The following is a 144,179-nucleotide window of genomic DNA, read 5'->3' on the forward strand; positions in this document are numbered from 1 at the left end:
TCTTCTTCTTCTCGTTCTTTGCTTCTTCTTTCGTTCTCTGCTTCTTCTTCCCTGGATCCTGACTGACTCCCTGGATTCTGACTCTGACTGCTTCTCCCTTTGACGACTCCCCAACTCTCTTTTTCTGCCTTCTGTCGCTGGCTCTCCTTCTCTCCCTACCTCCTTCTTTGTGCTCAGCTTCTGTGTGTGCCGCTGTGCTCTCTTCTGTCTGTCTCTCTATCTCTGACTCTGTCTCTGTCGTCTCCCCTCTGGTCTCTTCAAATCTCTCTGTCTTTGTCATCTCTCCTCTAGTCTCTTCCTATCTCTCTTGCAATCTCTCTGTTCCCCGATTTCACTCACCTTACATAGCAATCACATAGGGTGGTGATACAAAGGTGGGTTGAACATTAACAAATCAGCAAAGAGGATAAGGCCACTCCTCTAGGAGATTAACTCAAGGATAAAATCTCATCTAAATAGATTACTCCAGATTACTAGGAGATCCACTTAAGGGCAGGATTGCATCCAAGGCGTGTTGCTTTCTTCTTTCCTCAGCTAGTAATCCACTTAAATAGTTATAGTAAATTTACTTCTAATATTTCTAGCAATGTCATTCTGTATGAGCATAGTAAGAGATATATCAAACTTAAAGTTTGCTTCTTCTCACTATATATTCCAGACCACAGTCCTTAGGCCAGGTTAGTCTTCCTAACTTCAGCAGGGTCCTAATGTCGTCATTGCTTTTGGATCATGGCAGCATTTGTCCATGACCATGCTCTCAGCTTATAGTTAAGTATTGTGGCGCTTTGACCTGGCCCATTTTGATGCCAGGGTAGCTCACAGCTTGCCCTGGGTCCATTCTGTCCCTTGTCGGGATCCTGCTTTGGGGGTGCTAGGAACTAAGGGCAACTGAGTCAAGAAAGCAGATGCCCAGGAGTAAATATTACTCAGAATCAATCAACTCCCAAATTACAAGAGCATAATATTAACTGTCTTCTTATGTCCATACATAAAGGACATTGCTTTAAGGTAAACTAGGCAAAAGACATAACTTACAATACAATTCAGTGTCCTTAGAAGGACCTGACCTTACAAGCTAACAGAATCTCATTAGGGGAAAAGTGATTAGCTTGTTGGGAAGGAGGATGCAGAGAAGATTTTGCAGATAAACAAAGGAATGGGAGCACTGTGATGGTTGTAACCCAATAAACCTAAGTTCCCTGCGGCAAGGCTGGAAGGACAAACCCAATGTTATCCTACAGTGATAGATATGTGACTGTACTGATGCATGAGGAGTGCACATGTGCCTAAACTCACCTAATCATGTATTTTAAATATGCTTTATCATGCCCCAATACATTCATTTGTAAAACCCAGGACTTTTCCTCACGTAGAGGACTCTCTAAACCACCATAGCTAATTACAATCAGGACATCTTCTTAGGACTGAACAAATACATGAAGAGAACCCGGTGTCGAAATGCCTGTATAGGGCTGGAGAGATCATGCAATAAGCTGAGCACAGGTTTTGCATGCATCAGGTCCAGGTTCAAGTCTTAGCACTGCATGGTCCTCCAAGCAGAGCCAGGAGTAGCTCCTGAGCAATACTGGGGGTAGCAAACCAAACCAAACCAAAATTCTAATAAAATGTTGATGTATAGTTAAGTATTAAAAGTTTTCTAATCAAACTCCTAGGAGAAACTTAAGTATATATATCAAATTACCTTTCAAGTTAATGCTTACATGGAAAAAACTCAAAACCCAAGATAAGGTTATTTTGCCTGCCACTTATAAGGCAAAAGTCAAATATAGTTAAAGTCCTTCCCTGTCATATATATATATATATATAAACAAATACATATATATTTATATATGTAACAGGTATATATATATATACACCTGTTTTATATACATATAAATATACCAAACCAAATACAAATATATCTATACCAAATACAAATATATCTATATTTATTTATATAACAGGTATATATATATACCTGTTTTATATACATATAGATATATTTGTATCTGGTTTGAACTGGAGCCATAGCACAGCAGGTAGGGCATTTGCCCTATACACAGCCGACTGGGGTTCAACTCCTCCGTTCCTCTTGGAGAGCCCAGCAAGCTACTGAGAGTATCCCACCCACATGGCAAAGCCTGGCAAGCTACCCGTGGCATATTTGATATGCCAGAAACAGTAACAATAAGTCTCACAATGGAGATGTTACTGGTGCCCGCTCGAGCAAATCAATGAACAACAGGACGACAGTGCTACAGTGCTAAATTTTGTTCACTCATTGCCAGAAATACTTTTTTAAATTTTTACTTATTTATTTATTTATTTGTTTATTTATTTTCGTTTGCACCACACCTGGGTATGGGTTTCTCTTGGCTCTGCACTCAGGATTTACTCCTGTTGGTGCTCTGGGGATCAAAAGGAATGTCAGGGATCAGACTAGTGTCGGCCACATGTCAGGCAAGCTACCTACTTGCTGTTCTATTGCTCCAGGCCCAGGAATTATTTTAATGTCTAGATGACTTCCTATAGTAGCTAGAGCCTGTGTCTGTCAGGAAACAGATGTGACTAATTCAGCTCCTCCAAAAGTTAAATTAATTCAATACTCTGTGGTGTGTCTCTTTTTTTTTTTAATAGTTTGAAGAATTAATGAAGATCCAAAATTATCATAATACTTACCTCACATCCATCAACTTAAAAAACAGTTACCCTGAAAAAATGATATTCTCAGAACCCAGGAGTTTTATTGTCAAACATAATGCATTGCAGAAGCTCTACAGCAGAAACTGAGAGATCTGTAGACTTGATCGTGAGGGATGATTTCAGGTTCATCACAGTTCTGATTAGTGTATGTCAATTGTCCAGGTATATTATCTGCTCCTTTAAACAAAATGGGAAGACATCTTTACCATGAAATCAAATTTGTCACAGTGCATTTATCCTGACACTCAGTCATGTCTCAGAGAGTGACAAAGGAAAGGTTTCCAGTGAAGCCCCAACCACCAGCTTTTATTGGGATTCTGATCTAGTACATTCCAAATCTTTTTGTTGTTGTTGTCTGTTTTATTTTTATTTTTTTTTTGGGGGGGGGAACATAACTTTCTACGCTTAGGGTTTCCCCCTGACTTTGTCCTCAGGAATCATTCCTGGCAGTGCTGGGGGACCCTCTGGGATGCTGGAGATCAAACCCAAGTCTGCACGTGCAAAGCAAGTACCTTAAGGCTATACTCTTGCTCCAGCCCCTCAAAATCTTTTTATATTCAAACCTTGCTCTTTTACATTGCCTTTCAGCGAAGGCATGAACAATTGAAATGTTAAACTTCTCCAAAAATCTATATTGTACCCAAGTCCTTTGCCCTGAAGTTGAAAAAACAGCAAATACTGATATCCTCATTAATGCTTAGTCTATCCAGAAATGTTTTCTATTATTAAATATTTGCCGTCTAGTGGCTCTGTACTCGGTCTCTGATGCCTGCTCATGAATTAAACGTAGCCTTAGGTTAAGCTGTAGTCGCCTGTGCTCTCAAGGCTGACTGCTGTGCTTTTGCCTCCCATAATGCCAGCTCAGGCAGCGTGGCTTCTGGAACTTCACCTCGCCACTACCAGCTGAGGTCATCTAGGAGGCAAGGTTTTTGTTTTGTTTTGTTTTGTTTTGTTGCTTTTTTGGGTCACACCCGGTGATGCTCAGGGGTTATTCCTGATTCATGCACTCAGGAATTGCTCCTGGCGGTGCTTGGGGACCATATGGGATGCTGGGAATCGAACCCAGGTCGGCCCTGTGCAAGACAAATGCAGTACCTGCTGTGCTATTGCTCCAGCCCCCTAGAAGGCAATTTTTTTTTGGTTTACATTTTGCCATTGCTCAAACTTGTGTAACGGCCGGCCAGACTCCCCCTTCGCCCCTCCCCACCCTGCCGCTCCCCTATTCTGATTCTTTGTTGAGAATCACTTGTGCACACTTTTGCTTAGGCCCTAGTATTATTACATCCAGTATTTAAAGGAATAACTAAATTTTCTATGGGCAAAGCTACTGTAAACTTAAAAAAAAATACTTGAAAAAATTCTCATTTGCTTAGTCTTGATTGCTAAAACCAGTGAAAAGCCCACCTCACATTTCAACAAAAACCTAATTTTTTTAGGTCTACTAAGAAGGCTCTAGAGATTACATTATCTGAGACCTGAAACCACAAGCTCCAGCCCTCAAAACTTCACTCGAGGAGCAAAGTTTTCTTCCCTGCATTTCATTCCTGTTTTATTTCTTGACATTCTGACCTATGTAGCACAAATTGGAGATTCATAGACTGTATCCGCCTCTCCAAAGCAGTTGTTCTGTTTCTGGTTCTAGACCCTCCTTTCCCTTCCCCAGTATTTAGTTTTATAAAGAATGCATCCGCTCTGCCGACAGGCTAGGTCATGTTCCCAAACATCTTCTGAGGTTAGGATTAATCTAGGCAGAAGGCAGAACAGTAAGGAGACCTTGAGTGTTCGACTGAGGGTGTGACCATGTGGAGCAAAGAGGAAGTCTAGTGCCCATTAGAACTATATTTATGTAGCTATCTCTCAGACTTGCCTTCCCTTTGTAATTTTTCCCATATTGTCTTAAATTCTAATTCTCTTCTCATGCAGTTTTTTCCCCCCCTGACATGTCATCTCATTCATAGAAAGTTTCTTTGTATCTTCAACCAGATGAAATCTCTCTTCCGAGATCCTAGTCCAGTATCCTACACAGTATGGTTTGAGGACCAATGAGAGCAGGATTATTGTCGCTGGAATTAGTTAAAACATCCACTACTGGGGCCAGATAATACTGAGGTCAAGGTGTTGCCTTGCATGCAGTTCAGAATGGGGGCATTTGTCTCACAGTCAATCGACTCCAGTTTGATCTCCCGAGCACCAAGGAGTGTGGAGCACTGCTGTGTTGGCTAGGGTAAGCTCAGAACCTCAAGGCCTGAGAAGCACCTCAACTCTTCAGTCCTGGCATGCCAGGAGTCACTCCACATCTCTTCCTGAGCACTGTTTGGAGACTCCCCACCTCCACAGCCCAAATAACCTACTTCCTGTCAAAGAGGAATTAAGGCATTTGCCTTGAAGCCCAACCCTAGTTATATCCCTGATAATAAAGGTAAGCATCACCACTTATGTATGGTCCCCAAGCAAATGTCACTTAATCTTAAAAGAGATGTTTTCTCAGAACCTTCTATTCTGCAGGCTCGGGAGCCCATCCCTGGGAGTCAGGCAACTGCTGGTAGTTCACTGTTAGGGCTCCAAGAACATGCTTTTTGGTCAGCTAGGGCCCTTTGGGGCTGGCGTGACATTGAGCCACATTGGTGGGGCTTGGGGGCCTGCAGGGCTACAAACAATGATGTTCAGGGTACTAGGATGTGCCCAGGATCAAATTAGGGTTGGCGCTAAGCAAACTACTGCCTGAATTTATGCACTATCTCTCTGGCCAATATTCTTAATCAATCTCTTTATTTAGAAACTATTCTCACTTCAAGGAGAGAGAAGCAGTACTCCAAGTACTTTGCTTCAGCTCACAGGAGTGAAACAGAAGTAACACTGGTGATAATATTCAGTGTATTTTTTCACAATAAGTTCACACAGACAAGCCAAGGCTTGATTTTGAGCATTTAAATGATATTGGATTAATGTATCCTTCTACTTGAATGTAACTGTCCTTGCAAGGGCCCTTATAAACATGGCCTTCCACTATAAATAGCCTCTACAGGTTTCACACAGCCATCTGCTTTCACTGTCACTGTCATCCCATTGTTCATGGATTTACTCAAGCGGGCACCAGTAACATCTTTATTCTTCCCAGCTCTGAAATTTTAGCAGCCTCTCCTTACTCGTCTTTCCTAACGATTGGAGGCTCTTTCAGGGTCAGGGAATGAGACCTATTGTTACTGTTTTTGGCATATCGAATATGCTACAGGTAGCTTGCCAAGCTCTGCCTGTGTGGGCGGAATACTCTCGGTAGCTTGCCAGGCTCTCTGAGAGGTATATATTGCCGCTATCTCAACTCCATCAAATATGGTGTGGTAACTATGGAAAATGGGTAGAAAGTGTCTTATAATGTGTCACGTGGCCGCTTAGCGGTCTGGAAAGTGGCCTGAAGCATGGTGGAGGCTGGGTAGTAGAGGTCGGCTGCCGGGGATGGATCCCTTGGGGCTCGGAGGGTTCTCATCCGCCCCCCTCTGGGGTGCCCCCAGTGAAAACACCCTGGCTCGGAGTCCCATCTGTTTTAGTGAGGAAGAAGGTACTTTCAGCACAGGTGTATTTCTCTCAGGTTTCTGAAGAGCTCATGCCCCATCTCCCTGGAACAAATGCTTAAAGTAAATTAAAGTTCTAGGGAATCCATCTTTACCTGAAACATTAAAATAAAATTTAACACCAATTACTAAAATTTTTTTAAAAAATGGGGCTGGAGTGATAATACAGTAACAGGGCGTTTGCTTTGCATATGCTGACTGGGGTTTGATCCCCTGGTGTCCCATATGGTCCCCCACTGCACCACCAGCAGTAACTCCTGAGTGCACAGCCAGGAGTAGCTCCTAAGCATCGCTGGGTAAGACCCAAAAAAGAAAAAAAAAAATCTTTTAAATGCTGGAGAGTTCTGCAATTTTCAAACCATTTTATTTCATCTAATAAAATATTCACATAATAAAAACATATTACATACCTGAACCTGTTGCCAAATAAAAGGTTGTGAATAGCAACCTTCATTCGGAAGTAAACTAATAATACTATGAAAGCATATAAAGAAATAGTTCCTTTACCAACACAAAAATACTTGTGGTCATTTTATACTTAGCATAGTCTCTCCACTGAGTTTATGTTGACAAATTTTATTATAGAAGCTATTGACACATACAAAAGATTCCAATAAATATACAATAGTAAGACAAATGCCTGATTTAATTTTTTTCTTGTATTTTTTTAAGAAGGTATTCCATTTGTAAATTCAAGTTTGGTTGGCCTTTTTTAGTCTTTTTGCTCAATATTTTGAACACTTCCATTTTCTTCTTCTTGTAAAGCCTCTGAGCTGCTTCTTTCTCTTGTTTTCTTCTCTCAAATTCCTGAAATTAGCATAAATGATTTTCATTAGTCAAAAACAGTAGATGAAGTCCAGTGATTCTGTTAAACTAGAGAGCAACAAGCAAACACTTTAAGTTTGAATCATGCCTTACTAAATACGGTTACCTGTAACTGACTTCGGATGTACACTGTGCTTTCATACTGTAATAACTGCTATAACATAGAATGTAAAGTTATCAATTTTAATTATATAAACTCACAACAAATAAACCAATGAGATGTATCACAAATTTATAAAAATGTTAAACAAATTTACTATATATTAGAGTAATTATTTTGCTTTTATGCTTAAAAAAAATTTTTTTTGGTTTATATCGGAGCTACATTCCAGTTTCCAGGGCTTACTCCTCGTAAGACTCGGGGCTTTATGGAGCACTGGGGATAGAACCTGGGTCAGCAGCATGCAAGAGAGGCACTCTACCCACTGTACTATCTCTCAAGTTCCTTCAAAATTTTTGTTTTATTTTGTTTGGAGTCACACTTGATGACGCTTAGGGAGTACTCTCTGGTGAGCACTTGGCTCGGGGGTCACTCCTGACAGTGACAACTAAGGACAACAGAGTACTTGGGATCAAAAATATCCCTCAACCCGCATTTAGCTCTCTGGTCTCTATGTTATACTTAGAATAAATCAAAGTGAATGCATAGAAAGAAAAAAAAAGTCCTTTCCTGTACGATTTCAACATTTAATTAGCTTCATTTGAAAGATGAGAATTTAGAATTTAACTACAACCTAGCTAAAAACTGGGTCACAACACCTTATGGGTCTTGTAACTGAGTATGAGGGTAGCAGGAAAACTGGCAAAAATAAAAAGGCTCATGAACATGCAATGGCCAAACATTCAAAAACCAACCACGGAATGAATCCAAGGTGTTTCTGGGAGTGCTCACCATACTGCATTTCTTAATCAAAAAGGACTCAGGAACGGAATATGTTTAGTAAGCCTGACATGTAACGCTAAAATAACTCCTAAAATATTTGACTTTTTTGTTGTACTTTTTTGGGGAACCACACTCGGTGCTCTTGGAATATTCCAGGCTTTGCAAACAGTGATCACTCCTGCAGGTGCTTGCAGGACCATATGGGTGCCTGGGATCGAACTTAGATAAGCTACATGCAAGCCAAGAACACTACCTGCTGTATTATTGCTCCAGCCCTTTTTGGCATTCTATTTTTAATTTGCCAGCAGAGTCTCTTGCCCCCATGCCTGGCCATCTTCACCTGGGCCCCTTGGAGGGGGTGGGTTGAGTTTCCCTCCTCTCCCCGAGCAGAGCCCCGGCAGTTGAAGACCTCCGGAACCCAGGTACAGCCATGCCCTCTCTACACATTCATATGAGTCTCACATATGAAGGAACTGGCAGAGGAACCCAGGTGTGTGGGACCCGGGGCTGAGATCTCCAAGCCTGCTTGGATCGGGTATGGGCCTCTTCTGCCCAGATCCCCCATTTTCCAGTAGCTAGGTGGTCACACCCAGGGACTGCCCCCCTACCCCCACGCCCTGTAATCCCACCAACGGCCAACGTCCACAGGCATCTTATAGCCTAGTTCTCACTCTTGGAGCACCTGGCAAGCTACCGAGAGTTTCCTGCCTGCATGGGAGAGCCTGGCAAGCTCCATGTCATGTATTCATAGGCCAAAGCCAGTAATAATGCTGGGTCTCATTCCCCTGACCCTGAAAGAGCCTCCAGTGCGGCACCGTTGGGAAGGACGAGTAAAGAGAGGCTTCTAAAATCTCAGGGCTAGGACAAATGGAGACATTATTGAGACCGCTCGAGAAAATCGACGCTCAATGGGATGATGATGATGATTTTTTTTCCTTTCTTTTTTTTTTGCTTTTTGGGTCATACTCAGCCATGCTGAGGGGTTACTCCTGGCTCTGCACTCAGGAATTACTCCTAGCGGTGCTCGGGGGACCATATGGGATGCTAGGAATTGAACCCAGGTCAGTCGTGTGCAAGGTAAACGCCCTACACACTGTGCTATCGCTCCAGCCCCTGATGATGATTTTTAATTTGCCATTGGACATGTAAAAACTTTTAACAAGGCATAATGAATTTTACCATTTAAAAGTCATCACGTTGTTTTCTCAGGTAAAAATTCAAGTAAATTTGAGTGTAAGGAAAAAATTCTAATTTATATTGCAAGTCCAAAAACCACTATTTGAAATATACAGTAGTGTCACTAAATCAAATATGAAAGTTAAAGAAATGTTCCTAAACAATGCAATATGTGCATTTTTTTAAAACAAAATTCTCCTGCAACACATACTGCCCAAATGACACAACCTAAAATGTGTATGATGACATAATGAACAAAGCGCTTTCACATACATCACAGCTTCATAATTTCATATATAGATTCAATACTTTAATATGTGATAGGTAAGTTTTTATCATCTACTAATCATCTAATAAGCAGTCAATATTCAATAATTAAATTATTCCGAATAACTGGTAAATCATAGATTTTGTAAATTCTAAGTCCGTGACACTTTCCATTGTGCTAAATGTATCACCCAAGCTTATATTCTCATATGGCAGAGTACATTTTTTTTGTCTTAAAAAAACAAATAGAGAACTGGAACTATTTGTGAAGGTAGATGTATGAAATCTCACTTATCCCTATGAGGGTTATTTAAACTACAACAACAAAATAGCTTTACTATCAACTATGTTCCCTGTTCAATTAATGAATGTTCTTAATGATTTCTCAGAGGCAATGATGCTGGGTTTTCTATCAACAATGAAATCTGCAACTTCTAAAAAACTCTCAATTTTCATAATTAAGAGTCTTAACAGTTCATACAAATTTTATAAGAATATTAAATACTTGATAGTTCTTACGGGATGGCATATTATTTCCAAAGATGTTAGTTACTAGTTTTGGTTAAAAAGGCAGAATAAGCTGAGTAACAAAGAACTAGTATTTCCGTGAAGAAATCTGATTCATCCTAGTCTGCAACCAGAATAAAATTAATCATAAAAATTTTAGATGCTCACCTTCCAAACTAAGCACACTCTAAAGCTAAAATATAAATAGTGCCAGAGACATTTTTAGAGTATTTTGGGGGCTGGACAAATAGTAGAGGAAGGAGATCTTGAGGCACTATTGTATATGTATTTAACCCTGGTTCAATCCCTGGCCCCTGAGCAGAGCCAGGAGTGATCCCTGAGCATGGGACCAACCCCTACCAAAAAACAAATGAATAAAAAAGTAGTGTTTTTGATAAATACTCTGGGCTTTAAAGTGACAGATTAATACAATTTCAATACGGAGAAGAAAAGTACTAGCTGCAACAGTATTGTTTTTTTTAAAGCTACAGAGGTTTTTAAAAAAAACTTATTTTGGGGCCTGGTGCAATAGTACAGTGGGTAGGGTGCTTGCCTTGCATGTGGCTAACCTGGGTTAGAGTCCCAGCAGCCCATATGGTTCCCAAGCACCCAAAAGTTAACTCCCGAGTGCAGAGCCAGGAGCAAACCCTGAGCATCACTGGGTGTGACCCGCAAACAAACAAAAAAGCTTAATTTGCAAGTCATTACATTTTGGGTGTCAATGCTAGATAAGAGAGTAGTTAACTTAATGCAGATTAATCTAGTTTGCTTCTTAATTAAGAACAATTCTATTGTAAATGAATACTAATTCTAATACTTCCCAGAGTGCTTTTTGTTCCTTCAATATAAAGCTCTGTAAATTGTGTTCTTCTTTAATCACTATACTATATATAAGCATATCCTGAGGTAGCAGTTGAAAGTTCCTGTTCCTGGATCACACTGCTGGGAAATACTGTCCCAAGTATTCAAGGAGCAGTCTAAATATTTTATATATTAAATATTCTAAATATTTTATGTATTAAATACCAAGTTTATAATATAATCTATCAAAAATTTGAATATACTCAAATTTTCTGTTTAGAATATTCATTTATTAAATAAATGTTAACAAAGAGCATATCACATGCTCCTAGTTGGTATGTGTATTTGAGATAAGAATTTGTATAATAAATAATGAATTAGTATTCCCAAAGAGATCTTACTTGTTTCTTAGCAGCACGCAGAGCTTGGATCCGTTCATACTCTTCCTGTGCCTTTTGATTTGATGTTTTCTTTTGCTTTCTCTTTGGAAAAGTAATAGGGCTTTAAAAAATAAAGACAAGGTTACAAGGATTAATGACAGTACAAGCAAAAATTTTGAGAAAATTATGTCTAACACAGTACTTGCTAAGTAAAATCTCACAAATGAGACAAGGAAGGAAGACATTAATCTTATATGTAAAATGTCCAAATAACAAAAGTATAGTTATGGATTTGAAGATACAAATTAGTTAAAAGATGAGAAAAATTTCAACCAGAAAAATCCCAACAGTTAGATACAGCAGACTAAAAAAGGCATTATATTGGAGGACTGTAAGTTGTAGGTGGACACAAATTCGGACCATCTCATCTCTGTTCCACTTTTCTACTCCAATAGTTATAATACCTAGGAGTTAGTCCCAATGTCCTAGCCTATTTATTCTCTTAGGCATAGAGTCTATCCATTTCCTCAGAATATCTGATTAAGTTATATATGACGTACAGCTTTAAAATATCTTCCCTGTTTTTTTAAAAACTGTTCACTACAACAATTCTATAAACACTAATATCCTGGTAAACTGTCTTCTTAAGGTAAGCAATGCATAAATTACCCACAACCAGTTTCTGTATCCTCATCTAACTACCAATCTCATTCCTGTCCTTCCAGAACCAAGTCTCTAGGTTCAATTTGGCAGTTACTTCCCATTGACTCCTTCATGTTTTATAATCAGAATTCTCACCATACCAGCACACCTACTCAGATCAAGACAGTATAATTTCCTAGCAAAATATCAGGACCAATTCGATAAATATTTTTCTGTCTCATTTAACCTACCACTTCTTATTAAACTTCCATCCCCTGAGTATTGGTGACATTTTCCCTGGAGGATTTTTAAAATGTTTCTCCTCTTCAAATGCCCTTTTTCAGGATTTTTATCAGATCAAAGAACAAGAATAGTAACAGATGAGAAAAACCCTGATCTTCATACTCTTGAAGCAGTCACACCCCATGACACTGGCTTTGGATACCGTAGATATGGCTGAAAATTTCATCAGGAATATCTACTAAAATTCTTTTCCCCAAACTCACCCACGATTTGTGCCATTGCAGTCAAAGGCTTGCTTCAGGCTTTTTCTTTTTTTGCCTTCATAGAAAACTTTAAAAAAACCTAGTTTTTTTTTTTAAGTGCTTTCTTGACCCGTTCTTTTTGGTTTCTTTATTTTGTTTTGCTTTTTGGGTCACACCCAGCAATGCACAGGGGTTACTCCTGGCTCATGCACTCAGGAATTACTCCTGGAGGTGCTCAGGGGACCATATGGGATGCTGGGATTCGAACCCGGGTCAGCCGTGTGCAAGGCAAACGTCCTACCAGCCCCATAAAAAAACCTAGTTTTATTTATTTAATCCCTCTCACTCTTTATCACTGGGAATGACTCAATCTTTATTTCTTTTTATTTATTTATTATTTTTTATAAGAATTTTATTTTATTGAATCACCATGTGGAAAATTACAATGCTTTAAGGCTTAAGTCTTAGTCATACAATGCTGAAACCATCCCTTCACCAGTGCCCATATCCCACCACCAAAATAAACCCCCACAGTACACCTCCTACACCTCCCATTCCGCCCACCCCCGCACCCCCACCCCGCCTTGTAACTGGTAATTTTCACTTTACTTTCTATTTACTTTGGTTACATTCAATATTTCAACACTAACCTCACCATTATTGTTAGGAGCACCCAACTAGAGTCAGACCTGTTGTGAAGAGAAATGAGGTGGCACAGCCGCGGTAGCAGCCGCGCGGTTTTGGATTTCTGTACTTTAACAACTAAGTCCAGGGAGATTTCTTCCGGATGTTGGATCATTGCAAGCTTGTAAACCCCATCTGTGGTCGTCATAATATGGCGGTCCCCACGCCCTTCATCCCCGGGAAGGGGCAGGCGAGAGAGAGAAATACCTTTCCCCTCCTGGGCGGGCATGGGGTCTCGGCTTAGTTCTCAGGCTGGAGACATTCAGCAAGTAGCTGCCCATGTCAAAAGTGGTTTCGCTAGGTCTGGATTCACGCTCATGCAGCTGCGGCCCTGGATCACATCTCGGCAGCTCAATCTTTATTTCTAGTGCTAATTTGTTTTGTTTTTGTGTCACAGTGGGCAGTGCTCCAGAATTACACTTGGTTTCTACGCTCAGGGATCACTCTGCTGGTGCTCGGGGGAAAATATGTAGTGCTTGGGATAGTAAAAAAAGTTAGCCTTATACAAGGTAAGCTCTATAAAACTCCTTAACCTCTGTAAGGAGGGCCTTTGTTTAGGGTCACACTTGGCTGTGCCGGGACAAGTCCAGGTCCTCAGCATGCAAGTACGTTACCCAGTCTACTATGTTTTAGGCTCTGTATCATACTAAAACCACTGAAACAGGTGTTAGTCTTGGTCCAAGAAGTTACACGCATTTGAAAGGCTAAAATCAAACCTCTGTGAACTACTCACCTAATTATACAGTGACTAATTCTAAAGTTCCTTAAATAGGAAAAACTCTGTCTATATCATTGTATCACTGTCATCCCATTGCTCATTGATTTGCTCGAGCGGGCATCAGTAACATATCCATGTGAGACGAGTTGTTACTGTTTGGCATATCGAATATGCCACGGGTAGCTAGTCAGGCTCTGCCATGCGGGCGGGATACTCTCAGGAGCTCGCCAGGCTCTCCAAGAGGGGTGGAGGAATCGAACCTCTTTTAGGCCTTGCAAAGCTGACCTACCTGCTGCACTACCACTCCAGCCCATGTCTCTATCAACTGTCTGTAATCTCTCATAAAATACCAACTAAATTTGAACAATGAACTTCAAAAGGAGACAATACATACCTAACTCTTTCATTAAGTTGTTCTTCAGGTTCTTCAGCCTTCTGAGGCTGATCAATGCTATAATGCTCTTCAGACGAAGCCTGCTCACTGCTATCCTGTTCTTCAGGCAAAGCCTGACTGGCTTGTCCTTCTGAGGAAGGTCGGCCAGCTTTTCTAAGTTGCCTTTCTTTTCTAAGTCTTTCCTCTTCTGCTAAGTAGAGATGTTTCAGGTGATCTGGGTATCTGTCTGTGAACTGGGATTCCTGTGAAGTCTGCACCTTCTTTCCTTTCCGGATTAATTTCCTGTAGTTTTTCTGAATCTTCAGTTTTCTTCGAAATGCAAATCCCTGTCCTACATTGAAAAACATCAAGGGCAAATCACTCAAAGGAGAAATAAGGTGCATGAAAAATTCTACTGCTCCTTCACAGACTCCATAATTACTTGGTTTTGCTTTAAAAGATTATCTCAAGATAAAGAGTTTTACGCTAATGTCATAAATTTTATGCTGGTTCTTACAACAGCAACAGAAGCAAGGGCTAGGCAAACAGTGCTGCAGATAAAGAATCTCAAAAGCGGAAAACTGGAGTGCTGCAAAATTGGTTCATCGTACTAAAAAATCTGAAGAAATGTCTTAATTTATGTAAGACACAACCTAGGTCTTTGACAAACACTTAAGCCCTCTACTGCCCACCAGCTTATAACCATTCATTTACTCAGAGGAATTTACTACTACACCACTGATTTTCCAAAGTATCGCTGTATCACTGTCATCCTATTGCTTGAGCGGGCACCAGGAAGTTCTCCATTCGTCTCTGTCGCGCTAGTGTAGCCCAATGGCGTATTGGGGGCTCTTTCAGGTCACAGGAATGAGGACCGGCATTATTACTGGTTTTGGCATATTGTGTACTCCACGGGGAACTTGCCAGGCTCTCTGAGAGGGATGGAGGCCTTTGCAGCGGCCTCTAATTGTGTTTACAGGTCTTCCCAGCCTACCCAAGCTTTTGGTTGATTGGCATGTTGTAACGTCTGCACACTGACAAACACGCACCTGCCTGTGTCTCTGATATAATTTACTTTTTTTTGGGGGGGGGGGTCACACCTGGCGATGCACAGGGGTTACTCCTGGCTCTGTACTCAGGAATTACTCCTGGCGGTCCTCAGGGTACCATACGGGATGCTGGGAATCGAACCCGGGTCGGCCGCGTGCAAGGCAAACGCCCTACCCGCTGTGCTATCGCTCCAGCCCTATGATTTATTATTATTATAATATACTATATAATAAAATATACTAAGTACTATACATAAAAGTTCTATGTACTCTCAAAACTTAACAAAAATGGCAGACATAAGCGGAACAGGTTATTATATTGATCTCTAATCATGTAAAATGCTAAGCTAATAAAGCTTCTAGTTTACTTCGAATTGTTAATATACTCACTGTAATTCTAAGCACTGAAGCATGCATTCCATACTAAGTAATAATGCCGAAACTGCGTCTAACATAGAAAGTTAATTTCTAAGTAAACGAGTGGACTTGCTACATAGTATACGGCATCATCAACTGTAACCTAGGAAAGGTGACCATGACTTAGTCAAGTACTATTCTTCCTTATGAAACTGGGGGTGGGAGAGGAAACATGGGACACTCTCAGCAGCTCCTAAGGGTCCGAAAGCGCAGCAGCGGACACCGAGACGGGGTGTCACAGAACCAGGGCCAGAAACAGAAGCTCAGCGAGCGCGGAGGGAGTGCTCCAGGGGTAGTGCTCTGGGGGTAATCATAAGCAAAACACTCCAACGGGCGCACGGACGCGGCCGCTTGGGGGTTCGGGGAAGAAACGCGGAGCACAGGGGGCTCCGCGCGAGGACGGGGTAGAGCCGGCGGAGCCGCTCCCGGGGGCTCTGCACAATCACGGGGCACAGTCGGCGGGGCAGTTCAGACACTCGGCGTCAGGCACGGCCTCGACTTACCCCGCCCGGCTCGGAGAAACGCGGGGCTCCCACTGCCCCGAGCGGTCCCGGGCTCCGCCAAGGTCCGCTTCCCTCCCCCCGGCTCCCGGGCCGCAACCCCCGAGCCCCGGGCCGGGCCCCTCCACCGTACCCTCGCGAACGCTGCCGGCAAAGCTCTGCGCGGGGTGGGGCCGCCACGCCCTCCGCTTCCCATCCTTAGTCCTGAGTCCAGCGGAGAGTTCTGGTCCACGTGGGCCCTGGCTCCCGGCGCTCGCGCGCGCTCCGGGTCTCGCCGGCGCCATGGCCCGACCCCCGCGGCAGACGCCGGCGAAACGCGTCATCACGCCGAAGCAATCGAGCTCCGCAGCGGCGGCGCGGCCGCTCGGGGCTCGACTCGTCTCGCCTGTGCTCCTTCCCCCCCCCCACCTCCCCTCGCGCCCTCCCTCGCCCCGCGGGCCCCCGAGGCGCCACCTACAGCCCGGGAGGCTCCGAGCAGCAGTCATGGCGGCTTCTGGCCCGCTCCCGGGGACGCTGGACCTGTCCGCGTTGTGCGCCAAGCTGCAGGGGCTGGTGCGCTTCCTGAGAGAGGCCCTGCCTATTTCCAACGCACACACGGTGGATTTCTACACGGAGTCCGTGTGGAAGCAACAGGTCGACTTGCCCCCGGACGCCGTGCTGGCGGTGCTGAGGAAGGCGGCAGCCGAGGCGCAGCCCTCGGAAGCGCGCCCCCTGCTGGAAGGCGAGAGGGGAACAGGTGAATGGTCGGTGAATGGGCGGGGCGAGCAGGGAGGCGGCGAGGAGGTCCCGCCCCCCGATGCCTGTTCTCCAGTGGAATCGGGGCACAGGGCGGGGTGAGGGGCGGGGCCAGAAGAGTGGGCGGGGCAAACGGGCGGGGCGGGGCTAGATGCACAGGACCCCGCGGGGCAAAGCCTCGGGGCTTGAGAGCGAGGGGATTAAACTCTAGCGTGGATGGGCTTTCGGTGCTCGTTTTTTTCCCTGATACAAAGAAGTCAGAAACAAGTTAGGGGTTTGCCGTTGTGTAACACTTCTATAATTTTTTTTTCCCTGTTGGGAAACAAGGACAGTGCTTTCACAAGTGCTCATAGCGTTCCCATGGGAATAGATGATCCATCAACGCATCACTGTAAAAGTAATTCAGAGGATGCTAAAGAGCCAGGAAGATCATGGAGACAGTTTCGTGAGCGAGGGATTGCAATGAGGAGGTCGCCCTCACTTGGGTGATGTGAGGATTTTAGAAGGCAACCAGCGTGCTGTGTAGGAAGGGATGTAGGAAGGGATTTGTGGTCCTGACGTAGTCACTGCTTTATTTGGAAACGGTTTTCAGGGATTTCTTGCTTGCAAAGCGCTTAAATTCTATCAGGGGCATTGCGTTTGGGAACCAGGATGTGGCGACGCTAACAGACTCCTGGGGACTTGCTCTTTGCTACTTCTTTCTACTTTTCTGCTCCCTCACCTTAGCAGCTTTGTCTGTGATAGTGAATTTTCTTAGTCTCTGAATGCAAAACATCACTAGAGGGACCTCGCATGATAGGAAATGGTAAATATTAGTGTCCTTGTGTTTACTTTATTAGCCCTTCAGTCTGATCAGTGTTTTCTCGCAAATTCCAAATTTTTCTTACACCAGTTTTGCAAGATGACTTCTGTTCTCCCTCTTAGTGAAGCTGAAACTTGCTGTGAATTGGGCCTTGTTTGTAGTAGAGATTCAGACTTGACCCTCTGACTAGAGTGAGAGGTCTTCACCACTATTATAAAAGTCTACTCTGAATTATCTGGGAAAACCAGTATTTCCCCCTCTACACCTGGTGCTCAGGGACAGCATAGTGTTATGCCGTGTTTGCATGCAAGAGGCCTTTTTGATCCTTCTCATAACAATGTCTGTGTGATACCACAGAGACTGGCACATAAACAAATGAACCAGAACAACCAGTGCTGGCGCAGATGAGGGGAGAAAGGTACCCTGTTTCATTGCTGGTGGGAATGCTGACTGGTCCAGCCTTTTGGAAAATAATATGGACATCCCTCAAAAAACTAGAAATTGAGCTCCTATTCAACCAAGCAATATCACTTCAGGAATTTTACCCTGGGGGACCTAAAACACAGGAGAAAAATCTACACCTTTATGTTAATTGCAGCACTATTCACAGTAGCAAAAATCTAGAAACAACCTGAGTGCCCAAGAACAGACGTGTGGATAAAGAAACTCTGGTACATCTGCACAACGGAATACTACACAGCTGTTAGGAAAAATGAGGTCATAAAATTTGCCTATAAATGGATAGACTTGGAGAGTATCATGCTGAGTGAAATGAGTCAGAAGGAGAGGGGCAGATATAGAATGGCTGCATTCATTTGTGGGATATTAAAAAAGAAACAACCAAGATAAACAGTATGAAACTAATATCCAAGACCAGGAAAAACTGGTCAATAGTGGGTAAATGTTACAAGATGGACGGTAGTTAAGATAGAGGAGGATCCATTCTGATAATGCTAGTTGGAAATGATTACTCTGTATAAGAACTGAGTGTTGAAAGTAGGTAAAGGGATATACATGATAACCTTTCAGCATCTTTATCAGAAACCATAATGCCTAAAATGAGAGAGAGAAAGAGAAATAGAAGAGGGGTGCCTGCCATAGAGTCAGGTGAGGGTGGGAGGTGGCTTGAAGGGGTGGGAGGGAAACTGGGGACGCTGGTGGTGGGAAATTACACTGATGGAAGGATGGGTGTTGGAACATTGTATGACTGAAATGCAATCATGAACAATTTCATGATGCTCTATCTCACGGTGATTCAATAAAATAAAATACCTGCGTGAGAGCCAGGGGAGAGCTCAAAGGGCTAATGTATTTATTACACTAATATATTCCTTATTTTATTTAAATTATACTATTTCCCTTCTGAGATGTATGCGTTGTTTTTGTGCACTGCTGTATCCATTGTGCCTGGTCTGCGTAGGTGATTAATAAATATTTGGCAAGCAGATAAATGAATGGCATCACTTATTCTTTTTTGCATAGGGATTATGCAAAAGGATTTGCATGTGGATTTTGGGAAAACCTTATTGCAGATTTTGTATTTATCGAATGTTAGTGGGATAGAGACCAAAAATTACTGACCCGTGAACTTTCTGACCCCGCAAACATTTTTAGATCATTATTGTTGAAATAACATTAGCTCATATAGCTGTATATGTTTGGGGGACACAACCTCATGCCTCATCAAGGTTTGCTCCCACTCTAGAGTCACCACCAAGCGTTCTTCACCACAGCGGATCGTAGCCCCTTCCTGCCCTGAATGATACCCTCCCTCCAGTTCTTCCAGTTGAGTCCAAGGGCTTGTTTCCTTTTGGTTTTGTCTGTTTTGCACTTTTCTTCTCTGTATCCCAGAAGAGGGATACAGTTTTGTTTTGTTTTCTTTTTCTTTCTGACGTAGGTTTCCAGAATGGTTTCCCAAATGAAGTTCTTCTGGGTGTTTTGTCAGATGATGTCTTGTCTGTGTGAGAAGTGAGGAGAGTGGGAGGTAGTAGCAGGAGAAAGGGAGGGGGCGGAGAATACCAGATTCAGTGGAAACTTCTGGCTTCTCCAGAAGGGAGAGAGCGGAGGATACATATCCCAAGTTCAGAGGTATGCAGCAACCCCAGAGTGGTTATGTGCACTGCTTGACTTTGAAAAGTTGGCGTTATAGGGTTTTTCCCAAACTAACCCAGCTCGTAGATAAAAATGTATTGTAGGATTTTGTCACACTGAAGAGCCTGGCAAGCTCTCTGTGGCGTTTTCGATATGCCAAGTACAGTCACAATAACAGGTCTCATTCCCCTGACCCTGAAAGAGCCTCCAATTGTTGGGAAAGATGAGTAAGGAGAGGCTGCTAAAATCTCACGGCTGGGATAAATGGAGATGTTACTGGTGCTCACTCAAGCAAATTGATAAACAATGGGAGAACAGTGATACAGTGATACAGGATTTTGTCTCAAAAGAGCTCTGAACTTTTGGTGGTCTCTTATATTTTGATTATAGCCCTTTGTTCCTGCTCAAGCAGCCCTCCTCCAAAGGGCAGTGTCTGGGATAGGATCCAGCTTTCTCTGGATTGTTCCTGCGGCTGAAGTGCAGACTTTGTTTCTGCAGCTCAGAGTGCCCAGTCTTCTTGCTTTTAGGATTTATGGCAGAGTAATTTCTTTAATCCACTTCTTGATTCTTATTGTCTCCTAAGAGCTCATTTCCAAGGCCCCACCCTATTCTAGTCCCTGATTCACTTCTGATTTATTTACTTAGCATGATAGCCAGTTGAAGCTAAAGACAAGATTCGATCTTTTCTTATAACTGAGTAGTATTCCACTGTACATATATACCTCATCTTCGTTATCCACTCACGTTCTGTTGGGTGATTTGGTTGTTTTTAGATCTTCGGTGTTACAAATAGTGTTCAATGAGCACAGGTTAATACATGCTGTTTTAAATCAGTGTTTTTAAATTCTTTGGATAGATACCTAAGAAGGAGCGGAATTGCTGGGTCATGTGGTAGCTGTGTTTCTGATAAATCTCCATACTGTTGTCCATACTCTTCTTCTGTACTTCATCCTGTCCTGCTTCTTGTGGGGGTGCCCCATTTACCTTCTCTCCTACTAAAAGTGTGTGAGGGGTCCAGTCTCTCCACTAACACTAGTTGACCCTGTTCTGTTTTATATAGAAACAGAAATTTTGTAATTTTCTACAAAAATCACAGTTGTAAAGATGATCAGCTCCCCCCGTACTAAGATGAATTTTTATAACTTTTTCTTGTAAGGCATATTAATTCTTGTTTCTGTAACAAGTATATAAAGATTGACTTTTTCTCCTACTTCTGTGTGAGGTTTATTATTTGTGTTAGAGAAATGTATTATAATCATCACAGATTTGTTTTGTTTGCTACTATTACTATGTGATTTCCAGTTATATTTTCAGATTTCTGAATCAGGTAATTTAATATTCCAGTGGTACCACTGAAATAGTGCTGTGACCATAAACATTTACTGAAGCTCTATTATATGCCAGCACTTGTCTAGGAACTAGGGAAGCATCATAAAATATTCTTAATTTTATCTTGTCTGTATTCTAGAGGTTATATCACTGTATCACTGTCATCCTGTTGTTCATCGATTTGCTCCAGCGGGCACCAGTAATATCTCCATTTGTCCCAGCTGTGAGATTTTAGCAGCCTCTCCTTACTCATCTTTCCCAATGATTGGAGGCTCTTAAGGGTCAAGAGAATGAGACCTGGTATAGTTACTGTATTTGGCATATTGAATATGCCATGGGGAGCTTGCCAGGCTCTTCCGTGTGGGCAGAATCCTCTCGGTAGCTTGCCAGGCTCTCCGAGAGGGACTGAGAATGTATATCAGAGAATATAAGCAAGTATGTTAAAATCAAACACATGTATGCTGCTTTAGGCACATCAGTGGGCTAGACTATAAGAGGTCTTCCAGGAGCTTTGTGTTTTTGTAGTCTCTGGATCTTGGCCATTGATGGGATTACATGGCACTAGGGATAGTTTCTGGGTGTGACTGCCAAGCTCCTCCGAGTGTGTGGAGAGTGCCTTGACCATGGCTGTGGCTGGGTTCCGGAGGTTTTCAGCTGCCAGGGCTCTGCTTTGAGAATACATAAATACATACATATGCATGTTTGTATACGCATATATACATGTATGTGTATATATAGTATTACTATTTTTTTTTAAAGACTCAGGAAAATTTAAAGAGGGAGGAGAGTAAGATATGGGAGGGGTCTGGAGGAGAGTATGTTTACAATGTTAAATAGATGGTCCTTGCAAGCTTTCATGGTGGTGTTTCTGGTGGAATACTGTAAATCAGGAGAAAAAACAAATCACAAGGGAGAGCATTTTAGGAGTGAGGGAGTGTGCGGCGTGAGTTTCAGAGAAGCCAGGGCATGCAGGACTCGAGCTTTTGGTGGCCGAGAATCTTCCCCCTAGCCGGCCCGCAGCGACAGACAAACGGATGAAGGACGGGGAACAGAGAAGCAGAGCCCCGGGCTGGTTGGTAGTCAGTTTATTTCTCTCTCCTCCCCGATGTAGTTCATCTCTCCCTTATAGCATAGTTATATAGAAATCATGAAGGGTGGGGTACACATAGGGGGGGTTGAATATTGTCATAACAACAAGCATATGTAAAGCCCCTCCTGCAGGGGAAGTTCTAGGAGATTAACTCAAGGACAAAATCTCACCCAAGGGTTCAGCACTCCACATTACTAGAAGATCCGTGGAAAGGTGGGATTCCATCAGGGTGCATTGCTTTCTCCTTTCCTCCTTTCCTCAGCTAGTAGCACTGTCACACTGTCATCCCGTTGTTTTGCATGCCCGAGGCCTGCTCTCCATCCCCAGAACCAAATCATCCCCAACACCTCCCTCAGTGACCCTTGAGCACTCCCAGGTGAGACCGCAATGCCCCAAAGAATAGCACCTAGTCATAACACTTAGCCTGTTCATTTATCTGCCCAATGTTTATTAAACACCTTCTGCCTGCTAGGTCCTATTAAAGATTTGAACACTATCAAGTCTGTACCTATACAAACTAAATATTTTAGTGAGGAAGACACAATAAGCAATATATAGTGTGTAGTTTATAGGATATAGTATATACATATACAATAGCAGGTTGCAGTTATAACAAAAGGAGGAAGGGAAGGAAGAGTGGAAACATTTGTGTGGTCAAGAGAGATGCATTTAGTGAGGGTGATGAGGGAAGTCTTCTCTAAGAAAAAAAACTGAACAGTCTTGAAAGTGATGGAGAGAGTCTGAAGGCCAGTGTCTGGGGACAGAGGATTTCAGGCTGAGTTGAGAACAGGTGCCAAGCTGGGGCTTGCGGGGCATGTTGGAAGTACAGCAGTGAGAGATGCTAAGAGTTTGATGACATAGCCCAGGGGGGTTCTTGCGGGCAATCCCGAGAGCTCGGTGTTTACACTGAGTGAAATGGAAAGCTGTCTGAGATGGGGTGTGCCCGGCGATTGATTGCTGTTTCCGGGCATGACTGGCTTCTGAGTAGAGAAGGGCTGTCTAATTGTGGTTGTCACTGGTGAGGTCAGTAGTAGAATGACTGAACAGAAGGTTGTTAAAATAGTCCCGGGAGACTTCAAGTTCTGGCAGCTGAGAATGGATGGGCAGCTCCCCAAGCCCATCATAATTGATAAACATTGCTCAGGTTATTACATAGACTGGTAGAAGATTCTGGAAGGTTATCAAAGGAAGCAGAAACCTGAGGAGAATTTACTGTTGATCCAGTAAGAACTGGGAAATCGATGACTTCTGGCTGGGATTGATTTTGCCAACTTAGGGTGGGACAAAGACACAGTTCATAGATGCAAACAGCTGGAAATTGTAAGGGGTGCATTTTGGAAGCGGGGTGCTAAGATAGAACATTTGATTATAAATTCTATTTAAATCTTTGGATGTCATCTGAAGCACAGTACCTGGGAGACCCAGAGTAGTAGCAAAAAGGCTGGTAAGACTAGAGGAACGGAGAACCTTCGAATGACAGAACTTCTGGTGAGATTTGCATATTTGCTGCCCCCGTTAGTCTGTGCCCAAAGTGCACAGCGTGGGTGGCAAACATTAGAAGCTTCATCAAAAGCATGTGGCTGTGGGCAGACTTCAGGACTGGCAGAAAATAAGACTTGGGAGCTTTGGAAACAGGGTAACCACAGAGAGCGTGAATCCCTCAGCCTAATTAGAAAGTCTCTGCAAATCTTAGTGCTAAAGTACACAGGTTTGGGGATACTTTCAAGGACAGGCAACTAAGCAGAGATGTGCTCCTCTCTGCCCCCCACTAAAAGGAGAAGGGAGATGGCGCTCAGGTGACAGGTAGATGCGTTTAGCAGAGCAACAGCAACATTTTTAGAAAACTACAGCAAATTTACTATAAGAAATAGTGTCATATTCTCAGCTTTAGACCGATTCTAATATTGGGTTTAAGTAGCCATGTTCAAAGAATTAAAGGGAAAATGTGACGCAGCAGGAGAAATTAAATCAGTAGAAAATTATCCAGATTGGATTCAGATGTTATGTGGCAATTATAAATGCATTCAAAGAACTAAAAGAAAATATAGTCTACGGATTAAAGAACAATTACTGCTAATGAATAATTAATTATCCTTTTAACTGCAAAAGCGCATACTCATTGACACACAATTACATATCTATTACTGTATAACAAGTGGCTTTAATTAACATAGACACAAAGTTTCTGTGGCCAACTCTACAGGAGCAGCTTCTTTGGATGGGTCTGCTTTGGGATTTCATGACTTCATGTGAAGATTCTGGTGGGGAATGCTGTTTGAAGGTTTTATTTTGGGCAATGATTTGCTTCCATGACCCTGCATGAGGCATTTGTCTCATGCAGGGGCTGTAGCCTGGCAGCCTAAAACCTCAGTTTCTCTCCAGGGGTCTGTTCCATGGAAGCATATGTATTTGTACAATATTCTTGCTTTTCTCTGTGCTCAGGGCCATAGACTTTGTTTGGTTTGGGCAGACTGAATCTTTGCTTATTCAGAAGGGAAGACTGTTCCCTGTTTGCTAGTGTCAGGCTGGCCATGAGCCGTACATGATTGTGACAGAGATGAGCTGACTTAGTCAGTGCCATAGGAATGAATGAAAGAAAAACCTTAATGAACAAAATGAATGAAATGAAGGCTAGATGCATAAAGTATGTTCCTGAAAATTTTCTTTGAAATAGGCTGATGAACTAGATTATAATCTGTATAATCTACGTTACATTTTTTACCTTTGTTTATGATTAACAGCTAATAAGAGATTGTGTAACTTTTTTGAGGAGACAGAAATCCAAAGCAATTTCTCCCTATGTGAAAATGTAGCACTTCATTCACTACATTGCTTATGCATGACTTTGTGCTCATGGGTCACTCCTGATGGCCTCAGGGGTCCTATGGAGTGCTGGGGATTGAGGACAGGTCAGCCACATGCAAAGTAAGAGCCTTGCCTACTGTACTATATATCCAACCCATGATTGTATCTTCTAAGAAGCAATTCTTGTTTCCAGATTCTATTATAAGGTTGCTTCTCCATGCACACTGATCTCTAGTCATCTTCCAGAGTGTCACTCTGATCTTGTCATTCCTCTGCTCACAAGCCATCTGTCGGTCTTTTCCTCTGAAATGCCATCTGGTCTTACCTGTTATCTTTCTGTAGCTAGAACCTCAGCTATTTATGTAAGCAAATAGGAGACAGTATGGGGAGAAAGTGTTTTTTGATTATCACGTAAGGTTTTGAATGTGACATTTTGTGCTATCTAATTTAACTCAGCTTTTTTTTTTTTTTTTGCTTTTTGGGTCACACCCAGCAATGCTCAGGGGTTACTCCTGGCTTTGCACTCAGGAATTACTCCTGGCGGTGCTTGGGGGACCATATGGGATGCCGGGGATCGAACCCGGGTCGGCCGCGTGCAAGGCAAACGCCCTACCCGCTGTGCTATCGCTCCGGCCCCCATTAACTCAGCTTTTGAACCTGTTTTCCCATTTCACAATTGGGAATCACAAAATAAAAACCTAGCACAATAGATGAATAAGCCATTAGTGAATATTGGCCATGCTCTCCATCTTAGACGGAGCTAGGATGAAAAAATTATCCCATTCCAGATGGACATCATAAACACAGAGCCCTCTGAGGCTGGTGTCGAAGCCCAGAGTCAAAAGTCCCTTTTCTCTGCACTGCTGACTTGGATTAGTTGTGTGTCTTGCACAAGACAGTGAGCTATAGAGTTTAGTGTTTTCATCTGCGATGCCATTGCCTGGTTAGTGTGTTCCTCTATAACTGAGATGAAAAAATAGCCACCCCATGTCTCACATGGCTTGTAAACATGTCTTTCGGAACCCAGTTGTTTACCTTTCATTAGACAACATTTAAAAAGTGACAGATTTAATACCCCCCCCCCACACACACACACACCTGGAATTGTGGCTGCTCTGGAAGAAGGTAAGAATATCTGGCTATTTTTGTGCATGATCTTTGTGTGACGGGTAGTTTGCTTCATGAGGGCATCTCGTCTTCTTGGCAGTGTCACAGATGGAAATAATTTGCCTTGTTGCCCGCCAATCTGCCACCCAAGTGCTAGAGAGTCTCAGACTCTTGGTTTAGGGACGTCAGTCATTTTTCTTAAGAAATGGATTTAGGGAGAGTATTCACATTCTCAAATGACACTGAGACCTGGAATTTGTAATCACTAGTGAGCAGTAACAGTGGATCGTTTGCCAGTGCTCAACCCCTGTGGAAGTACAGTGGTTTGAGTTTTTGCTCCCAGCCCTGGTGTTAAATTCACAATCTTACTGGGCCTACCTCAATCATGAGATGAGAAAGCCTATGATCAGTCATTTTGGGTCAGCCAATTTAATAAACAGTTGAATTCCCTGTCTGAGCTGACTCCATATGGACTCTATTATGAAAATAATGGAAATAATTTGATGCTAATTATCAGTTTTTAAGATATGGTCTTCACCCAATCTTGAAGGAAGTATGAGGGAATGTGTATAATTTCAAAAATGACAAATGAAGTGGAAGCTGTGATGTCTATGATGAGAACAAGATTGATTTCGAAGGACTTACTAGACTGGAATAGTCTCATTTAAAAACTATTTTCTCCAGTTAGCAACCTTTTTAAAAGTTTACAGTCTGCAATTTGTTGTGTTTTGCTAACAGAATCATAATTTTTAAAATTATTATCATTTTTTTAAAAATAGGGGACTGCCTTGGGTACATGTCTTGGGTACATAGCTTGGGTACCATGACATGTTAAAAATAGTACATGCCTTGGGTAGGGCACATGCCTTGCAAACAGGTGACCTGGGTTTGATCCCCAGCATCCCATGTGGTTCCCCAAACCCGCCAGGAGAGATCCCTGGAGCAGAGCCAGGAACAAGCCCTGAGCACTGCCAGCTGTGGCTCAAGAAAAAAAAAAAAGGAAAACCAAATTAAAAAAACATTTACAAATTCTTACTTATTCTTAACTGCTTTTAAATTAGTTTTTCCCAAAGTGCTTGATACGGGCCTTGGGGAACACTGGAACTACCCATAGGAGTAGTAGAAATATCGGGAGGTACTTTCTATTTGTTCCTTTCAAGAAGGTCGACTTCTGGGGTGGGGATTGGGGAGGAGGAGGCATTTTTTGTTTGTTTGTTTTTTTGTTTGTTTGTTTGCTTCAATTTGAAAAGGCAGTAGACCAAATTAAATTTGGACTTTCTTTTTCATTTATGTTTTTTGTTTGTTTGGGGGCCAGGCCCGAGCCAGGTCTTACTCCTGGCTCTGTGCTCAGGAATCATTCCTGGTAGGGCTTGGGGGAACCTTAGGTGGAGCCTGAGATCAGACCCGGGTCAGCCACATTCGAGACAAGCAGTCTACTTGCTGCATTATGTTGCCAGGCCCTGGGCACCTCTGGCTTAAATGGAGTTCAAAGTTTCAGAATTTCTAGTCACCTATCTTTTGGTTTGGTTGTTCTCTGAAAACTGTTTCTTTTAAAAGGAAATAAAAACATTGTAGTAGGCAAACATGAAACAACATCAAATCTTTAAAGCATAGCCAAAATTGCTTACCATATTTTATATCAAATTTAATTAAAAATATTACTAGCGTTAGATTCTTTTTTCTCCTGTGTTTAAAGCTAGTGCAGGGATCATTCTTTGTGCTAACCACTGGATGTCCTGAGTAAGGATTGTTTTCAACGTCCCTCAAGTGGAGTAAGTACCTTGTGCCGGCTTCAGAGTGTGCCTCAGTTGCAGTCTTCTTTCTGCAGATCTCGTAAGCAACTTTCCAGCCCAAGCTTCCTGTCTTCCCTCGGAGTCTGCCTTTACAAACTGTCTGTGGTGATCTTGTTTTAAGTTCTTTAGTGTCCTGTGTGATGTCTAGTTCTGGCCACATAGTTCAACAAGTTTTGACAGTGAGGACACTCATATGCAGAGTAAATCTCACAGTTTGAGGGTTGCTTACTCTATTCTAGACAGCAGCATTGGGGTGCTGCCATTGCTGAGCTTGAGGGTGGTGATCTGTGTTTATACAGGATCTCTCACATTCTAGATCATGTTTCAACTTTCTCTTAAATGTATGAAAAAAGGATGGCTTGTCAGGATAGACAGACTGTGGTTAAATTCCCCTATTTTTTAGATCGATTTATTTGGGATTTATATTTTTGCCCAGGAGCTATTCTTGGGACCTGGGAGTCACTCATCTGAGTGCTCTGTGTGGTACCAGAAATCAAAGCTGGACCTCTCACTTGTGTGCAGACATTTGAGCCATCTCCCCACCCCTTGGTTTCATTTTTATTTTCATTTTATGAAAAAAGTTAACACAGAAATGACATTGAAATGATTATTGTGCTTTTTGCATTCAGTGTAATATCAATATTGGTATAGTAAGGACATGCATGCCAATTCTTTGCTAATTATATCTTGTCCTCTCTAAAATTTAGTTTGCATGTGGAAACACTATTTTTTTTTCATGTGCAACCATAAACTATGGTAAAGTAGCCTGGGCAAAAAGTTTCCACCATCTAACCAGTTCATATAAATTAATTTATTTTAAAAAGCAACTTTATTTTCAGTTTTATTCCTTACATAGATTATATGAATATATCCTTGAATGGGTGTACATAGAGGTTCATAAAAGTTAGCAGTTTTAAAAGTTCATAAAAGTATCTAGTTTTAATTTTTATGGCAAAAGGCATTTTAACTTTTGGTTGAACTCTACTAAGCACACATGAAAAATTAAAATTTAAAGCCAAGAGTTGTGGAAACCAAAGCCTTAAAATATATGGTGAAGTTTTCATTGAATATAAGTAAATTTCTGTTGAAACATTGTGCTTATGGGAATTTTATTGTTATAAGGAAAAATCACCCATGATGATATTACGTAGCCTTTGTGAGAATTAATATAACCTTACCATAGTAGTTGATAATCTGGGGAGGGGTGTTTGCATATGAAGGACATAATTAGGATTGATGGGATGTTGGATGATGGACTAAAGACACTTTTGAGGTCCGGTAAAAGCTTTTAACTTCAGCACTGGGTAAGTGATGATGCTTTTGAAAACAGGAAATAGACAAAAGGTAAGGTTTGGGGAGCTTGAGATATTCCTTTCAGCCTTGAATCTTTTGAAGTACAGACATTTGTAGGATATTCATGTAGAATGAAAAAAAAAATTCTTTGTTCTTGTGAAAATTGTTATCAAGAGGGCACTATTTTTCCTTAAAATTCTGGTCATGGGACAATTCCAGATTGTATTAGAACATCAGCAGTGGTTTTTGTCCTCATGACAGAGTTAACATTCAAACTTAACTTTAGTTTGACCTCCTTTCCTAATGTCATTTAACCTCACATGGCATTCTAAAGCAGTGACTCTCAAAGGCAGGTATAAGAACTCGAGGGTCACTTTACTTGTTTCTCACCCTGTGATCATAATAAACATTCAGGCTGAGATGAGATTTTATGTTCCTCTGACAGGCTCAACAATGCTGTTGAAGTCCTCCTAGTGGCCTTGGTGATCACTGCAACCACAAACAGAATCTTAGCAGAATTTATTTCTCCCTGTGTAGCTGGTGATGCTACAATAGTAAGTGTATTGAGGAATTGCTTTCATTCATCAGTCCATCCATCCCTCCATCCATCTAGCCATCCATCCATCCATCCCTCCATTCACATTGAGTGTATTTTATAAGTAAGGTATCATTTATCACTGTAGAACTGGCCATAAAGTAGTGCATTTCCTTTGTTTCTAGAAATAGCTGCAGACTTGTGTCATTTTATTGTGCCTCATGTCATGCATTTTGAAAGTTTGTGTGGGTCCTGCATGGAGCAGTTATCAACACCATTTTCCCAACAGCATGTGCTCACTTGGTGTCTTTGTGTTTGTATTTTGGTAATCTGTTCAGTGTTTCAAAATGTGAATGCTGTTATTATTTTGTTATGATAATCTGTGATTCGTGATCTTTGATGTTGCTATTGTTATTGTCCAGGAGGGTACTGTAGAGACAATGAACTTGACAAATAAATAAATGTGTGTACTCTGCCTGCTCCCCTAACCGGCTCTTTCATTCACAGCCCCTGTCAGGCCACCTGATTTCCTAAGACATAATATTAAAATTAGGCCATTCGGTTACCCTCCAGTGCTGTCTGAATATTCAAGTGGAAGAAGTTTATATCTGTCAGTTTTAATTAAAAGCTAGAAATGATTAAAACTTAGTGAATAAATCATGTGAAAGTCAAGACAGGGCAAAAACTAGATTAAAAGCTCACAAACAGCTACAAGTAGTGAGTGAAAAGGAAAAGTTCTAGAAGGAAATTAAAAAGGGCTTATTTTGTAAACACATGAATGATGAGAAAGTGAAACAACAGCCCCATTGCTTAAATGGATAAGGTTTTAGATAGGTTTAAACAGAAAATAAAAACAGCCACACCATTTCATTAAATCAAATGTAATTTAGAGCTAGACTTAAGTTCTCTTTAATTTTGTGAAATCTGGGAGAGTTGTGGAAACTTAAGAAGAAAAGTTGGTTGTTTATCATACTTAAGGGAGGAAATTGTCTGTCTCTGCAGTATAAAAGCATACAATGTGCCTGGAGTACTGATTTAAAGCTGCCACAAGTTCAAATTATCCGAAAATTTAGCTAAGATAATTGGTGAACTAGCAGCATATTTTCAAATGTATTTTTAATTAAATATGTATGTTTTAGAAATATTATTGAACACACACTATATATACATGATTATATATACATGTATGTCTCTGTGTGTGTTTACTTAAAAATAACCAGAAATTAGTCACATTCTTTAATTGTGAGCTTTACTGAACTGCTGCACAACGAACCCTCATCTTTGAGCCATGCCTGTACAACAAAATCTTACAAGACTTTTTCAGACTTATCAGTTGTTTATATGTAGAAACCACCTTTTTTAAAATATCTCTAAACTTTAAAAAATCACCTCTGGTAGAGAGGGAGGTATTGAGAAGAGTGAAGAAAGTTAAGGATTAAGAACGTAAACCAAGTTTGTATGATCTATCTTGAGATCCTTACATGTATTGATCTCTGCCAGAGGAATTCTTGCCAAGTCGGATTCTGACAGTCAGATCTGCCTAGAGTTTTTGTTAACTGCTCTCTTCCCAAATTTCATTTCATGTCTACTAAACTTTCGTGGCTTGCTAACCAAATAAGCATATGGAGAGCAGTGTCTTAAATACTGCTTTGGTTCATATGCCTTTCCACTTAGTGTCTGAGCAAACTTGGTGAACTTGCAGTCTCTCTAAGACTTTTACTCCTGAAAGTGAGAATAAGAAACACTATGCAATTGGTTTATGATACTTTGACTAAATGTAAATAATTTCCTAACATAATATATATGCAAGTAATATTAGCAATGTTGATGAGATACTGTGAATCTTAACAGTACTTCCTTAAAGTGCTAGAGCATAATTCAGTTTTGCAATTTTATTTATTCAATGTAAATATATATATTCTTTTATTGTTTGTGTTTGGTTTTAAAACATTATTGATATTTTTATTATCCACTCTGTTACGAATAACTTTTCTGTCTTTTCCTGTAAATTAAGCTCAGATTGAAAAAAAAAATGATAAAGATACCATGACCTCATATTTATGGAAAACCACTTCTCCCCTGAGTCTTTCTTTCCCACTATCCCTTGTGACCAATTAACTGATCGAGTATGAAATCTCTATGGAATAGTGATTTAGCTTGTACAAAAAGTAAATAAAGACAAGGCATGTAGTAGAGCAAAACAGTTACTTCCAGCAGAGGGAGATGTTGGCAAAATAATCACGTCACAAAATATACAGGTGCCGTGGACAGTAAATTAAAAGCAATTCCTGTGTGAAAAAAAACCTATGAATTAGCTAAATATAAGTTCAGTGACACAGTGGTTTCAGTGTTGCTAGATGCCAAGCCCAAATTCATTATCCAGTAAGGGGAAGTCCCAGGAGGTTTGTAGACCGGGTAACCATTGCCATCTGACTTACACTTTCACAGATGAACTACAAAATCTTTGGCACCTCTTCCCCTCTAAATAGCACAAAAATATAAAAGTAAAGGAAGTTGCAGGCTGAATCATTCAAAACAAAGAATTTATATTTGTATAATTAAAAATAGTTTTTCACAGAGTTCTTAGATGCTCTGACTAAAGGCCGTAACCCGAAACTGTATGAGATACTACCTTTTTAAAAAAAATATTGTCAAACATCTGTCTTTGAAATTTTGTTCTCCAAATTCCTGGAATTATTGGGAGGCCTATAATTAAAAGTTAATAGCATTCATTTCATGTTGAATTTTTCCAACATTTTCAGTAGAATAGTTAAGGTGATCTGAACTTTTACTTTTCCAACAGAAACATCACATATCTTTCTGTTGGCAACATTGTCCAATAACTGACTTGTGTAATAGTCCCTCTGCACCTTGAGATTTAATACTCTTATTCTATCACACTTTAAGAAATTGCTGCCCTGGCACTTAGGGATGTTGAGACTGCCCTTAAATCTGAGAGTCTCACTTAATTGTTGACTGAGTTTTCCCTTCTGTATCCTGCCTAAATATTTTGATGTAGAGTTTATTACTTTTGGCTCTATTTGTAGATTCAGTTTGTAAGATGTCCAAGTAACTTTGTGTAGTATACAAAATATATCTTAAATAAATTCACTATATACTTCTGTAGTTTAATTTTTCATTTAATTGATTCAGAAACGGATGTTACACATCTCTGCTGGTTTTATTCAAATTAATGATCCATATTACTTCAACTTAATATAAATTAGCTTTGGAATAATATAAATACACAGATTTTTTCTTTCTTTTTGGGTCACACCTGGCGATGCACAGGGGTTACTCCTGGATCATGTACTCAGGAATTACACTTGGCGGTGCTTGGGGACCATATGGGATTCTGGGAATATCAAACCTGGGTCTTGAACGTGCAAGGCAAATGCCCTACCCACTGTGCTATCGCTCCAGCCCCAGATTTTTTTTTAAATTGTTGTTCTTGTTTTATTTTTGGTCCACACCTGGTAGGGCTCAGTACTTACTTCTGGCTCAGGGGTCACTCCTGGTGGGTTTGGGGAACCAGTCACGGTGCCAGGCATCAAACCCTGGTCAGCTGCTTCCAAGGCAAGTACCCTATCCACGGCATTATCATTCTGACCCTAAGACACAGTTTTAATTTAGAATTCTGCTAATCTTCATCAGTTTGCTTGCTCACCATATTTGCCAGGGAGTCTTATTACTCTTTATGCTAATGTGGACTTCTGTAATTTCATAAGTAACAATAGCAGATCAGCAATATTAGAATAGACTTTATAGCATGTAATGATTTTTCTGGCAGAACCGGAGTTATTCCTTGGAATGCACTAGACTCTTGTAAATTGAACATTCATCTTACTCATTTCACCACTAGGTATGTTTTTATAAATTATTAAAAATTATTTTCAGTGAACAGACTTAATTGGAATGCTTAGCGTAACTGCTGTGTTCAAAGCATTTCTCCAAGCTATTACTGGCAAATGGGAAATGCCTTTATTTTAACCTTCATAAGTAAGCATTCATTTAGATGGCCGGAGAAAAATGAGGTTGAACAAATAGAGAGCAAAGCATCAGCATGCCAGCACATGTGCTTGAGAATTGTCCAACCGATGGTGCTGTCAGTCTAAAACTCAGTGACTAAAGGGAACAAAGTCTACTTTGACACGATTTGTATGGCCTTTGTAGTGACAGCAGTCCCAGTCACCCAGAGGTGCCAGCTGAGGGACATTTATCTCGACATGTGCTTCAACAGTTACAAATTTTGCAAGAAAGGAAATCTGGCAACTCTTGATATTATTCAAACTCTCCTGAAAAAATGGCATAGTTTCCCTTGGCGAGATGTACTGTACGAAGATAGTTAGTAGAGTGTTTAAGTGTCTCATAGAGAGGGACACCAGATATTTGCAAACAGTGCATCCGATTCCCATGTGCTTGTAAATGAATATTTGGAAGGTATCCGTGGTCTCTACATTAAACTTAGAGGTTGTCCTATTTAAAACTGACTGTGGGAAGAAAATGAACATTTTGATTTGATCCTAACCCAATAAGTTTTAAAAACTAATACTGCAAACAGAAAGTACACCCAGATACGCTGTTTTATATTACCTAAACTATGCAGGAACTGTATGACAGCAACTTTTTTTATCACTGGGATATTGACATTTCTTTGCATGTTGACACATGCAAGACGAGCAGTGTTCTGAAAATTGACCACCTATAACATCACAGTTGTAGAGTATCTTATAATTACTTTACATTTAGCAAGATTTTTTTACTCTTTTTCTGTCTTTTCGTTGTTAGAACAACATTTAAAAAAATTAGCCAAAATTTGAAGTTAAAAATATAATTGTATACTGTGTTACGAGAAAACCAGATGCTATAAGTAGTTTTAAATATTTTATACTAAAATATAATATGACTACTAGAGATATTGCTAAAATGTAACCAAAATGAAAATAATGCAATTTGCATAAGGAGCCAGTGGGTTTCACTTACTATTTTCTTAATCTTATAAAATTAGCCATTTTTAATATTGCTAATGTTTTTTTAAATCCCGATTATTTTAGATATTAAAGATTTCCCTAAAATATTTTGTGAAACTTCCCGGAAGCTGGTGAGTGTGGAAGCCTTTGCTATGACTGCGAAGTATTATTCTGTACAAAACTTGGGAATATGTACTCCTTTTGAGCAGTTATTAGTAACCCTTGGAGGAAATAAAAAACAGATAACTGGTATGTATGTCTGTGTATATGTACATGTATGTCTTAGGTATTTCAAAGCAATATATTATTCCTGTGTGTTAATCTTTCTAATGTGTTCTTACTTTGTTGCTGGATCTTGCTTACAGATACTACAATAGAATTTGTGTAATTTAATATTTAATTATAAAAATATCAATGTAATTTATTACTTGCTACATTTTGTTTCTTCAGTAGCAGTAGTTTCATTTTGATTTATTTTTGTTCAGGCGAACATGTGAAGCCCGATGAGTTTATGAATGTAAAAAAATCTCATGAAGTTCAAGCCATGTCTGAGCTGATCAATAGTCTTGCTGATTACTGTGGAATAAAGCAGGTAAGAGGAAGAGTATTTTGCTGTATTTTAAGTGTTAAATTATCGCCAGCTTTGATATCCCACAAATTTTATTTTCTTCTAATAGTCTATAATTCTTGCTTAATTGCAATATATAAGTACTCCTGCTAATTGTACCGCTTGATGAATTTTGTTAATGTATATACTCAACCAAAATAATCAAGGTATACGATATTTTCATCACCTCGTAAAGTCTCCTTTTATCTCTTTATGAGGGGTATGCTTAGACACATTGGCTGGAGCGTCCATTGATGCAAACATTTCATTTGTTTATTTATTTATTTAAATTTTCATCTTGGGACCATACCCAGTAGCGCTCAGGACTAATTCCTTGCTCTGTGCTCAGGAACCACTCCCTGTCAGGTTTGGGGGACCATTGGTGGTGCTGGGGGTTGAATCTTGCCTGCTGTACTGGTGATCCAAAGCATTTAAAAAAGCTATTTGGTATTTTGGAAACCTGAATAATTTAATATACCAATTCATCAGGCAACTTCTAAATGTATACTTTTACCTATAGAAACACTTGGACATAAGGCATTGGTAAATATATGCAAGTTGTGCCGGAGAGATCGTAGAGATGGTAAGGCATTTGCCTTGCATGTGGCCGACCTGGGTTTGATTTCTGGCATCCCATATAGTTCCCTAAGCACTGGCAGGAGTAATTTCTGAGCACAGAGCCAGAAATAACCCCTGAGCAACACTGGGTATGACCAAAAAATTAAAAAAGATATATGCAAGTATGTTCCAAGTAATAGAAAACAAATAACAAAACAAATGTTTACCCAAATGGTTTTGGATTATTCAACCGTGTTATGTTCACATATTGGACCATAAAACACCAATAAATCTTTGAAAATTTTGAGTCACATCTGACTATGCTCAGTGCTTGCTCCTGGCTCTGTGCTCAGGTATCTCTTGTCAGTGTTTGAGAGACTGTATGTAGTTCTGGGAATTGAATGTGGGTTAGTGCTAGGCAAGGAAAAATACCCTACCCACTGTACTATCTCTCCAGACCCTCTATGTATTTTTTACTGTAGGGTATATGAATATTATATATATCTATTATTATTTCTGATAACCCTATATATTGACACATTGCTAAGTTTAATAGTTTATTTCTTTCCAATATTTATTACATTTTCTTTCACTTGCTACATTGAAAGTGGTTGGTTTTTACTTACAGTTAAAAACTTTAAATAGAAATACATCCTTAGAGGCCTGGAGTGTTAGTATAGCAGGTAGTATTGCCTGACCTGGGTTCAATCCCTAGCACTGTATATAGTCTCTTGAGTCCACCAGGATCTCTGAGCACAGAACTGGGAATAAGCTCGGAATAGGTGTGGCCCTACAGCAAATAAACACCAACAAAAAATACATCATAGGTTGTATGTACATCTATTTGGTTAGTTTCTTCTTTTTCTTCTCCCATTTTGAGCCATGTTTAGTAGCTCTCCCAGCTCAGTGCTTGGGGGTTGGGGGGTCACCCCAGGCAGTGCTGGGGAGCCATGAAATAGCAGGGCTCAGACAAGGCCTCCTGCATCCATAGCTTGCATAGCATCACCGCAGACCACACAGTCTGATCTCTCTGGCCCTGGTTAGTTGCTTTTTAAAAAATACCAAAAGTGCTTTCTGCTGCTGTCTCACAAAAACCCTGAATTCATTCTATTTTCCTTATTGTAGGTAATTGATATAGGTTCTGGAAAAGGTTACCTGAGCTCTTTTTTGTCCCTGAAATATGGCTTAAAAGTTTATGGAATTGATTCCTCAAATACTAACACTCACGGAGCCGAGGAAAGAAACAGGAAATTGAAGAAGCACTGGAAGGTCCATCATACTTCATCACAATTAGATGTCAGTGGACTGGACTTGAAAATGGCAAAAGAAAGCAAAGCACATGCTGAAATTAAATACAGAGCAGATAATGAAAGAGAGTGTAACAGTTATCCTGCAAATCAAGAAAAGATGTTTACCTCCGACTTTCTGCCACAGATTTCAGGCTCAGTAATTTCCAATATCAGAAAAAAAAAGGAAAATCTACATGTTTATTCACATCAAGGGGGAAATTTGTGTTTTGAAAAAGCCTTTTCTCTTATAGACCTTTTGCCTGTAAATGCTATAGAACATACTTCTTTGTCCCAAATACCCAATAGAAAAATGTCTAAAGCACATAAAGAGAGAAGAAAGACTACATCAAAGTCAAATGAACCAAGTATATATTCACCTTTAACATCTTTTATCACTGCTGATTCAGAACTACATGATATTATTAATGATCTGGAGGTAATATATCTTTTGAATTCCCTAATTTGATTTATAAAAATGCTGTTCAGCGTAGAATTAAGTTTTATTGCTAGTTTATTTAACCTATGTGTTTTATTTAATTAAATGGCCAAGAAAATTAAATTATATTTAGACTTTTATTTTTGTGCTCACCTGTCAAATGCTGAAACCATAGCTTCCAGAATAGGATGTCATTCATTATTTCAAGCTTCTTTAATCAAACATAAAACCAGCACAAAACTGGTCAGCTAAATTCTCATTATGTAGTTTAAGGATTGTTAAAGTTCAGGAAATTAAGAAAACCCTTTTATTTTTAATTTGAATTTGAAGTAGTGCTGCACCTAGGGCCATACTATGTTTAATGTTAGCATTGGTAATTAAATATGTAATTTTCATGAATAAGAGTAGGTTCTGAATTCTCATAAAGAATTTGAACTTTTTCTAAACAAGTATTTAGTTATGTAATTGAATGAATAAATTTCAATCAAAGGTAACTATGTTAGAACAAAGTTAAAGAGGAACTTATAGAAAGTATATGGTCTTAAGTCACAGTCTTTTAAAAAATAGAATGGTCTTTGAAATTGTAGTACTCTATTTTTGTTAAATTCTCAGAAATTCCATAAAAAAGAATTGGATAAATAGAAGATACCAGAATTTTAATTCTTCGTCAGCTGGCAATATTTTGTCATTTTGGATGATAAATTTTTTTTTCTAGATATAGTTTGAGTATTACTAAGTAGGAGAAACTGTTATTCCTCATTAACTGTTTCTTCGATATATGAAATTAGTAATTAGGCTACATATTAGGTTTCCTTTAAGGTTAAAAAAAACTAATTAGTTTAACCAAAGATAAAAAAAATAAAATTTTTAATAATTGCTATTGTATTAAAAAAATGTTTCTCAGAAATGTTTCTTGTTGAAAGTATGTGTTAAATTATCTGGAAATTTAGCTAAAATAATTGGTGAACTAGCAGCATATTTTCAAATATATTTTTAATTAAGTACGTTTTAGAAATACTATTGAACACTTATACTATAACATGATTATATATATGTGTATGTCTCTCTAAGTACTGTGTGCTTAAAAATGTTTCTTGGATCTTGTACTGAGTAAAATAGCTTCATGACCAAAATTAGGGGCTGGGGAGATAGTATAGTGAGCAAGTCACTTGCCTTGCACACAGGCAGTTCAGTTCCCAGTATCACATAAGGTCTCCCAAATCCCTCAAGTGGTGATCACTGAGCACAGAGTCAGGACTGTGCCTTCAGCTCTGCCAGTAGGACCCCAAACAAACAAAAATGCCCTTCAAATAGAATGTAGGTAAAGCCAATAAGTATTCTTTCAAGTCAGATCTATAAACTGGTACTTTTTTTCTCTTAGAAAAGGTAAATTGGCTTTTAAAAAATTTTTTAGATTATATAACATTTTAGTAATGTGTATACTACTAATAAATGCATAATATAACATTTGGAATAAAAATACGTGTTTTGAAGATACTTTTAAAATATACTTAATTTAATATTAATATTAATGTTATAACTTAATATTCCTAAATTATAGCACAGTAATGATTATGATTATGATAAGAAAAGAAAGCATATACTAAATTTCATTCTGTGCTAGAAATTAAAATATGTCATATGCCAGTATTAACTTTCTTAAGTTTTTTAATTGCCCACTCAGGTAAGGTAATATCATTATACCCGTTTTGCTAATGAGTAAGTTAAGGCAGTGAAACATTAAAGTATTGATCAAAACTTTTTGAATATATGCAGATATACCAATTTTTATGTACATTTAAATTAAGTGTAATGTAGCACCATAGCACTATCATCCTATTGTTCATCTATTTGCTCAAGTGAGCACCAGTAACATCTCCATTCTGAGACTTGTTGTTACTGGTTTTTGCATATTGAATACACCACGGGTAGCTTGCCAGGCTCTGCCGTGTGGCTGGGATACTCTCGGTAGCTTGCCGGGCTCTCCGAGAGGGATGGAGTAATCGAACCCGGGTTGGCTACGTGCAAGGCAAATGCCCTACCTGCTGTGCTATCATTCTAGTCAAGTATAATGTATTTTACTTAAATTACTTATTGAAATGTATTTAAATAAAATACTTTGGGTAATTAAATGAATTATTTTTATATAAAACATTTTTTACAAGTTACATAAAATTGATGTTAGAATTTTTATAATTTTTTTGTTGAGTTTAATACTAAAGTAATATTTTTTACAACAATTGTGTTATCTTTTTGGTATTGGAATAGCAATGTCAGGGCTGTAGAGATAGCACAGCGGGTATGGCATTTGCTTTGCACGCAGCCCACGCAGGTTCGATTCCCAGCATCCCATATAGTCCCATGAGCACCACCAGGGGTAATTCCTGAGTGCAGAGCCAGGAGTGACCCCTGTGCATCGCCAGGTATGGCCCAAAAAGCAAAAAAAAAAAAAAAATAGCAACGTCAACTTTGTACCACTTATTTGCTTTTTAAATTTGAATGAGCAGTTTGGGAAGAAATTAATTTTAAAAATTGACTAAGAAGGTGAATGTTTCTCAAATCATCGTTTTTTCCTAGTGATGGAATCTGCATTTTATGTATTCAGTGTTTACTTTGGCTAGTTGCTAAGTAAAAATTCAAATTTATAAGGATACAAGATCACTAGAAAACTGAGAAGTATATCCTTTGTGATAAGAAGTCACAGCCGTCTTGCCTATAAAGTAAATCAATATTTATTATGAAAAGTTTTTTAAAAATCAACATTTTTTCGGTAGAAAATTTGGCTATTTTATAAGGACTCAGTGAACATTGAAAATCTTTAGCTGGAGTGTTTGTTCAGACTTTTATTTTCAATTGCTAAAATTAATGTCTGTTTTCTGAAGGATTGCTTGATGGTAGGTCTGCATACTTGTGGTGATCTTGCTCCAAATACCCTTCGGATATTCACTTCCAAGTCTGAAATTAAGGGAGTGTGCAGTGTGGGATGTTGCTACCATCTCTTATCGGAAGAGTTTGAATATCCACTTAAAGGTACAAAATTCTCCATATTCTATAATTTTGTTCATTTAGCACAATACCTGCTTTTCTCCCTCCTTTTGGTTTTTGCATCATTTTTGTTCTGAGTTAACATTTGAAATAGCATCTGGTGTTCTTGCAGTTGTACTGCCACAAGAGATGGAATTAGACGACTCTCATGTCATTTATTATAGTTTCTTTGGTCATAGAATGGTCTTAACTAGAGGTTCTCAAACATTTTTGGCTTATTGCTTACTTTTTAGACACAATTTCACAGCGCCCCATTGGAAATGTATCTTTAAATGAATAGGAAGCACCCTACACCCGCAAGTTGCAGCCACAGCTACTGCTGCCTCCCTAGATCATTCCTGGAGACTACATGACCTACTTCGGAATCACTGCTCTCAATGAATGTTAAACGTTTTTCGAACAGGGGCTGGAGGGAGCATCCATAGTGGGTAGGGTGCTTGCCTCACAAGTAGATGACACAGTTAGATTCCTGGCATTCCATATGGTCCCCAGAGCCTCACCAGGAGTGATTCCTGAGTATGTAGCCAGAAGTAAGTCCCAAGTTCCGCTGGGTAGGACTCCAAAACCAGACAAAACGAGCAAACAAACAAACAAAAAAGTGCTCTATAATCCTTCCTTCCCAGTGGCTCCTAAAATTACTTTCCATCTCCACTTTTATATATTATGATATCACTGCAGAAATCACTGGTCCGCATTAGTTGAACTTTTGCTCCAGGAATGTTAGCAGTTCTCTTTTTATATAATTTAGTAAAGTTTTTGCTATGTTCAGTATTCCTTGCTAAGAATTTTTTGGTCAGGAAGCATTTTTGTATATGAAACGTATTGTTTGGTTGTTTGTTTTTTTTTTAAGTTTTAAATCTCAGGGGAATATGGTGTGTTAAGTTTGATTCTTATTTTATTTGGGCATTTTTAGATAGTTATTCATCCTCACTATGGTAAAGTGGTAGAAACTGGGTTGAGATGGTACTCCCAGGTTTCGACCCACTTACCATGTTGGGTGGGTGAGTAATACAATGGCAGAGAAAGTTGAGAAGCAGAAAGTTTTACTCTTTAAAGAAGGTCAGAGATCAGAAGACCCCACTAAAGGTTTGCAAAATATATCTATCAGGAGAGCCACACACAAGGGGATCATCTTGGGGCTTAGTGATCCATGACGAAGTTTCCCATGGAAGTTTAAATGCCAACATAGATACCCTGACAGAATTTAGATTTGCACAAGCAGATATTTTGGGAGGGTGTTATCTCCAGCTTCCTGTCACTAGCAGGAAGTGGGCAGTGTTGGGGAGGGTCGTAGGTGCACGGTTATATTTTCACATTTGAGCAGTTTTTTGACCCTTGTCAGAACTGACAAATGCTTTTTGAAATAGTTTGTTCAATTCCTTAATGTTAGTGTTTTTAAAATATCTTTTAGGGACAGATGAACAAAAGTGTAACGGAAGATATAGAGATACATAAAGTAAGAGAAAAAATCAAATTGGCAAATTGACAGTTTTATTACATGAAGAATTTGTGCTTGTCATGCTGTTCTTAAAAAGTATTTGAAATTATATTTTCAAAACTAGAATCCAAAAAATATTAAATCCAAAAGGAGAAAATGTATATTGCTAGATTTTATATACAGATATATATTATTTATGTTACATATGTATGCATTATATTACATATATTATTTTACAGTATTTTGTGTCTCTTTTCTAAAATAAATTTTTTTAAACTTTAATACAGAACTTCTAAAATTAGAACTTCTAAAATTTATCTATAAGATTTTCTGTAAAGCTTCCAAAATATATGTATAATATTTTTCAAAAATAGGAATACTATAACATTCTATACAGTGGGATTTGATTCTTGGTTCAAGAGCTTCCTGTTCAATGGATACAATGAAATGTACTTTCTTACATGGCTCAGTTTGGGGGTAGATGTGGATATATGATATCTGTCAATTCAGAGGTATCTTGTTTCAGGGAAAGTCTTTTAGTGTCCTGCTGTCTTCTTTCACTCTGTCATCCAGTCCCCAAAGGTGCCTTCTCTTTCAATAAACTTCCCTCTCTTACCTCAGTAGTTCCTTTTAAAGGCTGTCATCTGTTCAGTGTTCAGACCTGGTCTTAGTATAAACCCACCAAGGACTGGTTCCAGTTTTGTTACTGTGTTGTTGTTGATGTTGTTGTTTTGGGGTCCACATTTAGCAGTCATGTCTAAGAAAATGATCTTAGTTCTGAAGATCATGGTTACTCCTGGCACTCAGGAATCATTCCTGGCAATGCTTAGGGGACTGCATGGGGTGCCAGGGATTGAATCTGGGTTGGTTGCACACAAGGCAAGCATATTTCCTGCTGTACTATCACTCCGGCCCCAGTTCCTATGTGTGAACTTTTTGTTTTTCGTTTTTTGGCAGTCTACTTCTTTTACACTGTTTTCTTCAGTGAGTACCTGATTCCTGATTTGGGATGTTTATGTCTTGCTGCATTCAAATAAAAATTAAATAAAAATTTACAGTGTGGATGTGGGCTTTTGAATTGTTTCATTTGTTCTCTGATATTTGTCAAATATGAAAAGAGATTCTCATAAGAACTATCATTATTTCATGACACATGGGAGGGGCATTGTATGTTCTGATATCTTAGTTCCTCATTCTGTGCTCTGTGTGTGTGTGTATGTGTGTGTGTGTGTGTGTGTCAAGTAAAGTCATTTTTTATTGTTCTTTTTTTTTTTAAGTAAATATGAGAAACGAGAAGAGGGAAACCCATAGAGTAAGAGGAAGAAATTACACACCTGAGATTAAGATATAGGTGATACCACAGTGGAATGTGCTTAATTCTATTTTAAAGGGTTTGGCAGAAATTGCTTAGCAATGTAGGAAAAAAATGTAAAAGATTAACTAGTTACTCCCCTGCCAGTGCAATTAGTATTAGTCTTAAGGTACCTTTCTAACAGATTTTTGCAATTAACTGGTAACAAGTGTTTATTGAGCATCTATTAGAGTTAAAATAAGAAATACATTTGAATAAGGCATGTTAGAATGCAGAGAGAAAATGAGCATTGGTGCAGTCATGCCTTTCTCCTCTGGAAGATTACAGTTTTTTTTTTTTCCTTTGAATAGAGAAACTGAATTTTTTTTTCATTATTGTATCTTCAGAACTAAGATCATTTTCTTAGACATGATTAATGTCAATCAAAGTATGCATAATATTTGAGTGATAATTGGCAATGAATCCTAAGAACTGAAAGTAAAATCAGTGTTCCTGCATTGGCAGCTGTATTTCATGCTCGTGGGAGGCCATCTGGTTGAGTTAAGCAAACACTAATTGATCAGTTATTTTCAGAGCAGGTGCCTTGGTAAAATATGTGAAATAAAGGGATTTGAGGAAGGGGCTTATGAAAAGGCAATACTTTGTTTTCATTTGGGTGGAGGGGCGTTTGGGGACCACACCTGACAATGCTCAGGGGACCCAGGTGGTACCCAGGATTCCAGCCAGGGTTGCAGCTACAACTGCTTGCAAGCAAGTGCCTTATCGCTCCTGCCCCAGCGTCAATACGTTGGAATAGAAGAAACTTAAACCGATGACAAGCATAGTCCTGTTCAGGTCCATAAATATTTTTTGAACACCAATGACGTTTCTTATTATTATGCTCTATTGACATAAAAATGTATGAAATGCTGTCTTCATTATTCATTGATAGGGATATGAAAATAGTTATAATCACAGGAACTAGATCATCTCTTTAATTTTTTTTTTTTTTTAAGTCATGTAGACCCAGGGGCTGGAGAAATAGTACTGTTGGTAGTTGGGTGCTTGCCTTGCCCCTGACTGACCTGGATTTGATTTCTCGCACCCACCCATACTTTCCTCTGAGCCCTACCAGGAGTGATTACTAAACACAGAGCCAAGAGTAAGTCCTGAGAACTGCCAGGTGTGTCCTCAGAACAAAACAATACAAAAATCATGTAGACCTAGAAAATATAAATAATGCTGAATGTTTTAAAAATTAAAAGTGCTTTTAATTTTTAATAACAGTATGTTTTAAAAATAAACATACATGGGTTATTATACATCTAGTAAATAAATGCACACATATACCACATATTTTTTTCCATTTTTAAGGAACAAGTAGCAATCATTACCTTTTTTTCGGTTAATGTATTTTGATGAGTTTTAGAATTGCCTCTTTTTAATGATTCCAAGTTTTTTTCAATGCTTGAGTTTATTCACCCACAAGTACTTCAGATTTTCTTAAAGCAGTGATGTTCTTTCAATAAACCAAAATTTAGTGAACAAACAATCAAGTCTGTGTAGAATTTGTGGAAGCACAAAATATGATACCAGTAGCATTGTAGCACCGTCATCCCATTATTCATCATTTTGCTCGAGCAGGCACCAGTAACATCTTCATTGTGAGACTTGTTACTGTTTTTAGCATATCGAATATGCCACGGGTAGCTTGCCAGGCTCTGCTGTGTGGGCAGGATACTCTCAGTAGCTTGCTGGGCTCTCCGAAAGGGACGGAGGAATCGAGGAATCGAACCTGGGTTGGCCACGTGCAAGGCAAACACCTTACCCGCTGTGCTATCGCTCCAGCTCATGATACCAGTATTCATCTTTATTTTCTAATTCTCAACTGTTTGTTTCAAAGTGGCAAAGTCATTGTTTTAAGAGAGGATATTATATTTGTATTAGCATATAGCAGAATAGCATATATCTCATCCTAATGGGATTGGGGTGGAGGGTGGAGAGCATGTTTCCAGTGATGTGCCATGCCCCATGGCTTGAATGGTTAATTGAATGGTTAATTCCCACTTCACCAAAGAAGTGGGAAGAGTATTACAGAGACAACAATATTGAGCGATATATTCAAAATCAAGTTTTCTTCTCTTTGTATTTGTAGTCACTGTCTCTCGTTTCTCCATTATATTTTCTCAAAAATGTAATGATAATAATCCATATGCTCTCATATGAGGCTGACACCCAAGGACCGTAGATACAGGGGTCAGGGGGATTGCCCCATAGCTGGAAGACTGCTTCGTGAGCAGAGGGGAGAAGGCAAATGGAATAGAGAAGGGATCACTAAGAAAATGATGGCTGGAGGAACCAGTTGGGATGGGAGGTGCATGCCAAAAGTAGATAATGGACCAAACATGATGACCTCTCAGTGTCTGTGTTGCAAGCCTTGATGCCCCAAGTAGAGAGAGAGAATGGGGAATATTGTCTGCCATGGAGGCAGGGGGAGGGTGGGAAGGGGGGGGTATACCCGGGATATTGGTGGTGGGGAATGTGCGCTGGTGGAGGGATGGGTGTTTGATCATTGTGAGATTGTAACCCAAACGTGAAAGCTTGTAACTATCTCACGGTGATTCAATAAAATTTTAAAAATTAAAAAAATAAAATCCATATGCTCATTTCCACAGGGACAAAGGGGTAAAGTTAATAGGAGGCACGTCACTGTTGGGGGCGATGAGAAGACGGGACTGGGAACTAGGACCTAGTGCGGGAGAGCTGACACTGGTGCAGGATGTGGTGTCGGAATTCTTTTATTTTTCGTTTTTTGTATGAAACCCTGCCATTATCAATATTGTAAATCATGGTGCCTAAAATGTAATTCAGAAGTTCACTGTCATCCCGTTGCTCATCGATTTGTTCAAGTGGGCACCAGTAACGTCTCTCATTGAGAGACTTATTGTTACTGTTTTCGGCATATCCAATATACATGGGTAGCTTGCCAGGCTCTTAAAAAAAGAAAAACAAACATACGTGAATTTGTGAAAGCGGAGGAGAGCCCGACAGTGAGTCTCGGCCAGCCTGGCCAGCAGTGAGAATGCAGTGCTGCCGGGGCCTTCTGGTTGCCCAGTGGTACTCCAGGGCCTGTCGGGCCGCACACTGTGTGTGATGCCTGGGGAACACGTCCTGCCAGTGGTCAAACTGGGTTTGGGCTGCAGGTCAAGTTTATACCTTAACTGGGAAAGGACAATTTTGAGAGTGGATGATTCTTCCATTTTCTCACCTCCGTTTGCCTCATGCCCATTTTCCCAGAATCTCTCCTTGACTAATGCAGTTTATTTAGTGTTCAATCATTCATAAAATAATCTCCGAGCCCTCTGGGTAAGCTAGTTAAGTAAATTAACTTCTACTTTTTACACTCTGGGAAAGAAAGTCTCTCTCTGTTCACAATTTCTCAAGCATTAATCTTGGAAATTGCTTGGGAAGAAAGCAGCTTTGCCTTCTTTTCTCTCGAGTTGAAGTCGCATCGGATACGGAGTTGATATAATATTTTTGGTCCCAGGATTCAGACAAGAAAAAGTGCTGGGAAGGTTTTAAAGACAGTAAGATAGAGCTGGCTCTTATTTTATCTTCTTGGTGTAGTCACTTCATAGAAGTGCTGTCAAAAACATCCTAATCATTGACAGTCATTAGGAGATCAGGTTAATAACACGAGGCTTAAATGTCAAAATATAATGGTAATTTCTCAAGGTTACTTGCTTTCCTCATAAATACCTGAAATGAACCTAGGGCTGTGAGTTTTGCTTGTCAGGAAAGCCAAGACTAATTAGAAGGAAACAGGACTGAGTGATATGATGAAATAGGTGGAGATGTGCGTAGCATGGAAACCTTCAAATACGCTGGCAGTCAAGAAGTGTTGGAAAATGAAAGATTAGAAGAAAAATGTAGAAAAACAAGTGATAACAATAGCAAAAGTAAACTTGGTTTTTGTTACAGTTTTGCTTGGCCCTGAACTTGCTTCACATTCTTATCTCAAAAATTAGGGGGCAGAGGTTACTCACTCCCTTCTCTTCTTTCCACTTCCTTGTCTCCATTTTTCTTGCCTTATCTTCACTACAATAAAGGAGGAAAGGTATGATCCATCCACAGAGTTTTGAACAGTGTTTCTGGTTCCCTTAGTGAGTAAAATTCAACATGTCTGTGAGGTAGATGCCTGGATATTCTTTGACCTTCTTAATCTCAGTCTCTGGGAAGGGGGCTTTCATTTTATTTATTTTATTTTTTTTTTAATTTTATTGAATCACCATGTGGAGGGTTACATAGTTCTCAGGATTATGTCGGTTATACAATTCTCAAACACCCTTCACTTCACCAGTGCCCATCTTCCATCACCAACCCCCCCAGTATACCTGCCGCCCCCTCCCACCTCCCCAGTCCCAACCCTTGCACATGATATGTTTCACTTCGTTTACGCCTTATTTCGATTACATTCCATGTTTCGACACACAACTCACTACCATTGTTGGGGTTTCCCCCAAAAAAGAAAAGCAGTCCTATTGCCAAGGAGGCATTTGATAGTTCTCCATTGCTAAGAATATAGAGATATTAAGTCCCGCTGTTTGTTACATAGTTTTTCTTTTTCCCCCTTGCCCCGCGCCACCGAGTTCACGCCTGTTTTAGTAATCGCCACGCTGCCTGACAAGGGAAAAAAACCGAAAAGGATGGTTATTTCCCGTCATCAGCAGGCATGGGGCTCTGGCTTAGTTGATAGACTAGTAGAGTGTCTCCAAGCAGTCTCTGGACCCGAAGGTCTTGCGCTGGTATCGGCTCCGGCTCGAGATTCCACCAGCGTCCCGCTGTTCCTTGTACATAATTTTTCCCCTTATATCCCATTCCCACGCCACCAGGTCTGCTTGCTTAATGGACATCACACTGTAGTTGATGACACACCGCGTTTCTTCCCGAGAAAGAAGAAAATTTCTTCTCAACTGGCGTGGGGATATAGCTTAGTTCAGTCTAGTGAGATGGCTACCACTTTGATTGCCTTCAATATTTCAGCAACAGACTTACTATTAGGATCTCCCACAAAAGTCCGCCCCATTAGAAAGGAACCATTACATATTGCTCATACTAAGATGACATTAAGTTGCGCGGCCGCAGCAGCGGCCGCGCGGTTTTGGGTTTCTGTATAAAGTCCAGGGAAAGTACAACCAGAAATAACATCACTACAAACTTTTACCCTTTTATGGTGCTCATAAGATGGAGAAACCTAGAGAGAGGCTCGGCGTCTCCCTTTTGCGCTCAGGAAAACCGCGGCCCCTGCGCTGTGCTCAGGAGGGAGGAGTTGAGAGAGAGACAGGTTAAAAGAATTGGGGGATGCCCGGGTCCCACAGCTTCAGCACGCCGTGGGGTCTCTGGTCCCATGCCGGAATTAGTTCAGTGGGCTGCTTGGGGTCCGAGGGCGCTCCCTCGGGCCCCTCCATCATGCTCGCTCCACAGCCGGGTCCAAAAGGAAGCACACGTGGGGGAGGTGGGTTTAAGTATCTAACTGCGGTGGGCGGGGGTCGCCGCCCCCGCCCCCTGGGGACTCCCGCAAGCGCGCTCACGTCCTGTTTTGGCTGGATCGGCGTCTCCCTTTTGCGCTCAGGAAAACCGCGGCCCCTGCGCTGTGCTCAGGAGGGAGGAGTTGAGAGAGAGACAGGTTAAAAGAATTGGGGGATGCCCGGGTCCCACTGCTTCAGCACGCCGTGGGGTCTCTGGTCCCATGCCGGAATTAGTTCAGTGGGCTGCTTGGGGTCCGAGGGCGCTCCCTCAGGCCCCTCCATCATGCTCGCTCCACAGCCGGGTCCAAAAGTGGGGCTTTCATTTTAATTGGTTTTGTAGGTAAATTATAAGAAACAGCCTGCGTAAATGCAAAGTATTTATTATGGTTCCTAAGAGGACATGATAAATTCTGGAGAATGACTCAGAAATATATTTAAGATTGTAGTTACTTAAACCTCTGCCCTGTAGTCTTAGACTGTACTTAAATGCCAATTTGCAGCTTCAAACCAAACACTGAACCCAGAAGAACCCAGAGATTAAAGGCCAACATGCAGAGAGCTAGAATAATTAAATATTACAAAAGCCTTGACAGTCTAGAGCTCAGGTGAAAACCTGGGAAAACCAAAACATAGATGTCAGGAACCTGGATGATGAATGCACAGTGAATGAGACAAGAATCAAGGTGGGAGGTCTCGAGCAGGCAAGGAGTGTCCAAGAAATTAGGAATACCACTAGAATTTTGAAAGCATAACTCTGTTGATAAACAGAATGAGTGTACATGTGTGTTTGTGTGTGAGTAGGAAGGCAAATAATATGAAGTTTGTTCAGGACTATTTAGTAGCCACTATTTTGATAAATAGTGGAATAGTGATATTATTTTAATCTCTATTTTCAGAACCTGCTGCTTAGTCATTGTATTCCTTATAAAAGTAGAAGTTTGCTTCTATACAGTTTGACCATTGTCTTAAAATAACATAGCGTGAGGAGTTTGGATATTCAGAGTTATGCATCCTGCCATATATTCAGCATTAGTTCTTCTGTGGAGTTAGACATCTGAATTGTCAAACATGTCTCTTCCTTCATATCTTACACACCTGCTCCTCATGCTCACTTTGTTTTAACAGCTGTTTTAAAGTTTGAATTCAGGCAGTTTTGGCCTTTGGGATGTAAATCTAAGTTATTAATAGTTCAAAATAGTATAGTAGAAGAGTCTGGTATGTACACTGCAACATTTTATAATGATATGTACTATGTAAACAAGATGTGCTTTACATGAATATGTTTACCTAGTTCTCTGTGGTAGACCTTAGAGGTGGTCTGTCATGAACGTCAATTTTTAAAAATACCTCAAAGCTCTCTGAGCCATTATGAATACCAAATTTGTACCACATGTTTTTAAAACGCCTTTTAAATATTTATACATTATGAGCCAGTAGTTCCTAGGAGAACAAGAAATGCCAGGAACAGTTTTTATTGCAGTGCTTTATAAAATATATGTTTTCCCAGCTTGACTTGTTTTAGTGTTTTTTTCTCAATATTGATTATCATTATAGCTATTAACTTGAAATATTCATTTACTTCTTCCCAGTTGGAGGAAGCACTTCCTTGCTCTTTTTTTCTGTCTCTTTTTTTTCTTTCTTTTTTAGAGACATGCAATAGAAAATATGACTATTTGCTTATTTAAGTTCACATATCCCTTTATTCTTGGTAACTGAATGATGATTTTGTTCAGTTAATTCTTATTGGTGGCTTGAACACTTTTTATAGTTCCAGGAGTAGGCAGCTCTCTATCTAAATTAGTTATGGTAATTCTGTTTATTTAGGAGTAGATAAGTGATATAATTGTTACAAGTGAGAAAGCCTAGTCTAAGATATTACAGTAATGTTATATTTTCATGGATATTTATCTGATGACTTTTGAGACTTTGGCATTCAAGAGAGGATGAAAAGCAGGTAGGGTCCTAGATATATCATTACAGATAGTTTCACAGCATCTCCTCTGGCCTTCGGCGCCCCTGCCAAGGTTAAACCTTATCAAAGCATGCATTTGTGCTCTTTCCTTACTCTTTCCCGACCTCTCCCCAGCACCATGCCAGGGATTCTTGTAGCTGTATTAGTCCCTCCAAAACTCAGATTGTCAGAGTAAATGGAAGTAGTGGACCTTTGAAAGTCTGCAGATTTCCCTCTGCAGCTTTGATATACTTTAGACTGTTAAGGTCACTCTTCCTTAGATACCTCCATTTCCTTTTTGTTTTCAACCAGCGGACAATTGTAGATCACCTTGTGGTAGTATCTTTCCATCTGGTCCTGCCATTTCTGTACCAAATAGAAATGTATTCAGTTATTCAGTGCACAAAATACCCATCATAGTCTACAGTGTCTCTACATGACTCCATTTCTGTCACCAGAAGGAATTTTTAAGGGAGGAGGCTAGATTATACAGTCAGCTCCACTATCTTTGAGGACTAATAATTCCTTTAGCTGCTTTAAATGTAGACACCTGGAAAGGTGTCTGAGATGGAAAGAAAAAGTGTTGATTGTATTATTTAAAAAGTAACAAGTTGGAGTCAGAAAGATAGTACAGCAGGTGAGCACTTGCCTACCTTGTGGGCACCCAACCCAGATTCAGTCCCTGGCACTATATATAGTCCCCCAAGCCCTCCCAGGAATTATCCATAAGCACAGAGCCAGGAAAAAGCCCTGAGTATAGCCAGATGTCACTCCCAAGCAAAAGGTAACATACTATTTTCTGTCACTGTCATCTTGTTGCTCATCGATTTGTTCAAGTGGGCACTAGTAACGTCTCTCATTGAGAGACTTATTGTTACTGTTTTTGGCATATCCAATACCCACGGGTAGCTTGCCAGGCTCTGCCTCTCGGACTCCATACTCTCGGTAGCTTGTCGGGCTCTCCAAGAGAGGCAGAGGAATCGAACACGGGTCAGCCGTGTGAAAGGCGAACGCCCTACCGCTGTGCTATCACTTCAGTCCCAACATACTATTTTATTTTTTTAATTAAAAACATTTTATTAAAAGCACTGTGATTTACAAAGTTGTTCATCAAACAATTGTTTCAAGCATGGAGTGTTCCACCACGACCAATGTGACCTTCCCTCCACCAGTATCCCCAGTTTGTCTCCCGATCCCAGCCCGCTCCCTTAGGCACATAACAAGTTTTTACCAGTAACAACATCTTAGTAATCCCTCATACAAGGACTTAATTCTCCATGGTGATACACAACAATTTACACATTTTTTATACTTGTTATAAATAAAATTACACAATTTTATTTATACTGGTTATTCCAACAAAACTTTAAGAAATGACAAATAGAATGATCAGGTAATAAATCAGTGAGAGCCAATATTATTGGCTACTATATGTTTTTGACCTATGTAAAGAAGGAATTTAAGGCCATTTCATACAGTATTATAAAATGCCTGTTCACATTTACATAGGTAATTTTTAAACTCTGGAATCTCAAATATATTGCATTAAATTTTATTTTATACTTGGACCTCATTATGGTAATAATCATGTCTTACCTGTCATTAATAAAACTTTTAAAGAAACTCTGTGCTAATATATTTTGTAGTTTACATGAAGTACAAAAGGCCTACATGTGTAAATTTTCCCTCTACACTGGAGCAGTAGCACAGCAGGTAGGGCATATGCCTTGCACGTGACCGACCCAGGTTCCATTCCTCCATTCCTCTCAGAGAGCCTGGCAAGCTACCGAGAGTATCCCGCCCACACGGCAGAGTCTGGCAAGCTACCTGTGGTGTATTCAATATGCCAGAAAACAGTTACAAGTCTCACAATGGAGGAATTACTGTTGCCTACTCAAGCAAATCGATGAACAATGGGACAACAGTGCTACACTTCATAAAAACCCTATGGTTTACAAAGTTGTTCATGATGGTTTGTTACAGGCATTCAATATTCCACACCAATCCTGCCTCCATTATCACCTTCCCTTCATCATTGTCTCCAAATCTCCCAATCACTCCTGAAGCCTGCCCCTATAGCAGGCCCACAATTTCATTAGAAGAAAAAAATTGTGTAAATTGTTGTGTATCACCATGGAGACATCAAGTCCTTATATGAGGGATTACTAAGATGTTGTTACTGGTTAAACCTTTTGTGTTTAGGCAATGTACTATTTTAAAATAAGAATTAAACTGTAGATTTTATCATAAAGAATAAAATATAGTTTCTTATGCAGCCTTATATACAATTCCTATCATTTTAGTACAGATTTAACAATATTTTCTTGCATTCATTCTTTTTTTCCCTTTGTTTTGGGGATCACAGCCACTTGTGCTCAGGGCTTACTCCTAATGCTGTACTCAAGGACCAGTCCTGCAGGACTAAGGGACCATACCAGTGCTAGAGATTACAGAGGGCTTCACCCCATTCAAGACAAGAGTCTTTCCTCCTGTATTCTCTGGTCTTTTATAATATTGTTTATCGCATTATTACTTATTTTACTAAGTAAGCCTACTCCCATTTGATTCTAGAAGTTTGCAGGATGTAGAAGAAGAGTGCATGGTTTCTCATTTCAAAAAAGCACGCATTTCATTTCCATTTTCAGCAGTGTGGGAGATGTGACTTTTCTGAGAAGCCCTCCTGCTACAGTTCAGCTAGATTCTGGCTAAATTTGAACATGTCATTTTCTCTTAAGCACTGCTGAGTCCACAAAAAAAGTGTATGTGGGGGCGGATCTTGAAGGATCAAAATCAAAACTAAAAATATTAAAAGGAGAGATGGGGAAGAGGGAGGTAGAGAAGTTAAAACCAGAGCAGGGAACTGTCAGTCAGATGGTAGCACAGAGTTACCCTGAGGCAAATGCTGGTCACTAGGATCCAGAGACGGACATGGAATCTCCTGAGTGGTAGGAGAAATTGGCCCTGAAAGGTCCATGTTAAGCTATGACCTTCAGTGAATAAAAGCAATCTTTAGTCAGCATCATGCAGAAGCAAACTTAAATTCTTGAGCGGGGGAAGTCCCAAATTAAAACTTTCCAAGTTTAAATTCTACTGGATGAGTCTACCAAATATTTGCTTGAAAAGTTTAAAAATTATTCGAATCAAAAATGATTCGGCAGAGCCTGGCAAGCTACCCGTGGCGTATTGGATCTGCCAAAAACAGTAACAAATAAGTCTCACAATCGAGAGACGTTACGGGTGCCCACTCGAACAAAAATGATTCTGATTAGATATTCTGGTTTTCCCCATTCCCTATGGTCTCATTTGACAAATAAAATAAAATAAAGCTGAGTATGGTTAAATTTTGTTTCTTTGGGGTGAGGGTGGAGGTGTGTGAGGAGTGGGGCCTCACCCATTGGTGTTCAGAGGCGACTCCCAGCTCTGTGCTCAGGGATCACTCCTGATGATGCTCAGGGACTGTATTAATCAGGAAGTGCTGCAGTGATGGGATCAATCCCAGGTTGGCCACTTGCAAGGCAAGTGCCATACCCACTGTACTATCTCTCCAGCTCCCATTTTTCTACTCAGGTCCACTTTAAGAAATGTATTTTATGATTTTAGCTTGCATAGAGATAAAACTGATACTGAATTGTTACCAAAAAGTAATTTTTTCTTTTTGCATATTTATTCTTTGAAATGGGCTGGAGCCATAGCACAGCGGGTAGGGCATTTGCCTTGCACGCAGCTAACCCAGTTGATTCTTCCGCCCCTCTTGGAGAGCCCAGCAAACTACCAAGAATATCTCGCCTACGTGGCAGAGCCTGGCAAGCCACCCGTGGCATATTTGATATGCGAAAAACAGTAACAAGTCTCACAGTGCAAACGTTACTGGTGCCTGCTCAAGCAAATCGATAAACAACGGGGTGACAATGACAGTGACAGTGATTCTTTGAAATGTAATGATTCTGATATTTTTGTTGTATTCCTTTCTATTAATGCATTAGTGAAAAATCACTAAATTGATTCAATAATAGGATGTAGCCAGTAATATGATGGTAAATATTTAATGGCTGATTTGATTCATGCTCTAATAGTTTTAAATACATGCATTTTGGTCAGTTTCAAACTACCAACCTTATGCTAATGAACACTGACCTGCACAGAGATGACCTTATCAGCTGATGGGCCAGTGAGCCAACCCCATCCTAACACTGACTAGAGCCCACAATTCAAAGTAAATATCAATCCATGTCCAGTCTAAGTGACCAATTATGCTTACTTTAGCTGTAAATCACCGTTATCTATCCAGCATCCCAAACTCTTTGCCACATACCCAGGTACGAATAAGTATATTTGTTAACAAAATTAGTTGCTTTTCTATAACAATATAAAAAAATAAAATAAGTCTTCCTAAGTTTATTTCAATTTTTAGGAGCTCAACTTTTCACAGGAATTCATTTTTTTTTATTATTATTATTCTTATGTTGTTGCTGCCATTGTAAGCATGAAGCCCAGCAATTCTTAAGGGACAGGGCTATTGTTGTCATTTCCTGGGATGTCATCACGGCCTCCCACAGCAGAGTTCTAGGGCCATGCTATTCCTGGCTTGGAATTTGTGCCTCATCTTTGGCCCCCAGCTGAATTTCACTGGGATTTTTCTGACTAGTATTTTTTTTTACATTGAAGAGTAATTAATTTGACCTAATTGTGCCCATTAAGTTATTTTGTTTATTAATCTAAGAAGAAAATAAAATCAAATCGTTACTACTGAAAAGAAATTTGTTATTTTGAATAAATTCTTTTCAATTACTTTATTTATTTTGTTGTTCTATAAATTATTTATACCTCCACCAGGATCTGGATATAAAAGCATAGGTGAGTTGGGAGAGAGACACACAGAATATTGCACTTATTTGTGGGATATATATATATACTAAAAAAATAGTAGGAGACAAATACCCAAGGACAGTAGAAACAAGGGCCAGGAGGACTGGTCCACTGTTGAAAGCTTGCCACAAGTGGTGAGGTGGGGAGGGCAATTAGCATAGAGAAGTCCACTATGACAATGACAGTGATTCTTGGAAATGGTCTCTGGACAAAACAGAGTGCTGAAAGGAGTGAAAGGAGGTAAAGGGACAAACATAATAGTATTTCAGTGCCTGTATTGCAATCCATAATGCCCAAAAGGGGGAGGGAGGGAGGGGTGGAAGGATGGAGGGGGGGAGAGAGAGAGAGAGAGAGAGAGAGAGAGAGAGAGAGAGAGAGAGAGAGAGAGAGAGAGAGGGAGGAAAAGACTGGGAGGCAGGTGGCAGGAGGGAAACTGGATGTTAGTGGTGGGAAATGTACACTAGTAAAGGGAAGGATGTTGCAACACTGACTGAAGCCCAATCCTGAACAACTTTGCAACTGTATATCTCACAGTGGTTTAATTATTTAAAAATTTAAAAAAAGAAAAGAAAAATTCCAATTCATTTCATGAGGCTTTGTCACTTTGACCAGAAATACGACAAGAATTTTAAAAGAAGTAAATTTCTCATATGAGCATAACAAAGGAGACTATCTTGCTTTAAATGTCGTGTTCTCACAGTTCCTTTTTCCCCTTACTAAATAAATTATAGGCAGTTTTTCTTTATTTTTTTCTATCATGAATTGGCACAATAAGCAAGATTTTTCATAGGAGTAAAGTCATAATGTGAAGCATAGGGACTGTTTCATCCACTTAATGTTGCAGGTGTTCCATTTGTGTCTCCATTTAAGCCCAAGATTTAAGAACTATTAAAGGGTCCATCAGTGGTAGCAACAGAAGTGTCATACACAGAGGGAATGCCATTGAGGCAGTGGTATTTAGCAGACCAAACCTATGTTTTCTTTTAGCTCTTTGACTTTGCCATTTATGTAAGCATGAATAAAAACTGAAATCATAGTATTACTATTTTTCTGAAGATAAGACTTTGAAAGAAACATACACTTTAGCTGGGTGTTTATTTTTTATTGTATATATATTGTCATTTCATATTTCTTTGAGATTCTATTTTCAGCTATAGTTTTTTTATATTTAATTTTATTTATTATTCATTATTTATTTACTTTTTATTGAATCACCGTGAGAACAGTTACAAAGCTTTCATGTTTAAGTCTCAGTCATACAATAATCAAACACCCATTCCTTCACCAATGCACATGGTCCACCACCAAGAATCCCAGTATACTTCTCCTCCCACCTCCACCCTTCCTGTGTGGCAGATGATTTTCACTTTACTCTCTCTTTACTTTGATTGCATTCCATTTTCGACAGAAAACCCACTATTATTATTTGGATTTTTCCCCCAACAATCAGACCTGCCAAAAAGGCAACATTAGATCATTTGTTTTCTATTGCTGATAATGAAGAGCATATGATGTCGCACAGCTGCGAAAGCAGCAGCGTGGTTTTAGAATTGTGGTATTTTAGTAATTAAGTCCAGAGGTATTTCTGCCAGCAGCCGCTGTGGTCCCAGGTTGGTTTGTGTGCCTCTGGGATCATGGCTGTTCAGGAGCAGAGGAGCCCATCGTGGGCCTTCGCTTGGGGTCCTGTTTGGATGGGGAGCAGGACTGATTCCGTGCCCCACCCCATGGCAAGATTTCTCGCGTGTCCCATCACTGCAAGCTCCTACCTCTCTGTCCAATTAGCTCTGAAAGGTGGCGGTTGCCGTGCTGCCACAAAGGGGAAAAGGCCGAGAGACAAAAACCCTTCCCCTTATGGGCTGCATGGGGCCGTAGCTTAGTTCACACTCCAGGAACATTTCTGCCAGCAGCTGCTGCATTCCAGGACTGGTTTTTGTGCCTCTGGGATCATGGCCATTCAGGGGTGAAGGAGCCATTCCTGAGTGGTATTTTGTATATCAGGAAAGGTTTGGAGAAATAGTCCTGGTCCCCACATACCAGATCCATGTTAGTAGAAGCTCAGTGTCACCGGGATTCCATCTGGAGGAGACGGGGAGACTGCACCTCCATCTGGGGCACCCCGGTGTTATCGGTTTGGTTTGGGGTCCAGAGTATTATCTGGTGTGTGGTGCCTGCCGGCCAGGATTCTTCACCACTGAGTGTGGCAAGATGGTGCCAGGGGTGGGTTGAGGGTGTGACTTCCGGGTCAGGGGTGGGCTGGAAGTTGGCATGGAACTTCCCCCATGTGGTTTGGAGAAATAGTCCTGATTCCCACATACCAGTCAACTATAGTTTTAACCAAAGTATGTTACAGATATTACTACACCTGGCATGATATTGAGAGGAAGGAATGAGAAATAATCAATTATACTTTACTATTTACTAAGTATGCCTCTTTAGACTATTCTGTGAAACAAAAATTCATATATGGAATCTATATCTTAGTGACTACAATGAAGACATGTTTTGGTGAAGGTTGAAGGATAGAACCTTTCACAGCTCAATTCATGTTTATGGGATATATGTGTTCAGGAATATGAACATATGATCATTGTGCTGATTTTCTTTGTTTTGTTTCATTATTAGATTTAGGACCACACTTGGTGGTGCTCAGGGCTCTTTAAAAATCACACAACACTTTAGTTCTGCAAAGCCAATCGAGAAGAGTTGGAGAGAATTAGTGTAAAATATATTTTTTTGCACTTTGGGGAACAGCTAGTCTTAGTTTGAGGAAATGAAGACTTAAAATATTTGAATTAATTGTTTTAAATTCCTATAAGTAAAATCCAGATTTTATGTTTAAAATTATTTTTATAAAATAGTTCACAGTAATTTTTTACATCCAATATTTCTACAGCAATCCAATCTCCATTACACCTTCCCTCCATTATTTTGAATTTTCCCACCACCACCCAAGACTGCCCCAAAGGCAGATTCTGAATAATTTATTTTGTATTATTTGTTTTGAATAATCAACAAAATATGATCCAAAAAGTTTCCATTGAGGAAAGTGTGTGAAAATTGTTGTATCTCACCTTGGAATCATTATATCCCTATATGAGACCACTAACATGTTGTTACAGGTTGAGCCTTGTGTACTAATATATATATATAATATATATTCATATATATATATACATATATATATATGGACTGGAGTGATAGCACAGTGGGTAGCCTAGCACACAGCTGACCCAGGTTCGATTCTTCTGTCCCTCTCGGAGAGCCCAGCAAGCTACCAAGAATATCCCACCCACACGGCAGAGACTGGCAAGCTACCCGTGTAAAAAACAGTAACAAGTCTCACAATGGAGATATTACTGGTGCCCACTTGAGCAAATAGATGAACAATGGGATGACAGTGCTACAATGCTACATATATATTGTATATACATATATATATGTATATATATGTGTGTATATATATATATATGTGATCAGAATTGGTTGCCTTCTACTTTACACCCTATTCAATGTGGTGTGCTACTCTTGGTATATCAGTGGGGTAGAGTATGAGGTGTTGCTCCAGGAATTCTAAAATTTTTAAATAGGGTGCTAGATTTAGAGTTAATTTTTTAATTGGATGATGATATGGGGGTCTGGAGGCATCTCCGCAGCATATTGCTCTCTTCTGAAATTTATTTGTGAGTATCTAAGATTTATTTGTGAGTATTATGGCGGTTTATATGATGCCTAGAGGCAGTTTGCTGGCATGACTGCCACGTAGCCAGAAGCACAGGGAGATAGGGGGAGGGTGCCCATACCTGACTCCCTGCAGGCCTGGAGGTTTTAGTCACAAAACCCACATACCTGGGTTTTTCAGCAGATTCATTCTCATGCATGGGGGGCTTATCCCAAGCCTGTTAAAATGGCCATGCCATGGTGGTGATTGGGTTCTGGAGTTTGCAGCTGCCAGGGTTCTGTTGGGGCACGTGGAGGGACTCCACCCTCCCCCCAGGTTCCCTGGCCAGATTTTGTCTTTACTTTAAAGTGTATAGTGTCTAAGTGGCAATCTTCATATACTCATGACGATAAGGAGTTCTAAGCTCTCTCAGTTCTTGAAGGAAATGTCAAGCAATAGGAAAAGAGCAATATGCCTACACATGCTGTCAAGGCAGAAGTAGGAAGTAGCCTTAGAGTTCTGTTGCTGTAGTATATGAGAGATGGAGATAGTTGGGTCAGAGGGAAACACTAATAGAGATGACCAACTTCTGCATATTTCTAAAGTGTTGTTAACAAAATCTATCGACTAATTCAATGGTAAATGTAAAATAAAGAAAAAAATGAACTCAGTGATTTTAGACCTGAGACAGATTGAAAATATGGAGATAATCATTTAATAAACTGGGAGCTTGTAAAGACTAATTATTAAATTATATCACTTTTTAAAATAATATTTGAATCCTAGTATACATTTTGACCAGGATTTAAAGTAAGTGATCCTCTGCCCACTTGGAAACCTCAAGTCAAGAATTAGAGAACTTTAATTTGGGGTGTGTGTATGGGGGTGGGGAGTTGGTTTATTGGGCCACATCTGGCAATACTCACAGCTTACTCTTGATTCTGTGCTCAGGGATTACTCCTAGAAGGGCTCAGAAGCACCGTATCTGGTGTTTGCATTGACCCCAGGTCAGCTGCACACAGAGCAGATATCCTCCCCAGTCTGTGATCTGTCTTGCCCTTTTATATGCTTTTTTCTTTAATCTTAATCACCATGATTTACAATACTGTTAATGATGAGGTTTTATGCATAATGTCTCTCACCACAGAATGTCCACTTCTCTCTACAGTTGTCTCAGTGTCCCCCAGCACACACATCCTAACCCCCCTCCCATACCCACCCCCAATATTGTTGGGTAAGCTTCTAACTGAAAACTAGTTCTCAGTTTCTGTTGCCTTTGGGCGTTTGTTATGCTATACCATACTGTGTTTCTTTATATCCCACATATTTTGATTTCTTCTCTGACTTTTTTGATCCACTAGAATTTCAGTGGTGTGTTGTTTAATTTCTACATGTTTGAGGTTTTTTTTGTTTGTAGTTAACCTTCATTTTTAATGCCTCGTGCCCTGAGAGGATAGTTGATATTATTTCTATTGTCTTGATTTTATGGAGATATGTTTTGTGACCCAGTGTGCTCTCTCTTGGAGAATGTCCTACGTATTCTGGAGAAGAATGTGTATTTGATACTGGGAGAATGTAGAGCCCTATAGATATCCACTAAGCCCATCCCTTCCATTTTTTTTTATGATTAATTTTCCTCATTGAGTTTTAGGCTAGTTAATCTATCTAGGGGTGATAAAGCAGTGTTGACATCTCCAGCTACCATTGTGAAGCTGTCAATATCTTCCTTCACATCTATTTGTAGTTGTTTTAAGTATTTTGATAATCCCTCATTAGGTACATAAGCATTTCTGGGTGTGAATTTTTTCTGATATGTATATCCCTTGATTACTAGGAAATGACCATCCCTATCCCTCATAAATTTTTTAATCATTTCTGTGTTGTCTAATACAAGTGTGGCCACACCCTGAATTTTCTAAGGAAGCTTTCTCCTTAAAATGTTGTTTCTCTCTCTCTCTCTCTCTCTCTCTCTCTCTCTCTCTCTCTCTCTCTCTCTCTCTGTCTTAATCTCTGTATTTTTGGGCATTGTGGTTTGCAATACTGATACTGAAAGGTTACCAAGAATATTCCTTTACCTACTTTTAACACTCAGATCTTGTCCAGGGTGATCATTCCCAGCTGTTACTGCCAGAGAGAAAAGAAAAGTCCTTGCTGTAGAGGCAGGCGGAGGGTTGGGGGGGTGGGAAGGAACTCGGGGACACTGATGCTGGGAAATGTACACTGGTGGAGGGATGGGTGTTGGAACACTGTATAACTGAAATCTAATTATTTCAGCTGGGGGAGGTCTGCCCCACAGCTTGGAAACTGGTCTTACATGCTGGGGGAAAAGACAGCTCAGAGAAGGGAACACCAGGTAGAGGATGTCGGGAGGAACCATTCAGGTTGGAAGATGCAAACTGAAAGTAGACTATAGACCAAACATGAAGGCCACTCAATACCTTTATTGTAAACTACAATACCCAAAAGGAGAGAGAACAAAAGGGAATGCCCTGCTGCAGAGGCAGGGTGGGGTGGTAGGGGATGGGGTGGGGGTGGGAGAGGGATACTGGTATTATTGGTGGAGGTGAATGGGCACTGGTGGAGGGATGGGTAAATGATCACTGTATGAGTGAAATGCAAACACAAAAGTTCATAAGTTTGTAACTGTATATCACAGTGATTCTCTAATAAAAAAATTAAAAACTTATGTAACTGAATATGTGATGATTTGATAAAAAGTAAATAAACTTAAATATCTCATCCTAAAAAAAAGAAATCTAATTATCAACAGCTTTGTAAGGGCCTATCTCACAGTGATTCAATTTTAAAAAATGTTGTTTTTGTGGCCTTTTACTTTGAGCCTTTGATTACCCCAGCTGTTCAAGTGTGTCCCTGGTAAGCAGCAGAAAGTTGGGTTCAGTTTTATGATCTGTTCTACCAGTCTTGTCTCTTGATTGCTGCCTTAGGCTATTGACATTGAATGAGATAATTGACGTGAAGTATTTTGCCGTCTTTCTCTAGAAATTATGTAGTTGTGAAACTTATCTTGTTCGAAAAAAGGTCCTTCTGTCCTTCTTGCATTGTTGGGTTCAAAGCTATAAAGTTCCTGAGCTGTTTTTCCATGAAGGTTTCTATCTTTCTTCAATCTGAATGATAGTCTAGCTGGGTAGAGTATTCTTGGTGAGCTCTTCATTTCATTGAAATTTTTAACTATATTCCACCATTTTCTTCTCACTTGATAAATTTGCTATGAACCTTCAAGAAGTTCCTTTGAATTTAGTTTCCTTCTTTGATCTTGCTTCTTTTAGCATTCTATATTTATCTTTTAATTTTGTTATTCTGATTATAATATGTTTTGTAGTACTTTAATTTGGGTCTCTTTTGACTGGTAATATTTGCACCTTTTGAATCTGGTGCATGTACTTCTCAGCTTGGGAACTTCTCTGCTATGATTTCTTGGACTACAGTTCTTATTGAAATTGCCTCCCTATACCTTAGGGACTTTGATTATTCTTAGTTAATCCTCTTGAATTTATCACATGGTTGTCTGATGTGCTGCTCATTTATTTTGAGACCTTCTTAAATCTTCTATGGTCTCTAGAGGTTTCCTGTATATTGTCTTGGAACTTGCTGATTTTACCCTCACTGCTTTTACTATACTGCCAGAACTTTCCATTGAGTTCTTTTAGTTCACCTTGCAAATTGTTCTGTCACTTTTGATTGCAATTTTCCTCATCTCTGGTCTAATACTTTCTTGTCTTTGTACTGTTGTTTCCTTGAGCACATTGAACATTCTCATCATGTTCTCTCTAAAGTCCTTGCCTGGGGAAAAGTGGGGCTTCTTAGTACTAATTGAGTCCTCTGAGCAACTCCTTCCCCTCACTAGCTGCGGTGGTGTTCTCCACCTATTCCCCATTGTATCTGTTGAGAGCCTTTCTAATTCACCACTTGCACCCTCACTCCTGCTAGGGAACTTTCTGGGGCAACCCGCTAGGTGTTGCTCTCTTCCTTCCCTGTCTGAGATATTCCAGCCAACTTTGTTGTTACTGTCTAGTTTAGAGTTTTTTGAGATGACTTAAGGAAGACTTTCAGTGTCACTGGCTCTATAGTTTTTTTTTTAATTATTTTATTGAATCACCACGTGGAAAGTTACAAAGTTCTCAGGCTTATGCCTCAGTTATACAATATTCAAACACCCATCCCTTCACCAGTGCCCATATTCCACCACCAAAAACACCAGTATACCTCCCGCCCCCTCCCACCACCCCCAAATGCATAACTGATGAATTTCACTTCATTTTCTCTTTACCTTGATTACATTCCATATTTCAGCACAAACTCACTATTGTTGTTGGAGTTTCCCCCCAAGAAAGAGAGCCCTACTACCAAGGAAGCATTTGATAATTAGTTTTCCATTGCTGAGAATGAAGAGATATGTAGCCCCACTGCGCCAAGTACATAACCCTTTTTTTGTTCCTTTTTCGTTTTCCTTTTCTTTTTTTTCCCTCATCCCCCTTCCCATGCATCATAGTATGGTGGACGCCACGCCGCGTTTCTCCCTGAAAATGGGAAACAACCAGGAAAAGAGCGATATTTCCTCTTCTCGGCCGGCGTGGGGCTGTTGCTTAGTTCACAGTCCAGAGAAATGGCTGCTACTTTGATTACCTTCAATATTTCAACAAAAAAAACCCACTGTTATTATTTGGAGTTTCCCCCCAAAGTCAGACCTGCTAAAAAAGGTACTGTTTCACATTGCTGACAATTAAGAGATGTTAAGGTTTTGGATTTCTGTATAAAGTCCAGGGAAAATTCTGCCAGAAATTGCATATTCCATCTCACAGTCCCAGTGCATTGCTGTAAGATGCTGTGCTGGATGCCAAAATATGTTAGAAGGTCTCTGGAATCAAAGTCTTTAGGTGCAGAGGGTCCGTTTTGCTTTTAGCAGCTCCGGATTTATCTGGGTCGAGGGTGTGCCTGTTACACCCACTTCCCATGATTCCCTAGGAGCCCCAAAGTGTAAAAACCGTATACCTCTGGGTTAGGAGTCTTAGAAGGTGGCTCGCACCACGTGGATGTTGCTGCCGCTACCATTTTCCATGCAGAAAGACAGGGTGAAGAGGAAAGATCCATCCCCGGGTAGCACGGAGTTGTAGCCCAACTCACAGTCCCAGTGCATTGCTGTAGGAAGCTGCTCTGGGTGCCAAAATGTGTTAGAAGGTTTCTGGGATCAACGTCTTTAGGCGCAGAGGGACCCTCACTGGCTCTATAGTTTAGAGTCATGATTACTTAGTCCCATGACTACCTTTTTGCATTTTTGTGGGAGTAGGTGATAGAGCTAGTTTTAAATTAATGTTAGCATAGTATGAGCGGGAGCAGCCAAACCACTTCAGATAAGCCCAATGCAAGATTCCACTGTGTGCCCTGTGGGATATAAAAGAGGCCAGTAGTGCTTCTAGGGCTGAGGCAAGATGGTGGTTCCCAGTATCAGGGTCTTTGTGCGATACTCTTCAGGGTGCTTGGAGAGAAATAGGCCAGAGCACACAGTAGCGGGCTGTGCTGTGCTGGTTCTAACCTATCCCTGTAATTTGTCTTTAAGAGTTTTTAAGATCTCTTCATGGTTAATTACCTGTGAATCTGAAGTGTTAAAACATTAATAGCAATAAATTATGGATGTGTGAGCCAGATGCTATTAAGAATAAAAGGACAGCATAATATTTCATAACTAGTGGAGGAAGGAAAGGTTTCTTTTAATGGTGCATTTGGTTTTCGTGTAGAAAGAAGCACAAGCTAGGAAAGGACATTTTGTCAGAACTGCGGTGAAGACACAGAGCGACAGAAACTGGTTTGTTGGGAGAATCAATTGGGAATAAGTATATTGGAAAGACATTGTGACTGAAAACTAAATTGAAATTAGATCGTGAAAACAATGACTACTATGCCAAGATGCGAGAATATTTTTTTCAGTGTGACACAGAATATACCTTTGTCATAAATATTCTTATATTTATTTAGTGCGAAGACTTGCATATATTCATCCACATTTCAGAAAGGTAGTATTTTTTGATGTTATAGAAAGGCAATATATTTCAACATGAGCATGATTACTAAGAGAATCAGACTAGTTAATAAATTGTTATAGAAATCTACATTAGTGACATATTGGATAAGAAAGAACAATAGAAGGAGAATCACAGTTTCTAAGAACCTCTCAAATATAAATCTACTGTCATGGTAACCAATAATGAGGCAGTATGGCAGGTCTGAGGTAGGGGGATGGTCTGATGATTCTGATGGGCATGTTTACAGGACTTTAACTTGCTTAAATTATAATTTAATCAAATGTATAATATAATTGTAATTATATTATAATATAATCAAATATATAATAATATGTATTATTGTTAGTGATAAGATTGTTTGACTTTTTTTTTTTTTAGTTTTACAAATGTTTAGCAGGGGCCAGAAAGATAGTACAGCAGGTAGGTGGTTGTTCTGCCTACAGCCAACTGGGTTCGATTCTCAACACCCCATAAGGACCCTAAGACCCCACCAGGAATGGTCCCTGAGCACAGAATAAAGAGTAAGCCCTGGACACTGTTGGTGTAGTACAAAAGCAAAGTATAAAACTGTTGAATAATAGCTTGAAATTCTTATCAGATATGCAAAAAGAGAAAACTTGTCAGAATGTAAAGTTGGGCACACTAGCCTTTGAAGAATGGATAAAGGCAAAGGCCCTGTTATAAAATCCAAAACAAAAAGGTATTTTTTTCTGTTTCTTGGGGTCATACTCATTGGTGCTTGGGGATTTTGCTAGACTCCATGGTCAGTGCTCCATGAAGTGATCCCTGCAGTGCTTATGGCAGTATGTGATGCCAGGGATTGAACCCTACCATGGCCTTCTGCATAGAAAGCATCTGCCCTTCCATTGAGCTATCTCTCTGACCCAAGAGAAGAAAGTCTTATTGGTGACTTTGAGTGTAAATTTTAATGTTTCAGTGTAAAACTTATGAACTTGTAAATGAAATTATAACCAAAATTGGTTATTATCGTATTTATAAACAGGGATTCCTAAAAAGTAAAAAGCTGGAATTAGATTGTATTAATTAAGTCATTGTTATTCCAAGTGCCAGGTAATATTAAGCAGGTAGCAAAATAACTGTAACAGGGTATTTTGGAGATAGAGTTCGTGAGTTTAGTTAGTTAATTTAAGCACTGTTTTAAACTCTGACTTGCATTATTTTTATTTGATAGTCACAAGTGTTACGTAGTTTTTTCTCTGTGCAGATGAGGAAATGAATATATGAAATAAGCTAAGAAATAAGCTAACTTTCCCAACGGGGGAAAAAAGGAAGGGTAGAAGATTGAGATTATTTATAGTAAGAGGGACTAGGAATGTAGCTCAGTGGTGGAGCATCTGCCCGACATGTGGGTAGTAGAAATAGAGAGTATGATTGGATTTGAGGAATATGTAGGAGATGAATAAACAAGGATTTCTAAAACCAGCTGTGAATTAGGAAAAAATCCAAGAAGGTTTTTTTGTTATTGTTTTATGGTTTTAACTCATATAAATACTGAATGTTTGTAGTGATCATTGAAATATGAAACTTTATGATAATATATTTTATATCATTTGGTTATTTGAATTTTGATTATATTCATTTTAGTTACCAATTTGGAGATGGTGGTTAAGTTATTGGTGATAAAGAAAAAAGAAAACTTGATCTTATAGAGGAGGTTGAAGATAAAATTAGGAATTGGAGATAGTTGAATAATGTCTCCCCAAAAGTCACATTTACCCAGAACCTCAGAATTTCATCTTATTTGGAAATATGGTTTTACAGATACAGATAAGATGAGGGTGAGGATTAGATGAACAAAATTGGGATAAACCCAAAATACATGAATTATCTTAATAAGAAGAGAAGACATGAAAATAGTGGTAAGACAGTCACACATAGGCAATGTCACAAAGTGGAATGATGTATCCACAGCCCAAGCAGTTTGCCAAAGTTTGCCAGTATCCATAAGAAAATAGGATGAGGCAAGAATAGGTTTTTCCTTGACCTTTCAGAGAGACCCTGATCTAACCCCAGTGGTTTTTAACTTTTGTATATGTAAGAACCAGCTCTGGTCCATGAGCTGATGCTTGAAACCACTATCAATTGGGTAGTAATAACTTTTTTGGTAACCAGTGGAAAATTTCTGCAGAGTAGTACCAATCCTTGAACCAGCAATTAAAAAGCCACTGATCTACCCAATACTTTGATTTCTAATTTCTAGCTCCTAGAAATGTGAAAGGCAAATTGTGTGGTTTTGAGCCATCTAGTGTAATAATTTGTTATAGTAGTTCTAGGAAACTAATACAGGAATTTTCAGTAAGTAAGGTATAATTCCCCCATACTCTAAGCTCTCTTAGGGTATGGGGAGAAAAAATAAGAGTATGGATAGAACAAGGACAAGGACTACAAACTGACTCACATTGACAGTGACTTGCCACTGATTAGTATTGAGTAGTTCAGACAATCTTATTTAAATTTTTTTTAATTAAATCACCACTAGATAAACATTTACAAAGTTGTCTGTAATTGGGTTCAGTCATACAGTGTTCCATCACCTGTCCCTTCACCAGTACATTTACCAACCTTTTGCTCACATTGTATTTTAGAAAAATAATCACTATATCATTGTCGTCCCATTGTTCATTGATTTGCTCGAGTGGGTGCCTGTAACGTCTCCATTCATCCTAGCCCTGAGATTTTAGCAGCCTCTCTTTTTTTTTTTTTAAATAAATATTTTATTGAACCACCGTGAAAAAAAGGAAAAAAATACAAAGCTTTCAGGTTTAAGTCACAGTCAAATACTGATTAAACCACCATCCCTTCACCAGTGCACCCGTTCCACCACCAAGAACCCCAATACACCCCCCTCCCACCCACCCCCATCTAAGTAGCTAATGATATTCCCATTATTCTCTCTATATATTGAGTTCATTCCATATTTCCATACAGAACTCACTATTATTGATTGGAAATTTTCCCCAACAATCAGGCCTGCTGAATAGGCATCATCTAATAATTTCCCTTCATTGCTGAGCGTGAAGACTCTGAGTCCGCGCGGCCGCTATCGCGGCTGCACGGTTTTGGGTTTCTAATATTTTAGCTCAGTTCACAGTCAAAATGGATGGCTGCAAGAATCCGCTCTGGTGCCAAAATGGGTTAGGAGACCTCAGGATCACAGTCAATAGGCGCGGAGGGTCTGTTTCTCGTGCCGCTGCTCCCTGTTCATCTCTGGGGGGAAGGCGCGCCGGGAATGCCCCCCCTCCCAGGACCACCTACAGGCTACGTCACTAAAGAAAGTCCTACCTCCTGGTGGAGGGGTCTTAGAGGGTGGCTCTTACCACGTGGCTTTAGCAGCCTCTCTTTACTCATCCTTTCCAATGGTGCCGCATTGGAGGCTCTTTCAGGAATGAGAACCATCATTGTTATTGTTTTTGGCATATCAAATATGCCACAAGGAGCTTGCCAGGATCTGCAGAAAAATAATATGACCAGTAAATATACTTGGTTACCATACAACTTATTTAGCAGCCTACTGTATGTTGTCACTTCATTCAGTTGTTTACTAACTGAACGGATTTGAGTCTGAGCCTTTGTTCAAAGGGTAAAGGGGTGTGCAGAAGGAGAGGACTAAGTCTTGGAACATTTAGTAGACAGAAAATGACAAGCCATGAAGGAGATATGAAAAGCATTAGTCCACAAATAAGAGAAAGTTGTCATGGAAACATGGTAAAATGTTTTTAAGAAAGGAGTATCAAGAGGTCCTGGAAATTTTCAGTGAGTAGAAAAAAACAGCCAGTTTTTTTCTAATACGCTTCTACACTTCAGTGATGAGGGAAACAAGTGGAAGTTGATGTTATTATTAATATAAAGGATAGTCAAGAAGACAAAAAAGGTGGGGGAGGAAAATACTTAGTATGTTGTTGATATTAATATTTACTCTGTCAAAAGTTAATAAAAATTAAAAATAAAAGGTAGAAGTAAGCAGATGATGTCTGAGAATTTATGGATTGAAGGAGGGAATAGTAGAAGTGATTCTTAGGTTCAAAGTGCATATTATTTGATATTAAAATGCATTGTTTATGAACACAAGAAAAAAACAGTGATATCTCTATATCTTGGAGATTTATCTTCCTAGAGTCAACGAAGGGTAAGAAATAGGATAGAAAGAAAAAATTAGAGCCTCATCTATTCCAAAATTAGCAATTAAAAATAACATGAAATCGATCTTAAGGGAAATCAGTCTGATTTGCTGATAAGGATGAATAATGCCAATGTGACTACATTTGAATATGAGTGTCTGAGCACAGTTACTAAGGAGACTGATACCTAACAATAGAATGGTGAGCTGTGACATTGATTTAGGACATAGAAAGGAGCCTTATTTTTCACTGCCATTTAGAAAGAAGCTGATGAAATAGATTCCAAAGATAACATTGAACCTATGTAAGAAAGGCTTAGTTTAACTTTGACCTGCCTATGTATCACTTGTTTTCACTTATTCTGATAGAAAAAGTGCAACACTCTAAGTCTGACCTATTACAGAGGGAACTCTAATGCAGATTCAGAGAATTTCAAGGTGATTATCCCACCCTTGAGTATTCAGAGGAATATAGTTCTACGGTGGTTTCTCATAGCTATGACCCAAAGCTGGCAGATCCTCTAAACTGTCCTAGGAGCCAAATTTCCAGGGTTGCTGACTAGGGACGTGGGAACACTGTGCATCAATACTCAGACTGCTTTCCTTCTGTCCCTCCTACTCTTGGCAAGGCTGAAAAGGAACTTTTTAAATGCACAGACTCTATAGGCTTCCATTGTGGTGGCAAAGAATAACTCTGAGTTCTTTGGAAGACTGAGCTTCCTCTTGCCTCATCTCCTTTATCAGAATAAGTTATGGTATTTGCTTAAAATTTGGCACAATTTTCCTAAACTTTGTTTCTCCAATGACTGTTCTGCATATCCAATGTGTGACCAACAATTCCCATCTTGGCTTCATCTGGATCAACTGAAAATACGTCTATTTTTAAGTTTTTTAATTTTTTAATTTTATTTTCATGAGGTTGTTCACATTTATTGATTACATTCCATATTTCAGCACCAATCCAACCACCATTACACCTTCCCACAAACATTATTTCGAATTTTCCCCCCACCTTTCAAGCCTGCCTGCCAGAGGCAGATGCTAGATACTTTATTTTCTATTGCTTATTATGAATATCATGAGAGGTCACTCGACCGCTTCTGGAACTCTAAAATTATAAAAGATTGTGGTCCAAAGACATCTCTGTAGGGAGCTAATCTATTTTATGATTCATTTGTGAGTCTGGATCAAGGCTGTAATTGCACTGAGGTGGCTCCCAGAGGCAGTTCGTGGGCGTGACAGCCAGGACCCCGAGCAGGTGGGGAGGCGGGAAGGGACAGCCTGGCATCTTCAGTCCCTGCTCCCGCGTACCTGGGTTTTTCTTCTGGAAGTTTGTGGCCACGCGGGGTTCATTTGGAGTGGGCGGAGACCGAAAACCCGCTCCACCTGAGGTACTCTGGTGGAATCCGCTCAGCATGGGGTCCGGAGCGATCTCCGGCGAGCTGCTGTTTTACGGGATTCCTCAAAATTAAGGATTTTTTGTACTCTACCTGCAGCTTCTCTTTATCACCGGAAACCAGTTAGTATGCCAAGAACTCTATATTCTCCTGAAAAGTTCCTATAACACAGATTCAGCACTAACCCTAGAGAAGTCAGGACTGACCCATCATCTTGGAATCCTGTTCTGATAAGCCACCACCAGAAATCCATATCTCAAGGCTCATTTTGGATTTCTGGACTCTTTTCAAAATGTTTCTTCATATGTTCTTAGTTCTGCATAACATTCTATCTCTCTCAATTCTAAAATTTAAGAATTCATAGTCACTCCTAAAATTGTCTGTATTTGCAGCCTGTTCTCTTAAAGTTTCGCTGTAGTCTCATCTAATCAAAATGTAACTTTCTTAAAAAAGCAAACTTCCATATGCCTCAAGCTATATATTTTGTCTCATATTCTATTTCTACACATATTTGCCTCATCATTGCTATTTCTAGATTGATATATCATTTAATACTATCTGAGAGTTCACTCAGACACTAAGTGGCTTAGAGTCACATACTTTTAAAAAATTATCTCTCACAGTTTATGGGGATCAAAAATTGGAAGTAACTTAGATATGAGGTTCCTGTATTAGATGGCTTTTTACCTGAAAATTAATGTAGCAGTTCCATGGTATATAGTTTCCTGAGATACTATTCCCCTTTCCAAGTAATTTTAAGTAGTATTTTTTTTCTCAAAGTTTTCTTTAGATTATTAGTTGGGGTGGCTTATTTTTCCTATTTTCTGACAAGGAGACATTTCTTTTTACCCTGGCAAGATGATTAATTACAGCAGAGATGGTGCACTACTTGTACCTTTCCTTATCAATTCATTGTTTGTGTAAGTGGATTACTTCTCATATTTTGAAATAAATTGACTTATCTCATTCTCGAGTGTTACAAATTTGTGTCATATTTGGTTGTATCATTAGCAATTGGGAAGTCACTAAGTAAGTATTAAATTACAAGATATTTTAATATTATAGTATTTGAAGATCTACTGTATTGGATTAAAAGCACAATTCATTCTTTCTTTCCATCAAATATTTCTCTATTATTCTTGGACTCTACTCCCTCATTTTAGTTTCTTCCAAATGTTGCATACCCAAGGAATTCTGTATTAATTAGTACAAAAGTATTGTCTAGTGGGCCTTGCATACTTCATGGATGTTATTCAGACAGCCCCAACGCTTTGACAATATAGTGATTCTATCTGTTCGTTCCAGTAGGGTGGGAAAATTTTGCAAGAACGCTATGCTATTAAAAGTTGTGGAAGTACTAAATTCAGATATAAACTTATCTACAAGTTAGGTGCAGATCGAAAATATCAACAATTTAAACAAAACAGTGGATTATTTCTGTTTCACTTCAGAGTAGACAGTTGACACTAAACATGTTACCTTGACTACACCATCATCATCATCATCATCATCCCATTGATTGTCAAATTTCTCAAGCGGTCTTAGCAACGTCTTCCTTCGTCTTATCCCTGAGATTTTAGAAACCTCTCTTTACTCGGCCTTCCCAATGATGCAGCATTGGAGGCTCTCTCAGGGTTAGGGGAATGAGACCCAGCTTGTTACTGGCTTTGGCATATGAATTCACCATGGGAAGTTTGTGAGGCTCTCTCACGTGGGCAGGAAATTCTCAGTAGCTTGCCAGTTTCTCCCAGAGGGAGAAGTAGGTTATAAGATATCGGCCTTGCGCTTCTGAGACCTTGCTTTTAAGTCTCTGGATGTTGGCCGTTGATGGGAATACACACACCTGGGTTCCTCTGCCAGTACCTTCATGCATGAGGCCTGTCTGAATGTGTGGAGAGGGGCCTCCAGCATGGCTATAGCTAGGTTCCGGTGGTCTTTGGCCGCTGGGACCTCTGCTCGGGGCAGGGAGGGAATCTTGAGCCCATCCCCTCCGAGGGGCCCCCGGGAAGACAGCCAGGCGCGCCACCTTGACTATAACAATAAAGAAATTGAGATAGAGTTGGTATATGAGATCTATATCCAAAAATATTTCAAGAATTCAGAACCCTCTGCACCTGTCCTCTGCTACTCTTACATATATGACCTTAAATCATATTTCCACCATGGCCATATTCCAAACAGGGGGGATCTGGTGTGGGCTTAAAGAACATGCCCCCTCCCCTTTACTATGTGTGTACCCCATTTCTGCCTAAATCCAGTTCTCCAAAACAGTCTTGTTGATATCTGTGTAGCTGCACAGGAAATTGCGATCTTTAATCTAAACATATTTGTACCCTGCATGTAGTAATGAGTGCTATCTCAGTATAAGAACAACGGGAGAGAGGTAAAGATGAACTCTTCTATTGGTTTGCACTTTTTTTAATCACTTGAATAAAATAGTACAACTCACTTATCTCTAGCTTTTTCTTACCTTTATAATCAGATTATAGCATTTCCCTTTTTAGAACTGAAAAAGAATTAAATGACTTAAAATAACCTTTTCACTTAGCAATAATTGTATCTCAGATCAGCTGTCATCTTCAGTAAAACTGAACCTCTGTTTAAAGTTATCTCGGAAACATAGGAATTAGTTCAGGGTCTCTAGGATCTAAACACACTTTAAGGACTCTGTGAAACCTTATGCAGTGTAAGTGAAACTATGTATATAACATGGTAATTGAGCATGGCCTCTCACATCAGAACAACTGAATTTAAATTTCATCTCTGTCATGTTCTAGATTTGCGACTTAAGCAGTATAGTTCCCCTCTCTTTCTTTGCTTTCCTATCTGAAACATATAGGTAATCCTGTAATAGGTTGTCTTCCTTAGAGAATCATTGTGGGGACTAAAGCTAGATTCTGCATTAAAAAAAAAAAACATAGTACATAATATTAAATGCCAAAATAATACTGATATTTTATTATTTAAATTTGGAGTGAAGGTATTTGTTTTCCATCCGCATATTAGAGTCTGTTATAAATATTGATAAACTGAAAGAAATCACTTTTAAGGAGTTTTCTTACTTTCAGATTTTTACATATATTTTACTTTACTTCTTAATAACTTTTAGATGTTTATTTTGATAAATATTAAACTATTTTCCAGGCTTTAAAACACATAAAAACCTATATAATTAATAATTCTACATGAGGGATTTCAGTATCAGTGATGGCAAAAGTAAGCCTGTAGGAGTCTGGGACAGAGGTATATGAGACGTAGCAGTTTTCTTTGTTTTTACTTAAACCATAAATTCTATTGAACTGAAATGACCTACAGTTGAAAATATTACTATCTCTAGGATGATGAACAAGAAGAGCCTATACCGCTGCTCTTTTTATAAAATGTTAGCATGATGACTGGGAACAAAAGTACTTTGAAATTATTAGGAATTAATTAATATCATATATAATAAATTAAAAATGATATATTTGCTGATTATTATTTTCAGAAAATTAGTCAGCAGCAAATTGTACATTTTATTGTTTCTTATCTGTTAAGGTTACACTGAGCATGAAAATTTTTTCCATTTTAAATTGCTTTTCTGAATTTTAAAGGAATTATTTTGGCAAATTGATTGTTATCAGACTTAGGGCTTAAACACAAAACAGCTGTTGTTGAGAAAATGTTATTTTCATAACATTAATATGGTTTTGGTTAACAGTTTGGAATGAACTGTTAAACATTACCACTTCCATATTTAACTACTGTTTGATTCTCTCATTGACTAATTTGTTTTCTCAATAGATTATTTACTTTATCTCAAAGAGGAAGAACTTTATTGAAGCAACCCATGTTTTTCCCCATTTGCAGACTGTGTCCAAGAAAAGTGGGGATTTCCGATGTGCCACTACTTAAAGGAAGAGAAATGGTGCTGTGGTCGCAATGCCAGAATGTCAGCATGTTTGGTATGATTATATTTTATTCCGGACTAAGAACTTTATCCAAATATTGCAGCTTATTATTTTTGGCTAGTTCCATGTATTAAATGCCAAGTTTTACAGAGCATTACCATTAATGATTTTGTGTATTTTATATCATCAGAAAAAAAATGACTTGCCTTCCAATAATTATCCAATCAACATGCAATTTGGTAACAATTTAGAGTTGTGCTATAGTAAAGAATTTTAACTGCTAAATTTTAGATATAATTGCATTAATTATTAGGTTATACCAACTACCAAGTATTAAATATATGTTCATATATTAAATATGTTCAGTGCTTTGTCTACAGCTTTTTTTTTCTTTTTTGGGTCACACCCGGCAATGCACAGGGGTTACTTCTGGCTCTGCACTCAGGAATCATCCCTGGTGGTGCTCAGGGGCCCATATGGGGTGCTGGGAATCAAACCCAGGTCGGCCGCGTGCAAGGCAAACGCCCTACCCGCTGTGCTATCGCTCCAGCCCCTGTCTACAGCTTTTTTGTGTTTTATATTTATTTGTAGCACATCATTTAGCCACTAATTTTATATGAAATGGGGAAAATGTTATTAAGCTGCTTGAAATATGAACTAATTGTTCAGTTCAATGAGATATTTATTTTGCCTGATTTGTCTAATGTCCTTAGACCTAGAATGCTTTAGCCCATGCCCTTCTTTGTCATCAGAAATTTAAAATATGTGTAGACCAATACCCCCAGTGAACGTAGATGCAGAAGTCTTCTCAAGATCTTAGTGAATCAAATTCAGTAATGCATTAAATATAGTATCATTAAATGATAGCATCATTATCATTTTGTGGAACTTACTAAGGATGCAAGTGTTTTATTCCAAGAATTCCATATAAACAAATCAGTTCATGTAACATATCACCTCAATAAAAGAATTGATGAAAATAATATTTGATCATGCCATCAGATTCAGAAAAAGTTTTTGACAATATTAACATCTATTTATGATAAACACTCTCTGAAAAGTACAAAGTGTATATATAACAAACACAGTTAGTATCATATTCAGTGATTTTTAAAAAAGTGTACAAGATCAGGTACAAGACAAACATGTCCATTGTCATCATTACTATTGAACAGAGTTCACTATAATTTACCATAGGCATCACATTCCTAGTTATTAAATTATAGATCTATTATAACCAAAACAGTGTGGTACTAGAATAAAAGTAGACATACCCGTGGTATAGAAACTCAAGTCACAGGGGTATGGTGCCACCAGCAGATCAACCTGTACCTGTGGGGCGATGTATCAGCAGCCTGATGATGTTTTCAGACTTCCTGATACCCCAAAATTGCCGCTGTATTTTTGACCGGACCCCAACAACTAGGGGTCAAGTTTACCAAGAAATTAAACTGACAAAAGTAAAATCATATATAGAATATGGAAATACTAGTTTTTTAGATTTTGAAATGATATAATGATGTAATTAACAAATTAATTCATTCACCTGTCATTACACAAAGAATTCACTATGTGTTAAGCTGTCACTACACTTCATAAACTCTAATATACTCCAAGATTAACAACAACAAAAAAAGAATCTCTGAACTGAGCGGCTTGCTGCAAGATTTCTCCAGACCCTGATTATCTAAAATTTCAAAATTCCCGGAGCACGCGGCCACTCTCATGACATCATATGCTACTCATAACAAGCAATACAAAAGAGAGTATGGGGGAGATTGTCTGCCATAGATGCAGGGGAAGGGTGGAATCGGGGGCTACTGGAGATCTTGAGGGTGGAAGATATGCACTGGTGGAGGGTTGGGTGATCGATCATGTATGACTGAAACTCAAACATGAAAGCTTTGTGACTGTAACTCACAGTGATTAAAAATAATAATAATAAAAGTAATTTAAAAAGTGAAACTTAAGCCATGGCAGTTAGGGAAGAAAAATGAAATAACAGGATCGCAAAAAAATTTTTAAGTTGTCACTATTTGAAGATAATAAAATAATATACTTTTAAAAACCCAAATATTCCAGTATAAAAGTATCCCTCCTCCAAAATTTAATAAACTAACAGGCTACAAAATTGACATAGAAAAGCATGGTATATGTTTTTATACAAACAACAATGTAGAAAATAAATGAATATAAAATAAAATCCCATGTACAATTAATTGCTTTTAAAAATATCAAACATCTGGAATTAACAAAGGAGGTAGTTACTTATATGTCAAAATCTTTAGGTCACTAATTGAAATAAATAGAAGATCCAAGGAAATGGGAGAAATAATTTTGTTTATAGATTGGAAGAAATAGAAGCATTAAAATATCTGGGCTACCCTACTATTTTATATATAGTTTTAGATTTTATATATAGTTGAATTATACAGATTCAACTCAATATCTATCAAAAAATTTAGTGGCAGTCTTAAAGAAAATACAAGAAATATTATTAAAATATTATTAAAATGTGTATGGAACCACAAAATTCCCCAACTAGCCAAAGAAATTCTAAGAAAAAAAATTTATGGGAAGCATTACATTTCCTGACTTCATAATATAAAGCCATAGTAACTATAGTGTGATACTGGAATAAAAGCAGATACTCAGATCAATGGAACAGAAATGAGAGCCTGAAAATAAGCCCTAAAGATAAATGGTCAGTTAAATTATGGCCAATGAGCCAGGAGTTTAAAATGAAGAAAGTAAAGTCTGTTCAATTAATGGAGTTGAATTGGGTAAAACTAGACCACCAGCTCACACTGTGCAAAAGGGTTAATTCAAAAGTGATTGAAAACTTAGGTTTTAGAGCCAAATCCTAAAATACATAGAATACATAGGCACAATACTTCATGATATTGCTTTCATTAATATCTTTGATGATTCCACTTCATTGGCAAGGAAACGAAAAAAGCAAAAATAAATAGGTTTTCATCAAACAGAAAAGCTTCTGCACTGCAAATGAAACTATCACTAAAATCAGACAACTTCCTGCTGACTGGAAGAAAATATTCACTCACTATAATCCATCCAATAAAGGACTGTAGCACTGTAGCACTGTCATCCCGTTGTTCATCGATTTGCTTGAGTGGGCACCAGTAACATCTCCGTTGTGAGACTTATTACTGTTTTTGGCATATTGAATACACCGGGGTAGCTTGCCAGGCTCTGCCCTTCAGGCAGGATACTCTCGGTAGTTTGCAGGACTCTCCAAGAGGGACAAAGGAATTGCACCCGGTCAGCCTCGTGCAAGGCAAACACCCTACCTGCTGGCTGTACTATTGCTCACTAATGTTCAGTATTTAAAAAAACACAAGCTCAACAACAACAAAATAATCACCCCATTCAAAATGTGGGAAGAGCTCTATACACTTTTCCAAAGCAGACACAACAGATGGTCAGCAGGCACATGAAAAAATGTTCATCATCCCTGGATATAAGAAAAAAATGGATATAAAAGTGAGAGTAAGAAATCACCTCATATGAGTGAGACAGACCTGTATCTAGAAGGTCAAAACAACCAATTTGGGCAGGTTAGCAGGCAGATGTAAAGAAAGGGAACCTCATTCATTGTTGGTGGAAATGTCATATGGACCAGAAAAACAACATGGAGATTCCTTTAAGGGGAAGAGAAAAGACGAGAGAGCTACCACATGATCCCGTGAGACCCCTGGTTGTCTATTCAAGAAACATAAAAATAGGGCTAAAGAAAGAGCTCAAAGGGCTGAAGCAAGTGCTTTATCTGCAGGAACCTCAAGTTTGTTACAAACCACCACATAGTCACCTGAGCCAGATTTGAGCCAGGAGCATTCCCTGAGCACCACTAGTGTAGCCCAAACCCCAAAAGAGAAAACAAAATTATTTACCCCCCTAAAAAAAAAAACACATAAACTTACTAATTCAAAAAATATATATCCACAACCTATATTTCTTGTGGTACTGTTTTCAGTAACAAGATATGGAAATAACCCAGGTGCTCAATGAGAGAATAAAGTGTGGTATATATACACCGTGGAATAGCACTTAGCTATAAGAGAAAATTGAATCTTGCCTTTTACTTCAACACAGATATAATTGGAGGTCATCATGCTAAGCAAAATAATTCAGAAGTAGAAAGGGAAATACAGGATGGAGTTAGTCATAGGTGATGTACAAAGAAATAAATGGAATAGTAATTATGCAATAGAAATAAACCTTTAGGATCTGACTATGGAAGATTTGACAGGAGAGGTCTGAAAGGGTCGTATGTACTGTGATGGAGGGTTATCAATATTATGGTGATGGGTACGACATGGTAACTTTATACCCTTCAAACATAAATATTTGCACTCTGTAAGCCAGTCTTAGAAAAAAATTGTTTTAAAGAATGGAAATATATATTAAACTAATTTTTAAAAAATTAATCATTTCTATCCCATGATAGAAATTCAAGTATCATTCCTCCTTGAGCAGTCTCACAAATTATTTTTAAATAATTATAGCCATAATTGAAAATAACCCAGTCCTTACCTTTAAAATAAAACAGAGGGGCTGGAGAGATAGCACAGCGGGTAGGGCGTTTGCCTTGCACATGGCCGACCCGGGTTCAAATCCCAGCATCCCATATGGTCCCCTGAGCATGCCCAGGGGTAATTCCTGAGTGCAAAGCCAGGAGTAACCCCTGTGCATCGCCAGGTGTGACCCAAAAAGCAAAAAAATAAAATAAAATAAAATAAAACAGAACAACATGTAGGTGATGAAATAGAGTCAGACTGCATAACATTGATGTACTTAAGCATGCAACATCAAACTACAGTTTCCCCAGATTTCTCTTGTTGAGTTCTGTCATCGCCATCCTAATGTCTTACCAGCAGCAGCGGCCTCTGAGTCTTGCACTTGCTGGGTCTTTTGATAGCACTTGTCCTTGTGCTTGACTTAATCTTGCATTGTTTCATCATAGTCTCTTTGATTAAAAATCTGTATATGATGTTGTCAGTAACAGTCTGTGTCAGTTTATTCATCTGGAAACAAAATCAAAAGAGATTAATAATGTGATAAAGGTAGAAAATCTGTTATATTCCGCTATTCACAGAAAATAGAAAAATCAGTGAGAAGCGTCCCATTTCTTCATAGATATGATCTTGAGCAACAAGAACAAAGTGATGGAAATTGGTAACGGATCTGCTTTCTTGTAAAGAGCAGCCCAAAATGTGAGCAGGGCCCTGGCAGATATGGAGAAATGTGTAATAGTGTAGGATGAAGACCAGAGACAGAGGTATATCTTTCTTAATACAATGGAATGTTACAATGAAAGTAAAAAAATAAAGTGTTTGCAATGTTAAAAAATTGCAGTGTTGGGGCTGGAGTGATAGCACAGCGGTAGGGTGTTTGCCTTGAACACGGTCTACCAGGGTTCTAGTCCCAGCATCCCATATGGTCCCCTGAGCACCGCCAGCGATAATTCCTGAGTGCAGAGCCAGGAGTATTCCCTGTGCATCGCTGGGTGTGACCCAAAAAGAAAAAAAATTGCAGTGTTCCAACTATGGTGCCAAATTTATTGCTAACTCTATGTTCATGGGCTGGAGCGATAGCACAGTGGGTAGGGCGTTTGCCTTGCATGAGGCCAACCCGAGTTTGGTTCCTCTGCCTCTCTCAGAGAACCCAGCAAGCTACCTTCTCACCTGCATGGCAGAGCCTGGCAAGCTACCTGTGACGTATTCGATATGCCAAAAACAGTAACAAGTCTCACAATGGAGATGTTACTGGTGCCCGCTTGAGCAAATCGATGAGCAATGGGATGACGGTGATACAGTGATACAATATGATGTTCACATGACAGCAAAATTGCCGAATGTTTTTTCTTAGAACATAATACTGTTATGTTAAACAAAAAACATAATAAACATAATAATTAAATCTTGCATGGCAGTAATGCGTCTAATGTCCAAGCTCCTATGATAATTTGATATTTCTGAAGGCTGCTAATTTTATGCAGGGTAAGAGCTATATGAAAAGTGTTGTGAAAGTTTTCAAGAATCTAGGTCATATATCCTAATGGTATATGAATCTATTTTGCTGAAATAATATGTGCTCAGTCTTGTTAGAATATTAAGTTATTTTTGCGATAACTAGTTTGGTTATTTTTGCAATATCTTGGTTCCAGAAAAGCTAGCTGCCAGGCTTATAGCCCAGAACAAGAAATGGAAATAGCTGTAAGGGAACCTGACTAGCCTAAGAGAAAAGACCGAAAGATATTGACATCAGGGACTTCACAAAGAAAGAGAAGCTCTCACCTGTATGGTGAGGCCCTCCGTTAATGTATTTGTACACGAGCACAATGCTTCAAAGCAGGAATATGTTGTTCCCACTTTAATTATCAGTATGTAGCCCAGAATCCTCATGAAAATCACTGTGGAAGAACAGAGGTTAGATAAGTAATGCAAAAACTTGGAGGAAATAATTGTTTTACAGAGTACATCCACAAAACAAATATATTAAACTTAAAAAAAAAAACAAAACTAAAAGCAGAGTTGTTGAGAAGTAAATTCCGAAGTAGAGACTGTATAGACCTTTCTGTATTTAAGAACTTACCCTAAGCAAAATTCACTCTCCATGAAGTACCCCTCTCCTTAGTCCCTTCTCGTTTCTGCCCACATTGACTTTTTTAGTGTTAGAGTGATCTTGTAAAGTTTAGGAAATTCTTCTATAGCACATTTTATTTTATCACCTTTGCTCTGCAACTGACCTTTCCACAAATATTTAAAGATTAAGGGGGTTTAAAAAAAATTAAATAAATCTTACCTTTCTGGTAATTTTTTTAAAAAAAATTGTTAAAGATACTAACCAAAAATAAAATTTCAGTTAGATTAGCACAATCTTGTCAGCATTCTTTATTTCTGATAAAACTGAAAATAGATTAGTATGAAACAACTGCTTAATGTCTTTCCAAGTATTAATTGGCATGAAATTTTTTATCCTCTTCCTGATTCTTTTTATTACATAATCAAAATTTATTATTTATACTTCTAAAATAATAATTTAGCAACACATACCAAAAAGTATTGCATAAGATACTTGTGTTGACAACATGTAATTTGTTATTAAAACTCTGTTTCTTTACTTAGTTCAGCATTTTACCAAAAGTCATAACAAGTCTAATCTAAAATTAGCACAGTCTGAACTAGATAAGTAAACTTGTTTTTTTCAAAAAAAAAAAAATCTGTTCTGGACCTGTTACTATTTCATTTAATACAAACATTGCATATAACTATCTCCTGCATTCTTCATACACTGTTCTATCAGTGCTTTCCAAGGTAGACACTGGAGCACTAGAGCATTGGAACCATCCAGGAGGTCAGTAATAGCCTCAGATATAGTAGGGGAGAACTTTTCTGTCAGTTCATTTGAAAAAAATTTCTAGTTGGGTGGTGGGTGATTTTTTCTGAAAGGGGGACGGGGGTGGCTTAGACTTAAAATAAGTTTGGATACCTTTGTGATGTTCAGTAAAGGAATTCTTCATGTCAGTGAGAAAATTACCATTTCTTCTTCCAGTAATTTGTGTGCAGCAAATCTTCCTACAGTGAGTTCTCTACATCTACATAGAGCAGAGGAAGGGACATAAATAGAGTTCCAAGAGCAGATTTTTGGTCTCTGTTCAGCTGCTAATGATCTGTGCAGCTTGATGCAAATTTGCCTTATCAATCACCTATGCCTTTGTGAAAATTGCACTTTTATTAGGCAGTGTGTCAATTATCCTTTAACATATAATTAAAACATGTGATACAGCGATATCCAAAAAGTTTTATTTATCAAGATAAAGAGATCTGAAAAAATGCAGGTATTTAAAATTTGAATTGGAGCTATTTATAGATCTTTATTTGAGATATCATTCAATTAGCATTTCAAAAATAGGATTTAAGTTAAAGTAGTTTAATCTTAGTTGTAAGCTATTACAAGTGTGGAAAGAATAAGTTCTGAAAAATGAAAGTTTCAGAGGTACTTTTTTTTGGCTTTTTGGGTCACACCTGGTGATGCACAGGGGTTACTCCTAGCTCTGCACTCAGGAATTATCCCTGGCGGTGCTCAGGGGACCATATGGGATGCTGGGAATCGAACCTGGGTTGGCCACGTGCAAGGCAAATGCCCTACCCGCTGTGCTATTTCTCCAGCCCCTTCAGAGGTACTTTTCAAAAAAAAATTTTTATTGAATCACCATGTGGAAAGTTACAAAGTTTTCAGGCTCTTAAGTCTCAGTTATATAATGCTCAAACACCCATCCCTTCACCAGTGCACATATTCCACCACCAGGAACCCCACCATTCCTCCCCTCCCACCCTGCCTCCCACCCCCCACCTGTGTAGCTGATAAATTTCACCTTACTTTTCTCTTTACTTTGATTACATTCAGTATTTCAACAAAAAACTCACTATTATTGTTTGGAGTTTCCCCACCCCCCCTAAAGTCAGACCTGTTGAGAAGGAAGCATTAGATTATTTGTTTTCCATTACTGACAATGAAGAGATATGAGGACTCAATAGCGGCCACACAATTTTGGATTTCTGTATTTTAGTTACTAAGTCCAGGAAAATTTCTGCCAGAAGTTGCATCACTACAAGCTCGTACCTCCCTTTTATGGTCGTCATAAAATGGCGGCCGTGGCTCAGTTCACAGTCTAGAGACATTTCTGCAAGAAGCTGCTGGTGCCCAAAGTAGTTTAGCTGGCCTCCAGGGCCATGGTCGTGCAGCAGCGGAGAGGCCACACACATACGGGGTTACATCTCGGTGGAGGGAGGCCCAGAGGTACTTTGAAATGAAACTTTCAAATGAAAGTTTCAGTTGAAAGTTTCATATAAAAGTTTCAGAAATACAAGTCTGTACCCGTACATAAGTTAGAACAAATGTATATTATTCATGTTATTTTGAGTGCATACTAGAATTGTTAGAAAATACTTGTTAATATATTTTGAATCTTAAGTAAATATAAATTTATATTTATATTAAATTTATAAAATATCAATTAAATTTATAAAATATCAATTCAGCTACATATGTATGAAACAGTAAAAATGTATATTGCTTCTTCTTCTGCCTAACCCTTGATACTTATATTAAAATTTGATTAGAGTTTGCCGGCTGTGCAATCTAAAAACATACATACTTTAATTGAATATTTTGTTCATTTTGTAGGTAAAAAATGAATATGTATATTTATAAAAATTTGAAAAAAATATGTTGACATTTACCATAAAGCATATTATGCATAATTTTAGCCCTAGACTTGGTTGATTTTCTAAAAGTGAGCTGAGTATTTTATTTCCTCTCTTTGCTGTTTTCTAATCCTTATAAATTTCAAGGAGTGTATACAATTGAGGTGTGCATGTGTGTGACATGGCATGCATTCAATACAGATCACCACTAAATTATGCAAGTTGACATGCCATAATGATATTAACACATTTATGTGTATAAACTTACGTGTTATCACTTAATTAATCTTTTTAAGTGTCACTTTTACAAGCTATTCTACAGTGTGTTTATAATTCTTACAAGATAAGACTAAATATGTCAGCAGATTTTGTCTTGTTTTTTTTCTCCTTAAAGGCATTGGAGCGGGTTGCTGTTGGCCAGGGGGTAAGTAAGAGCGTTTACTCTGACCCGACTGATGAACATGACAGTTTTCTCTCAAGTACTTTTCATTCTTGACCTGATAATGAACTTAAAACCTGATGGGATTTAATAAACATCATCTCAGTTTGTTACATTTTCATACTCAAATATATGTTTTATATGTTTACTTAAATTAAAAATGAACAGTGTAAAGAGCTTTTTAAGAAAAGAAAAAGAGAAGAGAATGAGCTTTGAGAATAACCTTTCATATTATTTATTCTCTTACTGTCATGCCCCATTTCATTGCTTCATATTAAACGGTCTAGAAACACTTCTAAAGAATCCCTTTGCTAACTAGGAGACTTTTAGTTCCAGTGAACATAAACAATGCATGGCTTTCGATTTATTTCTTATCTTTAGTCCAAAATACGTATTGTGATTGGTTATTATTTATTTTATAACTATTTTTTAATATCATGATTAGTCATTAGTTGCAACAGCCAAATAAGTTTGCACCATATGCGCAGAAGTTAAATGTATCTCCAAAGTATCCATCTAATTACCTACTCTCCTCCTGTGATTCTTTTAACATACTAGGAAATTTTTAAGTTTTTTTAAATAGTCCTTTAACCATTTTTCATAAGATTTTTTCTGTTGTTTTTAAATTACAGAGATTTCTTTTTTGCTTTTTAACCCCAAAGGTTATTAATACATTCATCTTAATTTGCTAAAATAGTAATAATTTAGGGACTGGAGCTATAGTACCGTGGATAAGGCACTTGCCTTACATGCAGCTGACTTGGATTCAATCTGTACTGCCCCATATGGTTCACTGAGCCCCACCAAGCGTGGTCCCCGAGCAGCACAGAGATGAATAAGCCCTGAGCACTGCTGGTTCTGGCTCAAAAGAAAAAAAAAAAAGAAGAAGAAAAAGAAAAGTGGTAATAATTCTAAAAGAGTTGCATCAGTAAGTACTTGTTCTGAATGAGGATAATGCTGTTTGCTATTAGTGACTTTTTTCCTTTTAAGATCATTCATTGTACCTAAGAATTCATGAAACTGCTGGTTAGCATCTCATTTACATTAAATTACTGGTTTAGTGACCTTGGCTACATGCCATAATTTTTTATAGCATTAAGTCTTCAATCAGAATAACAAATAATAATAGGTATAGACCAGCCAGGGCATTTGCCTTGCACGTGGCTGACCCGGATTTGATTCCTTCATTCCTCTTGGAGAGCTGAGCAAGCTACCGAGAGGAACTCTCCCGCATGGCAGAGCCTGGCAAGCTACCCATGGCATATTTGATATGCCAAAAACAGTAACAATAAAGTCTCACAATGAAGATGTTACTGGTGCCCACTCAAGCAAATCGGTGAGCAACAGGATTACAGTGATACAGTGAATAGCTATAGCAATAATGCTTTTATTGTAAAGTTGTGAGATTCCACGGCCATGCTCAGGGCCACTCTCCACACGTTCGGACAAGCCTCATGCATGGGGGAGCTGGCGGAGGAACCCAGGTGTGTGGGACCCGGGCCGAGATCTCCAAGGCTGCTCAGATGGGGACTGGGCCTCTTCCACCCAGATCCCCCATTTTCCAGTAGCTAGGCAGTCACACCCAAAGACTGCCCCCGGTGCCATGTAATCCCATCAATGGCCAACATCCAGAGACTATAAAACCAAGCTCCTGGAAGCAACATCTAATAGCCTAGTTCTCCCTCTTGGAGTCCCTGACAAGCTAGCAAGAGTCTATTGCCCACTTGGGAGAGCCTGGCAAGCTCCCTGTGGCGTAGTCATATCCAAAATACAGTAACAGATATATACATACCTCTCAGAGAGCCTGGCAAACTTCCGAGAATATCCTGCCCACATGGCAGAGTCTGACAAGCTACCCGGGGCATATTCAATATGCCAAAAACAGTAACAATAGGTCTCATTCCCCTGGCCCTGCATAAGCCTTCAATTGTTGGGCAAAACGAGTAAAGAGAGGCTGCTATAATCTCAGGGCTGAATGTAATAAAGACATTACTGGTACCCACTCAAGGAAATTGACAAACAATGGGATGACAGTGAGACAGTGATACAGTGTGAGGATTCAGTGAATGAAAAATGTGTAAAGCAGAAAATGATTTAAAATGTAGTAAATACTCAGTGTCAGCTATTATTGCTCTTGTGTTATCAGTAATTGATAATAATATGAAAATATTGTCTAACGGTTTGACAAAGTATTACTCAGTGTTTTCTTCATCAGTTAAATAACACAGTTCTATGGATATATGTTAGGTTCTCTTGTTATCCTGAGATTTATAGAGGAAACTCTCAAGTAGTCTACACTGAGATCTGTATCTTTAACTTTAGACCTACGCTCTTAAATACTGAAGTACTTATCAGTGTAGTAGTTCCCTAGGATATGGAAGAGGAAGGATCCTTTGTCATAATAGCATTATAGTGTATTTCTGTGGCATTTCTTTTTCCCAAATGCCCATTCATGTTTATAGTCAATCAGATGAGTTAGTTGGCATCCCAACCTTTTCAGAGACGGACTCACAGAAGTTCAGTCGTGTGTTCCTGCCCCCTAGATTCATTGCTGAGTCCTAATTTCAAGCTTAGTGAACCTTTCCTCTAGACCTATAAAATGTGTGCCTGATATCCATGCTTTTAGAATGTGTCCTTTCTGCTTCTTCTCACGTTAAAACACCTTTACTTACTCGACTGATTTATCACTTGTGAAAAAGAGAAAGTAAACTCTGAGCTTCATCTAGTTTATTTCAGGAACAGTCAGGCACAGGCTGCTCAAGGGCTGTTGACTCCCTTCCCACTTATCCCCTCTGTACTTACCGGGATGGATAGACCTAGTTATATCAGGAATGTCCATTTGAAGCACTTCATAACTCTTCCATTTCTTAGAAAACAGCCATAAAGATATTGTTTACTGTGGGTAACATATGAATGATCATTTGTTCAATGCTGTTCGCGTTTCTCTCTGCATTCCATTTCTGTATGTTTTTGCTTAAATTGCAAGTTTGGGGGTCTTTTTATTTTGGTTTTCAATTTAAAAGCAGTTTTTCGTAACATTTATTTCTAGTTTATTTGATATGATTTTACATATTCACATACGCTTACAAAAGGAGAACTTTTAACTATTTGGAGTCAGTTTCATATAAAATTTACATAAAAATAAAGGTTTCAACTATTATAGCTAGTCAAGTAAAAAGTTAAGGCTTTGTAAGCCATTTTCAATACTAGCAGTAATATTTCCCCTCATGTAACAGATCTCCTGAAATGCCTTGAATTTCAGCAGAACAATGTAAGAGTAGGTGTTAATAAAAGTGAAGTCATTTCAGCGGTATTATAAAAGAAATGAAGATATTTCAGAAACATGTTGAAGTCAAGATTTGGGTGCTATATAACATAATTATACAACATGAGAAATGTAAGATGTAAAATGTTTTCAGAGATCTAAAATTCTGAATAAAATATTTTATAGCAATTTTCAAAGAAAGTTAAGAACTCAGTTGTTTCATGGGATTTTTGGGTTTTTTTTTTGTCTCAAGTCAAGGAGGTTTTTATATAAAAAGTGTGATTGGAAGATTTTATGTAAGAAGTGTGCCTAGAAGAAGGTTATAAATTTTAGCATGGGCACTCAAGTATATGTATGCACTGTACCTGCTTTAGCGAGTTATTTTAGGTATTCACTTTGGAATGAAGGTATTGCTAATTCCATTTTCTTTCACCAGAAATAACTCTGCCCTATTCCCACCATCCAGAAAAAACAGAATGTGTGTTCTTTGAAGTGCTCTGTCAGAATTCCACAAGTCAGATATTCTCCAGTATTAAATCTTTTTTTTTAATTTTTATTTTATCACCATGTGGAAAGTTACAAAGTTTTCAGGTTTATGTGTCAGTTATACAATATTCAAACACCATCCCTTCACCAGTGCCCATATTCCACCACCAAAATCCCCAGTATACCCCCAGCCACTGCCCCCCACCCCCAACTGTATAACTGATGAATTTCACTTCATTTTCTCTTTACCTTGATTACGTTCCATATTGCAAAACAAACTCACTGATGTTGGAGTTTCCCTCCAAGAAAGACAGCCCTACTAAGGAAGCATTTGATAATTGGTTTTCCATTAAAAGATTGTATATTTTCAGTTTTTAGACAAGGTTGCGCAGCCGCTAATGCGGCCGCGCGGTTTGGATGTGTTCCAGTCCTGCAACCCGGAGCCGTGTTAGTTGCTGCTCAGTGTCGCCAGGGCTCCATCTGAAGAAGGTGTTGTGGCTGCACCTCCTCCATCCGGATCCCCGGTGTTGGTGGCCCGGTTTCGGGTCCGGAGCATTTCTCCGGCCGCATTGCTCGCCAGACTGCCTGGCCTCTTCTCTGTTGAATCTCCAGTGTTAAATCTTAAGGAGAGTATTTGCATTGTTGGAAGATCCAAGTAATAACAATTAATACTCTACTTGTGGTTTTTGTTCTTTAGCACCAGGGGCCTGAGGAATAGGAACTTGAATTTCAATGAGAGAGGGGTGAAAGAGAGTGATGTTTCTGCCTATGCACTCAGGCAGAATTTTATTTTGTTAATATAAACTCCATCTGAATCCAAATACTTATTCTAACTGCAATCAAAAGTAAGGACTTGGGGTTCTGAAGGAGAATCAGAGTTAGAAAAGGATGGTTCAATGGATATACACATTTCATTGGACTATTAACTTTAAAACCATACTTGTCATTGACAGATTTTAGGACTTTTTTTATCTTTTTTTAATGGTATCACCATGAGCTACAATTACAAAACTTTCATGTTCGAGTTTCAGTCATACAATGATCGCACACCCATCCCTCCACATGTGTACATTTTCTACCACCAATGTCCCCAAAGTCCCTCCCCCCACCGCTCCCCTGCCTTTATTTTAGTTTTCATCTTAGATTTCTCAAAGTTCTCAGTGTTGTTGATCTCCCTCCATATTTGCTTATTTTTTCCTCCTTCTATCCCCCTTGCATAAAAGGCAGGCTGTTGTTTTAATATTAATTTGCATTGAGGTTAATATTAATTTTTAACAAGACAGTTTTTCTATATAGAGATTAATGTCCTAGAGTATATCGTTGTGAATTCAAAAAGTGTGGGGGCGCAGGATGCGTGCTTCTGGTGGCTGAGAAGACTGACCCGCGAAGGTAGATGACAAAGGAACAGGGAAATGGAGGAATAGGGCCCACGGGCTGTGTGATAGTCAGGGACCGTTTATTTCATTCTCATCCTCATCCTTACAGATTCATTCTCCTACAGCATAGTTGCCTCTTCTACAGGGTAGTTGTTTCTTCTACAATGTAGTTATTTTCTCCCCCCACCTCCTGACAGCATAATTATATAGAAATCTTGAAGGTTGGGTATACACGTAGGTATGGTTGGATATTATCATAACAGTAAACAGATGTAAAGCCACTTTTTCAGTGGAAATTGTTCTAGGAGATTAACTCAGGACAAAAATCTCGTCTGAGGGTTCAGCACTCTAGAACACTAGGAGATCCGCTCAAGGGTGGGATCCCAGCTAGGGTGGATTGCTTTCTCGTTTCCTCAGCTAGTAATCCATTTAAACAATCATAGTAAATCTACTTCTTACTATTATTTCTATTCATTTTGTATAAACACAGTAAGAGATATATTAAGCTTAAAGTTAGTTCTTCCTGGGGACATCTCCCTATATATCCCAGATCACGTTAGTCTTTCCTAACCCAAGCAGGGTCCTTATTTAGTTACTGCTTGATGGTCTGTTCCATGACTGTGCCCTTATTATACTTTTTTTGGCTCTTAGCAGCATAGCCTACAGCTTGACCTGGGTCCATCCTTGTCCCGCGCCAAGACCCTGCTTTTGGGGGTGTTGGGAAGTAAGGGTAACTGTGTCTTAAGTCAAGTAAGTATGATGGATGCCCGGATTAAATATTATTTGGAGTCAGTTAACTCCCATGTTACAAAAGCACAGCATCAACTGTCGTCCTGTGTCTATACGAAAAGGACGTTGCTGAATAAACCATGCAAATGACAAAGGAAAGAGAAAAAGCAATATAGGGTTATTAGTGCCTGATGGATTTGACTATGCCTCAGGGGCACTGTTGTGGGAGTAACTCAATAAACCTAAACTCCCTGCGGAAGGAGCAAGGACAAACCAATGTTACACAACATATCATATAAAATTTTATATCGTATTATATAGTTACATGTGGGCATGTGGATCCAGTTTTGGCAACTTCTGAAATTTCCTAAAGAATAGTTTCATTTGCAGCAGCAAAGTGTTTATTCTCCTACATACAATGTACTTTTCAACTTTAGGCTTCTGTGAAAGGAGCATGCTTTCTCTCAGCCTTTCTCTTCAGCCATTCCTTCTTTCTTTTGGAAAACATTTGAAACTTCACATATACCTCCTACCTCTTTTGCCCAGGAAATGAAATCTTGCTAAGATTTCAAGCTGTGCTATTATCCTTTCCAAGGCCCTTCTTTTTAACTCTAAAGTAGCCAGTGTTGTGATCCTTTAAGTCTCAGACATATATTTGTAATCCCTTCTTTTTTTTAGTGGAAATCCCAATGATATGATCTCTATTATACTACTATTCAGTAAATCCACTTTCTCTTTTCTGTGCATCCTTTCTGACTCCTTTCTAATAGATTCCAGAGCTGACTTGATTATTCGCAATTGTTTATTTTATTGTTCCTTTAATTGATAAATTTCATGGGGGGGAACAGGTTTCTTTTCAAATGATTATATCTTGCTTATTTGTTATTTCTCTCATAATTTTTTCTATCTTCTTACAGAATTACTTTCCAGTTGCTTGTTTCAGTATAGTATTTTTAATGGGAAAGTTATAAAATTTACTTGTATATTTTACAACAAATTTAGGCTTAGTAACATCCCCTTATGATTCCAACACTGGTATTGATTTGGTTGGAGGCATTTTTAAATTACTTATTTATTTTTTTGTGTATATAATACATCTTTTTTTTTTCCCCAGCTGCCTACTGAATCACTGTTCTACCGTGCTGTCCTTCAGGATATTATTAAAGATTATTATGGCATCACCAAATGGTATGAGCATTTTATTTTAATAAGAATAATTGTTGTACTTTAAGTAAACCATCTTTTAGTATGGGTAAACTTATCTAGGGTGGCAGTAACCGGTAGCAGCTGCACATTTAAATTTAATAACTAAGAAGGATACATTAACTGTATTTAAGTGAATCATTTTTTATTCTATTTTTGATTTTTGGTTTTACCTGGTCATGCTGAAGGCTTACTCCTGCCTCTGTGCTGCGGGGTTACTGGTGAGGTTCAGGGGATCAAAAGTAGTGCCATGAATTAAACCTGGTTGGCTACTGGAAAAGTAAGTGCCCTACCCAGTGTACTTTCTTTCTGGCCCAAGTCCATAATATTTTAGTGGAATGGAGGTTCAATTTTTTTTTGTTTCGTTGTGATACATAAAGACTTCTGTGGAATTTTAGAAATATTTAATTTGTTATAGATAAGTAATTTAGTAAATAATATATTATCATTGAGCAGTATTATGTTTAAAATAGTTCATAACCATACTTACATACTTAGGACGGATATTTATCATCAACAAAGAGTGCGACCATGCAAGTTTCTACTAGTAACATAAGTAGACCTGATTATGTTTTGTTTTCTGTTTCCCCCCAAATAATGCACTCTTCACAAACAGTGGCAAAGGTAGGAGAATTTTTCATACTTATTGTTCAACAACTGCTACACTTGCGTACAATTTTAATCCTATCAATTTTCATGAATGTTCTCACTTTTTTCTCTTACCATTTTTATTTTAGAATTCTGTTATCCATTTGCTTATAGTAAAATACTCCAGATAAAACTTAAGTTTTTGGCTTCTGAAAACCCACACTAATAATAGCAAAAGATTTTGTTATCATTTGTCTATAAGAATAATAATTTACTGATCAATTTTATACCACATACAAATATCTACATATAGCATTGGTTTTTGCTGTGTTTCAATGTAAAACCCCCAAGTTCATATCCACATCTCTCTTCTCTGCCATATAGTTACCGTCTTCAAAATCATTATTAGTGAATTCTGTGTGTTTTGCTGAAACTAGCTCCTTGTTTTGAGTTCATCCCGAATGTGCTAAACTAGTTGTAGAAAATCACAAAATTGTGCAAGTTCATAATCATGCAAGTACTGATTCTCCTTTAGAACCTTAACTCTGTTTACAAATTAATTTTTCTCTTAATTCCCACTTGAAGCCATTTATGTTCTTTTCTAAATCTTCTTCTCACTTAAAAATCCATCAACAATTCCCCTTTCCTACCTTTCTTTACTATTCAGAAGATAGACTATTTTAATTATATCTTTCTTTTAAAGGCCTTGCTCACCTTTCAGCCACAACTGGACATATGAGTAATTATTTTTTTCCGAAGTCTTTCTTATGATCGTTTGTTTAGCTGCATTCCCTGGTGGGTGCAGAGAAATAGGACAGTAGGTAAGGCACTTGTATGTGCCAATCTTGTTTCAATACAGCACTGTATGTTATCTCCTGAGCACTGCCAGCATGATCCCTGAGCAATGCCAGGCATGACCTAGCTGCCAACTGCCACCCTCCCCATAAAAACACAATTTTTCCCCCTTTTCTTACTTAGTACACTTACTAATTTCATGACGGGTTTTTCTTCCAACTCTATGCATTTAGTATATTGAGGCATTCTCTAATGTTCTGTTTTCTGCTGCTATGTGTTTTATTTCCTCTTTCCCTAGCAGCAAGTAACTTATTTCATGTACTTGATTTGTATCTCTTTTCAGAATTTCCAGTCTATATTAGACATTTTAATCTGAAAAGCTTCACTTATATACTTCACAAACATACCAAATTCAAGTACATCCAAAGGCCAAAATTAGCTTTTTAAAATTCTATTCCTTTCTTTCTCTTTTGACTTACTCTTTTTTCTTGGCATTGACATAATCAATTATCATAACCGTGTAATGGTTAACTTTGTTGTAAAATATACAGGTAAATTTTATAACTTTCCCATTAAAAATGCTATACTGAGGCAAGCAACTGGAAAGTAATTCTGTAATTATGATTACGATGACATGGCGCCGTGTAATTCCATCAACGGCCAACAACCGGAGACTATAAACCAAGCTCCCAGAGATAGCAACGCAGTCTCTTGCCCCCTCGCCTGGCTGTCTTCACCAGGGCCCCTCAGAGGGGATGGGTTGCATTTCCCTACCCCGCCCCCAGGAGAGCCTTGACAGTTGAAGACCTCTGGAACCCAGCCACAGCCATGCTCAGGGCCATTCTCCACACATTAGGACGAGCCTCACGCATGGGGGAGCCGGTGAAGGAACCCAGGTGTGTGGGACCCGGGGCCGAGATCTCCAAGGCTTCTCAGATCAGGACTGGGCCTCTACCACCCAGATCCCCAATTTCCAGTAGCTAGATAGTCACACCCAGAGACTGCCCCCGGTGCCATGTAATCCCATCAATGGCCAACAACCAGAGACTGTAAAACCAAGCTCCTGGAAGCGACATCTAATAGCCTAGTTCTCCCTCTGGAGAACCTGACAGGCTACTGAGAGTCTATTGCCTACTTGGGAGAGCCTGGCAAGCTCCCCATGGCATATTTATATCCTAAATACAGTAACAGATATATACATACCTCTCTGAGAGCCCGGCAAGCTACTGAGAGTATCCCACCCACAGGAAGAGCCTGGCAAACTGCCCGTGGCATATTCTATATGGCAAAAACAGTAATGATAGATCTCATTCCCCTGACCCTATGAGAACCTCCAATCCTTGGGAAAGACAAGTAAAGAAAGGCTGCTAAGATCTCAGGGCTGAGTGTAATAGAGACATTACTGGTGCTCACTCATGTAAATCAATGAACAGGATGACAGTGATACAGTGATTGACATAATCATTTTCAACCTTGAGAAATCCTGAAAAATCTCATTCTATTTTTCTCCCATCACCCTGTTGGAATCAGTTTCAATTCATTGTCAAGATTTGCATATGTTGTACTTTTTTTCAATCTGGCAGTTGTTCACAATGTATGACAGGCAACCTACTGGGTCATAGTTGCAAAGGAGAGTGTGTCCACACAGGAGTATTTCATAGCCTGTCATGACCACATACTTGTATATGTGTGTGATATGCTTTATTTTTCATTGGTTTGAGAACGTGGAGACATAACAGAGACTTAGGAATTGCAGAACAGATCAGAACAGATGTCAGTGAGAAGATTGAAACCAGTAGAGTTGAGCAGTTATTAGGGCTGCACTTTCTTTAGAGACACCTGGTGATCAACATATGGGGCAAAGAGAGGAAGCATTCTGTATAGTGTTTTTTATGACAGAAGTTAGTGTCCTATCAAGAGGACTAGAGCTATCAGATTAACTACTCTTACTTGAGTGAGGGCCCTGAGGGTTCATATTAGCTGATGAGTATGAGTTAGAACTGGACAGTCCTAAAATGGACTTAGAGTTATTTCAAGCTGTGATGAAATCACTTCTTAACACTGCTTTGACTAGCTATCTGCTGGAAGCAAACCCTCTGTGGCCAAAAGTAGTTTTTGTCTAATCTCCTCTAGGAAATTACCGCTGCAATTTGCTATGCAGCATTTACCACACAACCAAAAATTAACAGCTGGATGATTAAATGAGGTGACCTGACCAAACCAAAAATAAATATAGCCAACAGAAATGAAACCATTGAAGATGTAGGTAAAATCTTAAAATAACTGTGCTCAGGAGACTTTCACTCTGGGAAAATAGAAATGCTTTTTTTCTTCCCTGGGCGTAGGGGATAGAAATGAGCTACCCCAGTGATACTTAGAGACTACCCCTGGCTCAGTACTGGTGATGAGGATCTAACTGGGACTGGCTATGTGCAAGGTAAAGCACCTTAACACCTATACTATCAGTATGATAACATCTCTATCTACATGTCGATGTATTTGAGTCTCTCGGGTATAATTATGTGTGTGTATTTATATATGTACATAAAACTTTCTTGTAGTTGCGTATCTCACTGTATGGAACTTGGAGAGATTAGTGGTTGTTGGGGAAGACTCGGGAGTAAGATTAAAGGAAAGTGATTGTGGCTAAAACCACACACACACACACACACACACACACACACCCCTCTTTATCCAATCATCTGTCCTTAGCACTTGAATTGGTCCCAGATCTTAGCTATTAAAAATTGTAATGAGGGGCTGGACTGATAGCACAGCAAGTAGGACATTTGCCTTGCACTGGGCAGACCCGGCTTCGATTCCCAGCATCCCATATGGTCCCTCAAGCACCGCCAGGAGTAATTCCTGAGTGCATGAGCTAGAAGTAACCCCTGAGCATCGCTGGGTGTGACCAAAAAAAATTGTAATAAATATAAGTGTGCATGTATCTTTTTATATTAGTCTATGTTTGTCCTAGTATTTATTATCAGAGAGAAACAAATTAAAACAATAAGATATCACCTCACTCCTTGTGAGAATGACCTGTTATCAAAAATGAATGCTGGTGAAGGTCTGAGGTAAAGGAGCCCTCATTCACTGTTGGGAATGTGGTTTCATTTAGCCTTTAAGGGAAACTGTGAAGGGTCCTATAATAATTGAAATAGGTTTACCAAATGACCCAGCAACTCCACTGGTATATTATTTATATATATACACCAGTAGGTTAGCAAAAAGCTTTTGTTTATCTTTGTTTAGAGTTTGCATTGGGGGAGTATGACACCCATATTCAGAGCTTACTCCTGACTCTGCTTAGGGATCACTCCTGGGAAGCTGGGGGAGACCACCTGAGGTGCAGGGGTTCAAACCAAGGTCAGCCGCATACAAGGCCAGCACCTTACCCACTGTACTATCTCATTGGCCCCTAAGCAAAAAGTTTTAGGATGGACAGTTGTCAAATGTAAGCAAGAACTTAGAGCAATTGGAACTGTCCACTTTGCTGATGGGATTTAAGAAGTTAGTTCAGTCCCTTGGAAAATAAGCTAGCATTGTCTAATAAAATTCTAAATGTCTCAGTGCTTTGTCTGAGCAATTACACATCTAAGTGTATATCTTAGGAAAACATTTAACTATATGCTTTAAGAGATTGTTTAGGAACAAAAGGTTAGGAGAATAAATAAATTTCACTTCCTCCATTAAAATAGAATGAAGAGATAATGCAGCAAGAAGGGCACTTGCTGCATGTAACTGACCCAAATTCTATACCCGATACCCCATATGGTTCCCTGAACCCTTCCAGGAGTGATCCCTCAGTACAGAGCCATGTAAGCCCTGAGCACAATGGGATGTGCCCAAACACAAAAACAAAAAATAAATACGTAAAAATAAAATGAAATGGAATGGCATGCTGTGCCACAGTGAAAAATGATAGTTTACAGTTATATGTGTCATTGTAAATGTATCCTGTAAATATAGAAGTGGCAGAAAAATTACTTTAGGCTGGTTACTTATAATAATTTTAAACCAGACACAACTGAGTGATTGTTTAGGAGTATAAATAGGCATTAGACAATCTCAAAAAAGTATAAGAATGTTAAACACAAGCAAGGTTCAATATGGTGATTTCCTGTGGAAGAGCAAAATTTTGTACAGTGAGATGGGGAATGGGGGCTGGAGCGATAGCACAGTGGGTAGGGTGTTTGCCTTTCACAGGGTTCTATTCCCAGCATCCCATATGGTCCCCTGAGCACTGGTAGGGGTAATTCCTGAGTGCAGAGCCAGGAGTGACCCCTGTGTATTGCTGGGTGTGACCCAAAAAGCAAAAAAAAAAAAAAATAGAGATGGGGAATGTGGGGAGACATACGTACCCTAGTAATATTTTCTATAACTCTCAAGTTTAATTTTAAATGTTCATTTTACTGACATTCTTTATATGTTATACATGTCTTATGAATGCTTGTATTCAGTAGCATCAAATTTTAATCTCTTATCAAGTTGACCCCTAGGGTGAGTTGAACTAGAGATGCGTAGTATCTCTTACAGACACTTCATTATAATGATAAGAAAAATTTAGCCTCAAAGTGGTTAAAAGCTAAAATCATAAGCCTACAGGATCTGGGACTGTGACTGAATTCATATACCAGAAATGGCTTCACTTTCCTGGGCTTTTTAATTTTAATTTTATCTGGAATATTTTTAATACAAATCGACTCTCTGTAGATCTCATAGACCAAACTTCATGTGATTGGATTCTCTAGCCAGCCTGTGTACTAAAGAAAGACATAACTTTACTTACTGACCTTTTCATCTTGTTTATTTTATTAATCAAGATAAATTCTCCTCAAATGATATGCTATATTAGAATATCTGAAGCATTACTCTAAAAGTTTCTTTTAGCATCATTGTTTATCTCATTTAATATCAGAAGTAAACATTTTTATGTATTTAAATATACCATTTTATTCCATTAATTATAATTACGACAAAACATAATAAAGCTTAAAATTTATAGAAATTTATATATTTTATAATTTTTCCAAATCTCGAAACTTTTTTTAGATAGTAAATGCCAGAAAAGCAGTTTAATTTTGTGAAATTCTCTTAAAACTCTTGGTGATCGGGCTCAGAGAGGTAACAGGGGTTAAGTTGCAGCCTTGCGTTCTGTCGACCCTGGTTAGATCCTCAGGATACCCTGAGTCCCTGAGCATTGCTGGATGCAGCCCAGGAGGCCCCTGACTACCCCTGGGTGGCCCAGGTTATCCCTGGCACTTCAGGGCCCAAGTAACACTGCATCCTCAGGCCCTGGCTTTGACCCACTGAGCCCCTGGGACACCCTGAGCACCGTTCGGGAGCCCCCAAACTCCCCCAAATTAAAAAATAAAAACCTCTTGAAAAGAGAATGGGAAAACTATAATGTGAACTCTTTGGGTTTTTTCTTCACAATGAGGCATCTACAATAGTTTTGTAAAATGACAGTTGTTACCTTTAATTGAGCTATGTAATATCATTTTCATTTTCTACAATAAACAAGAAATTGAAATTCTGAGTCGTGAAATCTGCCTCGCAAAATGAAAACTTAAGTTTTGAATTTATAGTGTCATCAGTATGAAATGAGCAAATGTAACTTTCAAATTGAAGAATTGTTTGAATAATCTCTGGAGCTCCCTTAAAAGATCTCTTCAGGGCTGGAGCGATAGCACAGCAGGTAGGGCATTTGTCTTGCCCACAACTGACCTGGGTTCGATTCCCAGCATCCCATATGGTCCCCCGAGCACCGCCAGGAGTAATTCCTGAGTGCAAAGCCAGGAGTAACCCCTGTGCATTGCCGGGTGTGACCCAAAAAATTTAAAACTCTTCAATTATTTTTCAGGAGGCTGCACACCCAGAGTGAGGGTGGGGGGCAACTCTGCATGCACCTACCAGGACCACCATGTTTGGTGGACGTGCATCTCAGCCTTTACAGGCATCTCTTCAAGACTCCCTTGATTGCTATATTAGCAAAATTTCATGTTGCTCATCTTTTGCCTTTGAATGTGTATTTTCATATGAAAGGCAAGATAAGTTTATTTTAAAAGTATGTTTGCTGCTTTCTTTCCTTTTATACTTGTTTCCAATAAAGTCGACATCTGCTTCACCTTTTCCTAAAATTTCTTACACTGATATTGCTTCCCTGGAAAGTGCTACAAGTACACCCTATTCTTACAGTGTATTTTTGGAAAAGCTTGTGGATAGTGTGGATTCACTTGAGTAGAATGTTAATTAGATCCAGTGCATTCACTTTTACAAAAAGAAAGAATGCTAGTTCCTTTTTAACATACTGACCATGCTTTATTCTGACAGGAGGTCCCCTTTCAATTTACGCCTCAAGACCCAACATGTTACTTTGCTAACTTCAAAATGTTTAATAATCCATCTTTATATTCAAAAAACTAAAACACCGTAGCTATGGCCTTCAAGGCTTTATCTAATCACTCACTAATATTCTTTCCAGCCTGATCCATTCCGCAGTTCCTGCCCCCTCTGTACGCCAGCAACTCTCCACAACATTGAGCTAGATATACACTGTGCCCTGTATTAATAGTTCATCATTTTTCATGCAATTAATTTTACACATCACGTGGTTCCTTGGACCTCTTCTCTCCACTTGGAATAGTCCCCTCCCCATTTCTGCCACCCTTTCCTCCTGCATCCTTTCGCAGGTGAAATCCTAGACATTCCTTAAAAGCAGTTTAGGAGACATTTTTATGATGCAGATTTTTCATTCCTGCCCTCTAGTCTTCTCTCATTGCACTTGATATGTGAGTCACTGCTCTAACTGGGTCTAACTATACAATTCATTTGTGTTGTTTATTCCTCTGCCATTGCTGGTCTCCTTGAGGGCCAGTCATTTGTTAAATGAAATTATAGAGCATAATGGCTAGTATACAAATCCAGAAAGTCTCCTCCAAACCTCATTTTCACCCTCTGATACTATTCTCTGTCGTTCTTTCCTTTATCAGAAAATTTCTTGAAAGTGCTGCCAATTTCTTTCCTATGTAAGCTAACTCCAGTCAGATTTTACCTCCGTCATTCTATCAAGCATCTTTACAGAGCCTCTAATGACTACACATTACTAAATCCCCTGGTCAGTTATCCATACTCACTTGATTGAACTTGCAATCAGTGTTTCTTACAATTTCCCACTACAGAAATCCCGTTTTTTCTCATAGTCAAGCCCCTCATCAGACATTCTTCCTTTTCTTTTTCAGTTTATTCTTCTGATTTTTCTTTTTTCCTTCAAATCTCTTGTTAAGTGTTGTTTTCTATATTTATCTAAATTATATTATCTCATTTCATAACTTTACTGTTTTCTATGCTGATGAATCTCATAATTTGAGTACAGCTGATTTTTATTCTTGCTCGTAACAGAAATTCTGGTGGCAGCTTTCTCCCTATTTCTCACACAGGCTCACCTAGTCCTTCAGAATTTCTGTAGTCCCCAGATCGAGTTATCTAAAATTCCACCATACTTGTCCATACCTATCCATCAAACCTTTTTTTTTTTAATAAAAATTTTATTTTATTAAATCACCATGTGGAAGATTACAATGCTTTCAGGCTTAAGTCTCAGTTATACAATTCTGAAACAACCATCCCTTCACCAGTGCTCATATTCCACCATAAAAAAAAAAAAAACCCACACAGTACACCTCCCATCCTGCCCCTCCACCCCCCACCTTGTAACTGATAAGTTTCACTTTACTTTCTGTTTACTTTGGTTACATTCAATATTTCAGCACAAACCTCACTATTATTGTTAGGAGCACCCCACTAGAGTCAGACCTATTGTGAAGAAAAATGAGGTCGGTAGCGGCCGCGCGGTTTTGGATTTCTAAGTCCAGGGAGATTTCTTCCAGATACTGGATCATTGCAAGCTTGAAAACCCCATCTGTGGTCATCATAATATGGTGGACACCACACCCTTCATCCCCGGAGAGAAAGAGGCGAGAGAGAGAGAGAGAGAGAGAGAGAGAGAGAGAGAGAGAGAGAGAGAAATACCTTTCCCCTCCTGGGCGGGCACGGGGCCGCAGCTTAGTTCTCAGGCTGGAGACATTCTGCGAGGAGTTGCCCATGCCGAAAGAGGTTTTGCTGGGTCTCTCCATCAAACCTTTCACTCAGAATTATCTTTGTGGTCACCACTATCAGTCTTTAACACCAAAAGTATGTGAATACATTGCAAGTGAAAGAACACTGAAGTTTTAATTTCCATTTAATCTCTTTAATCTCAATTTTAATGTTTTAAAATGCATATGATTTATTAGAGAAATATCTAGAATTTATAAGTTATTTTCTTGAGTGGAGCATGCTCAAGATTTTTATTGGTAGAGATGTGAGATTTTAAGAATACACTTAAAATGATGACTCTGAGCAGCTGGAGATGAGCATTCCACTGGTTTAGCTCATGGTTATAGCATCTCTCTGCATCATGGGCCCTCACACATACAATGATCTCAGTAAATTGACTACGTAAATAAATTATCAGTTTGTAGAAACAAAATATCCAATTAGATTATAATGAGGTAATATATCCATGTAGCTTTTAGATCTATTTTTTGAATCAAATAGATGAGTACAAGAAGATTCAAAACTACAATTAAACAAATAAACTTAAAACGTACTTAGACAACTACTGAAATTCAATGTAATACTTCATTTTTCCTACATGCTAGAACTTCACATGTCCTTTGACATTTTTACTTAATACTGACAACAGTTCCAAGTAGTAGTTCTCAATTTTGTTTGTTTTAAATATGGGGAAATTAAAGGATGCAAAAAAAAAACTGGAAGTAAGGCAAGATTCATATTCAGGTTATTTGACCCAGATATGGACTATTTATTATTAGGATTAACAATAGTCTACTACATCACTAGAATTTATACTATTGTTAAATTTCAGAGGAAAAATGCCCATCTTCATGCTATAGGCGAGCAAGAAACACCACCAAATTGCATCTGGGCTACTACTGCACCCCTGGATGGTTCCAGTGTCCCCAGTAGTGTTATTGCTCACTTTGAGAAAGGCTGATTTATTTCTTAATCCTGAATATCACAGAATCTTTCAAAGAATTCATAGGGAAGAAATAATGCTACCGAATAATTACCTTTCTAATCGTTGTTTTGATGTTTTTTAAAAAATGGTCTAAAGTACACATTTTCAAAGAAGTAAAAGATAAAAGGTTTCATGCATCCAATTATTGATTAACAAGCTAAAAATTGATTGCCCAGTAATTATATTGTGAGATTTTACAACAGTAAGAAACAGTATATTATGGAACGAAAAAGCAAATAATTGAAATTTGAAATGTTTCTTTAAATTTCAAAGTCCAAGAAATAAATTTATTTATATGTACACCATTTACTCATTTTAGCTTTCAGTAGTTAGCATTTGTGAGCAACTTATAACAGTTGTTTTAACTGTAAGAATCCAGCCTATAATTCCAATAATAGTTAAACATCAACAAAAATAATAACTATAATGATGAGTAAGGTGCTGCCTTGCACCTGGCCGATCCATGTTCAATCCCCGGCAACGCAGATAGTCCCAAGTATGTCCAGGGATAATCCCTGAGTAGAGAGCTAGGAGTAAGCCCTCATCATTGCCAGGTGTGGCCCAAAACCAGAAAAATATTAACAATAACAATAATAATGGGCCATACTATGGTATGGTTCTATACATCTATTATCGTAATTAGTCCTTACAGTGACCACAAAAAAATAATACTCTGGTTGCGGGGTGGGGATATGTTTTGGGGAACATCCTTTGCAATGCTCAGTGGCTACCTTCAGCTAAGTGCTCAGAGGTACTCCCAGCAGTGCTCTGGAGAATATGCAGTGCTGGGGATCAAAGCAGAGCCTTCTATACAAAACATATGTTCTGGACTGTTGAACTCTCTCTCTCAGTCCCAAAATTGGTACCATTAATAAGCCATTTTTGTAAATGAGAATGTAATTTCTCTTTACAACTATTCCATTAGGTAGTGTTGAGTAGCATACAAACTGGAATTAGGGGCTGGAGCAATAGCACAGCGGGTAGGGTGTTTGCCTTGCACTCAGCCAACCCGGGTTCGATTTCCAGCATCCCATATAGTCCCCTGAACACTGCCAGGAGTAATTCCTGAGTGCAGAGCCAGGACTATCCCCTGTGCATGGCTGGGTGTGACCCAAAAAGCAAAAGAAAAAAAAAAACCTGGAATCACTTATATTTAGAGGGTATATTCTCTCCCTCTTTGGATTTTAAAAAAAGTTGCTTTAAAACATTTTAAAGAAGTAGGGGGGCTGGAGTGATAGCACAGTGGGTAGGGCATTTGCCTTGCACGCAGCCGAACCAGGTTCGATTCCCAGCATCCCATATGGTCCCCCGAGCACCGCCAGGAGTAATTCCTGAGTGCATGAGCCAGGAGTAACCCCTGTGCAATGCCAGGTATGACCCAAAAAGCAAAAAAAAAAAAAAAAAGACATTTTAAAGAAGGGCAAGAATTTCATATTAAATAGATTCAATAAGACATAATTTAAAAAATTAAAAATCTTAAAATCATATCTTTTTTAAGCAGCCAAATATGTGATACAAGTGATACAATCTACTCTATTATATTTATTACACATCAGATGTAAAACCTGAAAATTATACAGTAGCACATAACAGTATAAATTCTGTTTCAGGAAACCTGTGCCTACTCAGATGATTATTGTTTCAAGGGAATGGAAGAAGGAGAGAAAGGCCATGAAAATTTAGAACTAGAAAAGATTATTTTTAGTTATCTTAACAAGAACAGCTGTTTGGAATTGGTCATAAAGAATATTTTTAGTTTGAACTAGAGAGTGGAAACCTTATAATTAATTTTTTTAAAAAGTGATTGCAAGAGCAAGTGCATTAAAACATTAAACATGGAATAGAATAAAAAGCGTTAAAAGAGAAAATGACTTTTGCAATACAATGAGGAAAGGTGGCTGTACTCAGGGTATTGTTGACCCTGCTTGCTCTAAAACAGAGTTTCAAATATATCTCAAATATATCCAAACAAACAGATGAAAAATTAAATGTTTTTTTTTTGGGGGGTAGGGATGGAGAGACAGGAAAGTAGTAAATAAAAACATCCTCTAAGAAAATATGACAATATAGGCAAAAATGTAGAATACCAATTTCAGTCTTATTTTGGGAAGTAGCTGTAATAATGAGATAATAACTGGAATTGAAGTGACTACTAAAATACAACTGAAGAAATATACTTATATATGTCATGGCATTTTGTTTAAAGTATGACAGTCAGGAGGACATAATGAAATCAAGTCAAACTCAATCTAGTTTATAGTGCTTAGTGACTGGTGTAGAAGTTTTTTTTTTTTTTTTTTTTTTGCATAGTAGGTGAATTGCCACTATTAATATTGCAATGAAGCATAGAATATGACATTGACCTGGTAAAATTTTAATGTTGTTTTGTAGCATGGTGGAAACTGTTACAAAATTTCATGGTTCTCCAGGCTTTTTAATCCATTATATTTCTTTCTCATGCAGTTGTCTTTATAATATTATGTTCCACTACAATTTGTTGAAAGAATGATCAGAAACATATCCTGAATACTTTGTAATATGTACCTTAAAAGTGTTCCCACCCAATTTTACTACATTATAACCCATCTGATATTTGTGAATTGTGCACAGAAATTATTTTAAAATATTTAATTATTCTTCATCTGTAAAGTAGGAAACCTAAAAGGTGATTAAATTTTGTTTTGCAGTGATCGGCATGTTGGTAAAATTTATTCCAAATCATCTTCTTTTCCGGATTATGTCAGGAAGTCTTTAAAGAAGCTTGGATTAGATGAATCCAAGGTCAGTAAATAACCATCCATTATTTTCGTTAGAAATAGAATTTCTATGAGGTGATGACTTAGACAACACAGAATTATTTGCTTTCTAGCTTTCTCCCATTTGAGAAAAAAACATCTAAATTATATTAAAGGGAAGTCTTCAATGCCTTTGTTCCCTTCACCTTCCCTCGACCTAACCATCACTATGTATATATTGCTGTCATATACCTCCAAAAGTATTTCCCTTTTAAGTTTCCTCAGGGGAAAAAAGTAAGCCAATTTAATATTCAAATCAAAATATAGTTAATAAGCTAGGTTACAGACCATAAAGCAGTTTTCTCAAGTGAGAGACAATGGTTTTAATTTTTAAACTGTACTTATTTAAAGATTGTATAATTAAAATGAAAAAGCTTCTAATGCTGAATAGTAGAATCTTGGAAAGTGGTAATAACATCGTAGGAGGTCCAAGCTAATAATTGAGCACATACTGTTAAAGACAAAAAACATAAGCTGGTTGACAAGCAGTAATAAATATTTTAACACTGATTTAAAAAACCCTCAACATGAATCAAACAAATTATTAAAATATTAAGTTTAGCTTGAAATTGCCATAGTGATTTGAGTTGATTATAAATGGAAATAAAAATAGATGGTTAAAGTTGTGGAATGAATTTCTTAAAAGAGAAAAATAGAACATATAGTTGAATTATACCAATGGTTAAGGCTATTATTATCACTGTACTGATTTTCCATTTACTTCTTCCCATTTACTTGTTATTTAAAGTAACTGGGCTGTCACAAATCACTTCCCACACCCTCACACTATCCCAGCCTGGAGAGCTAGTACCTGTGGTAGAGTACTTTGCTTTATTGATGGCCGGCCCTGGTTTGATCTCTGGAACCACATATAGCCCTCTGCACCATGAGGAATGATTCCTGAGTACAGAGCCAGTAGTTAAGTCCTGAGCACTGCCAGATATGGCCCCTGAACAAACAAGAAAATTGAGTAAAATTTTCTTCGGCCACAGGGATAGTCCAGAGGTAAGATACATGCCTTGCATGCAGCCAGTCTAGTCTGAATCCCTGACACCACAGATGATCCCCTGAGTGAAGCCAAGAGTGATCTCTGAGGTGCCAGAGTCAGGTGTGACACAGTCAGGTGTGGCCCAGATCCTGCCTCCTCAAAGAAAGGTGGCCTAAAATTGATTGAAAATGTAAAAAAGATTGAATGAGTAATACAAGTAAATATCAAACACATTAAATGGTAAGTTAAGTAGGGCTAGTTTTATTGTGTGTTTTGTATATGTACTATTCATAATAGCATCATTGCTATGACTTCTGTATTTTTTATTTAGTCATCAAAATGAAGATTCTTCTAGGTTAGTATAAATAAGTCATAAGAATGTTATTGGGGCCAGAGAGATAGTAGAGGTAAGATGTATATGGTACCTGCCTTGCACAGAGACGGCCTGGGTTTCATCCCTAGTACTATCTATGACTGCAGAGTATCACCAGAACTGATGCCTGAGCATGGAGCTAGGAGTTGGTCCAAAAGCCAAAATCAAAATAGGAGTTAGCCTAGTTACTTCATTTATGAATATATCAGACTCATCTTCCTTCTAATGAGTCTCAAATAGAACATATATTTATAATATGTCTCAATTTTATGTCACTTTACGATCAGGAACACAAACTTAAACATTATTTTTCACATACGAAGAGCTGAAAATCCTTGGCCAAAAATCAAACAGTGAAAATCCAAAATGAATTTTACTTACCCTTTCAGAGGGCTCTGTATTCACAGTAATACATTTTTTAATTGATAGTAGAGATAAGGATCAGGAGGATTGCCCCACAGCTTGGAAGCCAGCCTCACATGCTGGGGGAAAAGGCAGCTCAGATAGAGAAGGGGCCACCGAGGAAAGGATGCTTGGAGGGCCGGCTTGAGATGGCAGATGTGTGCTGAAGGTAGACTGTAGACCGAACATGATGGCCACTTAATGCCTGTATTGCAAACCACAACACCCAAAGGGAGAGAGAGTAAAAGGGAATGTGCCTACCACAGAGGCAGAGTGGGGGAGAGGGGAGGGGAGGGATACAGAGAACATTGGTGGTAGAGAATGGGCACTGGTGGAGGGATGGGTACTCCTCGATCATTGTATGACTGAAACATAACCACAAAAGTTTATAAATCTGTAACTGTAGCTCACAGTGATTCATTAAAAATAAAACTAAAAAAAATATGTATTTTTTGCTTCTTTTGGGAGCCATACCCAGTGATGATCAAAGGTTACTCCTGACTCTGAGCTCAGGACTTACTCCTGGCGGTGCTCTGGGAACCATATGGGATGCTGGGATGCCGGGGATTGAATCTGGGTGTCTGTATACAAGGCAAGAGCCCTGCCTGCTGTACTATTGCTTCGGCCCCTCTTAGCAATATCTTTAGTAAGGACCATAACAAATGTTCCTTAATATTACATATTAGATTATTAATAAAGCTAGACCATATGTGATAGTTATTAGGGGAAGGAGATCATAGTACTATTTCATACATTTTTCATACACACAAGCACCATTGATAATTTTTTTATTTCCACTTTCAATATCTAGAAAATATGATTCAGAAAAAAGCAAATTCCTTTTCTAAAGTCAAAGAGCTAGCAAATAATAGAGCTGAAACTTGATTCAAATAACATTGAACACTCTAGTATTAATTATCACTGAACTGAAAAGTAAAATTTAAAAATAGGAATAGAGAATTATAGCTATGTATCAGTATACATACAATAATAACCAATTCACTATATTAACTAATAAAAATAAAATTACAAATAATTTTTATACTATTATGTAAGCTCATATGCCAATAAATTTGATGAAAGAGGTTAGAAAAGTTAAAGAAGTAAGAGACTCAAGCTGAAAAAATTAGTGGGGGCACAGGACAATATAGTAAGGGGCTTTTAATGGATTTGGTAGTGAAAGGAAGCAAATATATAAGATTTGCTGGGGGTTTTTTTTGTTTTCATCAGGAATTGGGAGATTTTTTAAAATTTCTTTTAAATTTTTTATTAGTGAATCACCATGAGATACAGTTACAAACTTATGAACTTTCGTGTCTGCATTTCAGCCATACAGTGATCATTTACCCATCCCTCCACCAGTGCCCATTCTCCTCCACCAGTGTTCCCAGTATCTCTCCCACCATCCCCACCCCACTCTCCACCCCGCTCTGTGGCAGGGCATTCCCTTTTGTTCTCTCTCTTTTTGGGTGTTGTAGTTTGCAATAGAAGTGTTGAGTGGCCATCATGTACGGTCTATCGTCTACTTTGGGCACACATCTTTCAACCCGAATGGGTCCTCCCAAAATCTTCTACTTGGTGTTCCCTTCTCTATCTCAGCTGCCTTTTACCCCAGCATGTGAGAACAGTTTCCAAGCTGTGGGGCAGATCTTCTGGTCCTTATCTCTATCACTCCTGTGTGTTAGTCTCCCACTCTGTTACTTTATTTTCCACAGAGAAGTGTGATCTTTCTTGTCTGTCTCTCTCTTTCTGACTCGTTTTACTTAACATGATACTTTCTGTGTTGATCTTCTTATACGCAAATTTCATGACTTCATCTTTTCCATTGTGTAGATGTACCAAAGTTTCTTTAACCAGTCATCTGTTTTGGGGCACCCCATTTTTTTCCAGATTTTGGCTATTGTAAACAGTGCTTCAGTGAACATAGAAATGCAGATGTCATTTCTGCTATACCTTTTTGCCTTTCCAGGATATATTCCCAGGAGTGGTATTACTGGGTCAAATGGGAGCTCAATTTCTAATTTTTTTGAGAATCATCCATATTGTTTTCCAAAAGGGCTGAACCAGTTGACATTCCTACCAGCCGGGAAAGGAATTGGGAGATTTTTATTTATCAAACCAGAGTGTCTGGAAATAGGACGCTATGAAACCAGAATTATGCTTTTGATCTGGTACAACGTCAGAATCTTACCATTTCTTTTCCACATCATGACTATAATTGCTGAAATGAAACTTCTAACCACAAGCACATAAGAATATGTTTGTGTATAGTTTCTATTGCAAATAGCATTTGCACGCGTTATCTAGCTATTGATCTCAGTAGTTGGGAGTAGGGTCTGTGGGACACAAGTGCCTTAACCTCTGTACTATCTCTCTGGACCCTTAAGTTAAAAATTTAAAATACTAAATATACAATAATACTTTCAAAGTCTTTGACTTAATTTGCAATTCCTTATTTAAATAATTTTGCATATTATTGAAAGAATGGAAAGCTTATTGATGGGTTCCTTGAAATCTCTTTTCAAATCTCTTGAAAGTATAAAGAATTAAAAAAAAAAGTATAAAGAATTTTAAATCTCTTGAAAGTATAAAGCTTCATGTTCAAAATTGTTTACACAGTGTCCCTGGAAAATTTTGATAGATCTTTGGATAACTTTTTAGTGACAAGAAATCATACTAATCATGTGGAAGTAAACAGAGAATATTCTCACCATTCCAGTGGAGACATGAGCTGAAAGTACAGGATGTATAAGTGCTTCTACAGAACATGAAAGATGAATCCATGGCATGGTCCGTGGTGAAATACAGCATGGGGCATTTTCTCTTAGATCAAGTTTTCTGAAACTCAGCACTTTTTTTTTTAAGTCCAATAGATTTTTTTAATTTTTAAATTTTATTTTATTTTAAGCACCATGATTTACAGTACTATTAATGGCAGGGTTTCTTAGATAAATCATTCCAGAACCACACCCTCCACCAAATTGTCTGCATTCTTTGTTTTTAAAAAAAGTTCAATAGATTTTTTTTTTTAATCTTATTTTAAGCACCATGATTTACAGCTCTGTTAATGGTATGGTTTCTTGTCACCACACCCTCCGCAGAGTGTCTGCTTCCCAACACCATTGTCCCAGTGTCCCCCCAACCCCCACCTCAGCGTGCTTCGGTGCTTGTTTGCTATAACCTTTGGGCATTCATAGCCCATCTGTGTTTCTTTATATCTTACATATGACAGAGATAACTACGTTTCTTCTTCTGACTAACTTCATTCAACCTGATACTCTCCATATCCAACCTTGCAGCAGTACATTGCTTGGTTTCATCTTTTTCGTAGCTAAACATTTCATTGTATATATGTAACTTATTTTCTTTTTCCAGTCATCTGTTCTTGGACACTTGAGTTGTCTCTAGACTTTGACTGTTGTGAACAAACAATGCTTCAGTGAACATAAAAGTACAAATATCTTTCCTGAATAGCTTTTTTGGGTAGATACCAAAATATGTAATTGCTGGGTCATAATGGGACCTCAATTCATAGTTTTTTGAGGAGTGTCCATATTGTGTTCCAAAACTTCTGGACTAGTGAACATTCTCACCAGCAGTGAATAAGGGTCTTTTTAGCCCCACATTCACACCAACGCTAGTTGGTTATTTTTATTCTTTGTAATGTGTGCCAGTTGATGACTCACTTCATTGCTTTTATTTGCATTTCTGTAATTGTAAGTGATGCAGAGTGCTTTTATTATATCTGTTAGCCATCTGAATATTGCCTTTGAGGACATTTCTGTTTATCTGTTCCCTCCATTTTTTGATAGTCGGTTGTTTTTATCATATAAAGCTTACCAGTGCTTATAAGTCTTGCATATTGACTCTTTATCAGATGAGTGGTAGGTAAATACTCTCTTCCAGTTTGTGGAGGGTCTTTTTATTCGTCATCATTTCTTTTGTGGTGCAAAAGTGTCTTAGTTTGATGTAATCCCATTTGTTTACCTGCTTTCATTAGCTTGGCTAATGGCATCAAATCATTGAAGATGTCTCTAGATTCAGTGTCATGAAGTCTTCTGCCCATTTTTTTTATATATATAATTTATAGATTCGGATCTAATCCAAGATCTTTCATCCATCTTGGTTTAACTTTTATTCATAGTGTTAGGTGTCTGAATTTCTTTCTTTTTTTCTTTCTTTTTTTTAATGCTACGGATGTGTTTTCCCGGCACCATGTGTTTAAGATAGCTTTCCTTGCTCCATTTCTTTCTTTCTTTCTTTCTTTCTTTTTTTTTGCTCCTTTATGAAAGATCACCAGTCCATACACCTCAGAATCTATCTCTGTATTCTCAATTATATTCCTTTGATCTAAGAGTCTGCCTTCTTTCCAGTAACATATTATTTATTTTAATTACTACAGCTTTATTGTATAGTTTGAAGTTGGGGAAAGTAAAGCCTCCCACCTTTTTTCAAGGACCTTTTTACCTTTTCCGTGGGGGGTGGGGGGTGGGGGTGGTTATTACCCCATGTAAATTTAAAGTGTTTTAAATACCAATATATTTTTTAATTTACATTAAAAAATCCGCAGGCATTACCAAAACTTCGTAGGGACAAAATCACCCCCCAATGGAGATCCACTGTCTTTGAACATTTGTATTCCTAGGGGTTGCTTGAGCAGTCATTTTGATGAGGAAAGAGCCCTTGCTCATATTTCAAACAGGCCAGCTCCAAGCAGGCTGTCAGTAAGAGAGCAGGACCTGCAGAAGGGCATTCTGAGTCTGGGAGACATCGCTTAAGCATGCAGTGCCTTCGGGATGTCCTTGAGATGATCATGGTCTCGCTTTGTAACTTTGGTAACCTAGAAACATATCCCATTTGCGCTAATGTCCTTGAGGTGGACAAAACCCTGCTTTGCACAATAACATGATTTGGAAGTTCTGTTTCTGTACTCTCCTGCCAGCTGCCTGCACATACCCCAACCCCATCAGATACTCTGTTCTGAACCCAGTTCTTTCCGTTCACGAGCTCTGCTGAGTATGCTCGCATAATATACCAGTGTTGTCCCACCTTTCGAGGTCTGTTGCTTGGTTTTTAGCTGGCTTTTGAGGAGAATTTCCACAGTCTAATTCCCGTCATATAACTCGGGAGTTTGTTGTTTGTTGTTTTTATGCCATTTTACACATTGCACCAAGAAGCATGAAATGGGAAAGTGGAGAAGTTGTGATTGTTTTTCTTAGTTCTGAAGACACTTTATGTGTAAAGCCGTATCTGCAGGGTTGTATAAGCCCTTCACATGTGGGGATTACACATTAACAGATGTTCACGGGCTCTCCGGGTGACTCTCTCTCGCCACCCGCGTTCGGTGCTCTCAAGCCTCTTCTCCACCTGGGACGGCTGTTGCCTTGGACGGACAAAGGAAGAGGGAGGGCCAAGTTTGTTCCTGATTACTTGCCATTTATTCAATCCCTCGTCTGTCCCACCTCTCTCCAACCTTCCCCCCTCTCTCTAACCCTCTCTCCAACCCTCTCTCTCTAACCCTCTCTCCAACTCTCCCTCTCTCTTATTCTCTCTCTCTTACTCTCTCTAACCTCACAATTCTTTCTTCCCACTTATCCGTCTTATCTCTGTCTCTGTGTCTCTCTGCTGTCTCCGTAACTGCCTCTCCTTCATTTCCCCCCTCCTTCAATCAACCCATTCCTTTCTGCCCGAAGTCACTTGTTTTTATCCTCTCACCACACCTCCCCACGGGAAGCGTGTTCAAAAATGTTTTTCAGTCTTCCCGACCACCTGCAGTTCACAAGGGCAAAACAGCCCTTAAGGTGTGTTTCTCCTCTCCTTCGACCAGCAACTTAATTATCATCTTTAATTCTCCTTCCTAATATTTACCATTCTGTATGAAAACAGTAATAGATACTTTTAGGCTTATAGGGTGACTCTCCTAGGGACATCTTACCACCAACTCAGACTACAGTGCTCAAGCCAGATCAATCATTCCTAACCCCAGCAGGGTCCAAATCTAGTTATTGCTTTTGGATCATGACAGAATTTGTCCATGACCAAGCTCTTAACTTATAGCTAAGCATTAGGGCACTTTGGCCAGGCCCATTTCGATTCTAGGGTGGCTCATAGCTGAACGCTTGCTCCAGATCCATTCAGTCCCTCATCGGGACCCTGCTTTTGGGGATCTAGGAAATAAGGGCAACTGAAGCTTAAGTCAAGAGAGCAGATTTCCAGGAGGTAATATTATCTGGAGTCAATTAACTCCCAAGCCACAGGCTTGTCTTTTTAACTGTTTTCCTGTATCCATACAAAAAGCAGTTGCTTTGAAATACCTAACCATGCAAAGGACAGTAAGGAGAAGAGAAAAACAATATTTACAAGTCAGAGTCTGATCAGGAGACAAAGGCAATTGACAGGTTGGGGGGCAATCAACAAACACAGGCTCCCAGCGGCCAGGGAGGAAGGGCAAACCAACATTATCCTACAATTTTAGTTCAAAATTATACCCTCGCTAATCTTTTATTTTGCCTAGCTCTAACCTTTTAAGGTTGATACTGTTTTATCCCTGCATATAATACAGGTTTGTTTAAGAAACTTTTTAGATTCCACAGTAAAGCCTAACCCTAAAACAATTGAAAATAGCATATTGTGGCAGAATTATTATCTGCTTTCTCCTAGCAAGTATGAAGTTTATAATATATTTCTTAAAATGAAAGGTTAAAGTACTATGATTTTTTTAATGCACATACTATCCACATGATTCTAGCTGTTCATGCATTATCTATGTTACGTTACATCATTAAAGAACTCTACTACCCTGTTTACAGCCACTATACCTACTGGTGTCCCTCCCTGTAGAGATACATTTGAATACTACAATTAAATATCTTTATTTTATAAAGAAGAAATGTGGCCATATGCCTGCAAGAAATAAAACTCACTCAGGATTTGGGAGAAGGGTATTCTAGGAAAACATATATAAAGATTGAGATTTCCCAGTTTCATAAGAACTCTTAAAATAGAAGTACAATGTACTCTCCTTATAACATTTTGTTAATGGTATCAGGGTTCAAAACAACCAGAGTGAATTGTTACTTTCTGAGCAAAACATATTGTTTTTCTCTTTAATCCTTTTCCAATATAGTGTTTTGGCTCTTCAGTTACAAACTGCTTCACTGTTTATCCTAAATCATAACATTTTAAATATGTACAGGAGATAAAAGCATGTTTCCATTAAGCAATAGAATAAACTCATATAATATAAGTCTAAGCCTAGCCACTAATTTCAGGGTCACATTATTTTAGATTATTAAAATTGAAATGTAAAAACTCTGAAAATAATGATGATGAAATACATAATTGTTACTTATCAATATTTAGATTCCATATGAACTGAGTTTTTTTCTCTGTATATTATGCTCTTCAAGTAGTACCAATTTAATTTGTATTTCCATTTCTAAGGAGGTAAATATTAAAAATATGGGGAGAATTTATGTTATATATTCCTTTATTTTAAAGGAAATGTATGGTTATCATACTTAAACCTTAAGTTTAAGCTTCAGCTTAAGAAGATTAGTTTTATACCTGATTACTCACAGATGTGTGCAATTATAACTGCTATGATGACAATGTTTCCATCACTTGAGCTCCATATCTTTTCATAGTCACCCTCTGTTCATTTCTTTGTGTCCTGTGCAACCATCAATCGTATTTTTACATAGATCAACCAGTTTTGAACTTTTCACCTAAATGGAATTAAATATGTATTTTAACACTGCAGAGCGTGACAAGCTACCCGTGGCATATTCGATGTCAAAAACAGTAACAAGTCTCACAATGGAGATGTTACTGGTGCCCGCTCGAGCAAATAGATGAACAATGGGACGACAGTGCTACAGTGCTACTACATTTCTAGAAGAAAAATATTTACGGAGTCACCTTTGCACTACACTTCAGAAGATTCACAATTTACTTTGATCTTTTGAATAATCCTATAAATAATTTCCTCTGTTGACACAAAACGTTCAGGATCACTTCTGCCTCAAAACCATCATGTCCCCTGTTCTTTAGGCAAGACCAGCTAAAGAACTTACCTCCATTTCTAGTTCTTTTATCCCAGTCTAACTAATCAAGTCTGCATCCTCAGCTTAACCATACAATGACAACTAAATCCATTGCTAATCCATCTTCTAATCATCTAGCTTTGTGGGGAGATCCACTAACCAGTTGTGTAAGTTACACCTTTGCTAGTTTAGGTTCCTATACAAATAGGAGTACAGTTGTAGGGCTGGAGAGACAGTGCAGTGAGTGGGTAAGGCACTTGCTTTGCACTTAGCAGAACCAGGTTGCATCTCTAGCATCACATGTAGTCCCCTGAGCACAGAGCCAGGAGAGACCCCTAAGATGTACCCCGTGCCCCACAATCACCTCACCCCGCCCCCAAGAAAGTACAAATATAATAGAAAAATAGAGACAATTCTTATTTTCCATGGAAAAAATTTCCAAATCATTTGTTCTTGAGAAGACAGGGCGCAGCTTCTCATTTGTTATGTGTGGGTGTTGCTTAGTTACTTTCTTTCAGAGTGTACAGTATGGACAGAGGCAGGGAGGAAATTTACTGTGAGGAATCCTGAGGAGTACTCTGTCATATAACTTTCAGCCAGAAAATCATAGTCAATGAGACTATCATGTTAATAACTTCTCCCTTTATAAGATATGAGGAACATGTCATTCCTCTCCAAAAGTCATAGATCCAGTCTAAATCTGAGGGAAATATGTTAAAAAAAAAAAACTCTGTAAAGAAATTCTTGTATCACTTGTCGTCTCATTGATCTTCGATTTGCTCGAGCGGGCGTGTAAGGAAATACTCTACAAAATATCTAACTGATCTCCACAAAAGTCTAGTCATCAAAAATAAGGCAAGTCTGAGAAGCTCACAACCAACACTACTCACTAAAAAAAGACTTACCCTGGATCACATCTTGGAACTGGAAGAAGATATTTGGGTTAAAACTTAGGAAGTTAGAGTAAAATATGAACATTAGCTAATAATAGTATATTATTATTAGTTCACTAATTTTGATAAGTAACAATATTATTAAATATTAATATAGGGAAAACTACATATCAGATGTGAACACTCTTTGTACTTACTATATTTGCTACTAAATACAATGTTAATTGTATGATTTTGATACACAGCCATTATTAATATTTTTGAGTGCAGTTAAGGGGTCTAGGGTTGGTTATTTTTGTTTGTTTTCGGCTTTGAGGCTCTATCCAGTGATATTCAGGGGCTACTCCCAGCATGGTGCTCAGAAGTTACTCCTGGTGGTCTTCAGGGTACCATGTAGTACTGTGGATTAAGTCTGGGCTGCAAAATATGCTCCTCTGCCCATTGAGTTATCTCTACAGCCCACTGGCCCCTACTGTGTTGAGGTACATTTCTTCTGTGCCCATTTTGTTAAGTGTTTTTATTATCAAATGATGTTGAATCTTATACCATCTTCAAACTTTCACAAAAATCTGAAATATGAACTTACTTTTTAAAAAAAAATCTAAGTCTATAGACCTTTATGTCTGTTACTGGACCCCTCCCCCCAAAAAAAAAATTTTTATATCATCTCTACATGGGCTCTTCTTCAAGGGGAAAGATTATTATTTAAAAAAAAAAGATTTATTGAATCACCATGAGATAGTTACAAGCTTTCATGTTTGGGTTACAATCTCACAATGATCAAACACCCATCCCTCCACCAGTGCATATTCCCCATCACCAATATCCCGGGTATACCCCACCTTTCCTACCCTCCCCCTGCCTCTATGTCAGACAATATTCCCCATACTCTCTCTCTACTTTGGGGCATTATGGCTTGCAACACAGACACCAAGAGGTCAAGGGGAAAGATTCTTTCTGAAAGGCTACACTATAAACTAGATAAGACAAAATGTCACACTTGTTTTTAAGTGCAATAATAAAAGAGTAACTGAAAAAATAATAAATTTAGACATTTTCTTATAAATCTGAGAACAGATCCTTTAAGATTTTTTTATTTTTTATTTCATCTTTAATTTGTTTTCGCCACATAATATTTGACAACAGTTTCTTCTGGTGATATTCACACTTTGGTGGAGGTCACTTATAGAAAGAATTTCCACTCTAATACATTTCACTTTTATGGCTATGTCTCACTACAATAGAAAAAAGGTCTCAATATAACATTTAACACAAATGCAGTTGACTCTGTCAGCATCGAAGTCAACAGGTGGGACAAGAAATGTGAGCAATCTAGAAAGGGTACCACTATGGGTGTCCTGTGTTTTCAAAAAGTAAACAGAAAGCTATGCTTGTTAAGCTTATATTAAAGGAAACTGCTTTAAGTATAAATTTATGTTCCTGTTGTGTTTTTTCCCTGCCTTTGAAGTTTTCTCCAGGATATAAAGTTTTAGGTAATATCATTTTAAATCTTAAGTTTATTAAAAGCAGTGTGCTCTTTTTAATGTTCCTCAGCTTGGAGAAAAGTGAAAAAAATTATTACTTCACTGCTTTTTGAAATTAAACAGTATTGATTCTGTCACTATGTTTTAATTGAATTATATTGGTCAGCTTCATAAGTATTCTTAGAGTTATTAAGACACCTAAGCTAGTTTTAAATAGTGGTCATTTTACTTTACAATTTATTGTATCAGGAAAAAAATTGTTAATAGCTATTATTAAATGTATTGGTGTTGTCTTATCTTTTAGTTGCCAGAGAAAATCATAATGAACTACTATGAGAAATATAAACCTCGGATGAATGAACTAGAAGCTTTTAATATGGTAAATTTCATAATTAAAGATACTGAATTGGATTTGTTTCTAGATTTGACTTGGATCCTATTGAAATTTTTAGTGGGGCCAACTGATATGTGTTAGAAAAACCATTTTGAATCATTTTCTACTTCAGAACTATATTAAAAGTAGAACTATATTAATGTCAGTAGTATAATAAAGAAAACACATGGTAAGTTTTTAAAAGTAACACTCATTTATAATACACTTTAAGAGTAATACTTTAAGTATTACTCTTTTAAGTATTTTAATATAAGTATATAAATGTACAGAATGACAGTTTAGATTTCTTTGAACACACATTTTCTCAGCACATTTATTTCACATGCATTCTTTTTAATGAACCTTATTCTTGCACTCCTTTGAAAATTTTCTAGTATATATGTATAGTTGCTTTTAGGTTCTGCTTAGATGCTCAAAGCTATTCAAGGAACATTCTTTTCCAATTATTATTCTTAAAAAAAACTTTTGATCTCTGAGTATTCCTATTCTGAAGATGTACAATCACTCTTGAGATTTGGCCTAGTATAGATGTCTGTAGATAAATTTTCTTAAGCATAACTGTTGGGCTTTCTTTTTAAAAAAAATAAAGCATAACTGTTGGGCTTTCTTTTTAAAAAAAATAAAGCATAACTGTTGGGCTTTCTTTTTAAAAAAAATAAGCTTATCTTTTTCTTTTGTACTATCATTTTCAAATTCTTATTGTTTCTTTTAGTTGAAGGTTGTTCTGGCTCCTTGTATAGAAACATTGATTCTTCTAGATCGACTTTGCTACTTGAAAGAGCAGGTAAATTATGTCATTTTCAAACACATAGCAAATATCTTTATTATATCACATAATTTAGATTCACATATATCTAGCCTAAGTTTCTTTCACATAAAACTAGTATAATCATTTTTTGTTATGTTTTCAAAGTTTAAATAATCATTCTGTCTCTTTAAGCGCAAACATATGTGCAGCAGATGTTTTCAGCAAAGTTGTGATAATAAAGTTTAAGTTCTCTAATTGTGTGGTAATTATTATACAGTAGTCAAAAAACAAACCTTCACATATTATATATGGTGTAGCTAAAATTAATACCAAATACATAGGATATCATATATACCTTTTTTTTTTCTGCTTTTTGTGTCACTCCCCGCGATGCACAGGGGACTCTGAACTCAGGAATTACCCCCGGCGGTGCTGAGGGGACCATACGGGATGCTGGGAATCGAACCCAGGTCTGCCTCCTGCAAGGCAAATGCCCTAATCACTGTGCTATCGCTCCAGCCCCTACTTTTCATATTTTAAGAATTTACAGTTTATTTGATTTTGGATGTTTGGGACATATGCACTTTAGAACAAAAACTTCTGACCACTGAAAATATTCAGTTCCCGGTCTGTTTTCTCTACCTGGAATTTAAAAAGTTGCATTTCTGTTATTTTAAGGAAAATGTGTTTTGTGTATTCTGTTCTGTGATCAGAATAATATGTTGTTTACATTAATACCAATTTCTAATTATATTAATTCATGGTACAGCCTTATTTTTAATATTTATAGACATTTATTTTAACAGTTTTATCATATAGAGAGCTTTATTTCTTCTCAGTCGTCCAACTGGAACAAATGGATTTAGTCAATGTTTGCTTATTACCTTGAATTGCATTTATTTCTGGAGAAATGTAGTCCTAGAATCTTTAGATAATGATGTGCTTTTCTAAATTACCAGTAACCCAAAATCACCAGAAAGCTTTGATTCCCAAATTGATAAGTGCCAAAATTAGGCATATTTTGCTCATCATTTCTCGTTTCAGAGCAATTTTCATTGACCTAAACAGCATATGTAGGCATAGTAGCATGTAAAAAAATTATAGGTTGTTAATAAAGTGATAGAAATCATATATTTTTAAATATTTAAGTAAAATGTTATTATCATAAAGTAATCAGTACTTGTTAGACATTTTAAATGAACAATAATAAAACATAAAAGTAACAATAATTATACCTCTCAACATTAATTATTACATTTTTGGTATGTATTCTAGTTTTCTATCGCTGTCATATGTATGTGTAGAGGCAGTATTTATACTTTAATTGGAGTTGAAATCAAATTACAAGTAAATTTTTTAAATTCATTGTATTACTTTATATTTTTTATTTCATTATTATACCATAGAAGCTCAATAAAATTTTATCATAGAATTATTTTGGAACATCCCATTTGTTATTAACGCTTTTGTTTTTAATAATCACAGCTAAGATTGTTAAAGAGGGGCTGGAGAAATAGTCTAATGGAGAAATGTATAGAAATAGTGTAAGGCACTTGTCTTTGATAGAGCTAAACCAGTTCAGCCCCTGGCATCTCATATTGTCTCCCAGATCCCTTCAGGTGTGATCCCTGAGCACAGAGCCAGGAGCAAACTTTAAGTACTGCAACCTGTGCTCCCCCCACCACACACACCAAAACAGGAAAAAAATAAAACAAAACTTAAAAGCAGTCACATCAAAGGATGACCTTGTAGTTCAATAGTGTTTTTTATTACAATGTGTAGTCTAATCATCTCTAATTTTTTATGTCTAACAAATGGCTGTACATTTAAACTACATGTCAATTTGCAGGAAGATATTGCATGGTCTGCACTTGTGAAGTTGTTTGATCCTGTGAAATCTCCCAGATGTTATGCAGTTGTGGCTCTGAAGAAGCAGCATTGATTTCGCTTGATGCAAGATTTTAGATGATTCTGTTCGGAGAAAATATTGCTATTACTGCTTTTCTCAACATTTATGTCATTCTATGTAGATACTGAAATTTTTTGCTATATATTTTAAATAAAATAGAATTTAAAATATCATGATCCATTTTTAATTATCAATTAAATACATAAAATAAGAACATAAATACATAAATAAAATAAGAACCTGTTGTAATATATAAAGAATTGACCTGTGTTCCTGAGTTAGTATAACAATATACTGAGTTAGTATAGCGATAGGACATTGTAATCTTGTATCCTGTTCAGTATTTGACATCCCCGATACATATTACATATCACAGTTTTGTTGTTATTAATTTTAAAACAGATAAAAGGTGTAGATATAGAAAGATATTTGGTACTGAGGATTATTTTCTTTTTCCTTTACATTTCTCAGGATTTTTAATAATATTATGAGGGAAGAATCCAAACGTAAAGAAATACTCAGAAACCACACCTGCCTAGAGTAACTTTTAATATAAGGCATATTTTATATTGCATTTTAGTCGGTGTAAGGAAATATACCATATGCCTTTCGGTAAAATTCCCTTATTAGTGAGATATTTAAGGATTCTTGAGGCTGTTTATCTTACCAAAGTGAAGGGTTGACATTTAATGGAATTATTTGTGCTCTGGAAAACACTAATTTCAGTAAAGTAAGTGAGATAAAGCTAGCTCTCTGCACAATGTGATTCAGGGACCTTTCTTGGAAGAAAACTTGAAGTGTCTAATTTCCCAAAGAACTGAGCAGCTGGGATGAAGTTTACTTGATTCTCAACTAGGACTGCATAAAATTTTCCCAAGTGAGATATGTAATTTCTTAAACTTTGGAAATTAACCACAGGTAAGTGTAAATTTTTTGCCTTGGATTGTGATATGGATATTAAGGATGTAGCCTCAAGCTGAATAGTGATGTATTACTGGGAAAAGTTGCCATTCAAAAAAAAAAAACGTTTTTATTATGGAAAATTTAAAATCAATGAGGAGTATAATATACCACTATGTATCAATTACAGAATTGAACAGTTACTACATTTTACCCAATACTTCATCATTACATACATCATTGTAGCCACACACAAACATACACAACACCCATATCCACCCTTGATGGGGAATTTTAAAGCAAATCTTCAGTAATTTACTACTTCTCATAAATACTCTGGTATAAATTTCTAACTGTTTATGGTTTTTCCATAATTCTAGTTATAACTGTCCATTCATATTTTCATCATTGGTTCAAAAATTCTTTTATATCAGTTTGTTCAGGATAAAAGACAGGGTTCACTCATTTGCATTTGGTTGATATATGTCTTCACTATTTTTTCTTTATTGCATTCTCATCTTGTTTGGCTATGTGAGTAGCTGTCTCCAAAGGAACAGAAAATATTTCAAGCCTACTTTTTTTCCTTCCATAATTTTACTTTCTCTGAAAAAAACTTTTTTCAAGTTTATTTTTTTTAAACTGATTTAGAGAAAGAAATATGAGGATGGAAGCAGAAGTTGGAGCCATGCTCTTGCTTTCTTTGAGACACAAAGGTACTAAAAGGAAGGAAATGTACGGGAGGATATATGAAAAATGAAGACCACCCCCGTAAGTTGGCAGTCTATGGATATAAAAGATATTTTGAACCACAGAGCCAGAGAAATCTCTCCGCATAAAGCAGTGAAGGGGCTCTCGCCTCAGGAGACTGCCGCCTCAAGAATTCCTTCCATAGGAAATGAGGCCCTGTAAACTAAGGGTCTCGGCTGCTCAGAGGAACTCAGTTGCAGTGTTTCCATGGGGCAAGGAAACAACTGACCCAGAAGCTGTGATACTGAACTAGGCAGTTTCCCATTGTGAAGCCCTCAGAACTGCACATGGTAAAGTGCATATAAAAAATGAAGTACCTCAGAGACCTGAACTGCATTTCAAGTCAGTTGGCAGCAAGATGCTGTCATATAGCTACCAAGAAATTTGGCCAGAAATAGATGGTGAAAAAAATTGTGGAACAGGGGCCTTACTCCTTCAGACTTGAGAAAAGACCATCTCTAGTTGCTACCTTGATTCTAGTCTTGTGAGCCTTTGAGATCATCTTGTCATGCCCAGACTGCTGATCCAGATAAACTGTGAGATAGTCGAGTTCATATGACCTCAGATGGGCAGATGTATAAGAGAAGATCAGCATTGTTGAAAGCCTAAGGTTCCACTGAGATGGGTAGTATTTTGCCATGGAAGCAACACTGGCAATTTTTAAGACACTGGAAGGAGAAGAGAATTATAAAATTTGTTTCTCATTCTTCCTTCCAGGAGAAAGTAACTTTGGATGTTTTAAAAAGAAACATAACTATGTGGTAAATCAAATTCTAGACTGATGCTAAGTATTTCCAGGCTTTCTGTAAGGGCCAGTCATAACAAGGCACATGAGCTAACATGGTACTGTATGAAAAGCACGCAGTTGGGTAGAGGAGGAAGTGTTCTCTACAGAAAGAGTGTCACTTCAGGAAAAAAATAGAGTATTTTATTTTTTATTTACTTTTAATAAGGTATATAAGACTGGAGCAATAGCACAGCGGGTAAGGCATTTGCCTTGCACGCGGCCAACCTGGGTTCAATTCCTCCGTCCCTCTGGGAGAGCCCGGCACGCTACCGAGAGTATCCCGCCTGCATGGCAGAGCCTGGAAAGCTACCCGTGGCATATTTGATATGCCAAAAACAGTAACAACAAGCCTCACAATGGAGACGTTACTGGTGCCTGCTTGAGCAAATCAATGAACAACAGGAAGACAAAAAGGAGTAAGGGAAGGAAAATTTAAAACAGTCACATGAAAGTCCGTGAGTGCAGAGAAAGAAAGAACAAATAACAGGAGTGGGAGATGCTTAACAAAATGGAGATGTTGGATGGAGCACTGTTTTCACTGGGGGAAGGAAGAAAGGACGATTCCTTAATCCTTCGTGCTACAACTGGAGCACTCCTCATGGGAGTCCTCACTGTGAAAGAAAAAGAGGTCAGTGAATACATTAGAAAGACAAATATATCTTTAAGTAACAAGTGACTGAGAGTTTTCCTCCTTGGTTGTTTCCTCTGACAAATGGCTTTTCCTCCGCTCCCAGCCCTCTGCCTTCTGCCTGCTACCTGCTTCGGACCCCTCCATCTCCTATCCTTCACTTTCTGCCCTCTGTCTCTCTCTCTTTCATAACCTCACTCAGGTTGCCCACTGATCATTAAAATCAAATCGCCACTGTACAGGAAAAAAATGACCATTATTGACAAAATTATTCACAGTTTAATTATAGACAGACCGTGTTTCAGCGCCAGTTCTAACACCATTGTCAGCTTCCCTCCACCAGTGTCCACAAGTTCTCTCTGTTCCCTTTCCACCTCTAGTCTACTCCTTGACAGGCATTTTTAAGTTTATCGTGGTTTGGATCTCCTGCACTGATTCGGTCATTTCGATATGTATCTTTACCACTCCTCTACACCACCTGTGTACCTGAGACCTTTTACCCCTGCCTTCCGTCTCCCCTTTCTTCCGTCCGCATCTTCTTGCTACCCTTTTGTTTTCTTGCCCTCTCTGGCCTTTTCCTTCCTGTATTCTGGGGTCAAGGTTGATTTCATATGTTTCACACAGGTTTATTTATATATGTATTTTTTAATTATTGTTTGGGTGGTGGGATCAGCCAGCTGTGTGCAGGGCCATTCCCCATAATACTGGGTCCAACTGTGTAGCCAAGCATGTGCCTGGGTGGTTCCACGGTACCAGGGTTCAATCTTGAACTATAACCTTTTATATAAGAGCTTAATAGTTCTAGGTTGAGGTACAACAATCTTAACACATTCTTTTAAGAAAATCTGTTTTGATTATTTTTAGTGAGTTAATCATAGTAAGTAATATAAAATAAATTGGGGCAGGCTTGGGTGGTGGTTGGAAAATAGGAAATAATTGTGGTGAGAATTATGGTGAGAAGAAAATAATGGTGGTTGGGATTGGTGTTGGAATATTGGATGCAATAAATCAATGTGAACAATTTTATAAAATTTTTAAAAGAGATTTAACATGCATGCATTTTAAAACAATAGCAGAGAGTCAGAAAGTTCCAAAAGATACTAAACAAGCCCAGGGAGTTGAAAATTTCCGTTCACAAAATTGGAAATTACAGTGGAGGGTCAAAAAGTTGTTCACGTTTGGTGGGGATATAATTTATCCTGCTCCACCAAAAGCTGAACCTAAACTTTATTCACATTTGGTTTTTCAATACTGTGACCTGATGGTTCTGAGCAGCACTGAGCTTCCCTAGGTCGTTGGTTCCCACTGAGAGTTCTTTTCCCAGACTCCTGCCTCGCTACAAGAAGGAACTCAAGAACCAGACACAAGCTAATGCAAAGGCAAATGGATGTACTGTCAAATTTGATGTACATGTTTGAGGAATGAATGCGCGCATGCTTAGAGGAGTCACATGGTGCACAGCGGCCACTGGGGCTCCACTCAGCATCGCTTGGGGACCTTATTGTGTCAGAATTCAAACTCTGGGCCCCTCTGACACTTTAGCTATCTCATCAGTCCTTTTCCTGTTACTTTATGGAACCTCTAACACTTCTATGCTCATTACTAATACTCACTTTAAAGACATTCATTGACTATTACATATGACAGAATTTATAGTGGTCATTGGCAGCATAGAAATGAAATGTGTTCCTGTTCTCAGTAAACTCATAACCTAGAGAGGAAGATAAATGATAAAAACCATTATAACTGGGACTTAGGATCAAAATAAAACAAAGGTTGTCTTGTCCTAAATAAACTTAGGGGCCTGGAGAGATAGTACAGCAGGTAAGGTGTTTTTCTTTCATGCATGGGGTCCCCAGACCCCACCAGAAGTGATCCCTGAGTCTAGCTGGTGTAGCCTCAAAACAAACAAAAATATATACCAGTGACTTAGGGAATGACTCAGTAATATTTGTGCCATAGTTTGAATTCATCTGAATCAAATGATTATGTGTTTTCGGGTAAGTTACTTTACATTGTATTTCAATTTTCTCACCTATAAAAAGAACATAAAAACAGAACATAATCATCAGTTATAATTACAATATCACCAAGCTGCCTCAAAATATCTTCAGGCGAATTTAAAATTGACTGAAATTAAATTTCAGAACTCTGCAAAAATAGAGGATATGCCTCTGCCATCCTGACAGTCACTGAAAAGGGAAATCAGAAAATATTTAGAGGGTTAGGGAATCTGGGCTCTAGTGGTTTAAGGTGAAGAAAGGACAGTGGTTAGGAAAGTTATGATGAGTAGCTAAAGGAAGACAAGATTGTGAAAGCAAGTCTTAAAAATACTAAACCTTTGCTTCATAGATAAGTTATAACCCAAGCTAAACAGATTGTTTAGCTGAGATGTCAATATATGGGAATATCCTGAAATAAGCAAATAAAGTTATTTATTGGTTTATGGTCTTATTTTTTTATTTTTTTATTTTTTTGCTTTGTGGGTAACACCCGGAGATGCATAGGGGTTACTCCTGGCTTATGAACTTAAACATCCTACCCGCTGTGCTATCTCTCCAGCCCCTATGGTCTTATCTTTGATGGGCAAAGTTTTCCTTAACGAGCAGGTAAATTATGGTGACAGTGCTAGTCTCAATTCTTAGACTTCATGGCGCTGTCTTTTTATGGCAGTAGTTGCAGTTCTCAATGTAAAGTACTTTATTACTGACATATTATACATAATAAAAAAGAAATCATTGTGTTTGTGTTTGCTAAATATCATGGAGGAATAGAATGGAAACAACCATCAACCATAATTGTTTGTATGGCATTGTAGGAAAGGGAAAATGCATTTAAAGTCCTAATCAAACATTGTGCAGATGGATAATTTATCATACCCATTCAAAGACTGAATAATTGTCCATATTTAAAAGTGGATTGATTTGGATGAAACATATCATATTATCTCTCCCCTTTCCCACCTACTAATATGCATTTTCCTAAGTGACTATGAGCTAAATTGATTGCTCTTTTTTTTTTCATCTCTCTTTAACTTTTTGAGGAACAAATGCTTTAAAGTTTTGAGGTTCACTTATAAATGTGCCTCACCCAGATGCATGGTCTTAAATAGTTTCAGGGGTTCTTAATTTCACTATTCCTGATCCAGCTATTATAAATTAATATTCAGAATGCCCAGATTTGGTGAAACTGGCCAAGAAACACAGATAAAATTCGTGAAATGTGTCTTTGTCTAATTGACTTTTAAAGAAATTCTCTGGTAGACTATTATGTACTAGAAAATATTGATTTTTTGCATATATTAACTCATTTTATCCACAATGCAGTGTTTGAAGTAAATAGCAATTTTCCCATTTTCTGTTTTAGGGGCGATATTTTTATTTGGAAAGCATTTGGGTTGGGGGCGGTCTTCCAAGTGGTGCTCAGACGAGCCTAGGGGTCACTCCTAGTAATACTTTACCTACTAGTTCAATGTTAGGGCCCAAGGCTGTGGCACTGCTTAGGCCCTGCTGTAGCTCAAGACCATCAGGACCATCCCAGCAGTGGTTGGAGGCTTCCAGGGTCACAAAGGCAGAAAAAGTAGCCAATATTTATAAAGCAGAACTATGTAAAGCATTAATAAAAAGGTAGGAGTAAAAGATACACAGTTAAATCAAAACCAGTACAGTACAGGAAAATATTAAATGGAGTTGAATTTTCTAACAAGGTTCATTCAGCAGCAAGAGAGTAAAAAAAATTTTTATTAAAATTATTGGTTGTTAAATAAGATCGTAGCACTATAGCACTGTCATCCCGTTGTTCATCGATTTGCTCGAGCGGGCATCAGTAACGTCTCCATTGTGAGACTTGTTGTTACTGTTTTTGGCATATCAAATACGCCATGTGTTGCTTGCCAGGCTCTGCCATGCAGGCGGGATACTCTTGGTAGCTTGCCGGGCTCTCCATGAGGGACAGAGCAATCGAACCCAGGTTGGCCACGTGCAAGGCAAATGCCCTACCTGCTGTGCTATCGTTCCAGTCCTTAAATAAGGTAACTACGAGAATTATAAATAATGTAAATTCTAAAATATAGAAGAATGAAATTATACTTTCAACAGGGCTAGCCCAAGAGTGAGCAGAATCAGGGACAGTTTTTGGGTTGTTGGGGTTTTATGGTTTTTTTTAACATAAGTAGGAATTCCCAAATTTAGCCTTTCTAACAGCCCAATCTTACAAGAACCCCATGGGAAAAAATGCAGTGCCAACAAGCAGGGGCAATCTACTTACATAACTGCCTACAGAGGTGCTGAGCTCAGCCTGGCATCTCAGATGGAATTTACAGGAAAAAGTCAGAATGTTTTAGAAAATCTTATGTGGGTTTAGGGGATAGGAAGAGAGTGGCACAAAGGTGAGAAGTGGGGAACAGGACACACGGTTTCCAGCTTGGACTTCAGATGCCTTTGTCAAAAACACCGCAGCCCCAGAGGGAAAACCCAAGGGTCTTCCAAAATACAGAAATTTCTGAAATGTGAATGTGCTTCCTACAACAGATGCTCCATGTCTAAATGTGATCATGATTTTCAGTCTCTTCCTAAAGATTCAATAAGAAAATGAAGACCAGAGAGATAGTACAGAAGTTAGGCTTGTAGGTGGTTGCTCCCGCTTCAACTGTGTGACCAGATATTGTCCCCTAAGACCACCAGGAGTTATCTCTGAGCAGAGAGCCGGGAGAAAGCACCACAGAGTGTGGCCCAAAAACAAAACGAAAAGGGAACTATTAAATAGGCATAAAATACAGAAAACAAATAACGGTTAGTGCAAGTTCAAGTAGATCAATAATTACATTATGCAACAAATACTTTCATTAAAAATATAGGCTGGCTCCTAGGAAAATTACACCCATATATATTCTAGTTGGAAGAGTTTAGTCTAAACATAGAGGTATTAAAAAGTTCAAAATTAATCGGAAGGAAAACAATTTAAAAATGTTCATTAAAAGGAAGCTATGCAAATTCAAGTAGATTTTAATGGCAGGTAAAAAGGACTCAATGAAAAACTATTCATATGAGAAAAAGTTTTAATTTTCCAGGAACATATAATTCTAAATTTGTAGTCAATTAATAATATAATCTCAAAACAGTAAAGCAAAAAATTAGGACAAATACAAAGAGAGAAATCTGCAATCATGCAGCAGTATTTTCTTGCAGCCTTCTTTTTCAGAAAATACAAACAAGCAAAGTTGTAAACCAAGAAACAGTGGAATAGCTCAATTTAACCTATAGACAAATATAGTAAACTGTTCCCAATCACTACAGAGTACAATTTTTTTTCAAGGACTATAAGAATTTTACAAAAATCATTTGTGTGTTGAACGTTAAATTTTCAAAGTAGAGCCAGAGTGAGAGTACGGCAAGTAGAGCATTTGCCTTGCTTGCAGCTGACTCATGTTTGATCTCCTGCATCCTATATGGCTCCACAAGCTTGCCAGGAGTAAGCCCTGAGCACTGCTGCTGTGGCAAAAAAAAATCACTGTATCACTGTATCACTGTCATCCCGTTGTTCATCAATTTGCTCCAGTGGGCATCAGACTTGTTACTGTTTTTGCATATCAAATACGCCACAGGTAGCTTGCCAGGCTCAGCCATGCAGGTGAGATACTCTTGGTAGCTTGCTGGGCTCTCTGAGAGGGACGGAGAAATTGAACCTGGGTCGGCCGCATGCAAGGCAAACGCTCTATGCACTGTGCTATGAATCATATGTAACCCCTGAATACAGTGAATTTGAGCTAAAAACTGTTTCTAATATAAGTAAGTGATTCCTATATATTTTAAATTTAGAAATTGTATACTGCTACACTTTTGAGCTTAAGGAAAAGTTAGAAAATATTTAAAATCACAATTAAAGTAATTGAATTGTACTAAAATAAAAATTATATATTAAAAGATGGAAATAGGGCTGGAGCGATAGCACAGCGGGTAGGGCGTTTGCCTTGCACGCGGCTGAACTGAGTTCGATTCCCAGCATCCCATATAGTCCCCTGAGCACTGCCACGGGTGATTCCTGAGTGCAGAGCCAGGAGTAACCCTTGTGCACCGCCAGGTGTGACCCAAAAAGCAAAAAATAAAATAAAATAAAAGATGGAAATAGCTAAAATGTTATATTAAAATAAAGCTTTAAATGCAGAGATGATAAAGATTGAACCCATGTGACAGATATAATTAACACTTCCAAAAGCTCGTAAATAATAAAATTCATACAACTTGACAACAGTTGACAAAACTAATGGGAAAAAAATCATATATGAACATATGAACATACACTACAGTTTATCCATTCATCTGTCATTGGACAGTTGAGTTGTTTCTATATCCTGGCTATTGTACTGTGTTGGACTGACATGGGAGTGTATATACTCTTTTGAATTTAATACTTTTGAGTTTGAGGGATAATGCCAATAAGCAGAATTATTAGGTTCTAGCTCTATTTTTTACTATTTTGAGGTAATTTTATGCTGTTTTTCATAAAGACTGAATGAGATGATATTCCCACCAATGGTAATTAAAGTTCCGTTTTGACTGCAACCCTGCCAACACTGGTTGTCCCCATCTTTTTGATACATCCATTCTCACTGGTGTGAGATGCTATCTCATTACTCTTTTGATTTGATTTGCGTTACTAATACATTAAAAAAGACACACCCACATAACTTTGGATTAAAAATCTTAGTTAATATATATTGGAGAAAAGAACAAAGGGCAGAGACCATGCTAGAGGTGACTTTAGGACACCAGTGGACGGTCATGGAAACTTTGGTGGTAGTAGAATGCAGTAAATGTTTGCCTTGATATCATGAGTGTTATGTAACATACTAACCTATAACAATTAACCATTAAAAAATTAAAAAATAGAACATTCAAGTAACTATAATCAGGAGTCTAAAAGGGAACATCACTAAAAATCATATACAAGTTAGAAAAGTGAGTCAGGGAATGATTCAGTATAAACAAGCACCTGATTTGCCATCTTGTGATTGCAAATTCAATACCCAGTACATCCCCTATGCACTAACCATGGTTCTGGCCATGCATTACCCATCCTTTACCCACACCTCAATAGAGTATGCAATTTCCAGTCCACCACAACCACTGCAAGGTGTGCACAGGCATCACAACTAAATGTGTGCAATGGCTAGCAAGCCTCACCACTAAAGACATGAAAGCACCGTGCCAACTAGTCTGTGCTCCAGTACCATAAAGAGAAGTTTGTATGTAAGCCCTACAAGTAAAGGTGTGCAACCTCCAGCGAGCATCACAGCTAAAAGTGTAAAGAACAGGAACCAGATGTGTGTAAATCTTTGTCTTTGTCATCTCAACTACAAAATCCCAGGTAAAGGAAGGGGAAGTGAGAGAAATTAAAAAGGGAATGATATTAAGAACAAAATTATGCTAATAAATTTCCATCTTTGTACAAAATGGAGAAACTTCAAAGAAATACATTATGCCAAAAACTGCCTCAAGGAGGAAAAAATAAAATATTATGCTGAATCTGCACTTAGTCTTTAATTCCCTATAAAAGTATTTTATGCATGTTGCATATAATTCCTTAAACCATTGTTAAAGTCACAACTCTATGGCTAAGACTATGCTAGACATTAATGGTTGGAAAGTTTTAAAAACGATGATAGTTCTTACTCTTAAGTAGTTTATTATCTTGTCACTGAAACACATATGGGAGAGTAAAGACTTGAATGTCATGGCGGGGAGGCAAAAAAAAAGTGTCCATAAACAAAATCTTTCACCAGAAACTGTGTGTCCTAGACTATTTCAGTCCCATTTGACCATTTAGTTTCCTTTAAGTTGTTTTTAAATGTAGTCAGTAAGCAGCTTCTTTTCATGGAGAACTGTTTAAGAAAGAATCTGCTAAGTGAAATATGTTCCTGGTTAACCTGTGACCAAAAGAACTAAAAGTTCTGGAACCCCACAGATGACTTGTACCTGGCCCGAGATGCTACTGTCTGCCTATATAGAGATTTATTAGTTGATGAATTTATCTCATTGGATTGCCTCATTGATTTTGCAGATGTTCTATCAATGGAAGACCTTTTTGCTTTTAAACGGTACTGTTTTTATTAGAATTTTCCAATGTACAGTCCAGAGTACAAGAGTTAACACATTTCTTTACAGAACAAAGTATCATGTATTTAAATCTCATGGGAGGAAAAGGCTTTAACGTGTATCCAGACAGTTATGATGGAACATGTTGAAGTTTAGAAAAATAGTGAAAGTATGCAAATTCCAACATAAATTCACATTGCTTTCCATTTAGTCAATGTGGGATTTGGAGAGCATTGGCTAAGCATGTGGAACTAAATTCACATATATTCTGTATTTGCTGCCCTTTCAGGAAAGTACCCAGTCTTTCTATGCACTTATTACTCTCTTAAGAAAATATTTGATAGTAGTTTCCATCTCAAACATCTTCAAATAACATGCACAAGTAACATGTTTCAAGAAAAATATAAAAACACTTTAATACCATTTTATTATAACAACAAACATCTCTGGTGTTCTGATAACTTCAGTATATATCTCATTTTAGTAAATGATATTGTATAGGTAAATCTCCATGGGTAAAGTCATAGGGATATTCTTTATTAAATCATAAAGAAAAATGTTACTGTTCTATTTCCACTTTAATTCAAAGGACAAAAATCAATTGCAAATGAAATTTCACTTTTATATATGATATTCACTTTTATATATGACATCTATATATGATCTTTTAAAAGGGTTTACATGTGATATTGAACTTTTACATATGATATTGAAGCATCTATATATAATTCTTTAAATCTACATAAATTTACATTCATGTTACTGGTTGATACGGAATTTAGAAAATATTCAAGCTATCTTTTACAACAGTATACAACAGCATATTCTAAGAACAATATTTTAAAATTTTAAGGGTCAACACTTAGAGTCTAAGGAACTGAAAGCTTTTAAGATAAATTATTTTCTTGATTAACTTTTCTCCAACTAATTGGAAACACAGACATTTATTTTAAAAATAAATTGAAAATTTAAATTCATTTTCAATTTTATATCTCTTGGATATTTTAATATCCAGTTTTGTTAATGAAATTACTAGTAATGGGTTCTCGTTCTAATAAATAGGTTGCAGTTGCTTGGTAAGAAAGGATTTCATTAAAAGTGCTGCCATTAATACCATAAGCCCTGCTTTAAGATCAATGAATCTGGTAAACGCAAACAGAATCTCCTTTCTTTTTTTATGCATATTAAAACTGCAATTCATGGGGTATCATTTATATTAAGTAGTTAAACATTTACAGAGCTCCTGAAGATCATAATCATCAAGTGGAGTTAAAGCATTTTTCATCAAAGCATTTTAAGAGATACTTCAACTTAATATTTACAAGATTTCAAAAATAATCTAATGATAATAAAAACATTGGTATGGCAAATAACCTATTTTGTTTTTACTACCGTAATACATTTTGTGCTTAGCCTTTGTTTTCTCAAATATTTGATTAGTTTTTATCAGTACTTTGCAATGTAAAGAGTTTCAACCTGAGAACACTTTTTTTTTTTTTGCTTTTTGGGTCACACCCGGCGATGCACAGGGGTTACTCCTGGCTCTGCACTCAGGAATTACCCCTGGCCGTGCTCAGGGGACCATATGGGATGCTGAGATTCGAACCTGGGTCGGCCGAGTGCAAGACAAACGCCCTACCCGCTGTGCTATCGCTCCAGCCCCAACCTGAGAACACTTTTGAAGGAACTGTAGCCAAATTTTTTAATTGTTCTTTTCCCTGATCTGTACCCCTATTTTTCAAAAGAATTAAATCCTGGTTTGGGGGAATAGCTCAGGAGTCCTGGGTGCATTTCTTGCAAGCACAAGTACCATATTGATCCCTGGCACTGCATGATACCCTGACCACCGCTAGGTATAACTCTTGCAAGCTCCAAACACCAGTGGGTGTGGCCCTGGTAGCCCCTGAATATTGGGGTCCAGTGTTGTTTTCTTTGTGGAGCCCTCACAATGGACCATGCAGTCTGGTTGATTTACTATAGCAGGGAATGATCCCAAGAATCCCTGAGCACTGCTTGGGACCACTCAGAGAAAGAAAGAAAGAAAGAAAGAAAGAAAGAAAGAAAGAAAGAAAGAAAGAAAGAAAGAAAGAAAGAAAGAAAGAAAGAAAGAAAGAAAGAAAGAAAGAAAGAAAGAAAGAAAGAAAGAAAGAAAGAAAGAAAGAAAGAAAGAAGAAAGAGAGAAAGAAAGAGAGAAAGAAAGAGAGAGAGAAAGAAAATTAAATATTAATGATAGTATTTAATTGTAACTTAAAAAGATCAGTGAAATCCAAGATTTCTTCTTATGATATTAATATGAATTTTAAGATAAATCTTAATTACTTAAGGTAACTACTAAAAATAAACCTAAATAGTTTTGCTCACAATTATCAAATATTTTTGGCATTTTATCTGTTATACATCAAAGGACCTCAGATAAGAGTCCCAAAGTGGGGGGAGGTTATAAATATTCTACTTAGAAAAGAAATTTTCCAAATTTTCCAAAACCATCAATCATATAAATGTCCACACATCATGATGTAAAGGCCAAAGAGTTGGGGAGTATATTGCAATGCTAAGAATTTTGACTTCATAGTGATAGAGTCTATTTCTTAATTGCTAATACTGGTCTTTCTAGAAACTTAGAGCTATTTTTAAGATGTGGAGGGATGGAAAGGAGGGGAGGGAAGTTAATAAGCATTCCTATACTCTGTTACTTATTTTTACTTATGTATTTATTTTGAGTTTGGAGCTACACCTGGAAGTTCCCAGGGTTTCTGGCTCTGTACTCAGGGGTCACTGATGGCAGGGTTCAGCGGACCGACCATATGCAGTGCCAAGGATCAAACCCGGGTCAGCTGCACACATGTTAAACAGCCTTCCTGCTGTACCAGTGCTCCATGACCAATAATACTTCTTTTTAAATTGGAGCCCACTGCAATGACGTGCTTCCTTATTCAAAGATAACTTTTTTAATTATACCAATAACAAGGGAGACAAAGGAGACAAATGCCCTAAACTATTTCTTCTCCTCCAGTGAGATGAACTCGAATATTAGACAAAATGCTTCCATTCCCTTAAGACTAACAATATCAGCATCACTGGGAAGCTCATTAAATATGCAGATATTTCAGTCCCTACTACAGAGCTACTCCATGGAAATGGGCATTTTAAGGAGACTCCCAAATGGCTAGCTTTTGAGAAGATAGCCTTCGAGAGGCTCCAAGAAAGTCTTTGAAGACCCAGCCACGCTGCCTTCCAAGTCTGAGAAGCACATACATCTCAAGGGTATTCTGAGCCTTCCCTACTTTGACCCACAAAACATGGCTCATAGGGCTTTATCTAAGAAGATTCTGCCAAACAAAACTCTGCCGAACAAAACAGTAAGTACAAAGGAGACCAGAACTTCCAAAATTCCCTCTTCCTTCAGCTACAAACTTTAAGAACTGCTCCATAAAGATCTGTTAATAAGTTTTGGCTTCGAATTATGTTTTCGCAATCATAGTTGTCTATAGCCAAAAACTTTTAACTAGAATGTAAAATATTTGAAATTTTATTTGAAAATAAAACTTAAGAATGTCAAAATGTTCTTTATGTTCTATATATCTCTCATAAAACTCATATATATATACATTATCTGTGTGAGAGAGAAAGGGCAATCAGTATCAACTCTTCCTTCATATGAAAGACCTTTATATCTTATGGTGAACTTCCCACCAAATGCTCTTCTCCTGTTTATCTCCAGTGACGGTATATTTTACCCATGGGATCTTTTCATATTAATAAAGATGGCAAGCCAGATGGAATTTTAATTTGTACAAAATTTTCAAAATAAGTCAAGATACAGGGACACTACTGAGCAGGAAATTAGATTCCTGGGCTAATATCCAAATTGTATTCATACTAAGTCATGATTTTCACAAATTCATGAAAAAGTGAAGAAGGAAATTGGGTCTTGAATAATATTGCAATGCCATTCAAAAATTCCTGCTTTTACTCTTTGTTTAAAAGATAAGTATATCCAAATTCCTCATATTTACCACATATTTTAACATGGTTCAATACATATACTATTTGTGTTTGTTTTAATCACCAGTGTGCTTTTTAAACATTTTGTCCTTTTTTTGTAAGCAAAGGGTAACATTAATGCACATATGTTCTACCATTGAACCCTGTTTCCAGTTCTTTATTTTGTCTCTTTAATATTGTGAAAAAAAGTTTCCTCAGTTTTTGATACTGCCTCCAAGGCGATCATTTTTAATGACTTAAAACAATCTCATCCTAATAAAAGATACTCTGTTTACCCTTGATTTTATTGTTATACCTTTAGATTGTTTCAGATTTCTTGCTATTGTACATCAGTCTACTTTGAACATATTTGAGTATATGGCATTGTTCTTTTCTTTATTTACTCTGTGACTATATGCCCAGAAAAAGAATTGCTTATTAGAGATAGATAATATTATTAAATATATCTTATACAGTACTATTTAGAAGCTGCTTGGTTTTCTAAGTCTCTTTGAAATTACTGGTTAAAAATGGCCCATTTTCCCATTTTTAAACAAATTTATGGAACTTTTAATTTACATGTTTTCATAAAAGCTGCCAGTTTATGAAATCACTAGTTGTTAAACACAGGATTGATCAACAGCTTCAAGACAACAAAATGCAAGTACTGAATTGTTTTCTGCTTAGGTATTTGTACATAAAATACAAGGAAACACATGCAATCTACTAAGGACATGCTAGAAATTAAAGCAGATAACTCAAGTCCTCTACATAAATGTGCCAATAAACTTACTTAAAATATAACAATCTATATTGCACACTCTGTTATAGTTGTCCCGAAGGAACTGACTCTAATCTATTAAATGTTAAAAGCATAGTTTATCTGAAATTACGAAGAGACAAAGAAGACAAATTAAAACATTCATAATCAAAAATGCTTTTCTCTATTAGATTGTATTAGTCATAGATATCAGAGAGGCCTGCTTAACAGGAAGAGAAGAATGTGACCCCTTCGGTTATAGATTTCATGGAATTCCCTCTAAAGCACCACTTTTATTGGCCTCTGCTATTCAGCCCCGAGGTGTTGTATAAGCCCCTTCCTGGCAAGCTAGGGTGCATCATCAATTTTTTGGTCATTTTAAAAGTTAGCAGAGAGTCTCTTGCCCATGCGCCTGGCTGTCTTCCCCGGGGCCTCCTCGAAGGGGATGGGCTCCAGCTTCCCTCCCCACCCTGAGCAGAGCTCCCCGTGGCCTAAGACCTCTGGAGTCTAGCCACAGCCATGCTCAAGGCCCCTATCCACACGTTCGGACAAGCCTCGCACATGAAGGAACCGGCAGAGGAACCCAGGTGTGCGGGACCTGGGACTGAGATCTCCAAGTCTGCTCAGATCGGGACTGGGCCTCCTCCATCTATATTTCCCATTTTCCAGTAGCTAGGCGGTCACACCCAGGGACTGCCCCCAGCGCCATGTAACCCTGTCAACGGCCAGCATCCAGAGACTTAAAAGTCAGCTCCAGGAAGCTTGCTTATATCCTACTTCTCCCTCTGGGAGAACCTGGCAAACTCCTGGGAGTTTCCTGCCCACATGGGATAGCCTCGTAAGGTCCCCATCGTGTATTAATATGCCAAAACAAGTAACAAGCTGGGTCTCATTCCCCTGACCCTAAAAGAGCCTCCAGTACGGCATCATTGGAAGGACGGGTAGAGAGAGCCTTCTAAAATCTCAGGTCTTGGAAGAATGGAGACATTACTGAGACCACTCGAGAAATTCAATGATCAACGGAATGATGATGATAATGATCAAAAGTTTACTATTCAAATTGCTCTTTCACCATCCCTGTCTCCATGAAGGGCTTCAGTAGCACTGTAGCACTGTAGTCCCATTGTTCATCTATTTGCTCGAGCGGGCACCCTCAACGTCTCCATTGTGAGACTTGCTACTGTTTTTGGCATATCGAATATGCCACGGGGAGCTTGCCAGGCTCTGCCATGCGGGTGGGATACTCTCAGTGGCTTGCCAGCTCTCTGAGAAGAGGGACGGAAGATTCGAACCCAGGTCGGCCGCATGCAAGGCAAATGCCCTACCCGCTGGCTGTCCTATGTTACCATAATTTCAGATTCCCTATTCTTTTTTTTTTCTCTTTGGGTCACACCCATTGATGCACAGGGGTTACTCCTGGCTCTACACTCAGGAATTACTCCTGGAGGTGCTCAAGGAGTCATATGGGATGCTGGGAATCAAACCCAGGTCGACCGCATGCAAGGCAAACGCCCTACCCTCTGTGCTATGGCTCCAGCCCCAAAGATTCACTGTTCTTAAGTATGCTGGCTTCTCTGAATAGTAGCTCTTGCTAAGGGCATATGGTAGAATTGCCAGCTCTGTTTAAAAATTTTAGAGGTCATTTAAACTTTTTTCTCCATTACACATACAATCCATTCATACAAAGTATCACTGGCAACTACTTAATTTTTAAAAGGGGTTTTAGGCTCGAAATGACATAATGAATGTTAATAATAATGCTAACTAAATATTATTGAGTAAAATATTTATTCTATGCTAGGTGCCATTCTAAGCACTTTCTATGTATTAATTTATTGAGCCCTCCAATAATTCAGAGAGGAATGGACTGTGTGATTTCTGTATCTTCACTGAAGAGGAAATTGAGATACAGATAATAAAATAAATGGCTGCAAGCAGAATTAGGCAGGACAGCCATTAAGTGACAATGTGAAGGTCAAGTCTAGTGATTCTGAGAGTCTAACCACTGAATCATAACAGGTCCTGTTTTATTTGTTGGTTATTTCTGTATTTTCTGGTTTTCCCCCTTTTTTTCAGGTTCTCTTAAGAAAAACAAAATTTCATTAAAAGTATAAACCCTCAAATGATTAAAGATTTATGGCTACCTCCTTCTAAGAGGTCTCATAATCTAACATTCAAATGGAACTGTTTTTGCAAATCACTAGAATAATATTTGATAATCTTTTTCCTTAAAAATTTTTTAATGAGGGGGAAATGTATAATTAAAATTAGCTGCAAAACAATTTTTAATTTTCTGTCTGGAAAAAGGGGAAAAGTTGAATTTTTGTCAGAAACAATAGATATTTGCTTATTCTTATAGTTACCAATTAATCAGAAAGTTAATTTGAAATTTATAATTTTATATATTTTCCAGCTTATATATAATATACATACATATGTGTATGTTAGTTAATATATTTAATTTCATTGTAACACTGTCATCCCATTGCTCATCGATTTGCTCAAGGGGGCACCAGAAATGTCTCCATTGTGAGACTTGTTCACTTGTATCACTTGTCATCCCGTTGATCTTCGATTTGCTCGAGTGGGTGCCAGTAACGTCTCCATTTGTCCCTGTCGCATGCTAGTGCAGCCCAATGATATCTGCTTGCTCCAGGCACAGGAAGAGCCTCAAATCCTTCATTCAGGGATTTGATGAAGAAATCTAACCAACTAGTTGGTGGGAGGCCACGAGGTCTTTTGACATCCCGTGGAATCCAGTCAGTAACAGCTCCAGTCCAGCGGTTGTCTCTGAATCGACTTACATGACAGGCCCATCTGATTTTTGATGCGTTGGCAAACGAGACAATGTCGCTGATTCTTGACCATCGAAGGAGGTCAGAACTCCAGATTCCTTCTCTCACTTGAGTGAGACATGATACTCCTAGCATAGCTCTTTCAATTCCTCTTTGGGATACCCTAATAGCATTCTCATCCTGTTTGCATAGGGCTCAGGTCTCTGAGGCATATGTTAGTGCAGGAAAAATGGTGGAATCAAAAATATGTGCCCGGAGTCGGAGGTTCTTTGTTCTCTTAACCACTTCTTCGATGCTCTTGAATGCATTCCACGCTGCTCTCTTTCTCCTGTGCAGTTCTGACACCAAGTCATTCCTCATGTTGAGTTCTCAACCCAGGTACACATAGCTGCTGCATTCAGAGATGTTCATTCTATTGAGAGCAAATGGAGCTTCAGGGACCAGTTCGTTTTTCATGAACATCGTCTTGTTGAGATTCGGCTGCAATCCAACCTTTCCACACTTGTGGTCAAAGTCGGCCAGCATTTGTGCCACTTGGCCAATGTTTGGTGTTATGAGAATGATGTCATCAGTGAACCGGAGGTGGTGTAATTGCCGACCGTCTATGTTCACTCCCATTCCTTCCCATTTCAGTCGTTACATGATGTTCTCGAGGGTGGCACTGAAGAGTTTTGGTGAAATGGTATCACCTCCCGTGGGCCGCACGCATGTGCGGCCTCTCCGCAGCTGCACAAACATCAATCTAGACCCAGCAAAACCTCTTTCGGCATGGGCAACTCCTCGAAGAATGTCTCCAGCCTGAGAACTAAGCCTCGGCCCAGTGCCCGCCCAGGAGGGGAAAGGTATTTCTCTCTCTCTCCTCTTTCTCTCCGGGGATGAAGGGTGCGGTGTCTGCCATATTAAGATGACCACAGATGAGATTTACGACAAAAACTGCAGCAAAAGGACAAGAGGGTGCTCTTGGGAAGGTGGGAGGCACAGGCCCCTCCCACCGCCGAGATGTGATCCCGGGGGCCGCACGCGTGTGCGGCCTCTCCGCAGCTGCACAAGCATGAATCCAGACCCAGCAAAACCTCTTTCGGCATGGGCAATTCCTCGCAGAATGTCTCCAGCCTGAGAACTAAGCCTCGGCCCCGTGCCCGCCCAGGAGGGGAAAGGTATTTCTCTCTCTCGCCTCTTTCTCTCCGGGGATGAAGGGCGCGGTGTCCGCCATATTAAGACGACCACAGATTGTGTTTTCAAGCCTGCAATGATCAAATATCTGGAAGAAATCTCCCTGGACTTAGTGTTAAAGTACAGAAATTCAAAACCGCGCGGCCGCTACTGTGGCCGCGCGACCTTATTTGTCTTCACAGTAGGCCTGAATCTAGTGGGGTACTCCTAACAACAATAGTGAGGTTTCTGTTGAAATATTGAATGTAACGAAAGTAAACAGAATGTAAAATGAAACTTATCAGTTACAAGGTGGGGGGGGGGGTCGGGATGGGAGGTGTACTGTGTGGGTTTTTTTTTTTTTTGGTGGTGGTATATGGGCACTGGTGAAGTGATGGTTGTTTCAGCATTGTATAACTGAGACCTAAGCCTGAAAGCATTGTAATCTTCCACACGGTGATTTAATAAAATAAATTTTTTATTTTAAAATAAAAGAAATGGTATCACCCTGCCGCACCCCTCTCTTTGCATCAATGATCACTTCCTTGTAGAATGGTGAGATCCTGGTGGTGAATCCACAATACAGCTTGCGGAGGATTTTGATATATTGAGTTTGAATGCCCTGTTTGGCCAGGGCTTCAATGACTGCCTCAGTCTCAACAGAATCGAAGGCCTTCTTTAAGTCGATGAACGTTAGACAGAGCGGCATCTTAAACTCTCATGAAACTTCAATGAGTTGGTCACTGTGTGGATATGGTCTATCATACTGAATCCCCTTTGGAACCTGGCTTGCTCGCCTGGTTGTCCTTCATCTAGTGTTCTGCCTATTCTATTCATATTCGATATGCCAACAACAGTAACAACAATTGGCCTCATTCACCTGTCACTGAAAGAGCCCCCAATATGGCAGCGTTAAGAAAGATGAGCAAGGAGAGGATGAAAAAGTCTCAGGGATGAACTAGACTGCCAAAATGAAGAAAGACTAAAATGATTGTACTTTCAACGCACATACGCTGGCATCAGAGACATCCATCGAGGACCTGATGGTGCAAGCGCAGAAGATCAACTACGACATCATTGGTCTGACTAAAACAGGGAGACATCAATCACATCAAGCCATTTTTGACACTGGAGAAGAATTGTTCCTTGGAACATGTGACAACAGAGGCATTGGTGGCATTGGTGTCCTTGTCAACACGAACTTGGCCATGAGCATCGATTCATTTGAATGCCTAACAACCCGAATTGGATGATTACGCTTGAATAGATGTTGCTCACTGCCTGCAGTTTCTATCTTCATCGTCTTACGCACCAACTTCCAACTACAATGAAGAAGAAATTGAGAGGTTCTACATGGAACTGGAGACAGTCTATAAAGAAGACCACACCTTCTACAAGATCATTGTTGGTGATTTTAATGCCAAGATAGGTCAGAGAAGGTCACCCGAAGAATTCCACATTGGGACACATGGCCTAGAATGGAACAATCAGGGTGAGAGACTGTCTGAATTCATCATGTCGACCAAGACCATCCATGGTAACTCACAGTTCCAGAAGGCTGAATCTAAACGCTGGACATGGGAGTATCCTGGTGGACAGTTCCACAATGAAATTGACCACATCATATTCAATCGAAGGTTTTGCCTGACCAATGTTGCTGTTTCCCAAAATTCCAAACGGAATTGGACCACCGTTTCCTTCATGCAAAATTCTACTTCACAGAACAGGGAGAAAAGTCTGCAAAATTTAGGTCTAAGAAGGCAACTCCCAGAATGACCACGAACTGGAAGCTCTTTGGCACTTTTGCAGCAACGTGGGAAGATGCCGTCCTTGATAACATCAATGAGGAATATGATCAACTGGTTCAGCACCTCCATGACTGTGCGAAGAATGCCGAGAGTGAGAAAGCCACAAATAGACGCCTGTCTTCAGAAACTCTCGAGCTCATTCGTCAATGTGGTTTGGCGCGAGCCTCAGGCAACCACAAGCTAATGTCCGAGCTCACAAAGCTGTGCAGAGAAGCGATAAAAGAACACCTCAAATAGAGAAGACCTCAAAGTTGGCCAGTGCAGCAGAAGCTGGGAAAAGTATTCTCAACGCTTGCCTGTCCTTCGCCAACTACAAGACCAAGATGACCACCCTCCGACGTCCCGATGAATCTATCACATCTTCCAGAAAGGCAATGGAGAGGATTATTTACAACTTCTACTCAGATCTCTTTGACAGTCATGTCCACCTGCCCACATACCAAATTCTTCAGGATGGATATGTCGTTCCCAACATTCTCCCTTCTGAAATCCGACACGCTATTTCATTGGTAAAATCGCATACAGCACCTGGTCCGGACAAGGTCAGACCTGAACACCTGAAGAATCTGCCGCCATTACTCATGAATACACTGGCTCGACTCTTCACACGCTACCTGTCTGAATGCAAGGTTCTTTCTCAGTGGAAAACCAGTAGGACCGTTCTGTTATACAAGAAGAGAGACATCCAAGACTTTGGCAACTATCGCCCAATCTGCCTGCTGTCTGTCATCTACAAGTTGTTCACTCGTGTCATCCTGACTTGTTGTTACTATTTAATTTATAGTAGGGAAATTAAATAAAAAAGTAAAGTAATATTTTCCAAACCTACGAATTTAATAAGTCTCTCAATGAGAGACGTTACTGATGCCTGCTCGAACAAATCGATGAGCAACGGGATGACAGTGACCTATTTAAAATCTAGAGCTGGTAAAACTTAAAATCAATGATAATTATAGACAGTAGTTCAGACAAGGTCCTCCAGTGACATGTATAGAATAAGACTGACAAGGCAAATCTCAACATCCTGTTTCTCTCTTTCTGTGTGTGTCTCTCTGTCTCTGTCTCTCTCTGTGTCTCTCTGTTTCTCAGTCTCTCTTACTGCAAGTCTCAGCATCTTTTCTCTCCTTCCCTCTCTCTTTCTGTATGTCTCAACATCCTTTTTCTCTCTCTCCCTCTCTCTCTCTCCCTCTCTCTCTCTCTCTCTCTTTCTCTCTTACTTAAATCACTGTGAATTAGAAAGCCATAAAGTTATTTATGGTTGGGTTTCAGGCTTACCAATCTCTTCACAAGTGTTCACTTCCTTCCAGAATGTCCCCAGTTAGCTTTTTGCCCCCCACCCCAGCCGTCCTCTGGCAAGAAATTTCTACTTTTTTTTCTGTTGCTGATAGGGTATCATGTACATCACTTTACTTCCTTTCTGCACTCATTCCTCTGTCAGAGTGTCACTTCCCTTCAGCATTGTCCTCCTGTCCTTCACTGGCCTATCCCCCCACTTCACACACACACAGACCCCACTGGCAAGCTTCTAACTTTAGGTCAGACATCGTGCTCTTGCTTTAGGTTGCCTTTAGGCGTTTGTTATTCCCCAACTATGTGTCTTTACACCCCACATGTGAGAGAGATCATCTGTGTCTATCCCTCTCCTCTGACTAACTTTGCTCAGCATGATACTCTCCAGATCTTTCCATAGTAGCAAATTCTATGACTTCATCTTTTCTTATTGCCAAGCAGTTTATGTGTGCACCAAATTCTCTTTGGCTAAGGTGTGACTGCTTCTTTTTTATTTTTTAGCAATTACTACTGTCAGTCAATTGTAATTATCTTGCCTCTACTATTAATAAAGAAACCCCTTAACTATCAATTTCTTCATCTTCTTAATAATGTCTAATTTATAAATGAATCTCATGTTTTTTAAGTCGTCCCTACACTTATACAAGCCCAAGTCATAAAAATATTCAAATAACTCTATTTATACCACCCACAATTCTTAAGTAGTCCATTCCCCCTGCTGTGACAAGAGAACTAAGTATCATTCCCAGAGGTCTTTGGCCAATGAGCTATAACTGTTTCTGTATTGTTTAACTATGTACTATAGCACTGTCGTCCCATTGTTCATCAATTTGCTCGAGTGGGCACCAGTGATGTCTCCATTGTGAGACTTATTGTTACTGTTTTTGGCATATAGAATATGCCATGGGTAGCTTGCCAGACTCTGCCATATGGGTGGGATAATCTTGATAGCTTGCCGGGCTCTTCAGAAGGGATGGAGGAATCAAACCCGGGTCAACCATGTGCAAGGCAAATGCCTTACACGCTGTGCTGTCTCTCCAGCCCTTGTTTAACTATATGAAAGGGTAAAAAGGTATTCTGAAGAGCAGTATTTGGAAAGGGTAATTAGGTATACTGAAAAGCAGTATTTGGGATAAAACTTAAAATTTCATGTTATATATCTTCAAACTATGATGATGCTGTAACATCTAAGAGACGTTAAAGAAGTCCTGGTCTGTAATAGTGTTGAACAAAGAGGAAGTCTGGATACAAACTTAAGAGTTTTCAATATAGAGATGGAAATTGAACTTCCAAGGGGAGCAGGTTAGCCCAGTGCCTGCTCAAACAGAGTCCCCATCAGCCATTTGCTC

At 38.5% G+C, this 144,179-nt stretch overlaps 2 protein-coding genes across 3 annotated transcripts; one reads left to right on the forward strand and one right to left on the reverse strand.

Moving 5' to 3' along the window:
* Positions 1–6,892: 6,892 nt before the first annotated feature.
* On the reverse strand, positions 6,893–16,336 carry CCDC59 (coiled-coil domain containing 59). Its single transcript, XM_004602821.2, has 4 exons — positions 16,113–16,336; positions 14,035–14,365; positions 11,133–11,232; positions 6,893–7,079 (listed from the first exon to the last, which is right to left on the reverse strand). The coding sequence occupies exons 1-4, from the start codon at positions 16,300–16,302 to the stop codon at positions 6,918–6,920; spliced, it is 783 nt and encodes a 260-aa protein (XP_004602878.2). The 5' UTR covers positions 16,303–16,336; the 3' UTR covers positions 6,893–6,917.
* A 105-nt stretch (positions 16,337–16,441) lies between these two features.
* Positions 16,442–120,047, forward strand: METTL25 (methyltransferase like 25). 2 transcript variants are annotated; one of them, XM_055118559.1, is made up of 13 exons: positions 16,585–16,715; positions 29,470–29,578; positions 34,614–34,778; positions 35,015–35,121; positions 36,820–37,419; positions 40,302–40,449; positions 74,619–74,713; positions 84,284–84,313; positions 91,299–91,372; positions 104,543–104,636; positions 117,140–117,214; positions 117,942–118,013; positions 119,827–120,047. In XM_055118559.1, the coding sequence occupies exons 3-13, from the start codon at positions 34,682–34,684 to the stop codon at positions 119,917–119,919; spliced, it is 1,485 nt and encodes a 494-aa protein (XP_054974534.1). In that variant the 5' UTR covers positions 16,585–16,715; positions 29,470–29,578; positions 34,614–34,681; the 3' UTR covers positions 119,920–120,047. The 2 variants fall into 2 exon arrangements, with proteins under 2 accessions (XP_004602879.2, XP_054974534.1); XM_004602822.2 differs by lacking the exon at positions 29,470–29,578 and having other exon boundaries at positions 16,442–16,715.
* The last annotated feature ends 24,132 nt before the right edge of the window (positions 120,048–144,179 follow it).

This window comes from Sorex araneus, chromosome 10 (genome assembly GCF_027595985.1).
Source record: "Sorex araneus isolate mSorAra2 chromosome 10, mSorAra2.pri, whole genome shotgun sequence".
Lineage (NCBI taxonomy): Eukaryota > Metazoa > Chordata > Mammalia > Eulipotyphla > Soricidae > Sorex > Sorex araneus.

Excerpts from the sequence above, each read along its gene's own strand:
- CCDC59 (XM_004602821.2), bottom strand. The coding sequence starts at position 16,302 with ATGACGCGTTTCGCCGGCGTCTGCCGCGGGGGTCGGGCCATGGCGCCG. Across the intron at positions 14,366-16,112 it reads TGCCGGCAGCGTTCGCGAGG|GACAGGGATTTGCATTTCGA; the intron begins GTACGGTGGAGG and ends TTTTCAATGTAG. Across the intron at positions 11,233-14,034 it reads CAACTTAATGAAAGAGTTAG|CCCTATTACTTTTCCAAAGA; the intron begins GTATGTATTGTC and ends TATTTTTTAAAG.
- METTL25 (XM_004602822.2), top strand. The coding sequence starts at position 16,463 with ATGGCGGCTTCTGGCCCGCTCCCGGGGACGCTGGACCTGTCCGCGTTG. Across the intron at positions 34,779-35,014 it reads AAATAAAAAACAGATAACTG|GCGAACATGTGAAGCCCGAT; the intron begins GTATGTATGTCT and ends ATTTTTGTTCAG. Across the intron at positions 91,373-104,542 it reads TATTATGGCATCACCAAATG|TGATCGGCATGTTGGTAAAA; the intron begins GTATGAGCATTT and ends TTTGTTTTGCAG.